The sequence below is a fragment of the Mus musculus genome, chromosome 9 (genome assembly GCF_000001635.26).
Source record: "Mus musculus strain C57BL/6J chromosome 9, GRCm38.p6 C57BL/6J".
In the NCBI taxonomy this organism is placed as follows: domain Eukaryota; kingdom Metazoa; phylum Chordata; class Mammalia; order Rodentia; family Muridae; genus Mus; species Mus musculus.
In genome coordinates, this window is record NC_000075.6 from 69,710,449 (window position 1) to 69,854,627 (window position 144,179).

The window sequence follows — 144,179 nt, forward strand, 5'->3', positions numbered from 1 at the left end:
GTTTCCCTCCTTGGGTTGGTGTTTTCCATCTATTATCCTTTGTAGGGCTGGATTTATGGAAAGATATTGTGTAAATTTGGTTTTGTCATGGAATATCTTCTTCGCTTATGGTAATTGAGAGTTTTCCTGGGTATAATAGCCTGGGCTGACATTTTTGTTTTCTTAGGGTCTGTATGACATCTGCCCAGGATCTTCTAGCTTTCATAGTCTCTGCTGAGAAGTCTAGTGTAATTCTGATAGGTCTGCCTTTATATGTTACTGGACATTTTTTCCTTACTTCGTTTAATATCCTTTCTTTGCTTAGTGCATTTGATGTTTTGATTATTATGTGACAGAAGGAATTTCTTTTATGGTCCTGTCTATTTGGAGGTCTGTAGGCTTCTTGTATATTCATGGGCATCTCTTTCTTTAAGTTAGGGAAGTTTTCTTCTATAATTTTGTTGAAGATATTTACTGGTCCTTTAAGTTGGGAATCTTAGCTCTCTTCTATACCTATTATCCTTAGGTTTGGTCTTCTCATTGTGTCCTGGATTCCCAGGATGTTTTGGGTTAGGAGCTTTTTGCCTTTTGCATTTTCTTTGAGTTTTGTGTCAATGTTTTCTATGGTATCTTCTGCACCTGAGATTCTCTCTTCTATCTCTTGTGTTCTGGTGGTGATGCTTGCATCTATGACTCCTGATCTCTTTCCTACGTTTTCTAACTCCAGGGTTGTCTCCCTTTGTGATTTCTTTATTGTTTCTATTTCCATTTCTGGATCTTGGATGGCTTTGTTCATTTCCTTTGCCTGTTTGATTGTGTTTTCCTGTAATTCTTTAAGGGATTTTTTTGTGTTTCCTCTTTAAGGGCTTCTACCTATTTACCTGTGTTCTCCTGTATTTCTTTAAGGGAGTTATTTATGTCCTTCTTAAAGTCCTCTATCACCATCATGAGAAGTGATTTTAGATCTGAGTCTTGCTTTTTCGGTGTGATGGTATATCTAGGTCTTGCTATGTTGGGAGAATTGGGTTCTGATGATGCCAAGTAACCTTGGTTTCTGTTGTTTATGTTCATATGCTTGTCTCTTGCCATCTGGTTATTGCTAGTGCTACCTGTCATAGCTATACCTGACTGGAGCTTGTCCTTCCTGTGATCCTGGTTGTGTCAGAACTCAGAGTCAAGCTGTCTCTATGACCCTGTGATTCTGGCTTCCTGGGATCCTGAGATCCTGGATGTGTCAGAGCTTCTGGGAGTAAAGTTGCTTCTGGGTTCTTAAGATCCTGGTGTTACCAAGCCCCTGGGATCCTGGGATCCTGGGCGTGGTAGAGCACCTGTGAGCGGAGTTTCCTCTGTGTGTTGTGAGACTGGCTGCAGAGTTCCGGCCCAGACTGGAAGCCGAGCTAAGCTCTTATTTACTTAGATTCTGGGAATGAAACTCAGATCCTCAAGTTCTCCGCACAGACCCCTTACCCACTGAGCCATCTCCCGGGCCCTGTCTGTTCACATTTTTCTTATTACAGATACTGTGTGAATATTTTTAGTCAAGAGTTCAAATATTATCAGAGCTTTGGTTTTGTTTGTTTGTTTTTCCAAAGTAGGGTTTCTCTATGTAGCCCTGGCTGTGCTAGAACTCATTCTGTAGACTAGACTGGCCTAGAACTCAGAGATCTGTCTGCCTCTGCCTCCCAGGAAGGCTTCTGTGTGGTTTTAGCCTCCTTCCAGGGTTAAAGGCATGCACCACCACCTCCCTGAGTAGATTTGTTTTAAACTAGAGTCTTCTGTAGCTCAGACTGGCTTCAAACTTACTCTGTAGCTAAGTGTGACTTGGAACTCCTGACACTCCCACCCCCACCCCTCCTCCATCTCCCAAGGGCTGGGATTATAGGTTTGCTTTCCCAGTTTGTATTCAGTCCAGGGAATGGAATATTGGCTGTATTCTAGGTTCTTCCAACGGAGCCACATCCCCATCCCACCTTGCATTTTTTTTCTTGAATATACATTTTTCGGGCACCAAGGTCTGGTCTTAGAAATGAAATTCTTTTAATCTCATTCAGCCTTTCAGATCTGGGCTCCATCATTGATCCAAATATTAATTTACGAATACCAAAAATCTCCACACAGCCCAGTTGCAAGGATGCAGGCTCAGAAACCTGTTTTTCCATTTGGTTGGTTGTTTTTGAGACAAGTTCTCACATGTACACCAGGCTGGCCTGGAACTCACTATGTAGATCAGGTTGGCCCTTAACTCCTGAGAAGTCTACCTGCCTGTACCTGCTGACTGTTGCTGTTCAGACTCTGCATCTTTTTAAAACCACAGAAAAGTTTGCACTCTCTCCCTTCCGATTCTCTACAGAAGGGGCATGCAGTGAGTTATCAGTGTTGTGCTGGCTTGCTTCTGGCTGTAGCTGCTTGCTTGAATGCCTCTGCAAAGGAACCGCCCTCAGAGGCAAGGAAGCAAGGCCCAGGAAGGTTTCTGTGTGGTTTTATCTGCCTTCCATCTCCCACTCCCTACCTGGAGTTTAAGCATGCCGTGAACAACCCTATAAAATTAGCTTCTTGGAATGAGACAGGAAGAAAAATGTCAAGAAGCCAGCCCCCTACCCACCCTCCTTCCCCGGATTAACCCCCCCAATCCCCCCAACACACACACTCCTTTTTAGGAGTCGTTAGAGTGCTAGACAAAGTGCTCTTGGCCGCTTATTGGTTTAATAAATAGAACAAACCCTTGAGGACAAAAGAGAACAGACTTTCTCTTAAAAGGCTTGTGCAAGACTAGGGAACGGTGCTTCCTGCATTGAGTAAATTGATTGTACCCTTCCTCGACTCCCATTCGCAGAAGTTGGAGCTGAGCAACCAAGTGTCCCCAGCAGCCGGGATGATGCAAGGTCCACCACTGTCTGCTTGAGAAAATTCACCACTGTTTTGTAAGGCCTCTGGGAGGAGACTTCAGAGGAGCCACGAATCTGAGGTTAATGCTTACCAGACTTTAAGGAATGTGGGTTGGTTTGGTTTGTTTGTTTTTCCAAAAGGGTTTCAGTCTTCAAATATGGAAAAGAGGTTCTTTGTGATAACTGCCTTTCTCGATACAAAGAAGGCAGCCTCTGTTTAACATCTGTTTATGAGAGAAATATCATGGTGCGACCTAAACCAATACATAAGTGGATCTCTAGCGCACTTGAAAACCGTTTGCATTTGAATATAAAAATCCATTGAGGGAGGGAGAAGAGAAAGGAAGAAATGGATAAATAAATACAAAAAGTCTGCGGAGCATCTGGGCTGGGTTCAAGAATGCCCCCACAAAACAGATTTTCATGGCTGTATGGGGTGAGGTGACCCTATTCAAGTTCCTTCCCTTTCTTTAGAATTTTCTGAAGAAGCTGTTGCGAATGGCTTTGGGAGGGCTGTTCCTAAAATAGATTTTAGAGATTGGGGTGGGGGGGAAAAATGAGAGCGAATGTGCGCACAGTCTGAGACAAATGACCAGCACAGACACTGAAGCCGAGATTAGACTGCGGGGCCTTGCAAGAAATGAATATTCACGACGCCCCTGCTGTGTTGCCTTTTCCTATTTGAACCAAGTACTGTTTAGGCCCCCAATTCACTTGTGACCAGATTAAACACTCTCAGGCAGGCGCACACAGCACAGCAACTTTGCAAAGTCGGATTCTAGAAGTGTAAACATCTTTTCTGCCCCGTCCACGGAGCCTGTCACAATCTTCATTGGGAACTGAATTAAGTTTAAAATATCATCAGAGGTTGTTGATCTCTTCTTGGGCCTGAAGCTGTCCTCTGTACATCCGGCATTTTTCTGTTGACACTACGCGTCACTTAGCAACCGCCCTGAAAGGCCCTATATACATTCATTACACACCATTGTCTTTAAGAGGTGGAAGTGTTAACTGAATAAACCTCCTCCCCCGGGTGAGCAGTCGGTCATTTCTCTCGGTGTTGATCATCCTTTTGCATCAAAATATTGTCTGTTCCATTCTCTGATCCTGATTTTTTACTTCTGTTGCGGGAGGAGCACACCACCCACCCACCCCCGCCCTGGTGGGGCACCTCAATTTACTTTCCTTGATACCGTGCAGAGAATGGTTTTGTCCTTCAGTCTCCTGCAAAAGCATTAAATTCATTTGACAGTTAACTGCAGATACTGAAAGCCAACTTTCCTCTACCATTAGCAGAGGAGGGAGGAGTCACACATGCGCAGAAACAGTTTCCTTCCATTCCTGCAGTCTTGAAATAAATAACGGGTTCCATGGTACAGTCTTGAAGGCCTTTCAAATGGCTGAAGAACTCTGACATCATCCAAAAAAAGAAAAAAGAAAAGAAAAGAAAAAGAGAAGAAATATGGCTGGCCAAAGGATGTTTGCAGAATGAATGAATGAAATTGCAAGTGGAAACCCTTTCCTGAAAGGCCGGGTGAACTCTTTGCTGCTTCAATGGGCACCGTTGAGGCCATTGGCAGGGCTGGTGGGTCAAATGGGTCTTTACCTCAGAGCTCCTGGTTACAATAACTTGTCCCGGTGACCTTCTATGGAGGCAGCTATTCCACAAACCTCTCAGACAATGAGGCCATTTTAGCTGAGGGATTTTCCATGTAGGCGAAGATCACTTTACATGGGTTGGTTTGGTGTCTGTTTTCCCAAGACATTCATGGGAGACAAGACGGACGCTTGGTAGCTGCCCTCTAGACTTATGCTTTGAGAAAATCATTTATTTAGCTCCTTACACGTGTGTCTGGAAAAATGCATGCCCCCTCAAGCCATATCAAAATCCCTAATGGCCACCACTGTAGCACTTTGCTTTGCCTGGTTTAAAGGGGTTGGAATAGAGAGTATGGGGCTGAACGATTCATTGGTTTTAAGCATTGTTTCTCCCTGCCATTAACTAGGAAATGGATTTAAACAAACCAGATTCCATTCATGTTTCTGCTTTGATAAAAGCCTTTGAGCCTTCCTTGGATGCATAGTAACCAGAAAAATGCTAGTCAGGTTTTTGGATGCTGTGAGTTCGAAGACGAGGACCGATGTAGGAAAGGCGAGTGGGGTGGGAGGGGCAACGGGAGCTGGGGGAGGGGGGAGCAGCTAGCTTCTCACTGCGGTGTTCACATTTAACCGCAGAGAATGCAAGACTGCCTTCATTACTAGGCACTGTTTTAAGCTAATGGCTGGGCTTCTGGATGACACTCCTCTCTTTCCGGTCTCTCCCTCCCCCAACGCCTAACACCTCTGACTGTGCTGTCTACAAAGGCCAGTTGTCTAGCTGGTTCAACTTCTGAGCACCACCTCTGCTCACAGCATTAACCATTAACTATGCGGACGCTTGGGATGGGATAAAACTTCAAACGGATGTTTTGCTGCGTTGCTAGAAAAAAAAAAAACTTGAGTCTCAGATAGACAGATATACATTCATGCTTCATTTCATGGAAAAAATTATTATCTTTGGGGTCAAGTTTAAGGTGATTCACCAAGAGAATTTTAAAAACAGAATACACAGAAACAAATCCTACTCCAACCACACAAACTGGAAATCGACTTGAAATCTGCATAGGCTTAAATCAATTGAGTAGAAACACCAGCTCTCAACTCCAACATCCATAAGGTACAAACTCAATTCTGACGAAATTGTTCTTTGAGTATCCCAGAAAATAAGTTGGAAAAAAAATGATTGGTTTAGTCTTCTTTGGGGTGTTTGTTTCTTTCCTTTCAGGACAAAGTCGGCAGGCTCTGCCCGGAAACCAAAGGCTTTCTCTGTAGGAAGTGGACTGTTTCATTGTGGTTCAGCTTATATCCTGAATGACACGACTTAAGTGTCCACTTTGAGTGGGTAATATTTGGTCAAAACTAGCATACTTTATTATTTGACAGTTAAATTTGAGACGAAGATTTAGAATGGAATCCCCCTTTGTTTGCCAGGAGTCCTAGCCAAAAAGACCAGGCACTGACTTAAAAGCACCCTTGTGATCAAAATTTTACCTCACTTGGTCTCACAATGCTGATATTAAAATAATAAAAGAAGGGAGGCCTGGGAGGCCAGGCCCCTCTTTCTAGTTAAGTGTTATCTGCTTAGACTAATATTGCAGTTGCCACCCACTGACAGAATTTGTTTCACAGCCACAGCTTGGCAGCATGAATCAAATGTTGACATTCTAATTTCATGCGCACACGGTCGTTTGGCTGGGCAGGCCAACGGCAGCCTCCAGACCACTCTCTCTACCTGTGTAAATCAGGCAGACAGGGTTTGCTCTCAACAGCCTGCCTGACAAGTCTCTCACTTCTGTGGAGAGGAGCTCTTGAAGCCTGGTTTCTTCCTTCAGGAGTGTTCTTGTTCATCCCTTTCACCTTGCAGAGCATAACACATATTCAGTGCAGATTATAACTGTTACCAGTACAGAATATAGCGCATGCTCAGCTACGCACAGATTATAGCGCATGCTCAGTTTCTTCTACCAGTACAGGTTATAGTGCACGCTCAGCAAGGTGATTTTCTTTTTATTTCCTCTTTTCTTTCCAGTTCTTTGTCCAAGAACTCAACTCGCAGATGTCCCTCCCACCGTGACTTCTGAAAATCAATTGCAAATGTTTCCTTGAAGAAAAAAACCAACAACAAATGAAAGCAAAGTCATATTTTAAGACTAGGCAAAATAGAGGCTTGTTTGCCTTTATTATAGACTGTGGATGATGTGCCCCCCCCCCCCCAACACTAAGTAGTTAGGATATGGAATGCAGCTTGATGGTAGAGTACTTGCCTAACAAGGTCCTGGGTTTAATCCCTGGGACTGTCAGAAACAAAACCAAACAATTGTATAGGTTTTCAACTTTTCTAATGCTGCAACCCTTTAATACAGTTTCTCATGGTGTGGTGTCCCCACCCCCAAACATAAAATTATTTTCATTGCTACTGCATAACTGTCATTTTGCTACTACTTTGAATTGTAATGTAAATATTTTTTTGAGATAGAGGTTTGTCAAAGGGGTTATGACCACAGGTTGAGAACCTCTAGTGTAGGGTAAAGTTTTAAGCCCCAGTATGACTGTGTTTAGAGAAAAGTAAGGGTAGATGAGATTTGGCTGGAGAGATGGTTCAGTGGTTAAGAACACTGGTTGCTCTTGCAGAGGATCCAGGTTCAATTCCCATCCCCCATGTAGCAGCTCACAACTGTCTGTAACTCCAGTTCAAGGTGGCCTGACACCCTCTTCCAGATTCTGCAGGTTTTGCCCTTCATACACCATATACAGACATCCATTCAGGCAAACACATACAATAAAAATATTTTACATAAAATAAAAATAAATAAAATCCCCAGAAAGAAAGAGAGAGAGAGAGAGAAGGAAGGAAGGAAGGAAGGAAGGAAGGAAGAGAAAGGAAAGGAAAGGAAAGGAAAGGAAAGGAAAGGAAAGGAAAGGAAAGGAAAGGAAAGGAAAGGAAAAGAAAGGACAAATAAGACTACAGGATAAAGCCTAAAGTCAACAGGTCAGCTGTCCATATAAGGCAATGAAGAAACTCCAGAGATATGCACAGAGAAAAGGTCAGAGAGGTCATGGAGAAAAGCTGGCAACCTGTTAGCCGAGAACAGACCTCAAGTGTAGCTATATCTGGGAACTTGGGGTGGGTCCAGGGGAAGAGTTTAAATGTGCAAGTGTGTGCGTGTAGGTATAGCAGCCGGAAAGCAATTTCAAACAGCATTCTTCAGGTACCATAAACCTTTGTGTTTAACACAGTCTCTCACTTGCCTGGAGCTCACAAATAAGCTAGGCTGGCTGGCCAGGAATCTTTAGCTCCTCAGGTCTGAGATAATAAGTGTGGCTCACACCCAGTATTCTGCTTTAAAAAAAAAACATGGGTTCTGGGGAATCCAATACATCCCCCTGCCCCCCATGCTTTCAAAGCAGCCCTTTATTAGCTGAGGTATCTCTCTAGGCTGAACACTTGATCTTGAAAGCCTAACTTCTAGAAGCATACAGGATTGAAACACACTTCTGTAATTGATGTCCCCCATTCTGTCAGACCCAGACTTGGCAACCCCCAAATCAGAATTTCTACGAGTACTCACCACTGTGGTTTCTAGGACCACCTCGGCCCATGGCTCATACACTAGACTTTATTAGTGCGATAGAGCTTTAGGGTCACAGCCATCGAAAACTTGAATGAAGCCAGTGGAGCGTCACTGGCCAGCCTCCATTTGACCTTCTCCTGAGAAGGATTAATGGCCGGCCCTTTGTATTATTAGGAGGAGTCACTCTGGCCACATTCAGCCAGACGTGGGGAGATGGGTGTTGTGGGGGTTGTTTCTCACTGGAGTGATAGGCCGTTCTATGTCTAGTGTTGATACTCAAAACAACTAGGTCTGGGCTGGCCGGGAGGAGGTGAAAGGTTGAATATGGATTTATTGTTGATTGAGGACAGAGAAGAGTCCTGGACGCATAGATAACTGGGTGGCCCAAATGATCTTGCCTTCCCAGCTTTAAATTCATGATTTCCTACTAAGGGGATTCTTTCAAAATACAGTCAAGCCCATGCTCATCCGCCAATCACATGTCATTTACTCATGTGACCATCCAGCACTTTAGTCATTCTTCATTGGCCTTAAGTTTCATGCAGGCACAAAAAAAAATGCTCTGTAGATATCTGTCCCAACTAAAGAGCTGATACTCTAGAATTTGTCCCATGGTTTTGTTTTTGTTGTTATTGTTGTTGTTGTTGTTTGAGAAAGAGAGAGTTTTGTGTAGCCCATGCTGCCTTCCAATTATGTACCTAAGGACTACCTTGAGTTTGTAATCCCTCTGTTCCAATCCTCCTTCCCCCAGAACTGGGAATTACAGGTATGTACCATCATGGACAGTTTGTATGATGCCAGACATCAAATCTAGGGCTAGATTATATCTTTCTATCTACCATCTAGGTGTATCATCTAGGTGTGTATTCATCTAGCTATGATCTATGCAGCTATCAACATATCCATCAACCCATCACATATCTTATCTCTAAAACTATAACCTATCTATACATCTATCATCTATTATCTATCACCTATCCACTCATCCACCATCTGTCTGTCTATTCTTCCATCCATCCATCCATCCATCCATCCATCCATCCATCTATACATCCATGAGCTATGTACATTTACTGTTTCTCTGAAAAAAACCAAAAGCAAAAACAAAACAAAAACAAAACAAAACAAAACAAAACAAAACAAAACACCTGACAGATGAGAAGCAGCATCAGGTCAAGAAGAGTTACCTTGATGGATTACCTTGCTTGGATTGATCAGTGTTAATGTGTGACTTTAACTAAACTTCTCCACACAACAAAAATCTTAGAGTGACCACTGACTGACTCATCTTTATTCTTTGGGATGGGTATTTGCTAGGTGCCAAACTCCAGCCAGAGTTTTTGGGAAAATGGCTCACACCTTCTTCTATAAAGGTTCTTCCAAGCAATATCAGCACCCTATAGTATTCAATGTTTTGAGTTTTCCTTATAGACAATCAGTTTAAACCAGTTTTAAGTAAAACTGGCCATCAAGGAGGGAGGAACTAGTTTTGCTTGGGTTTCCTGGGCTCTCCGGGCCTTCAGAGTTGCCTCAATTCTACAAGGAGAAATTTCCCCATCAGGGACTTTCATGGCAGGGCAAAGGCTCTGTTGTTGACATCCACATATTTTCTGAGACAAGCTTCTACACTCAGTATTTTATTGAGCAAAAGCAAGTGTGTGTTTCCTCTGTGGGTTCTTTAGCCACCATCTGTCTAAAGCAGAAGATACAGTCTGGAAGGACATTTTCTCTCCCTCATTTTGCTAATGAGAATCTGGCAGCAGAGTGAAAAGCCTAGGGGCTGCTCTGTACTCTCCAGAGCAGGGGGAAGGAAATATACCCTTCCCTGGTGTAACACAGAAACAATCCAAAGGCAACCCACATAGTTAATAGGGATCAAGGAAGGTACCATCTTGTGGGGTACTGCAGACTTGTGGCTTTGGGCCTAGCTTGCGAAGGTGAAACTTGTAGTTGGTGCTGACTTGTCATGGTGGGACAAACTTATGGAGGTAGAACCAGTTTATGCAGGTGTTAGCAACTTGGTAAAGCATGTGGTAATGGCACTGACTGGTGGAGGTGATACCAACTTGTGGATGGTACCAACTTGAAGTGCTACAGACTCGTGAATGCGGTACTAACTTGGAGTGGTAACAGCTGTGGGTGGAACAGACTTGTGGAGCTGGGACTGACTTATGAAAGTGGTGTCGACTTGCAAGAAACCAACTTTTGAAGGTGGCCCTCAGCACCCTGCTAGAAGAGCACAAGATGCTGATGCTGAACTGTCAGTCGGATTCCATGAGTGGGAGCATTGAGGTTAGAGCAAGCAGAGGCTATGGTATCAAGGTGGGGCGATGAGGTGAGAATTTCAAGTTAGCTTCACTTCCCTCTTTTTCTCATCGTTACCTCAGTACCGTCACATACCCTGTAAATCACATTCGGAGATAGCATTTCTGGCAAACAGAAATAAGAAAAGTACAACGCTATATTCCAAAAGCTTAGCGTTTCTCTTCCTCTGGTTTCCTGCATAGTCTGGTTTTGTCTGCTTGCAGGTAGGAGGAACCAGCTAAGCAAATGGAGAAGATCTCTGCATGCCCAAGAGAGAAGTGCATGGTCGGCCTCTATGCCTTTCACTTTTCTGCTATTTAGGAGGGAAATTGATCTTTGATCCTGATAATATTCTTTAAATTTCTCTTGTCAAGGTCAGGAAATCTTGGGAAATTCTAACCATGCAAGGGCCGTTCTTGCACTCCTGAAAGGCAGAAGTCTTTTTTAGTTAACACTATTAATGTATCTTTTAAAACCAAGCATCAGAAACTAAAAACAATGAGCTCTTTGGATGATTGTGACTCTGTCCTGAACAGGGTCCTGTATCTTGGTTACATGAAGTTGAACACTCTCTATGGAACTTCTAGTAGCAAAAAGCAAAGGCTCATCTTTGGGAAATCCCAGGCTCCCTGAGTAGAACCTTGGTATGTTTTTCAACTTGCAAGGTTGTCCCTCCCGTGATTCATGCTACTTGAAGATGAAACACAAAGTGAACTCATCGAGAGAGAGAGAGAGAGAGAGAGAGAGAGAGAGAGAGACAGACAGACAGACAGACAGAGAGAGGAGGAGGAGGAGGAGGAGTAAGAGGAAGAGGAGGAGGAGAGGACCTGTGTGCCCATGTGGAGGCCACTGGAAGACATCTGGTATCCTGTTCTGTAACCCTCTTACTCTTGAGCCAGGATCTTTCACTGAACCTGGAACTATACTGGCAGCCAGAAATCCCCACGCAGGCACAGAACCATGTCACAATAAAGAGTTTTCCAACCAAAACACTTCCATTCCAGTGTGAGAACACAAGACCCTTCTGTGCTTACAAAGAGTCAGTCCTCTAAACTAAAGAGTCTTTTTGCTGGTGTCTAACACTCGTTCTTACTCTCCTCGGAAGGCTCTAGAACTCCATGGTGGTCTCCAGAAGGCTCACATTATTTCCAAATAGCTAATTAAAAGAGGAACCCCCAGATCATCTGCTCAACCTTGTTCTTGATCTGCCCAGTAGGCTACTCATAATATAAAGATGGTACGAAAGACTGTCTCAGCGCCTTTCTTTATTAATACTATTGGAAATTGATGAGTAGCTTTTGGGAACTATCGAGGGTTTTTGGCAAGAATAATAGCCCTTATTTATTTTTTAGAGAACCCATGTGGTTTTCTAAGTAAATATGTGTAGAAAATCAACCCCCCCACCCAAAGTAAACACTCCAAGTAATTGCCTGATAGATGAAGATGACATTCTGGCTTTGTGATTTGCTATGATATGTAAAAATCTAATTTTCTTCACAGAATGACACCACTGCAAAATTGTGAGTCAATTAGAATCAGTGGCTTGCTCAGAACATGAGGAATAGCTTCCGTGATGATGTATCAATATTGATTTACAGTTTCTTAAATCAACCCAAATCCACTTGGGAAAATGTTAAATAGATGAGTGAATGTGGCAGAGTGATAAACATTTCAGTTCTTCTGCTCTGAGCTGACGGACCCCCAGATCTTGTAGAGAACATGGCTGCTGACGGGGAATTAGAGAACCCTGGTGCACTTCTGAATACACAGAACACAAGTTCATCAGGTCGATGACAAGTTTGAAGTTGACCTAAGTCTCTCCTGTTTGATTGGTATGACAGGGAGCTGACAAGACCCCTGAGAAATGTCTGCTTAACTCGGTCTCTGTAACTTAGAATGTCACAGGAAACAGCCAGAGCATCTGGAGACGCTCCCTCTTAGGTAAACATTTGGGGAAAAAAAAGTCCAATAAAAGCTGACAATATCTTTAAATATAGAGCTCATGAGAAGTGCTCATTAATTTGCCACCCAAACAAAACCCAAGAACCTTTGCCTGTGTGGGTTACTCTGCCTTGAGCTTTTATTAACACTCCAAAATTAATTTGAAAACTTTAACAGAAGTTGATGGGGTTTTTTGTATATTTTTTTTTGTCTTGTTTTGTTTTTTAACCATACTTTGAGCTTTTCAAAGTGATAGTCACAAAGGCCAATTGTCTGGAAATGTTAGAAAACCCTTTTTACAGGTTGATTTACAAATGGAATGAATTACCACACGTAGAAGTACTCCATTTAAGCTTACTTCGAGGGCAGTCTGCATGGGCACATGAATGCTGAAGTCAGTGCTGGGTATATGACATGTAGAGAGCAACAATTAAATGTTCGTGGCTATGGATTGAAAGTAATATTAGTACATTAGTATAATCTGAGCTGAAAGGCAGTACAAACACAGAGCAAGGATGATGGTTTACTAAGAGCTTGTTCCCTGCAATATGCACACCGTCATGTAACTTCTGGTAGTGGTGCCTTTGCCAGCCAGCATTCAGGATGACCCTCAGTGGTTCCCATTCTGTATTACTTGTGGTCTCCATCTGCCCCATGGGACAGGGTTGGTTAGTATGCAATAGCATGTGTAGAAACCATGGAATGACTTCTGAAACCACGCACACATACTGCAGCTTCTCAGTTGTCTCTGGAATCACTCACTCTGGGGGGAATGAGGTTTCAGGGAGAACTTGCTTTGCCCATATGACCCAAACAACTTATTGGAGAGACCCATAGACCAAAGTACTGGGGGCCCCTGCTAACAGCCAGCACCAGGCCGGGTTCTTGAGTGCTCTGTCTTGGAGGTAGACTCCTTGCCTCAGGAAAGCCTCCTGTGAAGGCACTGTGACTAACTTCCTGAGACATCCTTCCTTAGAGGAAGCCTCTGCTTAAGTCCCTCCCCAGTGTGGGTGAAAACCTAGCAAGGGCTCTCTCCCCACAGTGAGACGTAGATGGGCTTTGCTATCCTCTTGGTTCTTCCCTGAATTGACACCTATCCTGTTATCAGGAGAAAATACTTCATTTTGAGGAAAATAAATGGGGGATATGGTAGAATTGGATTTCTAAAATGTAAGATCCTGGTTATGTTTCCAAGTTCCACAGTGGGACTGGGGAGCTGATTGTGAGTGTGTCGGAGGTCAGAAAAATAAAGACACAGTTTGGAATCACAAAGCTAGAAAGGGGTTTCTAGGAAATTCTTCCCTCTCTCCTACCAGCAGGCAGGGACTCCATGGCTCTGTTCAAAGAGGGGCACAGAACCAGCAAATCTTAGCTATGAAAGTGCTTGCCTTGCAAACACAAGGACCCAAGTTCAATCCCCAGCACCCATGTAAAAAGGCAGATTTAGCGGCACATGTTTGCAACCCCAGCACCAGGAAAGCAAAGGCAGGAGGATCTGTGGGACTCTCTGGCTACCTAGTGTTGCTTAACTGGTGAGCTTCAAGGTCACTGAGAGACTCTGTGTCTTACGGTTTCTGTGGACAAAGCACTGAGAAAAAGGAGCTTGGGAGGAAAGGGTTTATTTTGCTTACACTCCCACATCACCCTCCATCATCAAAGGAATTCAAGATGGGAACTTGAAGCAGGCCATGAGGGAGTGTTGCTTGCTGGGTGGCTTCTCATGGCTTGTGAACCATGCCAGCCCAGGGTTGGTACCATTCACAGTGGCCTGGGACCTCCCACATTAATCATCAGACAAGAAAAATCACCACAGCTTGTCCACAGGCCAATCTAGAGGATCGTTTGTCTCAACTGAGATTTCCTCTTCAAAATGACTAGCTCGTGTCAAACTGACACAAAACTGTCCATACCAACCTGTCCCCCGATGAAGTGGATGACACAGGGGAATGACACCTGAGGTTGAACTAAGTGAAATACTATCAAGTATGATATTTCAGGTGTCTCTCTGTTTGCTAGAGGCTCTAATCTGGGCTTAACCAGTGTTAAGGTTTTTAGTGTGATATGTCTTTGTAAGCTCAAGTATTTGAACACATGGACCCGGTCTTAGTAAGGGTTTCTATTGTTGTAATCAAATACCATGACCAAAGCAACCCGGGGAGGAAAGGGTTTATTTGGCTTATCCTTCATCATCACTGTTCATTATTGAAGGAAGTCAAGACAGGAATTCAAATAGAGCAGGATACTGGAGGCAGGAGCTGATGCAGAGGTCATGGAGGGATGCTGCTTACTGGATTACTCCTTGTGGCTTACTCAGCCTACTTTCCTATAGAACTCATGACCACCATCCCAGGGGTGATCCCACCCACAATGGGCTCCCACATTAACCACTAATTAAAAAAAAATGTTCTACAGGCTTGCCTACAGCCCAGTTTTATGGAGGTACCTTCTCAGTTGAGGATCCCTCCTCTCCAGTGACTCTAGCTGTGTCAAGTTGACATAAAACTAGCCAGCACAGTCCTTTACTGGAGGTGCTGTTGTGAGAGGTTGTAGAATCTTTCAGAGGGAGAGACTAGCTGAAGGAAGCAGATCACTAGAAGGCAGAACTTACGAGATATATCCTGGCCCTGGTTCCTATCCAAGGTCTCTATTTGTTTCTTGGTACCTGGAGATCTGAGGAAGGAAGCTCATAGTCGACACTGTGGACCCAGCAGCTTCTGCTGCCATGATGGATTGAACCCTCAAAACTGTGAGCCAGAATAAATCCCTCTTCACTGACATTGCCTCTAGCCAAGTGTTTTTGCACACCAACAGGAGAACCAACCAAAGCAACTAGGCCACTGTCCTAGTCTCATTTCTGATGATATTATAAAAATGTCTGATAAAAAGAAACTCAGGAAGGAAAGATTTCATTTGGCTTTCATTTCCACCTTGAATTAATCCAATGTCTCACAGACATGCCCGCTGGCCAACCTGAATTGAGAGTCTCTCTTCCCAATTAATCTTATGTCATGTCAAGTTGGCAATTAGAACTGCCCATTCCAGCCACCTAGATCATGAGTTTCTCATCCCTCTGCTAGGATGGGAGATAGCCTGTTATGGTTTGTATATGCTCAGTCGAAGGAGTGGTACCATTAGAAGGTGTAGCCTTCTTGGAGTAGGTGTGGCCTTATTAGAATAAATGTGTCACTATGAGTGTGGGCTTTAAGACTCTCATTCTTGCTGCCTGGAAGCCAGTATTCTGCTAGCAGCCTTCAGATGAAGATGTAGAACTCTCAGCTCCTCCTGCACCCCTGCCTGGATGCTGCCATGCTCCCACCTTGATGATAATGGACCCAACCTCTGAACCTGTAAGCCAGCTCCAATTAAATGTTGTCATTATAAGAGTTGCCTTGGTCATGGTGTCTGTTCACAGCAATGAGACCCTAACTAAGACATAGCCCATTTGTGTCCGACCTCTGGCAGCGGAGGAAGCACAGATGAGAAAGTGGGAATATATAAATCCTACTGAGAACCATCTTTGAACTTGTCTCACAGTTGATTTTGCCTTTTTCTGTTGGTCAAAACAAGTCCTGCAGAGTCAGGAGTCAGAGATAGAGCATCATCAAATTATAAAGCAAAGAGTACAGATCTCAAGAGAAATCAAAAGTTGAAGCCAGATATCAGAGAGACATAGCTTGCTCGGTGGTTAAGAGTGCTTGCTGCTCTTCCAGAGGACCTTCAGTTCCCAGCACCCATATTGGATGGCTCACAACTACCTGTACTTCAGCTCCAGGGATCCCATACCTTCTTCAGGCCTCCATGGACACCCACACAGCTGTGTACATGTATGCACACAGGCACATAAATAAATAGTAATATAAATGTCAAAATAAAGGTAGTGACCAATTAAGAAAGGCATGTACATGTTAAATACACACACACACACACACACACACACACACACACACACACACACACACATCAGGAAGGTTTCTTTGAAGCAACAGAGTGGGAAACAGATGTCATTGGGTAGTTTGTTGCAACCAGACTTCCCACAAAAGAATGTGGAGCCAGAGTCAAAGGGTAACTGAAGATATTATTGATGGAATGCTCATTGGGCAGCCTGAACTTCCTTTCTGGAGTAGTCTGAGTTAAATCTACTTCTTGATAGGTGTAAGTTATGGGCTCTTCTTAAATAAACCTTGACCAAGTTCCTTTTCAGGTCTCTCACAGCCCAATTCTAGCTTTGGAGAGGCTCGCTACACTGTATACAATGATAAAACCAAATCTGTTTCAGTGATATATTGTGATGACTTTAAGTTTGAAAGTGGAACCAAATTTCCTTGCGAGGATGAGCTAAGTATCAAGTCTCTGTTAAGAATTCAAGGCATGATGCTCTTGGTCTGTCCCTCCCACTCCTCACGTAACTGTGTTTTATTATCTGTCGTGAGAGGAAGTCTCTGTGTCTAAACATAACTTGGTGGCAGGGTGAGGGAATTATAGGGAATATGTGGATGGTGTCAAAAGGAAAAAGAAATGAAGGTAAATAAGAAGAAGAAAAGGAAAAAACTAAAGATGATCATGTTCTGGCTTCCTTTCTGTTGCTGTGAATTAACACTCTGACCAAAATCAGCTTAAGAGAGGCAAGGTTTTTACTTGGCTTACACTTCGAGATCACAGTCCATCCCTGTGGGAAGACAAGGCGAGAACGCAAGGCAGGAGGCTGAGTCAAAACCATGGAGGAAGGCTGCTTAATGTCTCACTCAAAGAATTATGCTTAGTTAGCTTTCTTCTATTCTTTCACATCTCACAATCACCTGTCTAGGGATGGTGCTGCCCACTGTGGGCTGGGACCCCCTACACCATTTAATACTCAAGGAAATCTCTCACAGACATGCTCACAGCCAATCTGATCTAGGCAATCCCTTAATAGAGTTTCCTTCTCAGGTGACTCTGGACCAGAGTTTCTCAACCTGTGGGTAATGACCCCACAAGAGACCAAATGGCCTTTTCACAGGGGTCACATATCAGATACTTTGCATATCAGATATTTACATTATGATTCATAACAGTAGCAAAATTACACTTACGAAGTAGCAGCACAATAATTTTATGGTTGGGGTCACCACAACATGAGGTGCATTGGGGTTACAGCCTTGAGAAAATCTGCACTAGCCAATGACAAGCTGACAGTTAAGGCTAACCACAATAATCCCACAGATCATAGTGTACAAATGAGTGACAAATTCTGATATCTAAATGTAGGCTGTCAGTGGGAGGACAGTGGCTGTGTGGTAATTATTTGGAATGGAGGCCATCCCGGAATGCTGGCTGCTTTTTACTAACATGTCCATGAAAGGAATCTATCTCCAGAGGACTTGCTGTTTGAGGCTGAGAAGACTAAATAAATGTCCCAGTGGCAAGGCCCCTAACCTGTGTATGGTCTGTGCCAGCTTCTGGCTCTCAAACAAGTCCCGTGTTGGACTCTGGCAAAGCACTCTTAGATCTTGTCATTGCCAAAGGGAAAGAGCATGTCTGCCTTCCGCAAGAGCAATCAACAAGGCGTGCTTGTCTCTTCAATTATAAATATCTCCTGTGTGCTTTCGCTTTAGAGTTAGGATAAAGAGAAGATGGGACCTAAAAATTTATGACATAAGGAAATGAGGTGTGCATTCCTCCAATCAATAGAATTTTTGAAAAAAAAAATGAGTACTTTATTTACTGGGCTCAATTAAGTTAACAATGAGAGACTGGAGAGATGTTCAGTAGTTAAGACTGCTTTTGAGAAGACACGAGTTCAGTTCCCAACATCCACATGTGGTAGCTCACAATCACATCTAACTCTAGCTCCTGATATCTGATGTATCTGATGAGTCGAGCCTCCATGAGTACCCACACAAAGATACATACATACATGCATGTGCACATGCACAAGCACAAGCACACACATGCACACAGGCAGGAACACACGCATGCACAGACGTGAATGTACACACTCAGGCACACATGCATGCAGGCACACACGCAAGAATGCATAGGCACACACAAGCACACAATCACACACTCGACACAGCACTAAAAATAAATTATGAAAGCTACACATTGACTGAATGGCTTTGAAGACTCGGTAGCTGGTTGACTGTTTCTGTTGTTACTGTCTTTGTTTCCTCTATAGAAGCAAATTGCCGAGTGATCAGTGTGGTTTACAAACCACATCAGCATTTCACAGCCATGAGAAGAGCAACGGAGCTCAAAGACATCCAGCCAAGGTGCTGCTGCCTTTGATGTGTTCCTGAAGCTTTGCCTGGGAGCACAACAGAAGGAAATCTCTGGGAGAGAGAAAAGCTTAGAGTCAAGACAGCAAGGTGAATGGCCAGAAACCCCCAAACTGTAGCTCTTCCATAATACAAGGAGCCGCACTGCATATATGACAGACGACTTCACAGAAATGGGAGCAAGAGGCAGTAAACATTCAGCTCAGACCTCATAATTCTGTTAAGAGATGTGGGGACAGAAGTTGCGATGTGTGAGGACAGAATCACTTTATGCCTAAACAATGGTACAAGATTGTAACTGTTTGAACTTTTTAAACTCACCAGCTTCCCAGTAACAGCATGGAGACTTTGTATTAATTATGAATGCTTAAGGCTGTAGCTTACTCTTGTGTCCAACTTGCTCTTATACTTAAATTGGACCATTTCTTCTAATCTACGTTCTGTCACGTGGCTTGTTGCCTCCTAAGTACTAGCACTTGTTTATTCCTCCACATGTGGCTGGCAAATCTCTCCTGATTCTTTCCCACTGTCCAGCTGCGAGTCTGTCTCAGTGCTGTGGTGTCAGAACACTGCCTGCAAGTCACTCAAGGGAGTCTGTGATGGGATCCCAGCCTGTGTTCTTCCCGTATTCTTCCCAGTGAGAAACAGCAAGATATGGGAGGGATGCTGTGGTTCTCAGTCTCCTGTGCACCCAGACACCACTGGGGAAACAGGGGGATTGAGAATGGGGACCACGGGACTGCTCTTCCTTATGCACTAGGCAAGAAGGGAATGGTTGAACCCAGGATGGGGCAGAATCTGGTTTGGTTCCAAATGAGTGCTGAGAGTACAGAGAGTCTGGGAAAGAGACAGCCTTTCCCAGGAGATGTAGACGTGGCTCTTTATGACGAAGGCTTCCCCTACACACACATACCCTACCACCCCTGGAGATCCTTGATGAAGGAGGCAGTCCCTGCTTGTCCAAACTGTTTTATTTTATGGTTGTTGTGGATGCATATGTCTTACTCAGGGTAAAGCAGGGATTAAACGCCTTTTGGGGGGAAGGAATGCCCAGGAAGGGATGCTCATTGGCTATCCCTTGGGCCTATATAGATACTTCATTAGCATGGAGAACTCCAGGTCCTCTCCGAGGGGTATCATGGTTTTGTGTTCCAGGACAGGTAGAGCCTGGCAGGAAGCTGGTTCCACATCTATCGTTCTCAATTCTGCAATTCTCCCCGGGGTTTTGAACCTGCTTCAGCCTTACTAGTTCTTCTGTCTCGTGGCACGGTCCACTTGCCCCACCTCCTACATATCCTTTCCTGCCTTGCTACAGGTCATCAGCTCTTTATCACACCAATCAGAAGGTGATGGAGATGTTTACAAAACACGGAAACAGGTGATGCCTCATAATATGAAAACACTCTTTACACGGTGCACTAGAGATTACACCAACACAAGTTCAGACTCCGTCAAAAATTCCTTAGGAAATGCTTATTGGATTATTTCATTCTGACGTCAACTATATAGTTTCTTCCTTTGTAGATGTTGGAACCTCCTATTAAATAAGATGTTATTGCTGCTGTTTCTGTTGTAGCCACTAAGTGCAAAGGTCATAGGTCAAAAAGTTGCAACCAACTCATCCCTTTTCTTTCTTTCCCTACTATTCTGGTTGTAGCACTGGCTTCCATATATCTACTTAATTCCACACTAGTAGCATCTCTTCTTTTTAAAATTTAAGTTACCCACACTTACTTTCTTAACTGTGGTGGCTGATCTCAGTTATCAACTTGATAAAACTAGAGTCACCTGAGAGTCCAGCCCGTGGGCATGCCTGAGGTAGGGGGCATTACCTTGATTAGATTTATTGCTATGGGAAGTACTCTTAATTTGCCAGAGGAAAACCAGTCTCACTATTTGGGGCCAAACTTAAAGCAAGCTTTATTAAATATTAAATACTAACCAAGAGATGAACTTTGGTCAGGACCACTCACTGGGCTTTCCCAGCTGAGTGGCTCTGAGATAGGTGCCATAGGGGTTTAAAAGGACAAACCTATAGGCCACTGTACTTTCCCATGAGGCTTTGTTGTTTCCCAGGAACTACAGCTCCCAGCATTCCAAGAAGTTACCTGTCCCTGGGCAGTTGGGACATTACAGTTCCATACTGGATGGAATTATTCCCAGAGCTGGGATCTTGGACTGTATAAAAGGGGGAAAGTAAGTGAGCACAGACATTCACCCCTCTTTGCTTTTTGCTCCCCCATCCCAGCCCTGCCCCTTTGAGACAGTCTCTGCCTTCATTAAGTTTGTAATCTTGTGGGAGGAAAAAAAACTATAACAAAAACTCAAACAGAAAGCTGTAATAAAACATTGTCATATAAGACAGGTATCTCAAAATTAAAATCTGAATGTTCTTTAAAACCAAGCTGAGCATTGCAGTGGTCTCTGAAGGAAGTCAACCTGCCCGCCATGATTCCACCAAAGTCATGCAAACACACGCTTATTGGGAGCTCCTGTTATCAAAGGTGAAGTCATCACCTCCAACTCCGGGAAGTGACTTTCATTTCTGTTTCTCTGTTATTATCTTTGGGTTGACATGTTTTAGTGTCTAAGGAGCAACACAGTGGAGGGACAGCCTGGAACTGGAAGTCCTCCCACAGAGAACCCTAGCCAGCTCTTGTGGAATAGAGCACACCTCTGATCCCAGCACTCTGGAGATGGAGGCAGGAGGATTAGAAGTTCCAGTCCATCCTTGGCTACATATTGAGAGGAAGGATATAAGAAGAGACAGGCCATGCACCTCAGGTTCATCTTGGAATAAACACAAGAAGTCAAGTGCTCTCACAGAAAGGCGAGAGAGAGTGAACGCCTTTTAAAGGATGTTATGGTTAGGGCTTTCATGTGTGTGTATGTTGGGGGGTGTTATTCATGGGAGCAGGGATAGCTTTATTGGTTCATTCAGATGGTACCAAAGAGGACCAGAAGGCAGAAGTGATATTTGCAGTGTTGACCTCAAGGAATTGAAACTTATTATCACATCCTGTGAGTACTGCTCAGGTCAGAGGGAGGACTGCCACCAAGATAAGATGGTCATACTTGAAACCCTGTCTATAAACAGGTTTCTCTCTGACAGAGAGAGAGAGAGAGAGAGAGAGAGAGAGAGAGAGAGAGAGGGAGAGAGAGGGAGAGAGAGAGAAAGAGATGGAGGGAGGGAGGGAGAGAGAGAGAGAGAGAGAGAGAGAGAGAGAGAGAGAGAGGGAGAGAGAGGGAGAGAGAGAGAAAGAGATGGAGGGAGGGAGGGAGGGAGAGAGAGAGAGAGAGAGAGAGAGAGAGAGAGGGAGAGAGAGAGAAAGAGATGGAGGGAGGGAGGGAGGGAGAGAGAGAGAGAGAGAGAGAGGGAGAGGGAGAGAGAGAGAGAGAGAGAGAGAGAGAGAGAGAGAGAGACTCAAGCACCCCAAATCAAAGAAAAGATAAACCTCCACTAGGCTGAGGAGGGAACTCTGATTTATGATGTAGTCATACTGGGATAATCACTTGGGAGAGCCTTGGAGGTAAACCAGGACATTGGACAAATCAGGAGCCCTAAAGGTTAGAGACAAAGTGCTTAGTCCAAAGTCACACTACCCATTCTATTCCTCTAGATCACAGCCTCTACATTTTCTTTCTGGATAACAAGCTGTGGGGAGGAGAGGAAGAAGGAGGGGTGAGAGGGACCGTCAAAAACTTCTTATGGGTAACACTCACCAGACCAGGGTGAGCATGCTCCACCTTCTCTGCCCTCCCTCATGCTGGTTTCTTACCTTCACTGAGCTTCAGAATCTTGGTTGTGAGGTGAGGATAACACAGACCTCCAGGGATGTCAGTGAATTTGGATGAGTAACAGATCATATGAGCTTATTCCTAGACCTCTTGGAAATAAGACTTCCCCTTTGTCCAGCCCCTTCACTGCAAAGCAGGGTTTTCTTATATTGGTCTTTGAAGAACGCCCACCCCCTTGCAAATCTGAGGTTTCCAAAGTAACCTATCAGCAGATCACACACAGCCTGCTGTTCCACTAACCTCTGCTGTGATTATTTGCTCTAAGTGTCTCTACCTTTCCTCAATGGCTTGGTCACACCAGCCTGTGGCCAGCCTCTTCCTTGTTACCTTCTCAAGATCCTGCCTGTCCTAGCTGGAGCATCCCCAACAAACATCTTTGCAAGTATGGTAGTTTGAATAGGAATGGCTCCATAGATTCCTGGTTTGGAATGCTTGTCCCATAGGCATTGTGGCCTTGTTGGAACAAGTGTGTCATTGTGGGGGCAGGCTTAGAGGTCTCCCATGTTCAAGCTATGCCCAGTGTGGCACACAATCCCCTTCGGCTGCCTTTGGATCAAAATGTAGAATTCTCAGCTCCTTCTCCAGCACCATGTCTGCCTGCATGCCATCATGTTTCCTGCCATGATGATAATGAACTAAACCTCTGAACTGTAAGCCATCCAAATTAAATGTTTTTCTTTGTAACAGTTGTCATGGTCATGGTGTCTCTTCACAGCAATAATACCCTAACTAAGAGAGCAAGTGTTCAGACATTGTGACAGGCTTCAGATAGACCTTACTGATGTTTTTCACAGCAGTCTGTGGGAGAGGCAGTATGGCGTGACCTCCCACATACACTGAGGAATCCAAAGTCACAGAAGTTTAGTGACTTTCCCAAGGTCATAGGCAAGAGAGCCACCAGCTCTGAAGTGACAAAAATCCTGGGTTCAAGTCTTAGCTTTTCAACACTTGCCCACTTGTGACCTCCAGTAAGTTCCGGAGCTTTCCTGACTCTCAGGTTCCCCATCTGCAAACATAAAACAGCTGTAGAATGCTCTACAAGGTCACACAGGTTGTTGATAAAAGACTGAATGACAGGTATTCAGAAAGACACCCCAGGATCCAATGCACAACTGGGGTCTTTGCCAGTTAGTCTCATCCACATTTATCCCTTGAAGTACAATCTTCTCCCTCTCTTTACTCAAATACAAACATATCAAAGAGAAGACCTAACTGACCTGGCCCAAGCTGTGGGCCATCATCATATGGGCAACTGTGCAGCAGTGGTTAATGGTCCACTAAGCTAGACAGGATGGAGACGAGACAGCAACTGTACCAAGGTAGGAATGGCCTCAAGTTCATTATCAGCCCTCAAGTGCTTTTAAAGCCGATTGTCAGATGGGGGGAGGGGTCCTTTTGCTTCTTTCTCCGCATCTACCTGGACACTGTGCAGCAGGCCAGAGAAGGACAGAGGGAAGGCTCTCTGTTTTATGTTCAGAGACAATATGGAAGCTCACAGACCAGCACGTGGTTGATGCTCCATACATAGTGAACGATGGATACGTTTTGTTGTCTTGATTAAAATCTCAGTCTTTCTGGTTCAAAAGGTCATCAGATGAATTTACATCTTCACTGACTTTTCGCAGCTCCTACGTTCAGTTCTCCTGCCAGTCTACAGCCACTAACAAACTCAATCATAACAGTTCACCTCCGGAGCTTGCTCGTGTGACCCATCAACTTTGTAGGGCTTAACCGCTTCCCTTCAGAATGACTGCATGATGTATCAGCCGCCCTGCCAACGACTTGATTAATAAGTCGAATACTTATTACTTGCCAAGAACAGACTCTGACTATTACTATCAAACATCATAAAGATCAAATATCTGATAAAGAATTCCTAAACACCTGTCCCCGTGTTGCAAACAATGATCCCCCCTCCAACTTCTAACCCCTCCCAGCATTGTGACATTAGTGACACACACACAAATCTGTCCAGGATTTATTACTCGAGTCTCTCATATCAGATCTGGGCTTGCTTTCAGTTTCTTTGTCTTCTCCTTGTCTCTCTTTGCTGTCCCTTTAAATTCGTTCTTTCAAACAGTTACCAACTTGCTAGAGGACATGTCACAGAGCACACTCCCCTGCCTTTCACAGCATTGTCATCTGATTGAGCGGACAGGATTTTCATGAAGAAAACCCGAGGAATTAATTAATTAACTATAACTGGATTTCACCTCTTTAACCTTACCTCGTGAGCAAACCTGAGCTAAATAAACATCTGACCATCCAATCTCTCTCGCCTAAGGTTAACCTGAGTTTATTATTCAGGCCACTGCCCTTGTGTATTAGGCAATGCATAAATTACGCATACTAATTACCCCGGATGGGGCACCACTTTAATGAATTCTTTTAATTAAACTGCAACACAGTGGTTTTGCACAGGATGGTCTATATTTCATCCTTAAACTACGTTAACCTTCATCTTTGTCGGGGCAACTCACACAACCAACCAGAGTGCTGCTGAGCTTAATTCATCTGAGTATGTACTTCCCAGGGTCCCTGTTATAGGAAATTTTGAAAAATGTTTCTCTTCTGCTTTAGGGTTAAGAAATTAGACGCATCTGTGAGAAGTTACAATTCTGCTGGGGTTATTGAAGTGGGGTGGGAGAAGAAAAGGTAAACCGAGGCAAGACTACAATGCTGGTATCAACCAGCAAAGCGCTGTCATCTTCAAAAGCCATACAAACAGTGTTCTTATTAGTGTGTACCACAAAGCAGAAGACATCCTTTGTGTTCTATGTTTCTTTTCTGAAATTTGTAGTAGTTGATCTCTACTTTGAGTCCAGTCTTCACAGAAACAATTAGCCTTCCTGGGGCAGGAGATGTGGCTAAATGGTTAATCACATGCACTGCTCTCGTAGAACATCTTAGTTAAGTTAATTCCAAGCACTCAAATGGAACAGCTTACACCCACCTGTAACCCCAGCTTCAGGGGGATTTGATGCCATCTTCTGGCCTCTTTGAGCATTACACTAATGTGCACATACACATACACTTGACACACAACTAAACATAAATTTTTTTTTAATTTAAAATAAAATTAATTCTCAGGACTGAAGAAATGACTCAGCGGTTAAGAATACTGGCTGCTCTTTCAGAGGTCCTGAGTTCAATTCCCAGCAAACACATGGTGGCTCACAACCATCTGTAATGGCAATCGATGCTCTCTTCTGGTGTGTCTGAAGAGAATGACAGTCTACTCACATATGTAAAATAAATTTTAAAAAATCTTTATAAGAAATGTATTCTCTATTATCCTGATCAAGTAGGGTTGCAGGACCAGGGAAATAGATCCAGTGTGTTTTAACCTTGCGTACTAATTTTTTCTGTTTTATTGGGCTCTTCTCCAGGGGAGTACCAAATGGACTACTATTCAGATAATACTGCTTCACCACCTAATACAGTAGCAGCCCTGTGTCCGGAGCCCAAAGGTGCAAGGGAAGGCTGTACCATTTGTGTTTGCTTGTTGTAAGGAACAGAAACATGTTCATTTAGATTTATTTGCATCCATGTAGATAGATTTTTCTGTAGCTATGATAAATCACCATGACTAAGGCAGTTTATAGAGGAAAGTTTATTGGGGCTTATTGTTCGAGAGCGTAAGACTCCATGACCATCATAGTGCAGAGTTTGGAGTTCACTGGGAGAGAGAACCATTGCAATGTATTGTTTTAAAGTGCTGTGATAGATGAACATATAAGCTATTCTGCAACTATAAGGCTGGGGCTATAGTTCAGTTGGTAGAATGCTTACTTAGAATGCACAATCTTGGGTTCAGTCCCCATCACTGCATATACCAGTGTGGCAGTGCACTCCTATGATCCCAACACTTAAGAAGTACAGACATAGGATCAGAAATTCAAGATCATTCCACACTACTCTATTAGCCAGAGATCTCTAGAGAAATACAATCAATAAGATGAACATATACTACAAGGGGGAGTTATTAGGCTGGCTTACGTGAGACGGGCTGGATAGTCCAACAGCTGATGTCTTCACACTGGAAAGGTTGAGAATGTAGTGACTGCCCAGCAGAACAGGCTGGAAACTCCAGCAGTTCCAATCTGATGCTGAGAAATTCTTGCCTTCAAGACACTTTGGAAAGCTAGAGAAGCTGGGTTTCAATGCCAGCGAACGACAGCAGCTTCAGTAGACGCAATGGAGCAGATGTATTTACCCATAAACAGGAAGGTAGGCAGACAACAACAACAACAACAACAGCAACACTGTTTCCCCCTTATATCCCATTTTCTATATATTAGGATGCTGCTAGAAGGTGTGCCCCACTCTGAGGAAGGTCCTTTCCCTTTAGCTAATTCTTCCAGGAAATATGCTCACAGACTCACTGAGAGCTCATCCTCCCAGACCCAATCAAGTTGACAACTGAAATTAATCATCATAGTGAGAATTCTGGACCAGCCTGATATACATGAGACTGCATAAATTAGAATGGGATGGAATAGAATAGAATAGAATAGAATAGAATAGAATAGGAGTGATAGATAGCAAGAAAAACAGGAGATAGATAGATAGATAGATAGATAGATAGATAGATAGATAGATAGATAGATAGATATTCTTCAAAGACAGAAAACAGTCTACTAGAGTTATGTAAGTGATCTTAGTAGAGGCTCTATTTGAGTCGGATCTATTGGCTGGGGACCAAGTGTTCAAACACATGAGCCCATGGGAGCGGTTTGATCCTTGAGTCATATGGAAACATGAGTGGAAGAGCTTGTTAAGTGAAGCCTGAGACCTGGGGAACTGGGAAAAACATGGTGTAAGACGAGTCCCCTGGGATGGCTCAGTGGGTCAAGGTGCTTGCATCCAAGACTGGGGAACTGGAGTTCAATCCCCAGAGCCTACAAGATAGAAGGAGAGAACTGAATTCTGCAAGTTGTCATCTGGCCTCCACGTGCATGCTATAAAATGCACACACCCACCACTTCCTACACACGGAAACCAAACAAATAAATGTAAACTTAAAATAAAAAGATGATCTGTCCATAAAGAAATTGTTCTCTTTTAGAGATCCTGTGTTGAGGTTTGGTCTGTTGCTATGTACTGTAATGCTAAATACTGCCCCCCAAGGTATGGTTGCACCAGGGACAAGGAAATCCTCAAGTACACCAAATGGTACTATGCAATCTTGCTTCTTAATGTAAAACTATTGGTTAAATAAAGATGCCTACAGACCACGGCTGGACAAAAGAGAGGTAGGTGGGGCTTGGGGTCTGAGAAGAGACCATTAAGGGAGAGGAGAAAGGAGAGGAGAGAGAGAAAGATGCCGTGGGGTAGGTGAATGAAGAAAACATACCCATGAGGCCTAAGCAGTTGGCGTAAGAGTGACCCAGACAGAGCATGGCAAGTGATATCTCAGAGTTATTGACAGGAAAGTAGACAAAATAGCATAGAGGGTTGATGTCTGCCCAGCTCTAGTGCTTTAAGGATTATTATAAATATAAAGGTTTTGTGTCATTTATTTGGGAACTAAAAGATCAAGGGTTGGGTAAAGATCCCTGATTAATTTGTACTACAACAGTCCTGTAATTAGATATACTATTGTGGGGCTTTTCTGGTAACTTACTAACTAGTTTTTCAATCATTTTGATTTTGACCATAGGATGATCGCAGGAATCAATTAGAAATGATTTCATGAAAGAGTTACTGAGTCTGGGACGAACTAGAGAGATCTGAAATCCTTACTTCACTGTAACCTCAGTGTGTGGGAATTTCAGAAAGCTCTAATATAACCCCAAATTACATAAAAGCAGGTGACCTGTAGGATGCAATGCGTCTTCAGTGTGACAGGGAAAATAAAGGATTTGAGGTACTGGGCTGAGGAGGTGGTTCTGCCAGTCAAGTTCTCACCGTGTGAGCAAGAGAACCTGAGTCAAAACAACAACATCACACATGTGCGTGCATGTGTGCATGAACACAGACACATAAGCACACATATACACACACACAAACACACATCAAACAAACGAACTCGGTATGGTGGTATGCATTTATAAGCTCAGTACTGGAGACTGGAGCCACATGGACAAGTCTTCTCTCTCTCTCTCTCTCTCTCTCTCTCTCTCTCTCTCTCTCTCTCTCTCTCTCTCTCTCTCTCTCTGCCTCTCTCTCTCTCTCTCTCTCTCTCTCTCTCTCTCTCTCTCTCTCTGTGTGTGTCTCTTTCTCCTCTCTGTTTTTTCGAGACAGGGTTTCTCCATGTAGCCCTGGCTGTCCTGGAATGCAGTCAGTAGACCAGGCTGGCCTTGAACTCTTAGAGATCCATCTGCTTCTGCCTCTCCCTCCTGAGTGCTGGGATCAAAGGCATGTGCCTTGTTAAAGAGTCTCTTTTTCAAATAATAAGGTGGAGCACTCTTGATAAATGGCCCAGAAGTTGTCCTTTGACCTACACACACACACACACACACACACACACACACACACACACACACATATTAAGCACCACATGGGCCACTGCACAAAATCACATGTACATACGGAATATTTTTTAATAACCAGCAAGACCTAGTACTTAATACTATATCATTGTAGTTAGAAATGGAGTCCCCACTCTTTCCTGATCTCCACCTTGTAGCTGCATTAAAGGTGGGACACACAGAGTGGAACAAAAGAGACCTCCAATTCTGTATTTTGTCACCAATGCAGTTCTTTGGAACACTAAATTCCCTTACTCTAGAGTTATTACAGAGCCCTGGCATTGGCTGGTGAGCTGAATCAGCAGGTAAAGGCACTTCTCACTCAAGCCTAATGACCTAAGTTCAATCCCCAAACTCACAAGAAGGCAAAAGGAGAGAACTAACTGCTGTGGCCTGACTACCCACTCATCTATGCCATGCGCACACACAAAGAATCCTACTTTCCTGCCACTGAGCACAGATTCTAGGGAGAGGGATTGGGGAAACATGACATACTCTCAAGGCCTCTTAGAAATCTCATTTGCATAATGCCATGACAGAGGGGTGGAGCCAACTGATTTATCTCCAGGATACTCTGATGCTGGTATTACCAATACATTTCAGTTGTTTACTGAGCTATAGCTACTTGTGAGACATGAAGGTGGCTGACATCACAGGGGCCTTGCTCTCCAGTAGTTCCTGGTGAAGAAAGTTACACTCTGTAGTCTAAAGGTGGGAATGTGTTCCCAAGCCAGAGGGAAACACTTCAGGGGACTAGTCTGTTCCCCGTGGAGCTGGGCTGGGAGGATTTCCCAGAGTGCTTAGTCCACCAGAAGCAGGTACAAGGAGATCCTAAATACTCAACTCGGGGCTTCGATTTTTTGATCAAAGAAGAGAGGCTGAAATACAAGGATAGAAAAGAATTTTTAAAAAGCAGAGAATTCTAAGCTAATAGATCAAGAAACCCAAAAGCAGATTTTTTCATACCCCAATATTTTCTGCAAATTTAGCAACTCTCAGGCTTGTGAACCAGTCATGAGGAAAGCCTCGGCACTAGAAGGGTTAATTTATGGGAGTGGAGATAGAAGACCCAACTTCCCCACAGTAAGGAAAGCCTTACTGTGACATAGTAAATCAGAGCCTCCCTGGCTCTCATCTGGAAGCTTGGTTAAGACTAGGACTTCTGGGGCTGGAAAGATGGGTCAGCACTTAAGAGGACTGGCTGCTCTTCTAGCAGACCAGAGTTCAATTCCCAGCACCCACAAGGCAGCTCACCACTGTCTCTAACTCCAGCTCCAGGAGTTCTGACACTGCCTTACAGATTCACATGCAGGCAAAAAAGCCAATGTATGTAGTAGTAGTTGTAGTAGTCGTAGTAGTCATAGTAGTAGTAGTAAATAATAATGTAATAACAACAACAACAATGTTTTTTTTTAAAGACTAGGACTTCTCTCGGGCATTGGTGGTGATTTTTTTAAAGGAGATAATGGATGTTAAGTGCACTTGACGAAGCAATAGGCCCCCAGCAAGGAGCTTGTGCCCACTAGCTGTGGTGATTAGCATGAAGAAAGTAGGTGTATTTTTCCAAAGATTTCAAAGCCGATGAGTAGAGGGATCCCACGTACTCTAATACTAGGCTCATATGGATGAGTGACACCATCTATTGTCAGCTTAGAGAACAAGTTACTATCAGCCACCCTTCCCCCAAGCCCACCTGAACAAAGACCTGGGATAAATGTCCAGGCACATAAATGCCTACTTTATTCTACTCTTAAAAGTATTTGGCCAGTGAGACGGCTCAGTGGGTAAAACCACTTGCCATTAAGCCTAGCGACCTCAGTTTCATCGACAAGACCCAGGAAGGAGAGAGCCAAGTCTTGTATGATGCCCTCTGACCACCATGTGCTTCCCATGGCGCACGCATACATTCATATGTACACATAAAAAATGTAAAAGAAAATTGAGTTTGTCAGTCATTTTTGGTCCTGTTGGATTATTAACAAACGTTGTGTCATACAGAGGGTGCACGAATGCTGTGTTCTGGTGGAGCCCTGGTCCTTCTCCTGAGATAGCACTGAGAAGCACTTGAGAGTAGCCACTCAGGGTTTCCCATTCCTCAGAGTCACCCCCAGGCTTCTCAGGGTGACACTGGCTTTAGGCTTTCCATAAGCAATGTGGTCCATCCTCCTTGGGAACACATGTTGTACCATACCATCTGGCCTGTGAACATCTCTCCAGTGGCCCTGATATAAAAACCTGACAGTTTGGCAACTCTAAGATCCCAAAGTCCCTTTGGTTTCTTTCTTGGACTAAATGTTTTTCAACATCAATGGATGTAATTAAGAACTAGACTAAGCATGTGAATTCAGGGTTGTATCGTGAGCACGCAGGGACCTTTACCAATCCCAGGCTCCCAGCCAGTGGAACATCGAGCAAGGGAGCTGGCGCAGCCACTTACAGCCAGGCACAGAATCTCACAAGCTCACAGATCAAGCTCCATCAGTACAGGATATTGCTCACATTCTGTGTAAACTCAAAGCCCAGCTAAGGGTATGTGGGCAGCCTCCAGGTGGAAATGTGTCCGCCCAATGGCTCCACCAATGAGGAGAATTCCAGGACTGCCCCGATCCAGGCTCTCCGTCTCTGTGTTGCATCTTTGAACAGAATGTTTCAATATTTCCAGAAGCTGTGTTGAGAGAAGCCAGATTCAAGCTCCAGAGGGCTGAAAATAGAAGATAAATTTGAAAGTATAAATGGTTACGCACAGACAATCGAATACTAAGCAGCAAAAGGGAAGGATGGGTGTCCCATTTTCATTTCTGTTGCTGTGATAAGGTAACATGACAAAAAGCAGCTTAGAGGAGAAATGTTTTATTTTATCTCCCAACTCAGGATTACCTTCTCTTCTTAGGGAGAAACCACAGTGCAGGAGTTAAGACAGCGGGACAGACCACATCCACATCAAGAGCGGAGAGAATGGATGCGCTCAGCCAGCCACGTCCACTCTCCATTTGGCAGTGGTTCTAAAGTTTTTCGTTGTCAAAAACTGCTAAGAAATGTTAGTCTCATATCTAGCTTACTGTGAGTTGTGTAACGTGAGAGTCCTTGCGGATTAGAAAACAGAACTAAAGGAGAAACCCTCTGCAGATGTAGGAAATAAGGCTTGCCTTACCTTAATAGCCAATTAGCTTTAACAATTAAACAGGGACCTTGACAAATGACCTTGCTAATTGCTCCTCCTTGGTGTGCACATTAATATAAGCAGAATGCTCGAAATCTGCAGGGACTTTAGTTCTCTGCTGTCACCATGCTTTACCGTTGTAGATCTGAAGCTAAGTTGTAAACTCTGCCCTCAGGAGACTAGAATCTGAACAGAGCAGAGGTCTGGGCAGTTGTTCTGGGATCTGGACAACTCCACTTTGACAGTTAAGCTTGGATGTCAACTTGACAGTTGAGGAAGAGAAACCCTCAACTGAAGAATTACCTCCATCAGATTGCCCTATGGCCATATCTTAATTAATGATTGATGTGGGAGGGTGCAGTCAGCTGTAGGTGGCACCATCCCTAGGCAGGTGGATTTGCCCAGTATAAGAAAGGCAAATGAACAAGCCATGAGAAGCGAACCAATGTACTGTATTCTGGGCTTCAGTTCCTGCCTTCTGGTTCCTGCCCCAACTTCCCTCACTGATGAACTGTCAACTGGAAGTCTAAGATAAACCCTTTCCTCCCTAAATTGGTTTTGGTAATGGCAAATCGCAACCAAAAGGTAATATACTTCACATTGGCAAATTGATTATCTATCATTAAGAGGTCTGGGGATGCAGCTCAGTTGGTAGAGGGCCTAGCATCCATGAGGCTCTGGCTTCGATCTCCAGCACTGCACAAATTGAGGGCAGTGGAGCACATCCGTAATGCCAGCACTAGGAAGATGAGGAATTCAAAATCATTCTTAGCTACACAATGAGTTTAAGGCCAGCCTAGAAAACATGGGGAAATTTTTACCAATAAAAAACATCACCAAGAGCATAGAGGACTGGGAATGCCCCCCCCCCCGGGTGTTTCCAAGGCATAGGAAAAATGTTCAGAATACACAGAAGTAGGGCCAGAAAGAGGGAGATCTCAGTGGTTAAAGGGGCTTGCTGTCAGGCCTGATGGCCTGAGTTCAAACCCCAGAGCTCACATACTGGAAGGAAAGGATTGACCCCCGTGATGGTTTGTATATGCTTGGCCCAGGGACTGGCATTATTAGGAGGTGTGGTCTTGTTGGATTAGGCGTGTCACTGTGGGTGTGAGCTTTAATATCCTTGTCCTAGCTGCCTGGAACCCAGTCTTCTCCTGGCTGCCTTCAGAACAAGAGGTGGAACTCTCAGCTTTCCAGCCTCATGTCTGCCTGGACACTGCCAAGTTCCTGCCTTGTAAATGTCTTTATAGGCATTGCCTTGGTCGTGGTATCTGTTCACAGCAGTATGACCCTAACTAAGACAACTCACTCAAGTTGTTCTCTCTGCTGTACATGAACACCACGAGTCATGTGCATCTACACTCATGCATGCACATCATACATCACACATAAATAACATTTAAAAAAATCAGAAGTTAGAATTAACCTCTGACGAGAAGCTAGCACAGTCTTCCAGGGGCCCAGCCAATTATGTCATAAATTCCACTCAGTTCCTGAGGACCGGATCTTCCACTAAGCCTCTTCTGCTCCCCGGAGGCTGATATAATGGTGGACCCTCTGTATGGATCAGAACTCTGTCACCCTCACCAGCTGTTTCTCACTCAATGCTCTGCTGCATGCTTTCCTTATTATCTATGAAAAGGGACACATCCTAAGGCCACATCCAAGCCACAGATGTAGGACTACAGGGCTCTCAGAGCAATCCCTCCATTTTGCGTCTCCCATTTACAAATGAGACTAAGGTCTGTTCAAGAGTTGTTAACCGAGTTAGCACAGTCCACCACAGCGGCAGTAGTTAATACAGACTTAAAGAAGGTAGAAGATGTAAGAGACGCCCAAAGAGGCCACATACCTCAGTCACAATAGGTTCCAAGAGAGGAAGTGGCAGGGATGACAGGCAGAGAACGTTTGGGGCCATCTCTAGGAGTAACTGTTGGCTTTGAGTTATTTGCCAGGGGAAATGAGAGCCACTGAAAGGATTACAGTTCGAACTCAGCTTTAGTGGAGAACAGCTTACACAGAGCAGAACTCACTAATTGTGTATGGTTTGAGAAGACATTGTGAATGCACACAGCTAAGTAACCACCACAGACAGTCAATATCTCAAAGCTGCTGCCATCTTGTTACATCCCCAACCCATCTTCACTCCCAGCTTGTAGGGCCCCCTCCCTGTCTCCAACCGCAGCTTTGAGAACCACTGATCTGAAGTTCTCTGTTCCTATGCCTTGCCTGTCCTAGAGTGTCATATAAATGGAAACATTACACACCCGACCTTCTGTATCTGCCTCCTGTTTTACATTGACCAACGCTGAGAGACCTGTCTAAGTGCCCACGCTTTGACTGTTCATTCCTTTTTATGGCTAAGGGACATTCTACTGTGTGGATGACCTTAGCTTGTGAAATGGTTAAGTTTTCACCATTGCACTGTCAACTTGACACAACACAGAATCACATAGGAAAACAGTCCTCAAGAGGGATCCTGGAGCTTATTCCACGGGGCCAGAAATGTCAAGGAAGGCCCTAGTACAACAACGTGGAAGGAGAGACCTGACTTCTGAAAAGCTGGCCTCTGACCTCCACACATGCATCATGACATGAACACACCCACATTCACACAGATTCACACAAGCACACACAATAAATCAATTCATAATAACTTTAAAAAAAAAACCTTTCACCTCCCTTGTGCTAACTGAGCAACGTGTGTGGCCACTCTGTGCCTTTGCTTTCCAACCCACAGAATGGGACCCTACTGGCGCTAATTAAGGACTTCTGATGAAGATTCAATAAGGAATTAGAAAGTAACTAAGACAGCACAAGGCACACAATCTTGTGTCCAGAAGAGAAGATCAGCTCAGGAACACAGCCATAAGAAAGACAAGGATTAATTTTATTTTACGTGCATTAGTGTTTTGCCTGCATGCATGTCTGTGTGAGGGTGTTGGAGCCCATGGAGTTACAGACAGTTGTGAGCTGCCATGAGGGTTCTTGGAATTGAACTTGGATCCTTTGGAAGAGTAGCCAGTACTCTTAAGTGCTGAGCCATCTCTCCGGCTCCTCAATTTGCCATTTTTAATGAACTAGTTCCCTGTCCCCTCGTTAGCCTTTCTGGACCTGCAGACGTTGTGAGTATCAACATTCTGGGGAGCCAACAGCAGCTGGCTCTCTCTGCTTGCAAAGACCCAGAGGTTCCAAGGGGCTCTCTAGCTTTAAGTCTACTTTCTTGCTTTATCCCATTTAAATCCACACTCCCTGTTGAAGGAAATAAACCAACACAGTAAAGCTTGCTGATAGCCACTCCATCTGTATTATGGCACACAATGATGGCTCCGTGTTAAAGGTTTGATATATAGGTCTATTTTTTTATTGCCAGCCCCTGCCCCTGAAGAAAGTATTAAAATTTCCAGATGAGTAACCAAACAATAAATAGATGAGACGGTCGCTGTGAATATCTGATTTTTTTGCATAGTAATGAGATCTTGGTGGATAATGCTCTCTGCCATCCCCAGTTTGTCTAAATTATCATTTTGATTGGTCAAATGCATAAGAAAGATACACCAATAAAGTCATGTCAAGTGCACCATTGTAAATTGATATAGAACGGAGGTTTCCTTAGGTCTGAGGTTGAGGTGGGGGGCAGGGAGACCCAGTGTATTTCCCAACGGCCACTCTGTGTGTGTGTGTGTGTGTGTGTGTGTGTGTGTGTGGTGTATGTATGAGGAAGCCAGCAGAGGATGTGAGGTCCTCTGATTTTACTCTCAACATCATTCTCTGAGACAGGATCTCTCGCTGAACTTGGAGTTAGGCTAGTGGCCAACAAGCCCCAGCCATCCTCCTCTCTGCCCACCAAGCTTAGAGAAGCTTTTTCCGTGGGTGTTGGCCTTTTGAACTAACGACCTCATACCATCACGGCAAGCGTGCTTATCCACTGAGCCATCTTCCCAGCCTGGCCCTTTAGTAACTTTAGGTGAATCTTTAAAAAAATGTTTAATTAATTAATTAATTTGTGTGTGTGTATGGACAAGCAACAGGACTCCTGTGGAAGTCAGAGAATCATTCCAGGAGCCAACTCTCTCCTTCCACAATGCAAGGTCCGGGGATGGAACTCAGGTCATCTGGCTTCGTAGCAAGCACCTTACCTATCTTTACTTGACAGCCCAAGAGGAACACTTTCTTCAGCCAAATCTTAGCAAAGGCACCTGACATTTTAGCTTCCCTGGAGTGTGTGCATAAACATGAGGCGGTTCAGACCTTCTGAGGCCTCGAGTGTTGTTTTGGGGATTGAAAATGAGAACCTGATCGGAACCGGAGGGCTGCTCCAAGACACGGGGCCTTGTTTTGTGAGGACTCTTTCCCCTTGTCTTTGCATCCCCGAGTTGCTGCAGCTGACTGTTGATCTAGTGTTTGAACGAGAAAGACCAGTTATTAGAAACTAGAATGTCAGCAAATCAAAACAGCCTTATTTCCACTTTAAAAAAAAAAGAGAGAGGAAGAATTCTACACAAGTTCCAAATTAGGATAAAATCTAAAAATTGCCTGAAGATGTTGGACCTGCGACTCCTTTTCTTCTTGGTTGGTTATGTAACACTTGGTTTAAAGTGTTTGAGATTCATCCTGGATTTTGTTTGAATGCTTTTTTTTTCTTTTGCTCTGCTGTGATTGAAGTATCCCATGGCTCTGCCTGTGAACTCCTTGTGGTGAGTGCTGAATGTTGGAAAGACTGGGCTTTGCAGAACTTACACACAGTAGGTACTTAGAGAGCAAGCCTACCCCTTGGAGAGTATAGGATGTTAAAAGGTTAATAGTGTACTTTGTAAAGTTTCAATGTAATAACCAAGTTTAGAACAGTGTCATATTTATTATAAACAATTGAAGGGTCCTACAGTGGTGGCACACGTCTTTATTCCCAGCACTGGGGAGACAGAGACAGGCAGATCTCTGAATTTGAGGCCAGCCTGGTCTACAGAGTGAGTCCCAGGACAGTCAGGGTTACACAGAGAAACCCTGTCTCTAAAAAACAAACAAAACAAAATCTACAAATGTAGGGCAGGCTGAGGCTGTGACTCAGTGGGTAGAACACTTTTCAGGCATGCAGGAAGTCCAGGGCTCTGTCTCCAACATGACATAAATCAGGCATGGAGGCACACATCTGTAATCCTAGGGCTTGTGCGGCAGAGATAGGAGCATCAGAATTTCAATGTCAACCTAGCTGCAGGTGGGTTTGAGGACAGCCTCAAATATGTGAGATGCTGTCTCAAAAAAAACTAAATAAATGGGTATAGAAAGATGGATCTATGGTTAAGAGCATGTTGCTCTTGCCAAGGCCAGAGTTTGCCTCCCGGAATCAGGGTTGGACAGTCTATAACTGCCTGTAACTCCAGCTCCGGGAAACAAAACAGAACGATGCCTCTGTTCTCCATGAGCATCTGTGCGCATGTTCACATGCTCACGCTTAGACACACGTGCATACACATGATAAGAAAAAAGGTTTAAAAACTAGTAAACAAACAACTAGGGCCCTCATTTGTCACACACCACTCATAGGCCAAAAGCCTACATCTGTCATCCCATCATATATACATCTCAGTAAGGGAGAAATCCTGAGGTCCATTTTGCAGGAGCCTAAAGCTAGGCCAAAGTGTGCTTGCATGTGTCTCTGGTCCCAAGACGCCTCCTGTCTTTGTCATTGTCATGTGGATGTTACAGTACTCCACCCTCTGCTGGATAGCCTGCCTAATAACTTGGCACAGCTCCAACCCTCCCTTTAGGGTTTGGGTCCCAGCACCTACATCAGCCAGCTTACAAGCACCTGCTACTCCAGCTCCAGGGGATCTTATGCCCTCTTCTGGCCTCTGCAGGCAACTGCATTCACATGCACATACCCACACTCAACCATACATAAATGCTTTTTTAAAAAAATAAAAGAAACATGCAAGTAGTGTTTGTTGCTGCTGTGGTTGTCTTTACCTTTTGTTGTTGTTTCTCTGTGTAGCCTTGACTCTCCTGGAACTCATGCTGTAGACTACGTTGGCCTTGAACTCACAGAAATCTGCCTGCCTCTGCCTCCTGAGTGCTGAGATCAAAGGTGTGTGCACCCCCCACCCCCACCCCCACCCCCGGCTGCATCTGATTTTCAAGTTGCAAATAGACAGGGTTGAGATCAGCCTCCTCTTTCAGCGGCTGGGCGGTGCTCGCTAGCGGCTGGGCGGTGTGCTCGCTGTCCCGGCAGGTTCAGACTCAGTCAGCGGTTTCCTCTCTCAGCCACTTGCTTTCCCTCAACTCTGTTCCCATTAACAAGGCCTCACATCTCCTCAAGCGGGCTTGAAGCTTGGAAAATTCCAGAAGAATCCTGCTTAGCAAAGGGGCCCTGCCTTTGAGGCACCTAGATGGGACATGAACATTATGTGGATTGTCTCCTCAGCCACAGTGGGGATTCAAAAAGAAAGAATCAGACTTCTCAGGGGCTCATTAGAATTACCAAGTGAGCTTGCTTTTCTGATACCTGCAACCTAAAAAGTCCTAAATGGATTGCCATCCCGCCCCAGCCTCTCTCTGTCTCTGTCTCTCTGTCCCTCTGTCTCTCTGTCTCTCTGTCTCTCTCTGTCTCTGTCTCTCTCTCTCTCTCTCAGTGTGTGTGTGTGTGTGTGTGTGTGTGTGTGTGTGTGTGTGTGTGTGTGTTTGTATAAGGGGAAGGTAGTTAACTATTTTCCTTTTGGGGTTTATGATCTGTTTGAGATTAAAGTATGAACATTGAAACCAGGTTTAGAATGCCAACATTTGGGAAACAAAGGCTAGGAATATCAAGGGTTCCAGGCCAGCCTCAGCTACAAAGCGATTTGTAGGCCAACCTGAGATATATGAAGCTCTGCCTCAAGGAGGACAATGATGATGAAGACAACAACAGAAAGGAAGGGAGGGAGGGAGGAGAGGAGAGGAGGGGGAAGAAAAACCAGGACAAAGAAGAAACCTGACAGTTGCCATGGGCGCGCACAGAGGGTGTTTGGTACTGTTGATGCCCCCTCCATAGGTGACCAGGAGGAAGATTGGAAGACGAAGGACTTTGAGGAGACACAGCTGGGGGAAGGGAAGGGAGGCAGCAGGATTGGCAGCTGCAGACAACAGTGAGTTTCTACACTCTCAAGGCAATATCCTCCCATCTCCACAGATCAGATGGTAGTGAGCTTGCTTCGGCTCTTGAGCCTGGGTGAAAATGTGAGCAATTGCTTCTAGTCACCGTCTCCCATTGTATTAGACCAGCTCTCTTGGAAAACCCAATGGTCACTGATGTCATTTACTAATTTGGTGACCCCAGGGGTTTCACTTAGGGCTTCCATTGCTGTGAAGAGACATCACGACCAAGGCAACTTATATAAAGGATAACATTTAATTTGGGCAGGCTTGCAGGTTCTGAGGTTCAGTCCATTATCGGCATGGCAGGAAGCAGGCATGGTGCAGGAGGAGGTGAGAGTTCTACATCGTCATACAAAGGAAACCAGGAGCAGACTGTCTTCAGGCAACCAGGAGGAGGGTCTCAAAGCCCATCCCCACAGAGACACACTTCCTCCAACAAGACCGCATATTCCAACAAGGCCATACCTCCTAATAATGCCACTCCCTGGTCCAAGCATCTTCAAGCCACCACATCAGGCAAGACTTGAGACAGAGATGCCCTGTCCCTCAAAAATCCTACCTAAAAAATGGACATAAATAGTATCTATCACATAGTTATGGTTGAGATTAAAAATTAATATTTTAATGAGTTTAGGGTATTATTTATCATATATTAGTTGCTACATGAATACTTATTAAATTTTTGGAGTTGTCATTGTTGTTTTGAGGCAGGGTCACATGTAGTCCAGGCTAGCCCTGAGCTCACTGTGTAGCTGAGGAGGATCTTGAACCTCTGAGCCTCCTGCTTCCGCCTCTCAAATTCTGGGATTCTAGATGTGCACCACCATCCCAGGTGCACATAATCAGTGAAGTGCAGATAGGAAATGGAACTTAGTGTCGCCCTGCAGAGGGGCAGAGGGGCAGAGGGGCAGAGGCAGAGAGGCAGAGGCAGAGAGGCAGAGGCAGAGGCAGAGGCAGAGGCAGAGGCAGAGGCAGAGGCAGAGGCAGAGGCAGAGGCAGAGGCAGAGGCAGAGGCAGAGGCAGAGGCAGAGGCAGAGGCAGAGGCAGAGGCAGAGGCAGAGGCAGAGGCAGAGGCAGAGGCAGAGGCCCACGTCAGCAGCTCAAGGGCACAAAGAAAACTGGAAGTGCTTCCTTTGTATGCTGATATTTCATAGATGTGAAATCCTGGACTACATGTGACTCTGCCTCAAAACAACAATGACGACTCCAAAATTTTAATAGGTATTTATGTAGCAGCTAATATATGATAAATAATACCCTAAATTCATTAAAATGTTAATTTTAATCTCAACCATAACTATGTGATAGGGAATATTATGCCCATTTTTTAGGATTTGCAATAATTTTTTGAAAAAGATTTATGTTGGGGAGGGGACTGAGGTGGGTGTACAAGTGTCCTTGGAAGGACCAAAAAAAGTCAAATTCCCTGGAGCTGGGCTTACAGGCATTTGTGGGCCTTCTGATGAGGGTGCTGGGAACCTAAATAAAAATATATTATACTAATTATGACCATGGAGGATGCTGGAAGGAGAAATGAATTATTTTTAAATATGCATAGAAAAACATTAAAAAGCCCACATTTCTATAATGTGGTACATTTCCCATTAAAAACTAAATTTCCACATGAAATAGAACAAAGCCCCATTAGATATTTAAAAATCAATATAAGTCTCTTCCTAAAAGACATCATCTCTCATTGCAATGAAATATCAGGTAATTGCTGTGATTTTACACGATTTATTTCACAGCTGTACTCCCACTGAGAAGCTGACATGCTGGGGATTGGACCTAGGACCAATGCTAGGGAAAGACTCTACCACTGAGCTACTAACTCCCCACCCCACGGTTTGCCTATTATGTTAAGAATTGCCCAATATTTGGATATACAGCAAGGAATAATTAACACATTATTAATTAAATTGCTATCTATATGTATATGTCAAAGTCAATGAATTTCTTGCTTGTTTGTTTTTAAATTTTTATTTTGCTCGTTATTATTGTATGTGTTTGTGTGGTCATGTGCCACAGCACCTGTGCAGAGGTCAGAGAACACGTCTGTGGAATCTGGCCTCTCTTACCTGCGTGTGGAAGATGACCTTGAACTTCTAATCTCAGGTTTCTGTGGCAAGTACTTTAACGTTGATCCGTCTTGGTGGCTTGGTTTTTATTCTTAAAAGAAATATTCTCCTTTTCTTTAAGCTAACAGCGTTGACATGACTTAAACACACTTTTTATTCTAACAAAGCCACTCTCACAGAAAGACTCTAACCCTAGTCTCAGACAGTATTTTAATTCATCAGCTCCGGGAACAGGAAAAAAAAAAAAAACACACACACACACACACACACACACACATGCCCTGTATAGAGCTAGCTGAACTTCCAATCATCCATCAGCAATAGTTTTTTTAGTGGCCTTGGCCATAGCCATTCATATACACTACCTGAACATTCCAGAGGTCCGAAAATATTATCCTTACTCAATCTCCTCTCCTCTCTCTCTACCAGTTCATGGCGCGCACACACACAAAATAAGGTGCTAAGAAGTGTGATCATCTTCAGGCAGTCACTGAAATAGTCAACTCACTCTAACTAAGCCAGTGAACATGGGAATGCTGCGTACCACTGTCCCCTTTTCTTCAACTTGAAACCATGTCTAGAAACCTTGAGAACAAACCTTATTTCCTCTCCTTCCTTTTTGGTGGCTGGCATAACATGGGGCATCTCTTGTAACACGAGAGTCAAAGCTTGCAACTGACTGTGTTATTGGTACCCACAGCCTTCCAGTCTAACACATATGTGTAGACAAAATGTGTTGCTATTTGCAAGCTAGCTAGACATCAGCATCTCTGGCCTCCTTGCTCAGACAGGTCTAGTGGAAACCTCAGATGCTTGTTTCCCTATGGTGAGAAATTCTTGATTGTAATGTGTTTTGTGAGGTGTGTGTGTGTGTGTGTGTGTGTACACACATGATTTAATTAATGCAAAACAATCTAGACACTACTTCATACATACGAACCATCTTTTCCTAAGTGGCACAAAGTTATAATCCTTCCTTGAGCCTTTTAATTTCTCTGTAAGAGACCACAGGCAGCAGATGGATGTGTTGAGTTTCATAAAGGAAAAGAGAGAAATGTGAAGTAGCAGAACATGGGTAGAATCATTGCTGAGAACCGTCTCTTTCTGTACTGTATTACGTCAGCCAGCCCAGCCACCATGGCACACTCTGGGGAAGAAATTAACTGAGTAAATAAAAATATACAAGCTACAAAGCATGCATTAAAATCACAGTGTCTCCAAAGGACAGATAAAGAATGCTTTTTATCTCCAGCTTAATCTGCCCCGATGAATGCTGGGAGAGCCTGCTCCCCCAAAAGCTTGCAACTGGTTTGACATCAGTTATTTGCAGATCCAAACGAAGGGGGCTGTCCTGAAGAAAAATCCTTTGTCCAAATATTCCTGATGACGTCCTGGTAGGAAAAAAAAATCTCCCAAGGAAGATTTTGTTCAGACAACTCCGATTTCTCATGGCAATTTCTGGGGTTTGTATTGTTAGTATTGGTGGATTAGATAGGTTCTAGTTATAAAACAACTAATAATTTCTTCAGCACTACTTTTGGTCCAATTGGTCAAAGCTGTTTTCCCTCCTCACCCTATGACCTTATCTCCAAGCTTGAACCCCGCCCCCCCATTAAATCAGCATAGTGTAAATATAGTCTAATAAGCTAAACTAGGAAGGGTTGAGAAGAATGTGGGAAAAATCCTTGTGGAAAACCATCTCTTCCTGTACTGTATTACTTTAGCTACCATCATACACTCTGGGGAAGAAATTAACAGAGTCAATTAAAACAAACTGTGCATTATCTAGAAGCAGGATCTAGAGAGATTTCTCAGTGTTGAGTGCTTGATGCCCTTGCAGAGGACCTAGGTTCGATTCTCAGCACCCACATGTGGCGGCTCACGACCATCCCTCACTCCCAGGTACTCATATACAAATTCATACATATAAAGTAAGTCACGTGATATGAATTCATACACATAAAGTAAGTCACATGATAGGAATTCATATACATAAAGCAAGTCTTTTTTTTTTAAATCAACATACAACAAAAAATTCTCAAGATGAGATTTCAAAATTCAAGTTTGACCAAATTTGGCTCATCCTTTTGTTGATACACTGAGGAAGTCAGGTTTGCTATCTCTTTTCTCAGTTCCCTCTGTAGGAAGGAAGATCTTATACTCATTGGAAGCCCCCCGTATGATATTAAGATACGTGAAGTTCTTCAAAACAAAAATATCAGCTTTGGGAATCAGCCATACAGCAAAATTTTCCCTAAAAGATTATTTCAGGAATCCTTCAATATAGTCCATTCCATGTTAGGGTCAAAATGAATCCTGACTTGGAAATTCTAACCAAGGAGTAACATCTCTCCCACTTTTAACATGGTATATCTAATCACTATGCAAATTGGGTAGCTAGCTGGGAGGGAGAAGATGGGTGAGAAAGGGGATGGAGGTAGAAGCTCAGCCCTAGCCTCACAGTGAGCAGATACTCACTGAATGAAGAAAACTTGGTGGCCCACATTTGTGGCTCTGGTCTCTGGAAAAAAAAAATGTTTGTGTAACCCAGCCTGGAGATGCTTGCGATGTGGTGTCTATATTGATATAGACAAAGATTTGCTAAGTTCAAACTTACCATCTCAGACTTGAGTGTTAGTTAATTGATAGCCAAGAATTAGTTCCCTGGGAATCCACATTGCCCTCCCCCTCACACATTTTCTTCCCCTCCCCACCCCACCCCCCGTTTTTTCAGCATACCCAAGATGCCTGCTGCATCTCTGCACTGTAGTGCAAACAGATCCCTGCAAAGGGAGAGGAAGATAAAATGAATTTAAATTCCAAAGGGGTTCCAGGCCCCGTTTCCTAGTCCCCAAGTCAGCAATGTATTTGTGAAAATTCAGCCTTTTTGTCTCGGAGTAAAAGGACCGAAGTCTACAGCGGTGGCCCAGTCTCGGTTGCTATTCTTTGCATTTTCTATTCGAGTGAATGAGAGTGAGTGAAGTGGCCAGGACCCTTCATTTGATCTACTCAATTGCATAAAGTGACAGAATTCTAATATATTTGTTTAATGCTCTTCAATGGGCTTTTGCTTTTTTTTTTTTTTTGGCTTGCAAATGAAGCATCCGTGGGCAAAGTTTCATCCCCCTTTAACACTGGGACATATTTCATAATTCAAGCCTTGGTTTGAAGTGATCTGGAGAGGAGTTTTGGACTCAGAAAGTGGAAAATAAAGAGACAGATGTGCAGTTATTGTAAATTCCTGGAGTGGGCTCTGGGGCTATTGTGCCCCCACGGCGGGAGGTCCTGGGGCTGTCCCTTTCACACTGTAATTGAAACATATTAATTAGATAATTTGTTGTTAGTTTAAACGAAACAAATGCATTCCCTTTGAGGCTTCACAGCCGGTGGGTTGGGCTGTTTTGGTTTTGTTTTTGTTTGGGTGTCTCTGCCCTTACTTGGCTTTTAGAAGAAAAAGATATTAATTGGCATTTATATTAAGAATTTAAGAAGGGCTCCTGCTCTATTCTGACTCTCAGCTGAATACCCCTGACAAAGGGAGTTCCCATTTGTAAAACTCTCACCCGGGCTCAGCCTTGCAGTTTTGCATTGTGGTTCTATTTGAGAAAGACTATTTGAGAAATGCTAAACCTACCTTAGGTCAGAGCTCCTGCGTGGACCCTTCCTTGCTCCCATCCTGTAACTTTACCCTCCAGAGCTCTGGACCAGAGTTGGTATTCTTAATCACTGGGCGAAATGAAAGTTACTGGTTTAGTATTTAAGTCACTGGGAACTATGTCTTAGGGTTCCTTCCAATCTTCAACTTCCCAAAGTCCCCCCTGCCAGTGAAGAACAAGACACGTATACAGCTTCCATTCCCTCTTGAGAAAGTGGACTGAATCCATTTCTTGTGTAAACACACTAAAAACACGAAGAAAGCAGTTTAAAATATAGTCAACTACAAGACCCGGAAGGACCTCAAAGAAACAAAATAGCTAAAGTTTCTACTTAGAAAACCAATGGGAAGAAACTGCCTGGATTTGCAAAATAGAAAAGAATACAACTTATCTTAGGACTTTGCATCCAGCATCCCACCACAGGGTGGGTGCTACACTACCCCCTCCAGTTCTATTTTCAAACTAAGGGTCTTGACTTTGGATGTAAGCCAAGTGACTATCTCCCAGGACAGAGAGGAGCACCCTCAAAGCCATCAATTATGAAGTTCCTTGTTTGTGAGGCACTTTAGCTAAATCCACACAAGGTGCCGAGCAGGGGTAAAGGCGAGTGTGGACTTAGATAAGGCGTGTGTCTGTCTGAGTAGTCTGTCCATTTCTGGCCAAGGTCAAAATATCAGCAAAGTTGTTGTGTTCTCCACTTTCCTCATTCAGCTTTGTCTGAGAAAAAAAAAGAAAAAAAAAAAAAGGAAAGAAACACATGCAACCAGAAAGAACCCCCGATGGCCAAGTTACTTCATTCTTCTCAACACACACATGACAAACTCACGACCTAAAAACTGCGTTTTCAGATACTGAGTTCAAAATCTCTTCCTTTGCACATGGGAATCACAAGGGCTGTACCTCGCTGCCTCCATGTAGGGAATATAGTGTGCCCATGCCTCTTAGCTACAAGAACTGCCGCTGGAGGCCAGCAGTCTACCTGACTAAGTCTGTAAGATGCCTGCGGCCCACGTGAGACCTTTATGTGCTTCATGCTCAGGCTCCAGTGTTAACAAATCAGGTGAGATCAGATTATTACAGACACTGTCTTAATTTTCAGTTTCCAAGCTACTGAAAATATATTTAGCTCCTTCCCTCCTTCCTTTTAAATGATTTCTAGTTGAGAACTAAGTCTCTTAACCAAGGGTGGCCAAGTTTTCCAGGCTTCCTCCGGCTGATCTTGTTGATATAATTGTGAATTAGGTTTGATGAATGAGTTTAGTTGTCCGCTGTCTGACTGGCTTTCGAAGCTTCATGCATTTTAATCAGCCCAGTGATTCATTTATTTTCCACTTGTGTGTGTGTGTGTGTGTGTGTGTGTGTGTGTATGCTGTGTGGAGGATCCTTTTCTTTCAAAAATAGAGTAGTCACAACAGAATTAATTATGCTTTGCATTAATCCTAAATATTTTTCCAGGTAGCTCACTAATTACATGACAGTGACAGGTGCTAAGGGTCTCCTTATGGAGGCTTCACTGAGGTTTCCATGTGTCTTTGGGGGCTTTCTCTGTGTTGCACAAGGCCCCCTTGTTTAATCATTTACACAGTAAAGTGTTAATCACCATTTAAGTTTCTCTTTGTGTTGTAACTTCTTCAGCTGAATACACATATCACTCTGGAAATATTGTGACCTCCTTCAACCAAGTGTCAATTAGACTTGAACCATAAATTCTTGGCAGGTTTTTAATTCTTTGAAAAAAAAAACCTCCCAAAAAACCAAAAAACAAAAACAAAAAAAACCAGAAAATCAAAAGAAAGCAACTACTTAGAGACAGCCATTTAAAGACTTGGAAAAAAATGCATTTGCAGGCTTGAAAAATAAATGCATCCTGTAACTCCCCGCCACCCAGAGAAACGGCTGGAAAAAAAAAAATCTACTCAATGCAAAGTGAACAGGTTACTTGACCTGTACAGTGAACCTGTAGGTGATTTCTGAAAGAAAGAAAATGCCAACAACTACAGTAATCTAAAGAATGAAGGATTCCTCCAAGTCAGAAGCGTCAAAATAAGGACTGAGTAAGCCACCCTGAGAGTACTTGGGAAATTCCGAACCTCCTGTGTGTAAGTGCAAAGTCATAGAAGGCATGCTTAGAACAGACAAAACCGCACAGGAAGTAGTGCAGTTGTGTAGTGTCTTTCCTTCAGCGCTGCACCTGTGCCTGGGGTTTGCATCTGAAATACTTGGCCTCAAGTCTCCCCCCTGTGCACAAATGTCTTTCATGCTCCCCTGAGAACAATCCCTCCCACACCTGCAAGTGCATAGGAAGTTTCCCTGCTTTCACAACAGGATTTGAAAAAGGCAAAATACCCAAACCATGTGTTTGCAGAGACTGTTGCTACCACCTTTTGTCCCTTGTAGCAACTCTTCAAAAACACACAAAAACTTAACGAAATTCGAATTTACATATTTTAATGAGAAAATATTATTTAGACTAGGTCATAATTTAATGTAGACACCTTTTAAAACTCTGTCTTAAAATGGGCATGCTGAGAACAAGGACATCAATATTTAAAATGCCATGCGAATTCTGTGCAGAGAGGAAGAAAAATAAAAGGGATTTTTTTTTCACAGCTTGAACAACACTACAATTTCTTTTTTAAATTAAGCAGGTCACAATGGAACAACTATTGGGTTGTTCTTTGTTTGTTTGTTTGTTTGTTTGTTTTCTGTCAATTACCTAGAATGCTAAAAGGAACATACCAAACCAAAGTGCATTTTACACAGTGTAAATCATTCCTATTTACAACTCTTTGCAGCCCTTTAGCTTCACGGAAAAGTTCTTTTAACAGAAAGATCTGTCCAGAGGACATCTCTGCTGACACCCCCTTCCCCTTCCCAGTCGGCTCATCTACACACTTCCCCACTCGCCCTAGGATTTCTCCCTCGGGCTTAGTTTACGTTCCTTTCTTTCTTTTTTCTTTTCTTTTTCCTTTTCCTTTCTTTTCTCTTTCATCAAAATAAATAGCTAAAAAGGTCTCTAAATAGTAAGAAAGTTAACATCCCAATTAACTTCCCCCATTCTCCCCCTACCTCCTTCCCACCCCCAAAGCTGGCCAGAAGAGCAAACATTCACATGACAACAGGTAATTGTAAAGAGGACTCTACCCCCTCGCCCCTAGCCTGGCAGATTTTCAAGTTCACTGTTTACATTTTTTTTTAAACCGCGCGCTTTGTAAACAATAACGGTGACTTTTAGCTGTGTTTTGCTTGTGTGTAGGACAAGCATCCTCCGGAGTTTTAGCAGCCTCCCTCCTCACTCCCAGCTAAGGGAGCTTCTGGCCGGAAACAAAACCCAGAAGGGGAAAAAAATCTTTAGAAGCCCGGGAGGCAGAGCCGCAGCCGGGGAAAGTAGCGGTCCGCCCATCCCGGCCTGATGGGCGGAGGCGATCCCTTTGGAGGATCAGTGAGTTGGTCTTGTGGCCACAGATTTTCAGGACCTAAGAAGATCCGGCCCTCTTAGTGCGGCTGCAGCCTCGGCGGGCTTCTGCTCCCGGGCAGTGTCTCTGGTCTTGAAATTGCGCAGAGTCCAGAGCTATGCCTCTCCAAGCTCAGAAGACGAGTAGTTTTGTTGTTTTGTTTTGTTTTGTTTTGTTTTGTTTTGTTTTGTTTTGTTTTGTTTTGTTTCTGTTTTCTCCGAGCAGGAGGGAGTCAGGGTGTTCTGCCTGTTGGATGGGAGTGCATTTCAGGGTCCCAGGAGGGACCGCTTGGCTTGGATTAGCCCCTGTTTTCTCTGGTGCCCTAGAGGGACCGAAGACAACTTTCACACGCCTTCCGGCAAGTTTGTGGTTTGTCTTCTGGTTCCAAAACCAAAAGTTCTTCTAAGAGCGAGGACTGAAGAAGGTAGAATGGGCAAGTCGGGGTGGCGGTTTTAGGTCGCGGAGGGCTGGACCCGGAGCAGGGAAGTGTTGAGAGGGGTGGTGTGGACCAAGACGGAGCCCCAGCTTCCTTGGGTCAGTGCACGGCCACCGAGTGCAAGGCGGAGGCCGGGCTGGTGAGTGTCTCGCTAGGGGTGGCGGGGCTGCTTTGGCTGGTGGCTGTCTGCGAGGAGGTGGGGCTGAGCGAAGGCGGCGAGTTCGAGAGCAGGGTGGGGATGGGTGCGGGCAGAGCTGGCAGCGCGGGCACTGCGGCCGGCGTGGGCTTGATGGGCACTGGGATGGCGGGCAACGTCTGGCCCGCGGCGTGGCACAGCGGCTTCAGCGGCACTCCATAGGCGCTGTAGTCGCCACTAGTCATGGAGATGGGGGTGGCTGAGTCGATCATACCCGCGGAACCGTACACATGTGGCCATCCAGTGCCCAGAGAGCTGCCCATGGTAGTTAACTGGTTAGGGAGAGGATAGGCAGCCGGAACCGGCTGCATGGCAGAGAAGGCCAGCCCCCCAGGCATCTTGTACTCCCTAGCGATGATGTTCTCGATAGCAAAGGGATGCTTGAAGCCGGAAGGCTGCGCCACACCGCCCAGGTTGTACGCAGCGGCCGGCATCTGCGGCAGATGCGTGCCCGAGGCGGCCAGCGCGCTGAGCCGCAGCTTAGCCTGCTGCTGGAGGTACTGCGCGGCGTCCGCCGGCTTGCTGGGCGCCAGGTGGTCTGACTTGAGCACCTTGAAGCGCTTGCGACGCCGCAGGAAGCTCCCGTTCTCGAACATGTCCCCGCAGCTGGGATGCAGCGCCCAGAAGCTGCCCTTGCCCGGCTGGTCTGGCCGCCTCGGGATCTTGATGAAGCAATCGTTGAAGGAGAGATTGTGGCGCAGGCTGTTCTGCCAGCGCTGCGTGTTCTCCCGGTAGTAGGGGAAGCGGTCCATGATGAACTTGTAGATCTCGCTGAGCGGCAGCATCTTCTCCGGAGAGCTCTGGATGGCCATGGCGGTCAGCGAGATGTATGAGTAGGGCGGCTTCTGGTCGCTGTACGTGTTGCGGCCCGGCCGAGGCATCTTCTTGCTTGGCCACTTGCTCAGGGTCCGCGCGGCCCGGAGGACTGGTCGAATCTGAGAAGGGGGGAGGTGATGGAGAAGGGCAGCATAGGTGCAGAGACACTGGCGAGGTCACTCAGGCCGAGTCACAGATATAGGGGGTGGGGAAGAGGGGATTCGGGTGCCAGCAACTTTGCGCACCAAACTGGGTAAGACTCAGCTAGGGGAAGTGGAGAGGGGAAGACCGAGAGCAGCAGAGAGGTTTGCAGGAAAGTAGGTAGGACCTGGATTCAGGGGAGGGGACAGAGAGATAGATGCTCACCTTAAAGTTGTTCCAAGTTGCCGGTCCGCATCCGGGATGGCGTGGCTGGTGGCCGAGTCCCTCCCTGCGCGCGACCGGAGCGCAGCGTCGGGGAGCAGTGAGACTCGCTGCCAGCTAGGCTTGGACTCAGCCCGGTAGAGCTCCTCTCCGCGGGCTGCGCAGCGCGCTCGTGGGTCGTGCGCCCTGCTGGGAGACCGAACTCGGCTGCGGAGTGCCCGTGAGGACAGTGGCAGACGCCGCCTCAGGGATCCAGAGGACGCTGCTGTGGTGTTCGTGGTTCCGCTGAGCTAGGTGGCTGCCTCCATGTCCACCCTCGAACCATCTGATAGTTTTAAGCGGTGACAGGAGCAGAAAAGACCCCTGTAGCGGCGCTTCATTAATGTGCCACTTCTTAGCTATCGTATGACAATCGCCTTGGGAGGAGGAGGAAAAGGAGGGGGAGCGGGGGCTGCAGAGGGAGGGGACTGAGGGAGAGGAGAGAGAGCCTGGCCAGCGCTGGTTTCTTTCACACCTATTTACATGGACACCTTGGCCAATAGGAATCACTTCCAGCCGAAGACTGGGAGACCGGGAAGAGCCTCTGCCGCCCGCGGGGAGCGGGCAGCGCCTACCGGTGTGCGCAATGGGAAGGTATGAGCGGAGCAGCGCGCGGAGCCGGCTGGCAGGTGACCACTCACTCTGAGCTATCTGCCGCGCCGGTGGTGTTTGACATGGAAATTGCTCGGCTGGGGTATTCTGTTTCCTTTGCTTTGTGTCGGGTTTGTATTGTTAGCTAACTTATAGCACAGGCTTTCTCCTGAAGGGCGACCTTTCTACTTTGGTTGCCACTGCGCGGGGTTGATTGGATGGGTTGTTCAAATGGAAACCTACCTCGCAATCCCACCCCCAGTCCTGCAAGAGGCAGGTAGAAATTTGTCTGTCGCTTTAAAAAGGTGGTAAAGTTAATAGACGCATATAGATAGATATATTTGGACAGCTGGGTGGATAAGTCCGTTTTGAATATATATATATTCAATATATATATATTGGTTGTGAGCCTAGCCTTTAACGGCTGAGCCATCTCTCCAGGCCAAGGTAAGTTTGGGGTTTTTGTTTTTTGTTTTTTGTTCTTTGAAAAGAATGGATGAATGTATTAGGTTCTGCTTTAATACGTTTTTCAGAGATTTAATGGGCACAAGGACGTTCAGGGTAAATTGAGGCAAGGCAGCGTGTGGGCCTGGGGAGGGCGGGAGTTTGTCCAATGTACGCTATGGCTTCCGGGTCTCCTTTTTCCAGGTGCTTGCGAAGTCTGAGGTTTCTTGGAAGTTAGCGGGTCAGCATTTTGCAGACCCCTCCCCCTTTTTACATGGGAATAGTTTCTTTAGAGTTTAGAACTCCATGAAAAGACAAACAGTGCCTGCTGAGACCAGCGAGGTTTTTTTTTTGGGGGGGGGGGGGGCACGTGGCACCAGGCCTGGAGAGAATAGCGGGCTCCTTCGAGTTCATATTTGCCTTGTGAGGATTAAATGAATCATTAGTATCATTATCATCATCATCTTCTTCTTCGTCGTCGCCGTCTTCATCAAACTGTTAGGGAATAAACCGCGACTCAACCCTTCGGCTTGCACGCAATGAGTACAAGCCAGGAGTTCCACGCTTTTCAGCGCTTTCCGGGGGCCTTTGTGGTTTTAAAAAGAACCCCATGCCACTAGGTTAAATACTTAATACCTACAGCCTAACAGAACTGTCTTTAAACTCCGAAAACCTCTTTTTCCTTTTTTCTTTCTTCCTCCCCCTCCCCCATAGGAGCAGACTGATAGTTGTAGTGTGACGTTTGTTACACTTTGAGTGACAGTAGAGCATTAGTCTGTGAATAGCAAGAAAACCTTTCAGCTTCCGAGCGCGCGCACACACACACATACACACACACACACACACACACACACACACACACACACACACACACACATCCCTACTCACATAACTTCATTAACCACAGTTTCGAAGCCGGTCAATAACTCACCAAAACGTAACTTAAACACGACGAATTTAGGAGATTAAACAATTTCATTAATATTGAAATGGCTCTGGCGCCTGGGCTGCTGCGCTTTAGATGCAAGCGCACGTTTTTCAATATTAACAGAGTGCTTGAAGGGAAGACTCAAGTCACCTTCTTAATTCGGGGGAAAAAATAACCAGGAGGAGGGAGGAGGTGCGAGCAGGGGGGTGGGGGTAGAAGCATTGACCCGTCTCTGGGGGCAAGGCTAGAACAGGGCAGATATGTGGATCTCCCTTCTCCAAAGATTAAATCAGTTGGACCCTAGGCCCAGTTTGGGCCAGAGGCAGCCCTACTGGACTGAGCTGCGCGCGCTACAACAACAAACTAAGGTTTGGTGGTGTTTCTGCGCGTGCCCGGGTTAGGCTCCAGGGCCTGCAGTGGGAGGAGCTGGGAGCGCAAAGGGGTGGGGAACCCGAGGGGTGTTTGAAGTGGGATGGAGTTCTGGTTCCTTGCCTTGCTTGCTCTAGATAGAGCTTCGGAGGCACTAAAGCAATCGCGGCTTTAAGCCAAGGTAGGATTGCTCCTGGGTGGAAAGGTGCCGGCTTGGAAGCCCTTGAGTATTTTACAGATTCCCTTTAGCAAACATGTGCAGGGGTTCATACCGAAATGCAAAGATGGATAAAATATTTATGGTGATTGCATCCCAGATGGTAAAAGACCATCGTCCCTACCTCCCCCCCCCCCAGCCCTACCCCCAATGGCAACCAGTAAGATACTTTTCTACCCGGTCTGGGTGAGGAATAGCGTAAGGTTTAACAATTGACATTTTGTTGTCCTGCAAAAGGGGTCTTTGTGTGGTTGTCGAAATCACTGCTCAGAGCAAACAGAAGATTAACTAAATTCTAAAAGTGAAAACGTTCACGGGGGGGGGGGGGACACGGACAAACCCAAAACAATCACTTTAACTTGGAATAAATCTTTGTTCATTTCCCTGGGGAAAGTTGTCACCACTGTGTCCATGCAGTATTACATGTAGGAATTGATGTTTGCCGAATTTTCAGTCTCATTACTTTTGAGAAGGAAGCTGAGGCTCACTGCCCATGTTTAGGGTTAATCAAGTAAACAGAACTTAATCACTTAAGTTTGCTTGTGAGGGGAATGGAGCTGTAGAGGCACATTTAACTCCCGGGCATTGCTGCAAAGTTCTACCTCAGTTCCTGTCAGAGGTCTTCAAAGCCCTAGAGAGGGAGGGTGGAGTTGCAAGCTGTTTACAGCATTTTAAGGATGGTATTATAAAGAGACTGAATGCTTTCCAGAAATCTTGAAAAAGTGCGTCAGTCTTTTGTACAAAACCCAAAGCCAATAGAAGCTTGGTGGAGGTGGGAGGGGGCAACATCCGACCGGGGGGCTTAAGGGGTTGTTGGGAAAACTATATAAAACACACACAAGTCAATTATACCCCATGTGCCAACCAAATGGTGATCCCCTCCAGCACGGACCGTTCATCGACTCGTCAAGCCCACCGCCTACCACCTTTCTCTACTGAAAGTTTGCTAGAGCCTCTTTTCCCATAAGCTGGACCACACACGGCTGCAGATTTTGCAATAATTTATGCTAATTTCCCTCCATAAATCCACAATTCGCTTCAGTGGCACCCGAGCTGCCGAGGGAGTGAAAAGGAGACAGAGGGGTGACAAAAACAATATTGATTTTGATTCCTTGTGTTGTTAAGCAGGTGTGTGTGTGTGTGTGTGTGTGTGTGTGGAGAGGAGAACCCTCCCCTTAGCCATTCCCTCCCTCCAACCCAACAAACACAATCCAGAAAACAACCACGTCCAGTTTGTTAATATTTACCAAACCGGATGGGAGGTGGCAGGAACATACCCAGCAGCTTCTGAAAGTTTCCCAAACGCCAAAAACAATACCCGTCGCCCCTACTCGGAATGTGAACCACATGCAACCTGCAGCGACAAGGCTGAGCCGGGCTTTGCCCCCGCGGTCCTGCAGTCAGATTCTCCCGCTTATCCCCCCACTTTCCTATATTACCACTGTCCCTCGCTTCTCTCTTGCACTACCTACTGTTCGCCTATCGGCGACTTGGGCTCATAGTGGGGCAGCAGGGAGGACTGAGTACTGGCGTGCAGCGGGAGCTAGGTTTTAAGGGTCTTGAGGGTCTTCTATGACGCGCCCCACCATTCCTGGTCGCCTCGGATAGTTATTTGCTGCTACTGCTCGCCGTGCTCGCTCTGAGAAACCCGCGCTAATGCACCGCGTCTCTTTGTCCCATCAGTCATTCTTGCCCAAATCCGCACTTTGGTGGCGTGAAACGACTTAGCTCTCCTTTCAAAAGGATTTTGTTCCCGGGGTATTCAGTACTAAACAAACTTCTTCAGCCTGTCAGTGGACAATTAAAAAAAAAAAAAATACCGTGCTGAATGTAGCAGGCTGTTTGTCCTGGGCAACTGTAAACCCCACCCCCACCCCCCAACACACACCTCATTCACCACCACCCTCTCCCCGCACGACTTTGCCTCGCTTTCCAGTTCTGGACCTCAGGCTTATTGGCTTGTCGGGTCTCTTGGACCGGACAGCAAGCACTCCTTGCAGGTTTTAGGGCCCCAGAGACTCGCGCGAGACACAAGAAGCATCCACCTTCGCTTTTCGCTAGCGACTTCCGTGGGATTTTGAACCTGCCCGACGACCCTGCCTCAGGAAGGAAGACTGAGTTGACAACACACGGTTCGCTCTTGTGCCAACCGCCAACTGTGGCTGGTATCAATCTTCAACCTAACGTCTCTGACAGCGGCCTCAGGGCTCTGTCATCATAGGGGCACACTTTTACACAGTAGCAGGGAAGATGCCTGGTAGGGAATTTGCGAACCATTTCATCCATTGGTGACTGCCACATGGGCTTAGAACCTTAACTCAGAACAGGAAGGCGGAAGTCAAACCTTTGACAATCCCGCTCCTTCCATTTACTACTTTAGTCTCCCTGGTTCCAAAGATTAGACTCCAATAGTCGCCCAACTCCCACAGTAAACTCAGATCCCAACAGATAAGGGGTGTCCCTCCAATCCCTTAGTGCCCACAAAGAAAATTTTCCCACCAGGAAACTGAGACCTCTGGCTGTGTCACTCTTCCCTGTTTGGGCCAGGAGGGGAAATGAGTTGAGCGACCACGCCCTGGACATCTTACCCAGTTATCCCCAGTAACTGCTCCAAGGTGTAGAGTGCCAGAGGTCTGGTTTTCCCTTTAACCCAAGCATAAAACAAATAGTAGCTAAAGTTGGGCGCTCCTCCTACTGCACCACCCCCAGTCCTAAGAATGGTTCTTTACAGGGAGCAAGCAATTTTAGTGGGGGGAGAAAACCGCTCCCCCCCCCCACCCCGCTCAACACAATGTCCTCTATTTGGAATCAATTTGCTAAATACCATTTGGTGTTCGCTTTGCTTGTGGCTTGCTCAGAGACCCCACAGCTTAAAATCTTAGTTTCCAAATCAAATGTCTATACAAACAGTTGCATAGATTTCATCTGAGCTTCACCGAACCTGACAGTGTGTGTGTGTGTCCAAAAAGCATTTGCCAAATATCCCTGGAAGAATTTCTGCTGCGTTTGGGGACAACCCCCTCCCCTTAAGTTTTGCTTTGCACTGTGTGAAATCGAAGACGGAACTCCAAGCTATTATTTTTATTGGACGGAATATTGCTAAAGCTACCTTGGTATTGAAGGGATTAGCTTGCTTTTTCTCCCAGCCCCTAACTCTGGGGTTAAGACAGCAGTGGATCAACTGTATAATGTGTGCACTGTTCGCTCATTTGTACAAGCAGAACAAAGGTTGGACTAAGCCAAATTGCATTGCACTTGTGAACCGAGTCCCGATGTGAAGTATCTTTTACAGCGGGGGAAAGAGAACAATTTCGTGTATGTCTAAAAGGGAGAAACAAAGCCACTTTCTCCAGCAGCTCAAAGTGAAGTATCCAGGCGTGACATTCCCAGGGTGAGGAGGGACAAAAGCAGGGTCAGGGGGATGAAAAAGAGAATCAAACAGCCACTTTCACATGCGTGCCCTCAACTGCTGCACCTCTCCATAATAGGAAACAAATGTTGTAAAAGCGGGGATTGCTTCCATTCATTCAAAATAGCAAATGATAGCTAAACAACATTGTCAAAACTGAATCAACTTCTGTGCAGTACCACCCAGAAAAAGGTATTGTGTTTTGTTTAATAGCAGGGTGGAGCGAAGGTTTTTTTCCCCCCTTCTAGAGGGAAGGGTAGAAAAATCACCCTCTTTTCAAATCAACCTCTTTGTCGGGAAGTATTTGTTTGCTTAGATTTTTTTTTTTAAACCAGGCTGTCTGGCTAGGCACTGTATTCTTAAAATATTATGGGGAGAGTTGCAAAAGTAGTTTTTGTTTTTATTGGTTTTACTTTCAGAAATTTGCAGGCAGTTAAACAGGAAAACTTTTTTTTTCAATTATTTGAATGTATTGGGGGTGGGGGGGGGAGGATTGACTGCAATACTTTTAAAGCTTGAATACAATTAATCAGGGGGACCGCAGACTTTTGAAATGAGGAATCTTTTGCACCCATACTATTTTATTGTGATTGGAACCCACCATACCAAATCTTCTTTAATTTGTTTTGAAAACAGGCAACCTGTGGGTCGCCAGCCTTAAAACCCTGCTTTGTTTTGTTTATTCAGGCTGGGGTGAAGGCTTAAACGGGGTGGCCCTGTGCAGTGTGTTTTCCTAATAGCAGAAACGGATCTCTCTTAAAAAAAAAAAAAAAAAAAAAAAAACCTACAGCTTTCAGATGGAGTAACTCTCGACGTTCCTGGTTAGGTTAAAACTATTCATTTATTCATTCATTATCTTACTCTCCTCCCCCCCCCCCCCGTGTGTGTGTGTGTGTGTGTGTGTGTGTGTGTGTGTGCACGTATCCCCCGCTGAGCTGCCACCCACAAAGAAGGCTGAAAAGGAAAAAGGCAGAAAAGAAAGCCGCTGATCCTCTGGGCCTCCCCCCAGCAAAGAATGGCTGGGGGCGGGGCTTGGAGGGGCCAGCTTGGCCTCTGGAGGTTGGCATCCCTGGGGGAGGCCTGAGTCCTTCCGCTCCGTTGAAACTCACCTGGGGCTCATCTTGGCACAGAAGCTGCAAGTCCGGGCACGGCACCCTCTGGGATCTCACTACCCTCACCTCCTCTGGACATTCCAGACGCTCAGCGGTGGGTCACAGTTGGGATCTAGATGTCCTGAGTGTGCCTATCTTTTGCGTACCCCCTTTTCCTTTTTCCTTTTTCCTTTTCCTTTCTCCTTTCCCTGTTCTCCCCTCTTGAAGCCATTTTCTATTCCCCTACCAAACTATTGTCCACTTCCTGGACAGCAGCCCTGGGGTGCTTTCTCTAACACACCCAGCAGGCCTAATTGCAAAAGAAAGAAAGAAGGAAGGCAGGGGCAGGGGGAGTATGGGGGTGGGCAGAAAACAAAAAATCCGAACCTCCTACCCGGACCCTTGAGCGCACCACAAACTAGCACACCTCAGCAGCTAAGCAGTAGGCTGAAGCAGGTAAGTGGGCAGTGTCAGCCCACCAGTTTGTTTCAGGAGACCTTCGCCCTTCGCCCTTCGACTTTGGCAGGCGTCGATCCCTGCAAATCAAGTAAGCAAAGTGCCTCTACACACGTCTTTGCGCTTAGTTTTATTTTTCACTTAAAAGTTTTTATTTGGGAAAGATTTTTTGAAAGTAAGCATTAATGCCGCGGCTATCATTTTTTTCCAACAGTTCCTTCTCCATCCTCTAGATAAATCTAGAACCATGGAGCGTTCTATGATTCTAAAGAAGTGATTTTCTGTGGAGTGGCAGCCATTTTTCTTTTAAATGGCGGTCGCCGCCTATTTGATTGGGGGAGCTGGTGGCGTTCCTTTGGTTAGGTAAGCTGTCCATTCCTTGTGAGCTTCTTTCACCTTCAAAAGAGTTTGGGTCCATCGTTTTTTTAAGACACACTCCCGAATAGCCAGGGCTTGGGGATTTATCCTTCTCCTTTCCGTCCCTTATCTTCTATACACCGATTTTTTTTTTCTTTGCAAAGAAGGGGGAGGGGTTAGGCACCACACTAGGGGGTAAAATAGACTAGCCAGGCGTTATCCTCCATGTCCTACACCGCTTACTAAAAGGACCTCACATCTCTGGCCATGTTAGCAAACTTATGCTTTCCTTTGATCAAGTCTTCTCACGCGCGACCTGTTGATGACTCGGAGTGGCAGTGCGCGGAGCTCCGTGGAGAAGCCGGTTATGTAAACTGCTTGTGTATTTCACATTATCATCGAGCTATCTGGAGGCAATGTAGATTTTCTAAAGATCTAATGAATAAACAACCAGCAACTGCTGGCGGTGTAATTTACATTGTTAATGCCTACATATGTATAATAAATACGCATTTGTATGCTTTCAAATAAACTCTTTAGTTTTAAACCTGTGGTGGTTTTTTTTTTTTTTCCGAAAAAGTAGGGGTGGGGGGAGTCTTCTTAAGAACGCATGTCATTTCACTTCGCTAGTACAAATGACTGCGAGTTGGAGCCTAAAAGCGGGTCCGCGGTCTAGTTATTTCTCCTACTCGGCGAGGAAGCAAGATCCGCGCAAATGTGACGCGCGCTGGACTCAAGCGGGGGAAAAAAGAGCGTGCGCCCAGTAGCTTGTAGCTTTGCGGGTAGTGTGGCCAGAGCGCTTCCTTGCGGAGTGGAACCCGGGAGAGAGACCAAGGACAGTGTCACCATACCATCCAGACATCTTTCCTTAGCTGTCGCCTTTTCCCAAAGAGAAGCGTCAGCGACCCCGGACTCAGACCGCAACTTGGTTGAGGGATTGGGGATTGTTGATGAGTCGACAACCCCTGGAGAGAAAGTTTCTCCAGGAATTTCCAGATAGATGTTTTCCCGCGTGCCGGTTCCCAGAGAGCATCTGGGACCAGTCTGGGAAAGGCAGGGAGAAAGCAATGGGGTCTTGGGCTACACCACCCGACTCTTTCTCCTGTGGAGGGCAAAGGGCAGCCAGAGCAGGAAGACACCTAGGAGCCACGCCTCCTTGACCACAGGGTTGGGACTCAGCCCCCAGAGCTTGCTTTCTGATACTGTGTACCCTCCCTTGGCCACCTAGGTCAGACCAGGCTTGGGCGTTTGATATCTTTCCCCTCCACCAACCAGGTGCCACTTCCTTAGCGCGCCTGAAGGCAAATGTCTTATCTTGTCCTGGATCTGGAATACATTATTTTAATTAAGTCTTTGGCGGTTTACTTTCCTCTGAGATCTGTTCCACGGTGCAATTAGGAACGTATTGGTGCTAGCTCGTATGAATATTCAGGAGCGTGTCAATTAATTAGCAGACAGAGGAATCTCATTATGGTGCTCAAAACCCTTTTAGTGTTAAGCAGAATTAAGGGGGTATTCGGCAATGCACTGGATTAGTGAATATTTTACTGTGCACTCATTTAACTTCATTATCGCTGCACTTACACTACTCTCTGATTTTATTAATTAAATTGCTCATTAATTTGGCCAAAAAGGATAAAAGTTTTAATGCGCCACCCAATAACTTGGAAAGTAAACTTTCGCCCCGCTTAGACTCCGCTTCCAGAGAGGACCCACGACAACTTGCATGGGCGAGCAGCTCCCTTCTCCTTCCAGTCAGCAGCTTTGAGGAGCTCAGATGCGCCGGCCCTGGACACCGGAGGTGTGTTAAGACGTCTGGGATAAAGAGCCGGGACCACGCGACCACGGGGTAGTTCATTCTCTCACAGCCTTCCTGGATTGGCCAGAACTTCTGTCCTTAAGTATTAAGATAAATAAATTAGTAAATGAATAAGCCTCTTCCTCTGGGGTTGAATAGAGAAGGCGCGATTTGTCCAAATACCACACCTCAACCCCACCCCTCTCCCTGAAAATGCCAGGGAATCAGTGGTCAGCACGCCCAGGAACTTCTGTGCCCCAGGCTAATAACATTTTACCACGCCCAGGAACTTCTGTGCCCCAGGCTAATAACATTTTACCAAGGAGAGCACAAAATGAATCGCTGCTTGAGATCCGGACAGCAATGTCCCCTAAGGTCTGGCGCTCTCAGCTTCTGTGGCTGCTTGGGTCCTCCACCAGAGATTCCCTGGCCCATGTCCGATGGCCACCTTCAGGGACTACCCGAATCCTTCACGTGATCCTTGCACCACCTACACCTCCCTCACCCTACCCCCAAAGGTTAGAAACACAAATATTAAAATTACTTGCACAAAGGGAACCGCTAAAGAGATCTCAAATTAATATGCATGTAAAATTAATTAGCTTCATTTCATGACATCAAAATAAGTACCTGGGAAACAGAACACCTTCTGGGCATTGGGAACATATGCTGGAATTAGAGTTAATTGACTAATTACATAAATTAGGCATTAATTTTGCAACACATCAAGTATAAAAGATATCTCAATTAATTGTGCATAAATTACCAGGTAAAACCGGGCAATTGTTCGATCCATGGTCCGGTTCTCAAACCTCTTTGCTCCTTAAGGTGCCAAAGCCTGGCGGTGTGGCATGCACATTGCTGCGACAGGGCAGGGGCGGAGGTGGGGGGTGCTGTGGGAGCAAGAAGAGCACCTGAAGCAGACTCTGCTCAGGCTGGTGTCCTCGAGGCTAAGATTCCCCCTCCCGCCCCCCCCCCCCACTTCATTAAAACCAATTACATGCAGTTAGATTGATCAGATTTTGTCAGAGATGAAGATGGCCCTACCAGTCCACCTTCCTTCTGTGTATGCACAGTCCCCTCCTGAAGGACTTTGGTGTTTTCTGGTTTGACATTGGCCTGGGATCTCTTTGATTCCATCTGGTCTCCTGCTAAGCGATGCCTGACCCTGGATTTCCCCTGATGGACTGTACACAAGGCTCCCTGATCACTTTAATTCGTCACCCAGGAATCTACGTTCCAGGGTGGGATGCCAAGTGTTCTGAGTCTCTTCAGTTTGGGAATGAGTGTAAGTTAAACCCAAGGAACCCATCCTTCCTCACTTGGGACTGGTTTGTAAGCTCCCTCCTCCTCCCCTCCCACATCCTTTCTTGGGAGCTCAAGGTACACATTTGATATAGTGTGAAATCTCAATCTGATTTTCTATGGACTCCAAGAAGGCTTTAGGGAACACACTAACAAAACCTCCCACAACAAACCACTAGATGTAACATTTGTTTTGCCTTTAAGACAATTACCTTGTTGAGAGGATTATTAATGAACTTGGCATCCTCCATTTTAAATAAAGTAGAGTTATTCCAGGGGAAAGAGGCATTTGTGGGTGTGAAAAGTCTTGGCATGTTGAAACCCAGTGAGAGTCAAGAGTAAAACATCTCAGTGATCACCAATTGTCACAGGGTTGGGTTCTGGTGGGATGAGGACATTATTAAAGGAAGGATATTTCTCAACAACTTTTGTAGCTGTCACCATGTCCTTGGTAATCTGGACAAAACTAGTTTTATTAGAGGCTCTTCCCCTATCCCAGCTCACTGCCTCAACTCACTTCTCCAAAGATCTCCAGCTGGAATTTGTTTTTATTCCAATGCCAACATAGATAGGGAGAGATACCCTGAGAAAGTCTTTTCTTCTCCAATGATATATCCTCACCAAGGTGCTTGGGTGAGAGAGAGCACACAAGGTAGTCCTGACTGCTGATGGGCCAGAGAGAGCCAGGAAAACCCCGAGTTGACTGAAACACACATTCATCTTGATGGAGAGGTTTCCCTTGTAGCCAGATGCAGAAGGTACTTGAGGGAGATACTGACAAGCGGTTAATTGTCAGCAGAACTAAAACGGACACTTTGTTTACAGTGGAGCGTGATTAATGGAGAGTAAATAAAACAGCAGCTCTTTATAAAGTCACCATCCATGTTAAGGGGGTGGGGGGGTGTGGGGGAAGAGCTGGATGTCTGTAGGAATGAAAGAAGTGGCCATCCTGCTGAAAGGGTGGATTTGCCAGACTCTTGAAGCAACAGCTGGCAGTGTTGTGCATCCCAGGGAGGCAAGCTTTCCAGATGGCCTGCTTCTTAAAGAAAAAAAAAATCCCCCAAATTTATAGAGCTGGATTAGAAATATTTTTCTCCCAGTTATCCGAGTTTCCCATTTTTCTTATTAAGACATTACTCTTCCCCCCCCCCCCCACTCCCGCCCCTGTTATTTGTTTCTTAAGAGGTAACTCATTTAATGTGGAATGATTTTCAAAACAAGCCAGACAACGCCGCTGGGGTGCTTTCATTTGCAGGAAGACAATTCTGTCCCCTGGGACTCTAACAAATTGCAGAGCCTACACTCATAGTAAATAGCTTGTAAATAGCTTATGATGGTCCCCATCTTACAAAACAGGGAATGTGTCCTAAGGTTTAAAATCTTTAATAATTATTATCATGGGGGTGTGTGTGGAACAGGTTGAGGTTGGGGCACACTCTGCTATACGAGTGTGAAGGTCAGAAGACAATTTTCAGAAGTCAATTATTTTCTGTCCCGTACAATCCAGGAACAGAACTCAGGTGGCTGGGCTTGGCAGCAAGTGCTTTTATTCACTGAGCCATCGTGTGTATGTGTGTGTGTGTGCATGTGCGTGTGCGTGTGCGTGTGCGTGCGTGTGTGTGTGTGTGTGCGTGTGTGTATTCATTTTGCTTTTATTCCGAATGCTCCATTGTGCCCACCCTCCTCCTTGGCTGAACTGTCACTAGATAAATGAGGGCTGCACGAAAAATGGACATTATTCATATTTAATACAAAGCCCAGTGAAGTTCAAACAGTGGTTCTAAGGCACTTGGAAATACCTCTGGGTGGGGAGTTTCATCTCAGCATTCAAAAGCCAGCCAGCCAACCAAACAAACAAACAAATGAAAAGACAGAAAACAAACAAACAAACAAAAAACAAAACAAAATCCCACAAACAACAACAATGACGATAGAAAGACTGTTGGGTTACCATCATTTCAATTAGATTCTCATAGACTGTGCTATATAAAAAGCCCACAGCAGGAATGACATGCAAGACTTGTTTAGAATGTTAGAAAAATGCCTTCCTTCCTCCACCTCTCTCTTGAGAAAAGAATTTGTTGAGGAAAGATTTCAGTATTTCCCTGGTCCCCAGACAGAACCCTGACTGTCCTGGAACTTGCTCTGTAGACCAGGAGATTTTTTTTTTAACTACACGAGCTTTAACAGATGGAGAGAGAAACAAAGGAGGGGCATCAGCCCCCCACCTCCAGGGGGCACAGGCTTCTGGAGAGAGAGAAAGCTTACTTTGGGGACTTGTTGCTAAAACTGTTTCCAGGATTGTTTGAAACAAACAAACAAAAAGCCAGAATCATTTTGGTGAGAGGAAGGGGGAGAGAAAGGGGGACAGAGGAAAAGAGAAGAGGAAGAGGAAGAAGGGAAGGGAAAAGAGAAGAAACTATTTTAACCTGTTTAGACCTCGACTTTTCTACAAACTGACAGTTTTCTTCTGCCTTGGGCTTTTGTGTGCTCAATTCTGAAGGTGTCAAGCTAATTCCCCCTTTCTCCTTTGTAACCTCCAGTGTAACTTTCACAGGGAAGTTAGCAGATCAAAATGTCCCTCACTGATGCAGAGCCAGCTGCAGCTGGGGCTCTGGGTCCCAAGAGGAGTTGCCTCCATGGTTGATGCTAACATGGCTTTGATGGTCATCTGCTCTGAGGGTGTCTGTCAGGGAACCTAAAGCCTGGAATTCATAGGCTAAAGGCTTTCAGGAGACCTCAGGAGGTGGGCATCTTGCTAGGCCTCTTTCTGCTCTTCCCCCTCTTATTTTTCTCTTCTCTTTCTTCTATAAACATTTCTGAGGGCCGACTCATCTCTGCCATTAAGTAGCAAACTTGTCATTTCAGAATATTAAATCTCAATTGGTAAAAGAAAATACCCAAGACATCAGCATCAGCTCCTTAGACTGCAGGGTTTCATGTGGTTAAGCTTTGAGATAAAAAAGAAAAGATATATTTGCCTTCGCTCCCTCGCCCTCTCCCCCTTTGTGTGTGTGTGTGTGTGTGTGCGTGCATGTGTGTATAAGTGTTTTCCCTGTGTACATGTATGGCCATCACATGTGTGCCATACATTCGGAGGTCAGAAGATGGTGTCAGATCCCGAGAAGTAGAGTTACAGATGGTGGAAAGACACTGCAGGTGCTGGGGATGTAACCAGGTTCTTTGCCAAAAGAAACAAGTGCTTTTAGCAGTTAAACCATCTCTCCAATACAAGTTTTGAGAACTTAAAGACACCCTGGGTTCCACATCCACAAATTCAATCAGATGGGAAGCATGAAGAAACAGCTGCTGCCTAAACAATACAGTGTCCAGACTATTCACATTGAATTTATGATGTACTGGCTGTCACAAGAAATGTGGGAAGGCAGATCATCCAGGAAGGTGTGCATAGGCTACACACAAGCACACTTCCATTTTTCTTTAAAAAAGAGATGCATTACTTTTAAAATTATGTGCATGCATCTCTCTCTCTCTCTCTCTCTCTCTCTCTCTCTCTCTCTCTATATATATATATATATATATATATATATATATATATAATAGATATAGATATATATGTAATAAATATAGATATAGATATCTCCTGATTTCCTGGTGTGTATGGGTGCCTGCAGAGGCCAGGAAATGGCATCAGCTCCCCTTGAGCTGGAGTTGCAGAGTTGAGAGCCGCCTACCATGGGTACTGGAAACCTAACCCAAGTCCACTTCAAGAGCAATATGCACTGAACAACTTGAACCAGCTAACCAATTCTCCAACCCAACTTCATTTTATTCATTTATTTATTCATGTATATATTTATTTGAGACAGGGTCTCCTATGTAACCCTGGTTGTCTTGGAGCTTCCTATGTAGACCAGGCTGACCTCGAACTCACAGAGATCCTCCTGCCTCTGCCTCACTACTGCTGCAGTTAAAGGTGTGCACCGCCATGCTAAGATTTTGTTTTATTTAAACTTGAGCATCTGCAGATTTCTGATGTCTGTGGGGGATCTGGGATCCAGTCTCTAGCAAGTATACAGTAGCTCACAGAGAGTGAACTGTGAATAAAAATGACTTCTAGCTGTGGAGTCTTCTAGAAGTGCAGTTCTGGGACCTCAGTTTTCTCTGAAAATTGGCATAGGTTTGGAAAGATCACAGCTGCCTCCATAGCACATCTCTTTTAAAGATTGCTTACACTTTACTTGTGTTCAGTTGAGTGTTCCAGAAGTTTCATAAAATAATTTAATGCAAAAACAGGTAGGAGAGTGCATCTCCTTCTATTGGGCCATTTGCAAGGGTATAAAATGAGGCATTTGTCTCCATGTTTTGTTCTGGAAAACATGTTTGTCTTTCATTAAGACATATTATTACTTACACTAAAATCCAGTGAGATTGTTATTATTGTAAGGTAAATTAAGTTCAACTTAATTTTTAAAAAATAATTATTTTTTTTTAGATGGGCTCTCCCTATATAACCCTGGGTAGCCTAGAACTCACTAGGTAGACCAGGCTGGCCTTGAACTAATAGAAAGCTTCCTGCATCTGCTTCCCAAGTGATAGAGCTGAAGACGTGCTACTGCAGTGGCACTGTATTTAAGGGTTTTTGTTTTTGTTTTTGTTTATGTTGGAGATGATCTCAGGTGGCAGAGCTTGGGTAGCATGCACAAAGCCATGGGTATTTGATTCCATTTTATCTCTGCTACCCCCCCATCAGCTATCCTGATTTCCTTTCCCCTTACTGCCGCCTGTTTTCAAATGACACCGAGTTACTTATGTATGCTCCCGCTGCCCCTTGCCCTTCTTGAACTGTTGTTATAATACATTTTACCTCTCTCTATACTCTGAACTCCTCCAGACTTAGCCACGACCTTTGCTTAAAGTAGCCAATTATTTCAAAAGATTTAAAGATGAAAACAAATGTCCTGCTCTCTATTCCTTTGTATGGATACAAATCTCTGCCAGGTGCCACGTTCCTCGTCTTTGAAAGAATGCCTTTGGAACACCTTTAGCACATCTCATCTCTTAGTTCACATCTTCACACCATGGAATCTCTCAACTTCTGTTTGCCCGACAGAAGGTTTTTGTTTACTTGAAGTTTGAACTATCTTTTCCTTCAGTATAGAATTCTAGATGATCTCTCTCTCTCTCTCTCTCTCTCTCTCAGTACTTTGAAATGTGTGCTCCATTCTTTTGGGTTGCATGGAGGCACTGACTGTTCTTCCAAAGGACTAGGGTTCAAATGCCAGCACCCACATGGCAGCTCACAACTGCCTGTAACTTCAAGATCTAACACTTTCACATAGACATGATATAATAATAGTAGTAATAATAATAATAATATAATTACTATCATGCAGGCAAAACACCAATGTACATAAAATATAGGTAAGCAAATAAAAAAGTAAAAAAGTCCCCATAATTCTTATTTTTGTTCCTCACTATACAGTGCATACAATGCATACCTTTGGCAGCTTCTAAGATTTGATAGGTTTTGCTTCTATAATTCTCTCTTTCTCTCTCTGCATGTCTCTGTGTCTCTCTATCTCTGTCTGTCTCTCTCTTGTGTGTACGCGTGCATGTGTGCATGTGCACACACAACTCACGGTTCATGTGTGAGGCTGGAAGACAGTTTGTGAGAATGAACTCTCTCTTTTCACCAGGTAGGATCTGGGGATTGAACTGAGGTCGCCCGGCTTGGAGGCAAGCTCCCTTTCCTGTGGAGCCATCTCGCCAGCACCTAGAACTTCTCGCTACCTCTGCTTTGAGGAGGGTGGGTGTTGTGTGCTGAGCATTGCTTGAGGTTGTCCTAGCTGAGGGTCACTGAGCTCCTTCACTCAAATTTTGACCATATTTTTCATAAAATTAGAAAAAAAATGAGCTACTATTAATTTTCCTTTCCTTCTGTAAGTCTCCTTCTTATATTGGCCTGACTCATATTGTCCACAGGTGGCTCACATCAGCAGCCATACTGGGTTCCTACATCTTCACATTCCTGATTCTTTCCCTGCAGAACTTTTTATACTCTTAACCCTATCTAGTATATTTTCCTAATATCCTATTTTCCATTTCTAGAAGTTTCATTTAGGTCTTTTGGTCTCATCTATGCTAACTAATCATATTTCATTTCTAGATCTGTTTTATTGAATGATTTATCCTCCCAGTTACAGCCTAACCATATCTACCTATCCCCTCTCTATAATATCTATATGGTTTTTTCTTTTGCATGTCTTATTAATTACTCTTCTTGTTGTTATGACAACAAAATATCCATCAGAAGCAACCTAAGGAAGGAAGGGTTTATTTTGGTTCACAGTTGGCTTTTTTCTGACATGAGATTAGGTTATTTGAATTTTTATGGCTTGTTCATAGCACTGTTAGCCCCACTCTGAAGATGTGGCTCCCCGTGCATCACAAGCCTCGCTTCTGGTGGTAAAAGGAACCTGTTCCTAAGTTCACATGCACACAGGGCCTTCTCTGTTTACCCCTTCCCAGTGGTGCATTCCTGGACTCACTAGCATCTCTGTCTTACCTCAGGCCTCTGGGATAACCTCTGCAGACCTCCCTTAACTCAGCTTAAACTCCTGTGTGATCTCAGCAAAAGGGCACCTCTAGAGTTGGTTGTGATTCTTTCTTCTTGCCTCTAACTGCTCTCTAGACAGTTAGCTAGAGCAATTAATTGTCAGGCAGGGGCTCATCTGATTGCATTGCTTAGGGACCACAATCCTCCTCTGCTTGAAAGAGTTTTTAAATGTTTTGTTTTGTTTTGTTTTGTTTTGTTTTGTTTTGTTTTGCATGGGTTTCTGGTGGCTTATAGAGGGAAGGCAATTTCTGCAGCAGGTAATTTTTCATGGGTGTATCAGTCAGAGTTTCCAAGAAGAACTGAACAGATAGAGTACACATTCATGCACACACACACACACACACACACACTCACACTCACACTTTATTAATTCAGCTGACATTGAAATAGTAACAACAGTTGAATCACACATCAGAGGCTTAAAAAAAATCCAGTAATTGCTCAGTCCATGGGGCTGAATGCCTTGGCAGTGCCAGCCGTGCACTGCAAACCTGGAGAGTTCTGGCAAGCGCCAGTGCTCAGTCAAAGATGAAGCTTGGAAACTCTGGTTTTGATACCAGTGAAGGAACCGTCAGCCACGGCATAAATGAATTTGGTGGCAAGAGGAAGGCCATGTCCCCTTTTATCTGGGCTGCTACCTGAAAGTCATCCACATTTGGGGTGGGTCTTCCCATTTCAATTAAAGCAATCTTCATAACTCTTCAGTTGAGACTCTTTACGGAGGCAGTTCTAACTTAGAGCAGGTTAACATTACAATTAGCTATTGCAATGGACTAAAGCTGAATTCAATCTATCTGTGAATATAATTTATTGTGCAAGAGCATTTCTGGGTAAAATAATTCCTTTCTAGGCAGTTAATAAAAAAAAACTTCATTTTTCTCTATTTTGATGTGGTACAGGCCTCCTTAAAGATGAAGTACTCAGTTCTCACTTGGAATGATGAGTTATCAGTGTTTTCTTTATCCCACAGCTGTCACTTTTTGCAGAGTAAACTGTGTGAAAAACAAACAAACAAGCAAACAAACAAACAGTGGGAACTGGAGAGATGGCTCAGAGGTTAAGAGCATTGGCTGCTCTTCCAGAGGTCCTGAGTTCAATTCCCAGCAACCACATGCCATGTATAATGGCAACCACAGCCATGTATGTGGGTCCCATGCCTTCTTCTGGCATGCAGGCATACACGCGGTAGAGCCCTCACATAATACAATAAATAAATAAATCTTTTTTTAAAAAAAGCAATTTCTGGAGAGATGACTCAGCCATTAAGAGCACTGGCTGCTCTTTCAAAAGATCTAGGCTTGACTCTCAGCACCCACAAAACAGTTCACAGCTGTCTTTAATTTTCAACCATGAGCTTTTCTACCCATGTTCCAGTTCTCAAAATAAAAACCTGGTAATTATTATTTATGAATAAATGCCTAGGGCATAAACTAAGACTTGCTCCTCAACTGGCTGGTAACTTAATCCATTTATTCTATTCTACGAGTGCCTCGTGACTGGTTACCTCTCCTCAGTTCCATGCATCTGTCTCTTTAGAGCTTGGGGCGAATCTCTTCCCATGTCTGACTCTATCCCAAAGTTCCTCTCTCCCTACCGGAATTCCCACCTCCTATTTCCTGCCTCGGCTAATAGGCCACCAGCTTTTGACAGGTGATGCTTCCATACAGTAATCCCAGTACCGGGGACCTAGTACCCTCTTCTGCCCAGCAATATATGTTACTAGAATCCCGGAAATGATCTTTTTGGCACTCTTCTCCACCAAGGCAGGATATCTTTCAGAAACCAGAGCTCACCATTAGGATATTGTAGTGAGGCAGCTTGCCCCAGAGAGATCTCCTGTCTGCCTCTTTGAACGCTTCAGTTACAGGCAGGCTACCATATCTGTCCATCTTTTCAATGTGGGTGATGGAGCTCTGAACTCTCATGCTTGCAGAACAAGTGTTTTATCCACTGCGACATCTTGTAAAGTATGGGCAGCTCCTTTATAAGAATCAAAGCAGCAATCCTGAGAACCAGAAATGCTTACGTGTGGCTGGTATTAGAATGAGCACCTCCCACTTCAGTGGAGAACATTCTGTACCTCCTAGCAATCACATTCCAGTCTCTTACTTCTCCCCAAACAGGTGGTAAATATTTGTGATTTTCTTTCTCTGAATTAGTCCAATCTGTTGTAATAAATTGAGTTTCAATGTTTTGTAGAGCTTTTGAAGATTAATTGGAGAGGTGAGGGTTTGTGGAATTAGAAACATATTAAGTTAAATGTGCTCAAATATTTCTTTCCACTTATAAGTACTTATTCAAAATAATTACTTTCATTTTCTGTTGCCAGGGAGAAAAACTTTTCCTTTGTGCACTTCCTTGTCCTTGAATAGAAAAAGGTTTTCCTAGAATAGCTATCATGTCCTGTTGTCGTGTCTGTCTTTAGAGAGAAACATATTTGGATATGTCATTACTGGAGAAAGCCTCCATTATGTTGTGTTTTTAAAGTATCTTAATAATGAAGATCGGTATAATCAGTCCAGTTTGGCCATGATTGTAAACTTGTAAGGCAGCTACAGGAAAGGTAGCTAGAATCCGTTCATCTACGTAATTCCTTGGGACTTTATTCTTTTCTCTGGGAAAAAACAACCCCCCAAATAATAATAATAATAATAATAATAATAATAATAATAATCTTTTCAGTTGCCATCATGCTTGAGATCATTAAAATGCTCATTGCAGAGACTGGTGAGATAGGCTCCATGACAAAAGGTGCTTGCTGCCAAGCCTGAGAATCTGAGTTCAATCCCCAGGTTCTTCATAGTAAAAGGAGATTACCAAATCTTTAAGTTGTTCCCTAGCCTCGTGTATGCACTCTAACACATGCTTGCATGAGCACATAATATGCTAGGTGTTCTCTCTGTCTCTGTCTCTCTGTCTTTCTGTCTCTGTCTCTCTGTGTCTCTGTCTCTCTGTCTCTCACTCTCTCTCACACACACAGTAAATCATGAAATGCCTGAATAAATTGCCTATTTTTGTGTTCCTATTTTTCTTTTTCTTCTTCTTCTTCTTCTTCTTCTTCTTCTTCTTCTTCTTCTTCTTCTTCTTCTTCTTCTTCTTCTTCTTTTTCAAAGATTTATTTATTATATCTTAAGTACTCTGTAGCTGACTTCAGACACACCAGAAGAGGGCGTCAGATTTCATTACAGGCTGTTGTGAGCCACCATGTGGGTGCTGGGATTTGAACTCAGGATCTCTGGAAGAGCAGTCAGTGCTCTTAACCGCTGAGCCATCTCTACAGCTCCCCTATGTTTCTTAATTGTCAAAATGAGACTGACTATCCACATATGATATTGAACTTGAAAAAAATCATGGCTTTTAATTTTCTTTTCATTTATATCATATTTAGGCTATATAAAGCTTCACTTTAGGGTTTTTATATCAGGGGATACATACAGAGTTTTCCCCTTTTTGTTGTATAATAAACAACAAAAGACAAATCATAGTGTTATGATGACAGCAGCCTCATTGTGTTCTTTGTTATACGTTTAAAAATGGGTTTCCAGTTTCTTAGTTCCTTAGGGATTTATTATGAAAGGCAACATAAAATTTTATATATTATCTTTGCCTGGATGTACATCCGTGTGCTCATATGTGTTCTTGTTGCCCAAGGAGGCCAAACGAGGGGGTCAGATATGCTAGAACTGGAATTACAGATGGCTGTGTGCTGCCCTTGGGGTGCTCAGGAATCAGATCCTGGTCTTCTGCATGAGCAGCCAATGCTCTAGCTCCAAACATTCCATTCTGAACTTCACGTCAAAGTTCTCAATGTGTATAAGGTGGATATTATGATGATACGATTAAAATGAAAGTGATTTCCTTCGAGGTTCTCCAGAGAAAGACTGAGACCTACACCTTGGGATGTAGGGAGGAGTCTGATATCAACAGGAGGCTTTGCTATTGACACATCCTGCTAATTGAGTTCGTTCTCTCTATTGGCTTTGGATGGCATTAATCTTTTCATTTGCAAAGATTACAGCTCTAAAGATATTACCTTCCTGAGCTGATCACAGGCGCTGTGTGACACTGTAGCACCACAGGCTGGATGCTGAACATTTATTGACTCTTGCTTTAGGAGATGAGATGATCCCCAGAATTTCTTTCTTGCAAAATTACTCGAAATATAGTCCTTAAATGTGATCAGCTGGCAGCACAGCAGGACATTTGTAAAAAGATTACTCAATATTGCTTTGCTCACAGTCTTTGCTAGGATGAATATAGTTGATGCAATTATTCATCTATTAGCCAGGTATGGATGTTAATCATTCCTATAAAAATTTTATTTTTAACAAAAATCTGCCATACCAAAGGCTTTGTTTTCTTTTCTTAGGAATTGTGCTTTGTGTACATGTCTACAGAAGAAATCTTGGAGGTCTTAATGATGAGTAAGCCCATACGTTTATTACACAGAAGAAATTTGACCATTCCAGCATCTCCAGAAAGGATGGAATTGAATCACTAAAATTTGGAATTCTGGTGTGGTGTGGTGTGGTGCCACATGCCTTTAATGCCAGTGGTCGAGAAGAAGAGGCAAGTAGATCTCTGAATTCCAAGCAACTGGATCTACAGAATGAGTTCCAGGCTAGTTCCAAGAGTTATTTCATAGACCCTGTCTCAAGAACAAAACCAAACAAAGCAAAACAATATTTAAATCCCTTCATCAAGAATAACACAATTTGAAGACACTTCATTAGTCCTCAAATGTGCGCGCATACGTGTGTCTGTGTGTGTGTCTCTGTGTGTGTGTGTGTGTAATGTGCATGTGTGGTGTGTGAGTGCTCGAGTGTGTCTGTGTGTGCATGAAGGCCAGAAAAGGGGTTTGACCTGCTCCATTACTCTTTACCCCGTTCTTTTGAAACAGGGTCTCTCACTGAACCTGTAGCTAGCCTGACAGCCAGGAGGTCCCAGTCATCTGTCCACCTCTGCTCTTCACCATGCTGGGTTACAAGCATACAGCCAATACCTAGCTTTTTCTGTGGGTGCTGAAAACTCCGGTCTTCATGTATGCACAGCAAGGGCTCCTGCTACTCAGCCACATCATCAGCTCCTCAGTTTCCCTGTTAAACACCAACAGGACCGCCAAAGTCTCTGCTACTGTTGCAGAGAGTTACTCCAAGTCAAAAACGGACCCAACTCATAAGTACAGCACCCTTCGATTAAATACACAGCCCATTGATTTCTAGGAGAGTCATAAACATCTATAGGAGTAGAATTTGACATTAAATCTCTTCAGTTGATTCAACAATTAAGGTTTTAGCTATATTTATGTGCCACCATATCCACCAAATAGCTCCTAGGATGAGTGTATTTTATGTCTTGAATCATCAGGGCTATTAAAACTGCTCTCTCATTTTCTACACAAATATTCCTATGTAGCTGGCTGAATACAAAGACCACTGGCTATCTAGAAAACTAAGTTTATTAATTTTTCTTGGCTCTGATAGATGACTTTAAACTGGGGAAGGCTCCTTTTTAAAAGTCCATTGTTCCCCAAACATCAGTTAAAGGAGCACCCAGTATCAACCTCTAACTTGCACACACACACACACACACACACACACACACACACACACACGTCTATTAACTTGTGTCCCCTTCAATAGCACAGAGACTAAAATTAAGATAATACAGAAAATATGAGCATGGCCCTGAGCAAGAATAAGACAAATTCATGATGCAATAAAAATCCTCTCATCTAAATAGGAGCTAAGCTGAGCTTCGGACTTAGAAGATAGTTGAAAAAACAGTCATAATGCTTCAGGTTAATAATTCTCTCTCTCTCTCTCTCTCTCTCTCTCTCTCTCTCTCTCTCTCTCTCTCCCTCCCTCCCTCCCTCCCTCCCTCCCTCCCTCCCTCCCTCTGTGTGTGTGTGCATGCAAGCATTTGAGACAGAGAATCATATAGAACTTTGATATTGTCCATATTACTAAACCTACAGCTCACTGACTAGGTTAGGCTGGCTGGCTACTGAGCTTCAGGGATCTTCCAGTCTCTGCTCCCCTAGTGTCAGGGTTCCTGGTGCCCTTAACGTGGGTGCTGGGTATCTGAACTCAGCTCCACATGCTGGTACACCAGACACCTGTTCATCCTAACCATCTTTCTAGCCCTTGACATACATACATACATACATACATACATACATACATACATACATATGTATGTATATATAGTCAGATATGGTGACACATGCTTGTAATCTCAGCACTTGAGAGGTTAAGGCAGGAGAATCCCAATATAGAGCAAGTTTGTTTCCACAAACAAATCATAAGTGAAGAAACCCACTGTTGTCATTTATCAGCTGTTAGAAGTCGGAGGCTACTCATTTTTATTCACACTAAATTCCCGATCCAGCAGGAGGTGCTTAGTGGTTGTCCGGCACAATTAAATAAAGAGCATGGGCTGTCTCTGCTATCTTCAGTGGCCAGGCTTTTACCAGATCCTGGTATCCCATGGTTGTACCCACCTTCTGCTCTGATAGAAATGCCACTAAGGACCTCACCGTGGAAAGGAAACACTGCTGAATCTGAAGGAATTTGGTGCAGACAGTTGGTCATGCAGGAGTCACAGTGTGAGAAAAGCACAAGGCAAAGGAGATTGGGAACAGAGGGAAGACACCCCGAGGCAGAAGGGAGCAAAAGAAGTGGCTGGCAGTCCCGATGGAAGCTGACACCACATAAGACCTGGATGGTAGACACTACTGCAAAGGTGATGGTGCAAAGGCTGGCCAGAAGGCAGAGAAGAAAAGGAGGGGTGTTCAGGCTTCCCCCCTTCCTCCTGCCTCTTGGTCTTCTGCCAGCAAAGCCCTGCAAAATGCCTGCTGACAGGATGGCACAGGGAGGGTAGCCTGTATCCCTCTTCTGCTGCTGTAGCTCCCCGCCATCCAGGACCCATAGTGGTGACAACCAGAGAGCAATGAGTATCAGACAGGCTGACTCAGTGCTCAAGGCAGACACCTTTGGATGTGCCAGGTTCTTTCTCATCTGTCCCTGACTTTTACCCCTAGTCACCCCTTCCCCACTGTGGATATTTGACCAGCATTCTTCCATACCGTGAGACCCTTTCATGGGCCACCTGATAACTTAAGACTGAGCTGCCCCGAGTTTTACATGCTGCTTGTATGGCTCAGGGAATAGACAGGGACCTTCCTCCAGAGCTCAACCACCAGCCTCAAAGATGAGTATACCCCAAGAGCCCACGAAGGAGCTGCTTGATTCTAGATGGAGAGAGCCATGGGATCTTGTGGCCCAGGGTATTTCCAAGCATTTGGTTTTAGTCTTTGTGTGTGTGTGTGTGTGTGTGTGTGTGTGTGTGTGAGAGAGAGAGAGAGAGAGAGAGAGAGAGAGAGAGAGAGAGAGAGAGAGAGATGTGTACATACATTTGTGTGTGCATGCATAGGTACACACATTCCACACTGTGTGTGTGTGAAGGTAAGACGATAGCTTGGGTGTCAGTCTTTGCTCTCCATCTTAAGACAGGGTCTCTCGTTGCTCGCAGATGCCAACACAAGGCTAGCTTTCCAGCAAGCTCTTGGAGATTTTTCTGTCTCTGCTTATCACTTCCCGATATAAATGGTGGGACCACAGACTCAGCTACCACATGGCTTTACATGGCGTCTGAGGATCTGAATTCAGGCCCTCGAGCTGGCTTGGCAAATGCCTTCCTCATTGAGCCATCCTCCCTGCCCAGCTTCCAAGCTTTTGATAGTGAGGTTTGAAAAGCATCTCCATCCATGAAATCCCAGGCTTACTCTTTCCACTGAGCGTTCTTCCCCCGCCCTCCTGGTGACTTATGAGTCACTGGTAATAGTTTAATTCCTGTTGAAAAATAAACACAAACTACAACTTAACACATATCATTATTACTGTCCCTTGATTCCTTTGCCAGGGTATGTGCTGTGATCTTGACAGTAACTCAGTGCTGTTGAGGCAAGGGTGTAGCACTAGCCTCATTGGTCCATCCATATCAGACATTAAAGTGAGAATGTTGACTTTCACAACTGGAAGCTTACAGAATGTTATCCGAGGACTAGATGCTCAGAGACACTGAGTTCAGGAGTATCCGGATCGACTGTGAACTTGGTTTCTCAAGGAAAACTCCTGGTTCTCCATCTGGCTTTGATGAATGGCAGAATGCTTCTCATTTCCCCCCTACATTTTAAACCTTTGATTTCCTCCCAATAACAGCACCTGAGTTTCCCTCATTACATCTGTCTACTTGCTAATGTTTTTAGCATTTTCCCTTTCATCAGCACTTGGCTACAAGCTGAAGTTTAGATGAATAGATGCCAGCTTACTTCCAGTTGCTTCCTGATGGGCTCTGGGTGGCACGGTGCAGCAGACACCCCCAATAAGGAGAGGCCTGAACTCTCTGCAGTTCATTGGTCCCATATGGATTCGAGCAGCTGGAAGGATGGATGTGCTACCTGAGGCCAGCTATTGTGTCGCCAACCGTGACTCCCACTTGCTGACCCTAGTCTAATGCATTGCACTGGAAGGGATGCGGATCGCGCCTTCCTCTTTGTGATGGATGGTGTTGTTTAAAACTGATGGTCTTGTAAACCATCATTGAGCTTCCATGTCTCACAGATGTGAGCGAGGCAGATAGTCAATAAATAATGCCATGTTCTTCAGGGATGTGTGCTGCTCTCCACCCTGTGGACCAGATTGTCCTGCCGACAGGTTTGTGGTTTGCTTGGACCAGGAAAGAAATAGCTTCCAGAAAAAGAAAAATGTTTCTGGCTGGTAATATTCTAGGCAAAAATGTTTCTCTCTCTCTCTCTCTCTCTCTCTCTCTCTCTCTCTCTCTCTCTCTCTCTCACACACACACACACACACACACACACACACACACACATTTTGTTACTTATTTTTTGTTAATAAATGTGTCTTGGTATATGTGTGGAGGCCAGAGGACAGCTTGTAGGAATGAGTTCTTGTCTTCTACTTCGTGTTTGAGGCAACATCACTCTCACTGCTTCTGCCCAACTGAGTTGTTTACTCCAGAATATCTGGCCCATGAGACTTCCCGGCTATTCTCCCGTCTCTACTTCCACCTCACTGAAGGAGTGGAAGGCGTGCTACCATTACTGATGTGCATCATTGCATTCGAGTTTATGTGGGCTCCAGGTGCCACGCTCAGGCCTTCAGTGCTTTTCCTTGCTGAGCCATTTCACTGACCCCACAGATGTGTTTCTTAGTGGCGATGACTTTTAAGGTGGCTCTTCCATTTTAAAGATGTGATTCCCGGGTGGGCTCTTGGGATCATCCGTACCACCCCCATCCCTTGCTAACCTGTAGGTACAGGTTGATGGTGAAGCCTGAGAGACAACGGACACCTTACTGAATTAGATTCGCTGTTCAGACTCTGCTGGAGGACTCTACTTTTCAAAAGGTGAGGTTTCTTCTTGTGTAAGAGTAGGTGAAGCATCAGAGAGTTGTAAAGAATGAGGGTCATGATACAGTTTCCAATGTTTACACCAACCACGCAGCCCCGAAGCCCTGAATCTGTGCTCCCTGAACAACCTCTGACTTCAACTTACCTTCACTCTGAAGTATCCCATCTCACAGGGCAGGAGATTGTGTGGGCATAAGTTGGATAACACACCAAGATAGTTTAAGGGCGTTCTCTAGAACCACTTTCCAACAGTTTTCTTTGGTCTCCCCTCCAATGTCAACTTTCCTGTAGGTAGAGCCACATTTTTCCTGATATTTTTAAATAGTCTGCAGTACAATGCTAGAGATATACTTAACACCATCTCTTTCCAGATGACTCTAGTACACTGAGTCGCTCAATTACAAAGGCACCCGGAAAGCCATGGAGTAGTGTGTTGTGAATGCAGTAGGGTCATATGTTTGAATGTCTGGTCCCTGTTTGTTGGTTCTGTTTAGGAAAATTGTGGAGATTATATGAGATGGAGCCTCCTTGGAGGAAGTGGGTCATTAGGGGTGAGTCTTGGGGTTCTATAGCTCCACGCCACTTCCTGTTCCTAGTCTACCTGCTTCCTAACTGGGGGTGCAATTATAATTGGCAATCTTTGGCTGCTGCCTCCAGACCATTTCTCCCATGATGGACTGTACCTCAAACTGTGAGCCAGACTTCGTCTAGAAGTTGTGTGTTGTCATTTCTCCATCTCCACTGTACCTGAGGACATTTGCTATGTCATTTATATTAGGGAAATATGCACATGTTTATATCCATCTTGTTTTCTCTCTTCCCACACTCTAGTTAGATAAATCTTGCATTCCTGATGTGATATTTGGCTCAGAACCTGGTACCTGGTTTATCCTTCAAATTTTCATCCTGTTGACATTTTTGTGCTGGTTTCAGAGGAAATCCCTCAATTTAGTCATCGGGCTTTGGCATGAGACATTGGCATGCCGCGCTGGCATGCCCTTTCTGATATAACCCTTTTCTACGTGTTTTATTTTGGCTTTCATATTCTTAATTTCCAGGAAATCCAAATACTTCTATTTTTTCTTTGTTGTTTGTTTGTTTGCTTGAGATAGGGGCCAACCTGTCTTTGTATTCACAATCCTCCTGCCTCAGTCTTCTGAGTACCAGTATTGCAAGAGTGCACCACAATGCTCATAGCTTTATGTTTCTGATGTCTTGGATCTCACTGAAGATGCAAACTATCCTTTAAAAAATTTCCCTTCCTTTTCATGCATTAATCTGTTCCTTCTGACTTGAGCATAATAAGAAATAAATTGGGTTCATGTCGCATGATTACCAAGCCATACGATAAGAACCTCTCTGTGAGTCCCACTCTTAATTACACCAAGCGCCACCCCTGGGGAGACATGTTCACCTCAGGTGAATGTGGCTGTCCGATTGCTCTGAAATATAATGACTCTGAGATTACTCACTGTTTTTTAATAGAAAAAAAGAACATCGAAATGGGCAATTTTGAACCTACTGAGAGCTGGTCTATCCCTGTAGGATGTAAGTCTTTTGAAGGTTGACAGTCATGTTTTCTCCAATGCTTTATCTGCGGCACTTCCCCCATAATTGCTACCTAACTAATAATATTCGTTAAAAAAAAGAACGAACTGAGGCATGCAATTCCAGATCTGGCACAGGTTGCCATTTGATTTGCATTGAAGGCAGAATTAAAAAAACAAAAACAAAAAACTGTAATATTCTAGTCAAGAGAGGACATTTTTATTCTGTTTTCCATTATTTGCGGCCACACATAGAGTTGAATTTGAGGGAAAGAGCCAGGGGACATATCTGACGTAGCAGGATCCTGGGCACTTTAGATGGTCAGAGGCAGTAGAGCCCTTTCTTTCTCTATTCATGTCTCCCTGACAGCCAGGAGTATGAGGCTAAGACTCTTCCCTCAAGCAGAAAGAGAGAGAGGGAGGGGGAGGGGGAGGGGGAGGGAAAGTCCGTGCTCAGCCTTCACTGGTTACCCTTTCTATTTGTTGAGTCTAGAACCCTTGCCACGGGTGGTGCTCCCCATACTCAGGGGAATCCTCCTCTTCTCAGTTAATTCCCCTGTAAAATCCTCCAGGAATTCTTGTTTGTTTGTGTTTGTTTTTAAGACGGGGTTTCTCTGTGTAGCCCTGGCTGTCCTGGAATGCACTCTGTAGACCAGGTTGACTTCAAACTCAAGTGATTGGCCTGCCTCTGCCTTCCAAGTGCTGGGACTAAAGGCCTGGTTCCTCCTGGATTTTTACCCAAAGATGTGCCTCATTAACATCCTTGGAATTTCTTAGAGGTTTTTATTTTTTATGATTTGTTATTTATCTGTGCATCTATGCAAGTGTATGCCATGTGTGTGCAGCGCCTACAGAGAACGGAAGAGTGTGTGGATCTGCTTGAACTGGAGTTAGGAGTGGTTGTGAGCTGCTGTGGGCATGAGTGCGGGCAACTAAACTCTGGTCCTCTGGAAGAGCAGCAAGTGCTCTTAACTGCTGAGCCCTCTCTCCAGCTCACGCCCTACATGCTGTGTAAGCACCCTACCAGTGAATTACACGGCCATTTCTATGGCTTTAAGATTTTATCACACACTTTAAAGTTGGAAGACAATGAATAGCCTGACTACCTTTATAAATAATACAAGAACCCACGACAAGATTATTACCTTTTCGTTTGTTTGTTTGTTTGTTTGTTTTGTTTTTTTCAAGACAGGGTTTCTCTGTATAGCCCTGGCTGTCCTGGAACTCACTCTGTAAACCAGGCTGGCCTCAAACTCAGAAATCTGCCTGCCTCTGCCTCCCAAGTGCTGGGATTAAAGGTGTGCGCCACCACTGCCCGGCTAAACTTTTAACTTGTCATTGTATTGCTCAGAGGTTTGTATGCGATTTAAACCCAACTAAGTTGACATTATTATTTTAAGGGAGTAAATAACTGTATAGTTTACTAGTTTGTCTGATCGGTTTTTTTCTTCTTGCATCTCACATCTTTTCTCTGAGACATTTCTCTTCATACAGAACATCTTTTAGGAATTCCAGTTGTGAGGGGCGGGGGAAGCCCCGATGGGCACTGAGGTGATGCCTCAGCAAACACTAAGTGAGATTACTGCTTTTACAGAGGACTTTTCAGCCCCAGTACCCGCAAGGCAGCGCACAACTGCTGGTAACCCCAGTTTCAGGCGCTCTAATGCCCTCTTCTGGCCGCTCTGGGCATTGCGTTCACATGGCACATAAACTGACAAGTAGGCACATGCTCATACACATAACATTAAAAATATATATAATTAGAACTAAAATTAATTAAATTAAAAACACCATTGGAACCAAAGAAGAAACAAAGGAAGGAAGGAGGAAGGGAGGGAGGGAGGGAGGGAGGGAGGGAGGGAGGGAGGGAGGGAGGAAGGAAGAAAGGAACTTAATTCTAATAGTGAAATTTGTTGATTATAAAGTCTCTTTGTTTTTACATTATTTTATTTATTTTATGTGTGTATTTGTGGTGGGCTTTTTTCCTCCAAATGACCACTTATGAGACTGTATGGTTATGAACTTTGGGTTGGTTTTGTTGTTGTTGTGTGTGTGTGAAAATTGTAAATAAAAAGTTTAATTTCAGAATCCAAGTTCATCATTTATAAATACACTAAAGCATGTCCACTCAAATTCAGACCGAGCCTACACACAGTATTTCAACAAAACATTTTTTCTAAAAGGTCAGAGGCAAATGAGTGATTTTTGTTTCACCCATAATATTTAATTGATTTGAAATGGGAAAATTAAAAACTTTTTTTTTTAGACATCATAAGCAAAAACTTTGGTGTCTGGTAAAGAGTCTGATAGCTGATACTTCATTTTGATGTCCTTGGGATTCTGTAATGCCCCAATGATGGTGGAGGCTTCCCTACCATAGGAAAAAAAACCTTAATGCCTGAGGCTTTTCTCATGACCGCAATAAACAAGCACTTTCCCTGTCATCAGGCTACCTCCTCAAAGTTGAATCTGAGCGACATCTGGTCAAACTGTGAGGGGTCAGTGCGTACTTCTTATGAAATAGATCTACTGTAGAGAGACACAAAAATAAATCAGAGACATGGAGGTTTGATCAACAGGGCACGTGCTGTAAATGTGTCATATCATCTCCTAAGCATGACTTTAAAACTTGGATCCAACTGCAAGGAGCTCATGCTAAGAGGGGTGTCTCTGAGTGAACTGACCATGTCAAACCTGAACACAACTCCTGACCTGGGGACGTTCTCATGACCAACTAGCCACCTGACGGATACTCCATGATACGCCCAAGTTCAGTTTTGTTTTCAAATGCCTGGCTCAGCAATGTAAACAGCTTCCAAAATATTCTCTCTTTGATATACTTTTGGAGCCTGTGGTTAATAGATGTTCAGTCAGGATGACTTAACTTCCACCTCCTATTTACAGATTTCGTTTAACAGCCACACACAAAAGCATTTTGTTGCAATTAAAATATTTAATGGGGGCTGGAGAGATGGCTCAGCAGTTAAGAACACTGACTGCTCTTCCAAAGGTCCCAAGTTCAAATCCCAGCAACCACGTGGTGGCTCACAACCATCCATGATGAGATCTGTTGCCCTCTTCTGGGGTGTCTGAAGACAACTACAGTGTACTTACATATAATAATAAATAAATCTTTAAAAAAAGTATTCAATTAAGACACAGAACCTGATTTGTGGTTTTTACACAACTGAATAAAAACCCTACATAATAAAATTGTTTACATCTTCCTTACATTCTAGTAAAACATATTACTATCCCCTCTTTAAAAAAAAACACTATAGTTTTAAACCTGATCATCCTATTTCATAATTGCCAAGAGTTTGTTTCTAGTGGGCTTCTGGAAACGCACCTTGACACCTGGCCTGAAGGAGGAGTAAGGCACTTGTGGAGATTACGGTGAGAACAGGGAGGTAGCCCCAGATGCCTGGCCTGATGTCCTACAATAGCTAGCACTCAGAAGCCCATTTCCAGTCTGGTGGCTCCATCTTTGAGTTCAATACTGCAAGCACATTAAGGGGAGATTCGCTTTTAAAAAGACAAGCATTTCAAAATGCTCCATCATAAGCCTAGGCTGGCCAAAGCTGCCAGCCTCCCTGGGTGTGCTGAACAGCTTTTCTGAGCGGACTGTACTTGGGGGGCAGCCCAGAAATCGGACTGCTAAGGTAGACAGCCCAGCCCACGATGACCACTTCAGGTTCCAGTAGGTGAGTGGGTCACAGTTGTGTTTCAGCAACTCTTTCTCCAAATAATGCAAGCACCAGGTCTTCAGGTAGCTTCTCTCTCTGACCTCTCTTTATTGGTGCGAGTGACCACAGGCTCGCCTCTGTGTCAGCATCTTTAAGAGGGGACCCTGAGTCACAGCCATTGGAGGTGGCCGTATCCTCTGAAGTAGATTTCAATATTTCTAGCTCCCTGATTAAGTCTTGCCTGTACTGCTCTGCCTCCTCCTCTGTGAACAGGGAAGCTTTGTAGCGAGGGTCCAGCCATGTGGCAAAGATGTGGGGTCATGGAGGGTGGCAGACAGGTGGCTCGCCATGGCTTCTTCCTTCAGGGACTAAACCTTAAGCACTAAACCTTGATTTCTAATTGTATTTTTAGTTGGGGATGGGGTATGTGTGTGTGAGTGTATTTTGCCCATAGAAGCAAGCGATCCTTCTGAAACTGATTACAGGTGGTTGTGAGCCACCAGATGTGGGTGTTGGAGATCCACCTTGGATCTTCGGAAGAGCAATATGGCTGCTCGCTGCTGAGCTATCTCTTTAGCTCCTAGGTTTGTATTTGTTAATTTAAAGTCCTGGGGATATAATTTGTTTATCACAATAGTTCTAAACTATTTATGTGGAGGTTCTAGAGTTTCCTGTATATAAAACTGGATCATCTGCAAATATTATCCCTATTTGCAGAACCTATTGCCCTCATGCTATATCTTTAGACCTCTTTGGGAAAACCTGATATTTTAATACTATTGAGGCTTACATCTGTAGACACAGCTTTTTGTTTGTTTTTGTTTGTTTGTTTGTGTTGTTTTCTTTAGGTATTTAATTTCTCTGATGTCTTGTAGTTTTCAACAAACATATTCTAAACATATCCTGCTAAAATATATCTAGTAAGTAGAATATTTTTATGCCAGAGAAATAGTCTGTGTATATTCAAATTCTGATTGCTTAGAGTGACTTTTAAAGAATACAACAGAGTTTTTCTATCTCAGGGGAACCTGATCAGCTCAGTGGTTCATTCTAAGAATATTTTGTAGATTCTAATGGCATTATCCACTAATGCTGTAAAGAGTCAGCCTACGGCTTAAATGGATTGACCAACCTTCTTCTCTCCGTTTCTCTGCCTCAGACTCTGGGTCTGGCTCAGCTGCTTGCTTAGGCTTAGGACTTTCCTGGGCTGACATAGGGGTTGGTGAGAGTTGCCCCATCTTAAGGCTGCACTGAAGAACCTTCGAGTTCTTTCGAGCAAGGCTGAGCAGGAGCTGTGAGCAATGGACCTGCTCTCTGCCTTCCCCTGGTAGAGAGTTCATTCTGTGAGTACAACAGTAGCAGTAGGAGTTAATTTTCTGACAATTTTACACATGTATACAATGGATCATGGTCATTTCATCCCCAGCATCATCTCTTACTGCACCCCCCACCCCACTCCTGATGACCTCTTTATTCTCAACTATTCTCCCTTCTACTTTCAGGTGTGTGTGTGTGTGTGTGTGTGTGTGTGTGTGTGTGTGTGTTTGTGCAGTCTTTTTGTGTGTTTATGCCTGTATTTGTATGTGTGTTTATGTGTATCTATTTGTGGTTTTTGTATGTGTGGTTTTGTGTGTGTGTTTGTATGTGTTTTTTTATATGTATATTTGTTTGTGGTTTGTGTGTGTGTATTTGTCTGTGGGTTTTTTGTCTGTGTATTTGTCTGTGTGTTTGTGTATGTTTATGAGTGTGTTTATATGTGTTTTCGTGTGTGTATTTGTGGTTTTTATGTGTGTTTATGTGTGTGTATTTATCTGTGGTTTTTGTGTATATGTATTTGTGTGTGTGTTTATGTATGTGTTTTTCTGTGTGTGTTTGTGTTTATGTGTGTTTGTGTGTGTTTGTGTGTTGTTTGTGCACATGTGCAGATGACTGTCCCAATCATCCCCTCTTACCCTCCATCTGGTCCTGATGGCCCATTTCTATTAGAGCTGTGGTGTATTCATGCCTGCAGCAGCCACGCCCTATCCAGAAGACAGCAGTTCCCAGCACTCTTCCAGCTCTTACAACCTTCCCATCCCCCTTCTGTGATGGTCCACAGGCCTTAAGGGCCCCTATTAGTGCTGACCACTTCAAGCAGTTATAGATCTCTGCTCTAACTGTCACCCACTGCTAAAACAGACTTTCTGACCAAGGCCTCGTTGCTTTTATAGGACTCCTTGATCAGCTTAAAGTCTGGTTAAACATGTGCAAAGGTAAGCATTAAGAATGAAGTTTTAAACAGGCGTCTTTTGTCTAAAATAAAGATTTTTTTAATTAATAAACCTAAAATAAAGATTCATGATCTATTTAAAGACCTTTGGATCCTGTTATAGTTACGAGCTGACAATCATGCAGCGTTTTGCTTCCAGATCACTTTCCAAAAAGGCCTCTCACCTCTGATGCACAAAAGGTTCTTGGGTATCTGCGTCACCACTGACAACGGGCAGTACCCAACTCGTATGCTTGCCTACTTGAAGGAAATAAGTAGCCAATCACTGGGGTTTGTCCTACTAGTGACTTTGAGTCTTTCAATACAATCGCCCTTTAAGCCTAAATCTTAATAATTTAGACCTTGCAGATCAGCAGATTTGCTTTTTTATTGGTAACAATGTCTTAGTTGTTTCCACTGTTGCCATGATAAACACCATGGCCAAAGGGAGAAAAGGGTTTATCTGGCTTACAGGTTACAATTCTCATCTTGGGAAACCTGGGCAGGAATTCAAGGCAGGAACCTGAAGCAGGAGCAATGGTGGAGCATTGCTTGCTGGCTGGCTCTCTGGCTCATGTTCAGCTGCCTTCCTGCCTGGGGAATAGTACTGCCCATAGTAGGCTGAGCCATCCTACATCAATCAGTAGTCAAGAGGTTCTCTCTCTCTGGGTTTGCCAAGGTTGCCCCACAACTGCCTAACACTGCTAAGCCAGGCAGGCTTTCTACTGCATGCTTAGTGTTCTAAGTACCAAATGGTCTGTCTCTGGGAGGACGGTGGAGGAAGGAGCTGACATCAAGCAAGTTTCCTCACTTCCTCTCTACTCCTGTCTTCACACAAAGGTTGTTTTTGTACCTCACTGAGTCAACATCTATTCTGATACTTCATTGTTTCCCAACTGAAGCCCACGTTTAAAACAGATACCTCAATCACCATTGTTTGTGAGAACTATAGAACGTGGATCACCGACTGTAATGATTTTGATTTTATTAGAATCGGGTTGCACTAATCTCTGTCTCAGAACACAATTTTGTTCTTAAGTTGCCTGGTATGGTGGAGAGAGGATCTTCTGGGTCTCCAAGGGAAGAGCTTGGCCGTTTCTTATTTCTAGAGAGCATATTATAGCAGACAGTAGATAATCTTTTGTTCCCTCTCATTGTTAATACATCCTGTCTCTTGGTATTTATTACTTAGAAATTCCTTCAGGTCTTGGAAACATTCCACAGTCAGAGACACAATTACTTCTGTAGTAAAATATGAAGAGGGAGAGATGTGATGCCTCACATCAGCTCGGGTCAAGTTTTCCCATATAACAAGCTCCAAGCAAATCAAATTTTTCTGCTAAAGGAATGTAAAAAAGAACAAAAAGATCTGTACACATCTCATTATAGATTCTGGAACTGTAGATGAAGGGTTGGGAATCCAAAGCAGACACTGATGGTAGAGAGATGGGAAAGTTTGGATGGAAGTTAAAGAAAGCTAAAAGGTTTGCCTTAGGAAAAAAAAAATCTTTGCTAGCAAGGACTTGGAAACATCCAGAGGATTGGGATGGAGATGTTTCAACTGAGATAGACACTTGCCTTACATGATTGAAATTTCATTTTCTTGCTTTAGTGAGTTTGCAAAACACATCCGACTCTCAGAGGATGTCGCTGAGGCCCCTGCCAAGGCCTTGGGAGAAAGATGTTCTTGTGAGAGCCCCTGGAGCTTACAATCATTAGCTTGTTGCTAAGTTGGATTCTGGGTGGAAAAAAAGAAAGGTCCTGAAGCAATGGCTCAGAGGCTGCTCTGTCTACCCTCTCCTACAGCGGCGACGGTGTCCTTCGTTAAGGCTTTCTGACATGCCGTACATAGCCGTGTAAAAGCAGGACCATAACATGTGTAAGGCTGGGCACTTTGTCTCTACTCAAATTACATTGAGTAACTGTGTTCCTTTGTCATTCTCTTGACAGCTGCAGAGAGTTTTGCTATGTGAAGGTAGCTATATATAAGCATGATTTAACCTCTTATTCGGCAGATGCTGAAGTTTCTAACACAACAACACTGCAATAAAAGCTAATGATTTTTTTTTTAAGATTTACGTTTACTTTACGTATATGAGTGTTTGCCTGGATATCACAGATGTGCAGAGCCCACGAAGGCCAGAAGAGCATCAGATGGTTCCCTGGAACTGGGGTTACAGATGCCTGGGAGCCACCATGTGGGTCCTGGGAACCAAACCAGGTCCTCTCCAGGAGCAACCAATGTCCTTCACCCCTGAACCATGGCTCCAGCCCCTCATCATTTTTCAAGTTGATTTGTAAAACAAAACAAAATGAAACAATACGAAACACCTTACTGTTACTGTTAACTTTTTAAAATTTTTCTCTGTGATTTGAAAAAAATCCACCCCAGTCTGTCAGAGATGGTTTGTTTCAGATATTGCTGGTGTGAGGTTAGATTCTAATATTCTAACTGCCTTATTCTGGCAAACCAATTTAATCCTTTGTGTCATCACAAGTTTAAAAAATATCAGTGTGGTGGTTAATTTTACTGCTGCACGATGTGCCCAGATGACCCATGACCAAGACATCTAGTCAGATCTTCATGTGTGTGAGGTCATCTCTATGTGAGATTAACACTTAAAATCATTAAATTGAGTAATATGTACTGCACATCATACTGTGGGTGGGCCTCACCTAGTCAGGTGAAGATCTTGTGCTATATAGTTGATACCTGCAATGTCCCCCCCCCCCCCGAAGCTCATTTATTTTTGATTGCTTACTTGGTCCTTGTCCTAGTTAGCTTGAAATACATCAACTTGATACAGCCTTGAATCATCAGAGAAAGGAGCTGTAACTGAAGGTTTTCCCAGATGGCATTTATCTGTGGACATGTATGTGGGAGGTTGTCTTGATTATTAATTGATATCGGAGTGCTCGGACTAGTTATGAGTGGTACTGTTGTCTGGACGGGTGGTCCTTGGCCAGCCCGTAAGCCATCAGGCAGCACTCCTCGATGGTTCCTGTCTATTTCCTTGACTGTAAAGTGAATTCCTTGGTTAGATGTTATATTGTGTGAAGTAGCAAGCAGGACTTCCTTCAAGTTCCTACTTGACTTTCCTCAATGATGGACTGTAACCTAGAAACATAAGCCAAATAAACTCTCTCTTCCCTTAAGTGGTTTATGACCCATAGATTTTATTACAGCAACAGGAAGAAAATCAGGCCAGTCTCCTCCTCGGGCTGCTTCCTGTTCTAAGCAGTTATGAAGCCACAGGGATTCTGGCCCGGCTAGGAAGAACGGGCTGCTGAGGACAGGATGTTAAGGTAATGTCTGCTTTCAGTGCTTGTCTGAGTTCTCTGCTTCCTGACCCACTGCATGGAATTGTCCCTTCTGCTGTGTTCCCCCCCCCCCCCCGCATACACACCTTCCTGAGCCTATACCACAAACCAAATATCCCCCTGAAACCTTGCACCCTAATAAATCTTTCTTCCATTAAGTTGCTTCTGTTGGGTACATTGTCATAATGACAAGAAAAGTAACAAATAGTCTAGACAGACTACATAGAAAGGGATGCCTGCCTGCCTCCTGCCTGAGCTGGGGGGTTGGCCTTTTTCCATCACTAAGACCCAGACTGAAGCATCAGCTCTTCTTGGATCTTGAACCACTGGCTTTGCTTCTAAATTTATACCATGGGCTTTCTTGGCTCTCAGGTCTTCAGGCTCAAAACTCAAAATTCAGAGATTCTCCTTCATCTCGGGCTTGCTGACCACTTGGGATCTCTTAACCTCTGTGACCATGTGTGGTAATCTCTCAATCTCTCTCTCTCTCTCTCTCTCTCTCTCTCTCTCTCTCTCTCTCTCTCTCTCTCTCCTTCCCTCCCTTTCTTTCCTTTCCATCCTCCCTCCAAAAATGTGTGTGAGCACACAATTTGATCAGTGCTTATCGTATAATTTTTAGTATTTATTTTAATTTGTGAGTACCCACACATGTTTGCACTTGCCTGTGGAGGCCAGAAGAGGCCATCAGATCACTTAGAACGGGAGTCACAAACAGTTGTGTGCTGCCTGATGTGGGTGCTGGGAATGGAACTCAGGCACTCTTAACCATGGGGCCTTCTCTCCAGCCCCAACACTTACTGTATGAAACAACTTACACTAATGTGAGACTTTATCATTTATTTGTTTAACCCCCTCAAATGTCTGTCTGTCTCTATTTCTTGTATAGATATGTGCACACATATATATTGTTGGTTCTGAGTCTCTGATAAACATTAATACAATCAGCTACCTTATTTAACTGTTGAAGAAAGGAGTTCATATATGTGACAACTTAGCTGAGTCCTTACACATGAGGTGCATGAGTGAAAGGCTTGGCCCCTAATGAAGTGTTCAGAGGTGGGTGATATTTACATAAACATCCATGTGTTGGGATTTAATATTTTCCTCAAACTATTGCCAATCATCTCCATTTTGTTGATTGAATAACACATGATCTAATCATTCCCTAAAGGCACCATTTTTAAAAAATTTATTCACTTTACATCCTAACTGCTGTCCCCCCTCCCAGTTTCCCCCTCCCACAGTCCTTCCCCCATTCCCTCTCCCTTTCTCTTCTGAGAGAGTGGAGATCCCCCATGAGTATCCCCCTACCCTGGCACGTCAAGTCTCTGAAGGGCTAGACCCTTTTTCTCCCATTGAGGCCAGACAAGACAGCTGAATGGATTCCACAGACAGGCAACAGCATTAGAGATGGCCCCTGCTCCAGTTCAGGACTCACATGAAGACTGAGCTGCACATCTGCTACGTGTGTGTGTGTGTGTGTGTGTGTGTGTGTGTGTGTGTTTAGGTTCAGTCCCTGTATGCTCTTTGGTTAGTGGTTCAGTCTCTGAGAGCCCCCAAGGGTCCAGGTTAGTTAACTCTTCCTGTGGAGTTCCTATCCTCTTCAGGACCCTCAATCCTTACCTCCAACTCTTCCATAAGATTCTCCAAGCGCCATCCAATATTTGCCTGTGGGTCTCTGTATCTGTCTGAGTTAACTGCTGGGTGGAGTCTCTCGGAGGACAGCCATGCTAGGCTCCTGTCTGCAAGCATAACAGAATATCATTAATAGTGTTAGGGATTGGTTCTTGGAACCATGGGATGGGTCTCAAGTTGGACCAATTATTGTTTGCCCATTCCCTCAGTCTCTGTTCCATCCCCCATCCCTGCGTTTCTTATAGGCAGGATAAATTTTGAGTCAAAGTTTTGTGGGTACGTTGGTGTCCCTATTGCTCCACTGGTTACAGGAGGTGACCTCTTCAAGTTCCAAATCCTCACTTCTGTGAGTCTCAGCTAAGCTCATCCCCAATGAGTCTTGGGATTCTCCCCTATTCCAAGTCTCTGGCATGTCCTCAAATTGCTCCCCCTACCAACTGCAGATTTCCATTCATTCTCATGGCCATTTGGCCATCTCCCCTGTCTCTCCCCACATCTAATCCTGAAACCTCCCCTGTTGCCCTCCTCATCCCCTCTCCCACCCAGTTACCTCCCTCCATCTGCCTTCTAGGACTATTTCATTCTCCCCTTCTGAGTGAGATTCAAGCATCCTTGCTTGGGCCTTCCTTCCTGTTTAGCTTATTTGGGTCTGTGGAATGTATTGTGGGTATCCTGTATTTTATGGCTAATATCCACTTATCAGTGAGTACATACCATGCATGTACTTTTGGGACTGGGTTACCTCACTCACGATGCTATTCTCAAGTTACATCCATTTGCCTGCAAAATTCATGATGTCTTTGTTTTTAATAGCTGAATAGTATTCCATTGAGTAGATGTACCACATTTTCTTTATCCATTCTTCAGTTGAGGGACATCTAGGTTGTTTTCATTTTTGGGCTATTATGAATAGAACTGTTATAAACATAGTTGAACAAGTGTATGTTAGAGCATCCTTTGGGTATATATGCCCAGGAGTGGTATAGCTGGTTTTGAGGTAGAACTAGTCTCAGTTTTCTGAGAAACCACCAATTTGATTTCCAAAGTTGTTGTATAAGTTTGCACTCCTAGCAGCAATGGAAGAGTATTCCCCTTGCTCCATATCATTGCCAGAATCTGCTGTCGCCAGAGTTTTTAATCTTAATCATTATGTTGGGAGTAAGGAATCTCAGCATTTTTTTGAGCTCTATACCCTAATTTTTTAATTGGATTATTTGGGTTGTTGGTGGCTTGCCTCTTGAGTTCTTTATAAATTTTGGATATTAGCCCTTTGCCAGATGTAGTGTTGGTAAAGATCCTTTCTCACAGGTGAAGAGCCTTTCTGTAGGCTTCTATTTAGTCCTAATGACAGAGCCCTTTGCTTACAGAAACTTTTCAGTTTCTCGAGATTCCATTTATCAATTGTTGATCTTAGAGCCTGAGCCATTGGTGTTTTGTTCAGGAAGTTGTCTTCTGTATCAGTGAGTTCAAGGTTATTCCCTACTCTGTTCTATTAGATTCAGTATATCTGGTTTTACATTGAGGTCTTTGATCCACTTGGACTTGAGTTTTTTGCAAGGTGATAAATATGGATCCATTTGCATTCTTATACTTGCAGGTTGCCAGTTAAATCAGCACCATTTGTTGAGGATGCTTTCTTTCTTTTTTTTCCTATCATATGGTTTTAGCTTCCTTGTCAAAAGTCAAGTGTCCATATCTGTGTCGGTTTATTTCAGGGTCTTCAATTTGATTCTATGGACAGACCTGTCTATTTCCATATCAACATCATGCATTTTTTATTACATTTGCTCAGTAGTACAGCTTGAGGTTCAGAGATGGTGATGCCTGCAGAAGTTCTTTTATTGTTCAGGATTGTTTTAGCTATTCTGGGTTTTTTTGTTTCTCCATACAAAGTTGAGAATTGCTCTGTATAGGTCTGTAAAGAATCATGTTGGAAATTTGACAGCAATTGCATTGAATCTGTAAATTGCTTTTAGTGAGATGACAAATGAAATGGAGAGAAACTTAAAGCAATTTCATTAAAATCAGGAATAAGACAAGGCTGTCCCCTCTCCCTATTTGTTCAATCTAGCACTGGCAGTACTAGCTAGTGCAATAAGACAACTAAAGGGGGTCAAGGGGATACAAATTTGAAAGGAAAAAGTCAAGGTATCATTATTCTCAGATGATAGGATAGTTTACATAAGCAACACCAAAAATTCTACCAGAGAACTCCTACAGCTGATAAACACCTTTAGCAAAGTGGCTGATACAAAATTAACTAAACAAACAAAAAAACCCAAAAAACAAAAAAACCAGTAGCCTTCCTGTATGCAAATGATAAATGGACCTAGAAGGAAATTAGGGAAACAACCCCCTTTATAATACCCACAAATAATATAAAATATCTTGGTGTAACTCTAACCAAGCAAGTGAAAGACCTATATAACAAGAACTTCAAGTCGCCAAAGAAAGAAACTGAGGAAGATATCCGAAGATGGAAAGATCTCCCCAGCTCATGGATTAACATAGTGACAAGGACCATTGTTAAGAAAATTAAATTTAGCCTAAAGGAGGGAAAGAATTTCTTCTCTAAAAATTAAACTTTGCATCTGCATCCGGACATAAGCATGATCAAAACTAAGCTCTCTTCAGTGAAGCAACCTGCCCACGTGAAATGCAAGACAGTAAATCTGAGCGATGCCCCGAGAGCCCTTTAGTAGTTAAACATAATCCAGGCAAACAAAGACAGGAGAAAGGTATTGATTTCATGTCACAGAAATGTGTGTGGCACAAGCCTTGAATAATGATCCCAGGGCCCTTTTTGGTGTGATCGGGCAAGCCCGTGTTTAACGACGTGAGAGCTCCTTTCTCTAAGGTCGATCGTATGTGCTTAACCTCTAGGCTCCCGAGTGGCCGACTGCCCCACTGGTTTATGGAGTGGAAGCCAAGGAGATTGGGGATTTAGAGCACCGATGACTTGATCTTTCAGGCTCTCGCTGTGTTACCCACGGATGGCAACAAATCCATTGCAGGCTGCAGCAGAGCCCTTCCAGGAGGCATAGCAGGCGGGCTCTCCTTTTAGACTTACTCCCCTGAGGTTCAGAGCCCATGGTCACCTTTGGAAAATGGACTTGATCTCCTATCTGTGAGAGAAAGTGGTCTGCTCTAATTGAGATTCCCGTCTCCTCCCCTGCAAACAGCTCTGAAGGCAAACTCCTGAGGTCTTCATATCTCCTCAGTTTTTGTTTCCTTTCTGGGAAATTTCCTCTTTGTGTATTTTCCAAAGTCGTTTTTATAAAATACTAGGCCGGAGGCAGAGAAGTTTGCTCATCAGCTGCTGAAGTCTGCTGACCCATGTTTGATCCCCTGAACCCACACACATGTGGACAGAGAAAACTGACTCTACATGATGTCCTCTGACCGCTACACACACATTCTGTGCATGTGTGTGCCCTCTTCAACACACACACACACACACACACACACACACACACACACACACACACATAATAAATGAATAAAAATGTTAGGCCTTTGAGCCATGCTACTAGAAAAGGAAGAAGGAATGGCTACCAGCAGAGAGGTTAATGCATCAGAGGTACAGAATGCTCCACTTTGAGACTCCCGGCATGCATCAAAAATAAAAACTCAGGTCTGTCACCAGAAAAGGGTACTTGAAGCCAGTACCATGACACAAATGTATGTGGCCTCTACCTTTGCCTACATTGAAATGTTCACCCCAAGGTAATGATGTTAGGAGGTGGGTCTCTGAGAAGTGGTTAGGTCATGAGGTCTTGTCTTCATAAACGACATTAGCGACCTTATAAAGGTGATTGGCTCCCTCTCTCAAAGGAGGTAAGTTCGGGTTGTATAGCTGCAGATGGGTTTGGAAGGAAGGCTGGTCTGAGGCAGCAGGCTCTGCCCAGACACCGAGCCTATCAACACCTGGATCCTGAACCTTCAGCCTCCACAACCAGGAGAAGTAAAGTTTCATGTTTGTATGTCACCCAGCCGGTGGTATCTTGTTATAGGAGCCCAAACAAACTAAAAAATCTAGGATTTTCATCTTATACTTCACCTCCTTTCTGATTTGTTTTTCATTTGTTAGCTTAATTGATTTTTGAGTTAGAATTTTGCTGGGTAGCCCAGGCTAGCCTCAAACTTGCAGTCATACTGCCTCAGTCTCTCAAGTACTGAGATATAGGTCTATGCCACCACACCTAGCTCCTAGCTTATTTTTTAAAAGCAGCTGACATTTATTCCTCCAGATGCCAAACTCTGGCTTAAGTACGTGCTGTAAAATTACATATGAAGAAAAAGTATTTAACCATAAGACATAACCAAAATATCAGGGGACAAAATACAACCTTAATGCCAAGAGCTTGGTATTTCCACGTTGTCAGCATGAAATTAATTCTGCCCTGTACTGACTTCTTGCAGAGAAGTTAGTCAAGCAGAGAAATTTGACAGTTCTAGGGCAGCAGGATGGTAATCAAAGCATCAGAATGGTTCCACGTCTCATAGGTAAGCAAACAGAGAAACCGAGGCTTAGAAAATCTGGAGAGGTGGACAGGGCACCAGCATGGACCCTTCTAAGCATAGGGACCCAGGCTTGGACCTTTTGTACTGCACACTGGTCCTCTTCTTTGCCAAAGGTCGGTGTGCTAGCTGGAGTTTTCTAGAAGTGAATCTCATATCTGTGCACCACACTGTATCTACCGCACTTAAGAGACACTATTCCTGAAGAGACAGGAGAGAGGAGCCCTGCTGCTTCTAGAAGCCTCCCTTGTACTACGACAGAGTGCTGTCACATCTTCAGACCTGCTCTGGTCAGCTAGCATCACTAGCAGAGCAGCCCATACTCAGGTGTAGTAGTCAGTGCTCTCCAGAGGAATAGAATAGAGGATGAATAGATGAACATATATATGCAGAAAACTCTGAGATAGTAACAATGGCCGGAGTACACCTGAGAGTCTGCCAGTTGCTGGCTCTCAAGGCTGGGTGCTCAGAAGTCCAAACCTGTCACAGAAAGCCCAAAGAGTTCCTGGGGTGATGCTAGTCCTCAGTCAATGATGGATGTTTTGGAAACACAAGGTTCTGATATGAGTACGGAACCATCACCATCATCATTACCAGCAGCAGCAACAACAACAACAACATCAAGATGAATTAACTCAGAGATAAGAGCCAAGGCCAATCAAGCAAAAAGTAAGCAACCTTCCTTCTGCCTTGTCCCCTTTAATCAAGGCTGCCACCAGAAGGTGCCACCCACATTTGGGGTGGATCCTCCCATCTCAATTAAGACCAGTAAGACAATTCCTCAAGCGAGGTCCCTTACTCAGGTGACTCTAATTTGTAGCAAGTTGGCATTAAAACCAACCAACACACTGAGAGATGAATGGGACTCACGTCTGGGGACAACAGCCATTTCTAAGGAGATGAAAAGATTTCTGCAATGAAGTGACACAGTCATATTATTGCCTTTCTTTTTATTTGTAGATGTTACCAGTTACATCAGGACCATTTCTAGAATAAACCCCGTTCAGTCCTGGAACATATTTTTGATACTCTAGAGGACTGGCTTCGCTGAAAACATACTTTTCATTTCTACATTTAACTTGCTGACTGAGAGAGGGCTGTAGCTTTCTATTTTTAGTTTTTATTTGATTGAAGTGTTTAAACCTAAATGAATTTATGCCACACATTGAATTATGGACAATTAGCTGTTGTTCCTCAAGGAGAACACAGAGTTCCCCTGTGCCACACTTTAGTTCCAGTTAAAGTAATAGATTTTTAGTCCTTGTTGCTTTGTTTTCTGGGATAACTGGTTGATCTGAGTTGTCTTGTAAAGCAGTTTCTTCTGCTTACTTAAAAAAATTAAGCCGAGCTAGGCGTGGTGGCGCATACCTTTAATTCCAGCATTCAGGAGGCAGAGGCAGGTGGGTTTCTGAGTTCGAGGCCAGCCTGGTCTACAAAGTGAGTTCCAGGACAGTCAGGGCTATACAGAGAAACCCTGTCTCAAACAAAACAAAACAAAACAAAACAAAACAAAACAAAACAAAACAAAGCAAAGCAAAGCAAAGCAAAGCAAAGCAAAGCAACGCAAAACAAACCAAAAACCAAAAACCAAAAAAAAAAAAAAAAAAAAAGCTTCATCAAGCATAATTTACATATCACAAATCCAGTCACTTTTGTGCAATTTTTCAGTAAATAATTCTATGGCTTTTAGTAATTATAGGTCAATTTTGATCAGTTTTAAAAATAAATATATTTATTCTTTAAAAATTTCACATATACATATATATATATGATCTCTATTCCCTACTCCCCTACTACCTACCCCAGCTACACCCTGGGAGCCCCATATATGTATCTCCCAACAATGTTTGTTTGTTTATTTGTTTGTACACAGTGTCTCTCTACATAGCCCTGGCTGTCCTAGAACTTGCTACCTAGATCATGTTGGGCTAGAACTCACAGAGATCCACCTGCCTTTGCCTGGGATTAGAGGCATGCACCACCATACCTGGTTCCATTTTTTTTTTTAATTAATTAAACCACTGAGTCCAGTCAGTGCTGTCAACATGTACATAGTATGGGTCCATCATCTGCAACACACCCTAAAGAAAATGAATCTTCTACCCTCAGTGGCCATCAGCTGCCATCAGCTTTTCAGCTAGGGCTGCGCCCCCGGGAGCCCTTCTCCTCCAGGCTGAAATGTTGTCAGCTTTTGAAACAATATATTCACTTCCTTCAGAACGTGAGTCAAGTCCATAGACTTACTCAAAATATTTTCTTGTCTTTCAGGGCAACCAGAAGGGCTGGGGACCTTGGTAAAGGCATGAGGAGAAGTGTTAAGGACATGTTTGTTTAACAAAACAGCTGATCAAGGACACTGCTTACCCTGGAAGTCCGGAGTTCCCAGGTGTGTTCCTTCTTTATATCTGTGTCATCAGGGTTTCCTGCCAAGTTTCTAATCCTCCTGCCTCCAGCTCCTGAGGGATGAGGTTACAGGCTTCTGTCACCATATCCTGTAATGCAGAGCTGCGAATAGTATCATAGTATATAACTTTTTGTTTTTAGCATCTATCTAAATAGTATCGTTTCTCAGATTCAACCATGTTGTGTATTCCTCTTTATCACGGAACACTTTTCTTGTGTATAGATGTGACACAATTTACTGGTCCACTTATCCTTTAAAGGGGATTTACAGCTAATGATAATTATTTATGTCATTGATAAAGGCTACAGGTTCATGTGTATACACGTACTTCTCTTGAGTTCAGTACCTTGGAGTAGAATTTCTTAGTTGAGGAGTAAGTGTTTACCTAAATAAGGAATTGCAGGTTTGGAGAGGTGGCTCAGTGGCTAAGAGCACTTGTTGCTCTTGCAGGAGACCCAGCTTTAATTCATGGCACCCACAAAGTGGCTCATAACAGTCTGTTAACTCCATTCCCAGGGAATCTGATGCCCTCTTTTGGCCTCCTTAGGTACCACATGAATGTGGTGTATTTACATAGATTCAGGCAGACACTCACACTCATAAAATAAAACCAGGCACTACAGATTCCTCTATTTAAAAACAGACAAGAACAACTAGAGTAGGTCTCCATTTGCTGTTTGTTGTGGGACTGGTCTGATGTAGATGGACTTTCTCAGTTCCAGTTTGTCTGGGAAATATTCACCTTTATTTTTGAGGAATATTTTTTCTGAGAATAATATTCTTGGTTGATTTTTTTTCCCAATGCTTTGACTATAGTTTTTCACTCTCTTCTTGCCTGTAAGTTTTCCACTGAATTGCCTACTGTAAGCCTAGTGGGCAGACAATATATGACTCGATGCTCTTTGCTGTCTTGAGAGTTCTTCCTTCTATCCTGTACTTTTTGATCTCTTTCAGTTGAATCTAGTTTGGAGCCCCTACGGTTTTTGTTTTGTTTCATTTTGTTTTATTTTTTTTTTTAATCTTCGCATCTGTATCCTTTTGAAGACTAGGGAAGCTTCCAGCCACTATTTTCTAAAATAGGCTTTCAATATCTTTTCCCATTTCTTTATTTCTTAGAATTTGAATTATGCAATCCACCAGATAGTGTCAGAGGGCTAGAGTTGTCCCACTTCCTCCCTACCTCTGCTCCATGGTTTTTTTTTGTTTTCAGATTCTTTAACAACTGTTTTGGTGAGAGTGGTGGTATTTCATGTTTTCCATTGGATGGATGGACGGATGGATGGATGAACTGTTAGATGTATTGTTGGATGGATGGATAGAGTGTGTGTATGCATGTGTGTGTGCATGTGTATGCATATATATGTATGAGTGTGTGCAGTGGTACTCCCAAATGTGGAAGACAGAAGTTGATGTTGGCATGTCTCTCCTTAGTCATTCCCTACCTTGTAACTTGTTTGTTTGTTTGGTCAGTTGGTTTGGTTTCTCATGTTTTAAGACATTGTTTATCACTGAACCCAGATTCTACCATTTGGCCTAGACTGCCAGCAATCTCCAGACTTTACCCGTCTCCCTTCCCAATGCTGAGTCACAGGCACTCATGCTCATCATTGAGCCTGCTTTGCAAGTGGGTTCTGGGAATCCAGCCTTATGCTCATGCAGTAAGCATCTTCCTCAATGAGCCCCGTCCTCTCTTCTCATTTGTATTTCCTAATAACTCATTTGTTATGATACCTCCTTTTTTCATGTGATCTGTTCAAATTTTTACCCATTAAAAACAAAACAAAACAAACAAATAAACAAAAAACACCGTGTTGGAAAGATGGCTCAGCAGTTAAGAGCACTGACTGCTCTTCCAGAGGTCCTGAGTTCAATTCCCAGAAACCACATGGTGGCTCACAACCACTTATACAGGGATCTGATGCCGTCTTCTGGTGTGTCTGAAGACAGCAACAGTGTACTCAAATACATACAATAAATAATTCTTTTTTTAAAAAAAGACACCACTTTTATAATTGAGTTATAAAAACACGGCCAGAATATTTGTTTTGTGAATATTTTTTCCAGTTTGGTTTTATTACTGAGACTTTGTAGAAACACACATTTTCAACATTGTTAAGGTGTTTCAGTTTTTTTCTACTTTGTTTAGTACATTTGATATTAAAACTAAGACATCTTTGACTAACCAAGGTCATATGTTTCTTCTAGAAATTTTATAGTTGTGGTTTTTGCATTTATGCCTATGACTCATTGAAAGTTGAGTTTTATATCTAGATCAAGGTTAATTTTTTAGCATCCAATCAAATCTAATTGTTTGAACAGACAGTTCTTTCTCTTTGAATTGCCTTGGCACTTCTGATGGTTACCAATTACCTGTATCTTCGTGGGCCTTTTTCTAGAGTTTCCGTTCTGTTCCATTCGTCAGCATGTCTACTCTCTTAGTGGGGTTTTCTCCTGATGCTGTGATGCAAGGTCCTGACCAAAGCAACTGAAGGGAGACAGGGCTTATTTCAGGTCACAGGTCAAGGGTAAAGTTCATCATGGTGGTGAAGTCAGAGCAGGTGGGAAAGTGTGTGTGTGTGTGTGTGTGTGTGTGTGTGTGTGTGTGTGTATCTATGTCTGTGTCTGTGTGTGTATATACGTGTGTACACATGTGTGTGTGTCTGTGTGTGTGTGTATGTGTATGCATTTTGAAATTTCAAAGCTGACTGAAATGATCTAAAGCAAAGGGGGGGGGGTCAAGAAGCTTCTGGTAATAACGATAGTTACAGCCAGAGACCAGGTAGTGCTCAGAGACTCTCCAGAAAGACTCGAGTCCCCTTGTCTAGGCTGGCTGTCAGTGTGGGACATTGTGCCTGACCCTGGTGTGCTCTAGAGTCAGCCGCCTTTTTCTTCTCAGTACAGGTTTCACAAGGGAGGCTGGGAGACAGCTCAGTGACTAAGCATCTGCCCTGCAAGTGTGAAGACCAAAGTTCTTACTCCAGAACCCATGTATATGCTAAGTGGATGAGGCAGTCTGCCGGTAATGTCAGCCTGGAAAGAAGGAGGGAGACAAGGGATCTGCAGAGCAGGCTGGCTGCTGAGACTGCGCATGTCTGCATGCACTGGGTTTGAGTAAGAGACCTTGTTTCATTAAATATGGTAGGACAATCTAGGATGACTCTTTACATTAACCTCAGACCTTCACATGCACATAGATACACACACACACACACACACACACACACACACCACATACACCACAATGCACCACACACACACTCCACACACTCATACCCCACATACACCACACACACATACTCCATACACTCCACACATACACACACCACATAAACCACATATAAACCACACACATGCACACACACATACACTACAGACACAAATACACACAGACCTCATAACACACATAAAGACACACACACACCGCATACACCACACATACACCTCCCACACTCCCACCCACACTCCACACACTCACACCCCACATACACCACACATATACTCCATACATTACACACACACACACACACACACACACACACACACACACCACATATACCACAAATAAACCACACACATGCGCACACACACATACTACAAACACAAATACACACAGTCTTCATAACACACACATACACCACACACACACACATACACACACACACCCCACATATACCACAAATAAACCACACACATGCACACACACATACACTACAAACACAAATACACACAGACTTCATAACACACACACATACAGCACACACACATACACCCTCCACATACACACAACACCCACACCTCACAGCCATACACATCACACACGCACGCACACACACACACACACACACACACACACACACAAATAGAAAGAAACTACAATAAGATCAACACAGGAAATACTTCACATACGGTACTCTCCATGGTGGTTCTTGTTCTTCATGAGCAGTACAGAGCTCTGAATAAAGATTCAAGTTACACAGCCTGCCCCAAACTTATTTGACTGTGGATCCCTCTTTAGTCCAAACTCCCCTGATATCCAAGCATTATCCTTTGCTGTGAAAGGAGGCTGGGGAAGCACCCTTGAAAATATTGCCACCGATAATTCTACAGTCTTTCTCTTCTTTCAATATCAGAACATTATTAAAATGAAATAATTACATCAGAGCCGGCCTGTTGCTTCATGATGGTGTGAGCCATGCCTCGTGCTTTGTCTTTGACATAGAGAGAAGCTTCGGGTTTAAATGCCTTAATGCCTTGTGTTCTGTCTCAGAACTGATGAACAAAACATTCTTCACAGCACAGAGTATTGAACAAAGCAGGCTGGGTGATTACTCCCATATGCTTTCTCTCATCTTTGCTGGCTCTTCAAACTCCGGCTTTGCCCTGGTATACTGCATAACATCCTGAGATCAGCTACAGCTACAGCTACAGCTACAGCTACAGCTACAGCTACAGCTATAGCTATACATCGGAAGACATAGCTCCATGCTTATGTGTTCCAGCAGCGATCATTGTGATGGGATAAATATAATATAGGCATTTATTTTTCAAAGAGAAGAAACTTCGTAGTAATTAACAGCACACAGTTAGATGAGCAACACTCCAATCAAGGCAGCTTGCAGCCAGAGACAGCTGAAGTAGTTGATTGTTTGGTTTGGTTTGGTTTGGTTTGGTTTGGTTTTTGAGGTAACAGCATCGCTGATCGGCCTGGAGGCAGAGGTGTAGCATTTAGGGGACGTGTGGCCAGGAAGCAGCTCCACAGCCTGCCTCTGTAATTAAAAGTATAAATGTTTCAAGTCGAATACATCCTATTAGTAAGATTTTAGGAAACAAAAATTTAATTTATTCACATTCGATATGGTCTGTAAATGCCACCATTATGGTCCTTCCGCTGGCCTTTGATTAGCTATGGATTAATAAAACTTTTATACCTCCTTTGTCAGCCTCATTGCGAATGCTGTTTTTGCATACTGTTACTATTAAATAAATGAATTAGTGTCCAGAAATGTGTCATGCATATTACCTACCAGCAGGAAGCATGATACAGTGGTCAGCTCCCCAGGAGCCTCATAAATCCAGTGTGCTCCGGAACTTGCTCACGTGGACCTATTAAAAGCCTGGTGATTTACTGGAGCCATATTTGTGCTTAACAATGGAATTTTAGTTAATTCAAAACAATGTAAATCACCTCCAATTACAGTATTTGAATATTCACCGTTGCTTCAGAGAACATGGACTTTACTAGGCAGGTTTGGGTAACTTGTGTGCAATGCAGCCCAGTCCTGGAAAGCCGTGTTTATCTGAAGTAGCTTGTTAACTTTCTGCCTAAGCAATTTAGGGAAAAATCTGGAAAGGGGGAAAGCAGGAACACGGCCTTGGATGCTTTTTCTGGCTGGAGTGCCCAGGTGTGTGCCATAACTGCCCCAGTGTGGCTGTTCACTGAGCTGGAGATGGGGTGATATTACCAGAGTCTTGAGGCTCTGTTGTGCTGTGGTTAGGTGTTCTCAAATCTATGCAGGTCGCTTCTTGATGACACCACAGTAGCCAATCCATCCCTGAGGGTACAGTGCTGACTGGAGACAGTCTCAGGTTTGAAACTGGTCTTGTTCTTGAGGTCTCAGAGGGTCTTTCCGGGGAAAACAGATGACGAACCGTCAGCTGGCTGCAGAGGTTGTGTTCTTCAGTGTTGGGCCTTGAGAGTGGGTAGTTGCGGTGGCTCCCTAACCTCCCCGGGGTTGCAGGAGTGGAATTATTCCCGGTTAGGGTGAACTTCCTGCAAGTCTCTTCTGTCTGCTCTGGATGTCTAGCTTTCTTGACCTTTAACCTAGTCTGAAATGGGTAGATTTGTATTTAGGGAAATTTGAAACCTGGAGGAAATGCCTACTTTGGGCTGTGTGTGTGTGTGTGTGTGTGTGTGTCTGTGAGTGACTGTGTATGTGTGTGTGTTTGTGTGTGAGTATGTGTGTGACTGTTTATGTATGTATTTGCATGTGTATATATGTTTGTTTGTGTATACGTGCATGTGTGTGCGTGTGTGTGTGTGTGTGTGTGTGTGTGTGTGTGTGTGTCTATACATGCACCAGATTCTATTTAGGTCAGACAACAAACGGAGTGTGTCCTCACTTCCTAGCTTGTTTGAACAGAGTCCCTTGCCACTTCTGTGTAAGTCAAGCTCTCCTTTCAGTTCCCACCTTCCCATCGCAGTGCTGGGGTCACTAACTCTTGAACTGCTATCACTGGCTCCCACCAGGCTCCAGGGCTCTGAGCTCAGGACACCAGGCTTGTAGGGAAGTTTTCCTACCCACTGAGCTGAGTCTCCAACCCGGAAAGCCAGCTTGCGTAATTTTCGTTCAGTACCACCACTGGCTTTAGTCAGTGAACATGGTCAGTGGCTCTGTATTTGTCTGCCGTGAATGCTGCATCTTCCAAGTCATGTGTTCCATGGTGAGTGATGTCCCCTGACTGAACCCAACTGTACACACCTTCTGAGGGAGCAACAGGCTAATATGCAGTTTGTTGTCCTATGGCCAAATGAAGTCAGACATAAAATAAATACAAGGTGGTCACAGCCCTGCTCCTTTTCTCTCCTGGCACACACGGATGATATGAGGAAATGGCTCTTCCACTGGTCCGCACTCGGCCACAGACTGCCGCTGGCTTCCTGCTCTAGTTTCGTGTAACAGCGTGATTCTCCACTGGTTTCCTTTGATCTCTGTCAGTCACCCATCTTCCTTTCATCCGAGGAGGGATACATGAGTATAGTTTAGAAAATATTAAATTACTAACCAGTCTCCCTCCATTCTGTCCCAGCTTCCTTCTCCAGATGGACTGCATCCATATGCAAGTATGCACCACGTACCCCACACGCAACAGAATAACAGCCACATTTCAGCCTCTCCGAAGTCAAAGAGGGCCTTGAGAGACGGCTGAGCACTTAAGAGTGCTTCCTGCTTCTACACCCACATGGCAGTTCACAACTGCCATGACTCCAGTTCCAAGGGAGCTGTTAACTCTCTCTGACCACTGTGGGCTCCTGCACATATACACACGTTCAGGCATTCTCCCTCTCCCTCCCTCTCCTCCTCCTTCTCTCCCCCCCACCCCCACGTTCTTTCTTTCCCTCTACCTCCCTCTCTTCCTCTCTCTCTATCTCTCTCATCTAAAACCCAAACATTTCCCAAATATTTGCACAGCACACACAACTACCTGGCATACTTACATAGTCTCTCATAGTCTCTCTTTTTCTCCCAGATGTGCTCTCTCTCTCTCTCTCTCTCTCTCTCTCTCTCTCTCTCACACACACACACACACACACACACACACACACACACACACTTACATACTCACACTAAATATTTAGAAGAAAACAAGGAATTAATGAGCTGGGCACAGTAGCACACACCTATAATCCCAGTACTTAGGAGACTGGAGCAGGAGGGTTGAGAGATTGAAGCAATGCCAGTCTACACAGCAAGGCCCTGCTTTTATTTAAGCTAATAATATAGCCACATTGTTCCATAGCAGTATACATGCATATTACCTGCCTGTTTCTTCTCTCTTCCTTCCCTCCTCCCCCACTTCCTTCTTCCTGTGGTGCAGTGCACTGAACCCAAGGACGTTTTACACATGGCTAAGGAAGTATCCTACCACAGCATACAGCATGTCCAGGTCTTCAGTTTTTCTTAATACCTGAACAGAGCATTGTGAAGTGCAAGTCTGCCCCCTATCATTTCACCAGTCTCCTGTTGCTTTGAGCCCCGTGCAGTTCTAGCCAGTGTTACACAGAGCATCCTTCCTTAGTCTTCTTGGTGCACACACACTAGTGTAGCTGCAGGATGTGACAGGTGGAGGCTAAATTCCTAGACATTGACTTCCTGGGTCGACTTGTTATAGAAATTGCAAAACTGTTTTTTGAAAAAGGTTTGAACTAATTTACCCGCCTTTCAATAATATGAAAATGCTGCTTACCCCACGCTCTCGGTGTTCTATGTGGAGGTTTTAAAAATGAATGTGTGTTAATTATACAAAGTAAGGGGCTTTGTTACAAGAGTTACATACACACAGTCAGTGCTCTTTGGTCATTAGTGTAGTTTCATCCCCCTCTTTTCTATGCTTCCTCCTGTGTTGACTTTTAATTTGGAGTCATAAAGATGTTTTAAAGCTTCATGTAATATCCTAAACAAAGGAACTCACTTCTCTTCAAGTTACTGACCTCTTGTGGAGGCTGCTTCAGAACCACAGATCTGCACAACAATAGGGATAGAATGCTGGAAGGCATTGTCTTGATTATTATGAAAAGATTCAGCCCCACTGTGGGTGGCATCATTCCCTAGGCAGGATGTCCTAAACTGTATACAAGTGGAAAACCTGAGCTGAATACAAGCATGTGTATGTCCATTTCTCTCTGCTCTTGACTATGGATGTGCTGTGACCAGCTCTTTGAAGTCCCTGCCTTGAATTTCTGACCATGATGAACTGTAACCTCAAATTGTAAGCTAAAATAAACCCTTTCTCCCCTAAGTCGCTTTTTGTCCGGGTATTTTTATCACAGTAACCCAAATGAAGGACAGAATCCAATCCTGTTTTCCTCACTCCCCATGTGTGAATATCTTCCCATGACCGGGACCATGCATGCAACCCTAACCCCATCATTCTCAAATGGAAGCTTCCATGAAATGGAATGAGCATCAATTTCAAGTTCATCCAGCTTGGGTTCAATTCCTTGTTCTAAAATGCATTGTCTTTTGGCAATTGAGTTGACCTCTTTGAGTCTCAGAATTCTCATCTATAAAACAGTGTTGGCATATACATTCACAGCATTTACATGAGTACCTTGCAGAGTGTCTGTCATATGGAGCTGGAGAGGTGGCTCAGTGGTTAAGAGCACTCGTTGCTCTTGCAAAGACTCGACTTTGGGTCCCAGCAAATGTATCTTGTGGCTTCAAGATCACCTGAAACTCCAGTTCCAGAGATCCAAAATCCTCTTTTGACTTCTGTGGGCACCCAACCACACATCTCCATAAATAAATAATAAAACACACATGCACATACACACACACACACACACACACATACACACACACATATGTAGTAAGGAATTATGGTGGTATTTACCTTTATAAGATGAAATATTTGAAAAGTGAATTTGTCTGTTATTTATGGAAACACTTCATTTACTGAACAAAGGTATTCCTAAATTTAATAAACCTGAATTCTAGTTGGGTGATTATAGCCCTGTCTTTAATAGTCAGAGTATAAATTAGAAAGATGCTCAATACTTTAAGGTGACCTTATAAAATTTTTCTCAGACACTTGGAAATTTAGGACATGAATATTAAAATCAGTTAGCTCACTAACCCTCTACTGAGAGCTACTGCTAAAGCTATGTGTTTATTTATGTAGCTCAAGCTGGCATAGAACTCACTATGTAACCCAGCTGGTTTCAAACATGTGGCAATCCTCCTGCCTCAGCCTCTCTGATACCAGAATCTCCTATACTCAGTAATATTATTTTTTCCCACTTTTTTACCTCTCTGTGGATTCCTGAGCATATAGCTCAACACTAGAAGCTCAGTTTGATCCAAGGAGAGTGTGCTGTCTATCAAACACCCCCTCTGGGGTAAATAAAAGTGTTTCATTCTGTTTAAAGACTTAGATTGTAATTGGAAGTATCATGCATGTGACACTGTGAAGCCAACCTCGCTTATAACAGCTGAACAGCATCATTTTCTGTAAGAATTCTTTGTTTCTAGGAACCTAAAGCATCTCACCATTCCTGCAATACCAATAAATAATGAATGGAAACATAAAACAGCTGCAACTCTCCTAGTGGGTGAATCTGAACACTTTCCCGACTTTTCCACTGAGCCCCAGGTCATTTACGGCTCCATAATGAGACCTGCCAGCTTGTCATTTCACATGCCTCAAACTTAACAAGTCCAAACAGAACCCTTCCTCCCCACCCACAGCTCCCCCTCCCATCTTAGTGATTGACACCTCTACCCTGTAGGTGCTTCAGCAAGAAACTCAGGGTCCCCACCTCCTTTCTCTTTCTTATTTAGAAACCTAACAAATTGGATTATTTCTGCACCACAAATATCCCAGTTTCTATGTAACTCCATCCCCTTGACATCAAGTCTAGGTTTAGCCATGGGACAGGATTATGACAAGTCACTCTCTCAGGGACCTCTCTGTTTCCTGTGGAGATCACTTTCCAGCCATGTACCTGGTAAATAGCAAAGTATTTCCTCTTCAGTGGTATCTCATTGCATTTAGGACAAATTTCAAAATCTTCAGTTTGGCCTCCTAGACTATTTCCCACCCTATTAAAATTTCATTTTCGACATGCTTATTCCCCTAGCCAGCATCCCTGGCCTCCTTCAGTTTGTTGAGCTCTACTGAGCTCTTCACGGTGTGGACTCTTAGCACACACTGTCCCATACACCTTTAACCCCCTTTCTCTTGTCCTTTGTCACATCTGTTCATGGTTTAGACCTCAGTGTCCATGTCACCCCAGCATCCTCCCCTGAGCTCTAGGTCAAAAATACCCACCTTAGCCTTTCTCAGAAAGCTTTAATTTTGCTACCCAGTCACTATAACAATCATCTATTTGTTTACATAATCCTTTGTTCCATGCCTGTCTCCCCACTAGAATATAAGCTCCCTGAGGATGTCATTGGGGCTGTTTGGCTTATCATTGCAATCTCAGGAGCACATGCCTGGTCACTAACATTTTCTGATATTTGATGATGGGTGAGTGGATGGATGGATGGATGGATGGATGGATGGATGGATGGATGGATGGAAGGATGGATAGATGAGTGGGTGGATGGATGGATGGATGGATGGATGAGTGGATGGATGAGTGGATGGATGAGTGGATGGATGAATGGATAGATGAATGAATTAATATTTCTTTACTGATTCTAGGATCAGAGCATGTTTGCACAAACACATGAAGCAGAGGAAAGAAACTCCTAGTGATTTTTTTCTAGCATTTTCTTTCTCAATAGGCCTTGCTCATCTTCAGAAGGCACTGTCACTGCATGTGACCGGTTGATAGGCTTCCTGGGACACACCCACTTTCCCATCCACTTGTCCAGAGTCCATTTTAGTTTAGAGCCTGTTTGCACACCATCATCCTGAGGTCACAGGGGCTTATTATTCTCTGTTCTGAACTCTTGTGCTCCTTACAACCTGATTTACTCAGGTCTGGAATACTCCAAAAGCTCAGGCCTTGAAACCCCATAGACCAGCCAACCCTGAAACATTCAGGAATGGTGCACACACTTCACTCCAGAGCAATAGCATAGCAGGATGAACAGGATCAGCTAACCCAAAGTCATGAAGAAATAATGTCACCGGTCGGGCCTGATGGTCCACACCTTAAATCCCAGCACTTAACATGCAGAGACAGGCAGAATCTGTGTGTTCAAGGCCAGCCTTGTCTATGGAATAAGTTCTAGGTCAGCCTAGGATACACAAAGACACCCTATCTCCAAAAAAAAAAAAAAACCCTAATGATGATGATGATGATGATAAAGTGTGCTTGAAGTAATGTTTACTTCCTTTAATAATCAATCCTATTACTTACTAAATCCCCTAATGAATATTTGCCTGTTAAGATCCTGTGTGTGAAGAACTGTGTTCCTGAGCTAAACCTGACAGTTCCTGTTCTCACAAAGACTTATGGTCCCAACAATAAAAGCACAGTCACACCAGATGGTGGGGACATCCCCAAGATAGACCATAGAACCTGAACCAGACCAAAAGTGCACTACTGGTGGCCCATACCACCAACAATGCCATTTTGCTTGCTAGATTACTGAGTTTGAAGTAATATTAGGCATATCGGCGATTGGTAGCTGATGTTATCCGCTACACATGTCTCCTGGGTTGTCTGATTTCACACAGCTGTGTTGCACTCTTCCATTCCAGTGAATCTCTGCTCTGTTTTGTCTAATGTGCCTCATCCAGGCAGAGGCATGATACAAAATATTAGGTATCTCACACAGCTTTTGTTGAATACATATTTGTTGATGCATCCGATGGTAAAAAATTTAAGGAAGTATTTCTTAAAAGACACACATCGTTTCTTGAATGACTTTGGGTTGGTGAGCTGTGTCCTTCCTTGTGTCATTGTTCTGGTCTGAGTTTCAAGGGCTACACTTTAGGAATATTCCATGCCACATGAGTGGCTCGTCCCATACAAGTGTGCAAGCTTGCTCAGCTCCAGAATAAGCAGTCAATGGCTACTCTCCAAGCCTTGCCATGGTCTTTCCCCCAGAGCCCAAGTATTTTGGGGGGGGCAGTCTGGTGATAGGTACAACCTCAAGTCCATGTCCATGAGCCTTGTTTCAGAGCCTTTTCATGATGGCTGGGTGCCCAGCAGGAAGGGCTCTGTACCCCGCTACCCACATCTTTCTGACTTCCCGTCTCTGCACAGCGCTCCTGCAGCTGATGTGAGCACACTGCCTCCTGACTAGTCCAGGTTTTAAAGACTCTGCAGGTACACCCCTCATATTCAGCTTTATTTTCTCTCCCACCTTTCGTTACTCTTTAGCTTGTAATTAGCCATTTCCCCCGCCCCTCACAGATTTAAAGGCTGCTTATTTGAAATTCATCAGCGAGTGGCTCCCATGAGAGTTATTCTCGATTACAAGTTGAAGACTAATTGTATGGTGATGGCCGTGGCTGGAAGACTCCTCGACAGCAATCACGTCGAAATTAACTCTTGCTTCTGACTAAACACTAAGTCAAGGCTTTAAAATGGGCCATGATTCACAGTAGCAAATATACCACTTGGTGTTCTGGGGAGTGATACTTACATAGTAGTTTTAAAAATTCCTTTGTCTTTTCTTTTGAACTCTGGACTACTTTTAAAATTCACATAATGGAAAAAGCACAGGTTGTTACCTTTACCATGAAAGTTTGTCAAGTAAAATTATTTTTTTGTGTGTAACTATTGCTACATTTTTGTTCTTAAGATGAAATTGCTGGAAAGCTTAATGTACAAGTCTCACATGGACATGCAGTATTTTTAAATGATATTTTTGCGGATTTTTTTTGAGAATTTCATATGTACATACAATATGTTTTGATCATATTCACCGCCCCCTTCCCTGTCTTGTAATCCCTGCCTGGATCTACCCTGTACCCCCCTCCCAATGGGATGTCCACATATGTACATATATGTATCTGTATACATGTATATGTGCATGTGTATGTATATATGCAGCTGAGTCCAGTTTTTGATGCTCATATACCCAGGTCCTCATGTCAGCAAGGCAAGACTTTACCAAATGAGTCTTCTCCCCAGCCTGATCTCCTTTATTTTGCATTTCTACACTGCCATTGCCACAGGAAGCACTAGAAGAAAGGCAGCAAGCTTTGGAGAGCTGTTTAGAAGTTTACCTGGGGTGATGGAAATACACACCATTGTGCTCACACAGAAAGGAAGGCCCAGCATAAATAGAGGCAGGGGTAGAATATATGGGAGCCACTGGACACATGGCATCCCCAGACAGGAACTGAGGGTCCATCTCTATGCAGCCACTATTTTCAGGGCACCCTACAAAAGATTTGAAGCAGAGACTTCTATGTTTGACAAATATTAAGCACAGTTAAGAAGTGACATTAGAAAATACATTTTGTCTTCTAGCTAGATAAAAAGACAAGACAAGCTCATCTTGAGCCAGGCATGGTGGTATACACCTTTAGTCTCAGCACTTGGGAGGCAGAAGTAGAGGCAGGTGAGTTTGAGGCTAACTTCGTCTACATAGCAATTCCAGGATAGCCAAAACTATACAAAGAGACTCTGTCTCAAAAAAACAGAGAGAGAAAGAGAGAGAGAGAGAGAGAGAGAGAGAGAGAGAGAGAGAGAGAAAGAAGAAGAAGAAGAAGAAGAAGAAGAAGAAGAAGAAGAAGAAGAAGAAGAAGAAGAAGAAGAAGAAGAAGAAGGAGGAGGAGGAAGAGGAGGAGGAGGAGGAGGAGGAAGGAGAGGGAGAGGGAGAGGGAGAGGGAGAGGGAGAGGAGGGAAGGACAGAGAGAGGGAGAAAGAGAGAGGGAGAGGGAGAGATATCAACCTAGCTATGATTTTAAGTATAAATTAAAAGGTAATGTTAAAGTTGTCTTAACATCTTCTTTTGATCTTTTCCAAGTGCTGAAGATAAAGGAAGTCAAGAATTGGTCTTCCCAGTAAGACAGGTGGAGGACTGAGCTCATTTGGCTTGCTGTTTTTATCTCTGTGCTGAAAGACAAGGACATACCTGCCTTGCCTGGAGCTTCTGGTTACAGCTGTGTGCTGGCCTTACAACAGGCTGGCCTTAAAGACAGACCAGGTCCTAAGGGCAAACCAAAAGGAGGTAGGCAAGAGACAGTAAGAAGCAAACACTTTACCTTGTGAAGTTAAGATTTAGGTCTGGAAATAGATCCCCTACCCCCAGGGCTCTCTCTGGTCCCCTGCTGGTCCTCTCTTCCTGCTTCTCCCTCAGATCACCTTCCTAGATCCTGCCACTCCAGAGTGACTCCTAAAGACTGGAAAGGGAAAGAGGAGTTAGCAGAGATGGAAGTGGAGGTCCAACCCCAGCCTTGAACTGACTGTGACCCATACAGAGCTGCCAGACAGTGAGGCAGAACCTCTCCTGCCTGGGCTCCTCTGCCCCAGCGCCAAATGGCTTCGTATGCTTATGCCTCAAATGGAGCTGCATCTGAATGCTATGTCTGCCGCTCACTATGTACAGATGACTGGAAAACTGCAGAAGAGCAGGCAAGTCACCCAGAACTCTGCACAGAGATGAAGACAGTTCGAAATATTGATACTTCAATTTCCCATCTGTCGTTTTTCATTCTGTTGATTTTGCATTTAGCTCAGGCTTGACTCAAACTCTGCAGCCATGGGTGAGTTGACTTCCTGATCCTTCTTGTCTACAGTTCTAAGGCGCAGGAATTACAGGCATGGTCCAACACACCTAGCTTCTGCTTTTCCTCTGCATAAACTGCATTTTTCTCATAGCATATCAGAGGCTAGAGATGAAGTTTAAGCTTAACCTTATAATATCTATTTTTTATGTTCATGTAAATTTATAGATATATTTAACATAACTATGTCATTTCACATGATGATACTAATAATTATGTGTGTACATATTTGTATTTTTATAGATATATTAAGTGGCTGTATGAGGAAAAGCTCCAGATACATGATGTTTCATTTAGTGTAACTCAGGCTAGTACTAATGTTACAACTAATACTTCATCAACAAATACGTTTTAGGTGTTTAAGATAATGTCTTCACAGTGAACTCCCAGAAGTAGTGACAACTGGGTCAAAGAGCTAAATCTTTTGTGAATGCGTGAGCACACATGCGTGTGTGTGTGTGTGTGTGTGTGTGTGTGTGTGTGTGTGTGTGTGTGTGTATAAGAGAGAGAGAGAGAGAGAGAGAGAGAGAGAGAGAGAGAGAGAGAGCATGTGTGTGAGTCTCTTCCTCCCTGGCAGTGGAATTACACATACTGCCACATCAATAGGTGTTTGCTTGTTTGTTTGTGTGTGTGTGTGTGTGTGTGTGTGTGTGTGTGTGTGTGTGTGTAAGAGAGAGAGAGCAAGAGAGCGAGCATGTGTGTGAGTCTCTCCCTCCCTGGCAGTGGAATTACACATACTGCCACATCAATAGGTGTTTGTTTGTTTGTTTGTTTGTTTTTAATGTGGGGTCTGGGGATTCAAACTCAAGTTGGTACATTTGGGTGCAAGCATTTTACCAATTAATTGCATTTCCTTCTGAGCCCCTAGTCTAAACTTAAGGCTTCTTGTGCCCATTTCTAAAGTTCCCCAGACAGTTCAAGGGAGACACAAGCTGGGTGTGGCTCGAGCATCTTCCTCCCAGAAGTGCTTTCCTGGGAGACAGAAACCTTTTGTGGGACTCACAAGGTTCTCACCAGTTCCAAGGGGAGGTTTTTCTCTCTCAGCTGGGCTGAGATCAAATACCTGTAAACACTTCCACATGCTGAAAATGACCCACTCTGAGCATCCCTCCTGCAGAAATGCAGCCTGCTTCACGCATCCTCAAGACAAAGTAGCCACCTAGCACCTGCTAAGAATTTGCTTGTGCAACAAGATTTCTCTAGAACTGTCTTCCTAATGTCAGAAATGGTGGTTTTTAAATTTTAGGCAATATACATTAAAGAAAAAAATTTTAACTGTCCTAGATAACTGGAAATAGGCCTTCTATGAAAGAACTATCTATATTCACCTATATACTTACCATGTATGTATATAATAGAATCATATACACACAACCAGACTTAAATCAACATAATGACCATGCTTGTCCGTCTTTGATAAAGGATGTTTAATAGCTCTCTTCTCAACACACACCCACACCCCCTCCCCCCCCCCCACACACACACCATTTTCAGTTACACTCCCTTTAAACAGGAGTATTTCCTGCTGTTACCATGGAAACAAAGGCTCCCTCCCCACCCACTTGCAACATTACATGCTGATGAACAGAAGTACTGAAAGTGGTGATGAACGGAAGTATTCAATTCTTCCACAAATGAGTCTATCTGTCTTGCTGCTGTCTTCCTCCGTTTGCCTTCCAGATTACTCAAAGCCATTTGAATTCCCAGTTTAGAGAATCCCTGGTGGATGGTCCACTGTTTCCAGAAGCACAGGGAACATCTGTGAAGAGAGTCACGAGCATCTTTGGCTATGGTGCTGTGCCAGTCTGATCCTGCAAGGCTTGCTTTCAGAATGCAGGCCAGCGCACGAGCTTGGACCAGCAGGCAGCAGAGGCAAGTAGTAGCTTGTTGTGACGCATATTCTTAGGACATCCTGGCCTCACTAAGTGCCCACTGGGTGGTTTGTAGCCCTGTTAAGAATAGACTAGTGGCGGGCTGGTGAGATGGCTCAGTGGGTAAGAGCACCCGACTGCTCTTCTGAAGGTCAGGAGTTCAAATCCTAACAACCACATGGTGGCTCACAACCATCCATAACAAGATCTGACTCCCTCTTCTGGAGTGTCTGAGGACAGCTACAGTGTACTTACATATAATAAATAAATAAATAAATGAATAAATAAATCTTAAAAAAAAAAGAATAGACCAGTGGCAACTGAAAGGGCAGTGAACATGCTAAAATACTGTAATCAGAGTTCTAGGGCATTGTTTTTCTCCTAACTCAGCATTTAGAGAAGTCACCCCTAACCCTGAAATGCTATTCACACAGAAATCTTCAAATAAAACATACTGTACCAAACGACAAAGGGGTACAGACAGGTGGATAGTTGTTCTAGAAGTGTTCAAATGTTTCTGCCTTCTTACTTACATGTTCCCAAGTACAACTAACACATTACACGTAGAGCCTCCAACATGCATGTTAGTGAAAAGTATAGAGAGCCATCCTTCTTCCCTAATCCATGTGGGCAAGCAGAACTGGTCAGATACCTCCGATGTCTCTTAGCTAGGGTCCTGATCATATGCATAAACAGGCCTTTCACAGAGTGGGTGGCTGATTCGCTCATTTTTGATTGATAATTAGGACTGGAAAAGAACAGATCAACACAAGCCACAAGGGCACAAACATCTGGGACACCTTTTAATGAGATACCCCAAACTCTCTTCAGTGGTAATTGCACAACAAGCACCAAGTAGCTTTCACAGTTGTTCTTGCAAATGATACAAATTAGCACCCAAGATGGGAAGTGTACAGACTGTAGGATGCTGGGGGAGTTCAGCAGGGCTCTCGGTAACTTGGACAAATATATGTATTAACCTAGATACGTCCCTGGCATATTGTTTGGGGACTGCCATTCAGGGGAAAAGATAGTCAGGACTCTGAGTCTCACTGCTGTTTGCACTTGGGGCTCCCCCGTGCGTCAGTTCCACTGTGAGGCCGTTTCCCTTCTCCACAGAAGGAATCCCTTAACAATTTCACACAAATGCCCTGAGAATTTTTAAATACGCAAGATACTTAAAATTTGCAGCCTAAACCCCTCTCCTCATTAGGAAATGTAGAGAGCGTACAGACAACTGGAAGGTTTTGTGAGTCTTTGGTTTGACCTACGATGTCCAGAGAAGCCATGTAGCTGATTGCAGCCCTCACTTCCCAGATCCAAGCTTCTCTATGGAGACACTGAGAAGGAACTTCAGAGCAGAAAGTCGGAGTTTGTTTTGTTTCTTTCCCGCCCCCCCCCCCCAATTCTGTCTTAGTCCAGTGCAATGCCGGAAGAGGCCTCTCGTTCAGGCAAACGAAATATATTAGGCAGCAGTAAGAGGACTTCATTAAAAAAAAAAGTCATCAACGGATGAGAAGGGAGCAATGGCAGGGGACCTGAAGCCCATGTCTCCCCTCCGGACTGGCTCTTTTCCTCTTCAGGGTATTTCTGGCACACTATGGAAGTGTTTAGGGGAGAGTGATTCTCTGTGGGACAGTGAGGGTTCTGACTCTTGAATGTGTGTGCTGCATACGTTGTGCATGCACATAGTTAAGTCAGAAGCAGCAGTCAGGCGTCTTTGCATGTTGCTTGCCGCTTTTTTTTTAAAGGTTCTATTTTAGTTTCTGTGTGTGTGTGTGTGTGTGTGTGTGTGTGTGTGTGTGTGTGTATGTGTGTGTATGTGTGTGTGTGTGTACATACATGTATGTGGGTAACCATGGAGGCCAAAGGAGGGACTCAGATTCCCCAGGAGCTATTCTTACGGGTGGCTGTGAGTCACACGATGCGGGTTGGGAAGGAAACCCTGATCCTCTTGCAGAGCAGCTTGCTCACCACTGTGCTCTCTCTCCACCTTAGTTTTTGAGAAATGGACAACCAGTGAACCTGGGACTCTGTTTGGGCTAAACTGACTGGCCTATGAGTTCCAAGGATTCTGCTGGCTTCATTCCCCACCCCCACCCCACCCCCGCAGCACCCCTCCCACTCCTACCCCCTGCAAGTGCTGCCACTGTGGGTGTATGCTTTCAAGCCCTGCTTTTACTTGAGTGCTGGGGAACAAACTCAATTTCTCACATTTTCATGGCTGGGCCATCTCCCCTTCCCACATCCCCATGAGAATGACCTAGAGTTAGAGTTAGCATAGTACCTGTTGTGAGCCACTTTACAGAAGAGATGCTCAGGAACCTTGCAGGACACACCCCACCAGCAGGCTGCCCCACATACCACAAAGAAACAGGCTAGATCAGACTCATTTAGAAACTAACAATAATTACTTGGGGGGGTGGGGGTGGGGATTTAATTCCTTCTTTTTGGAATTCTCCAGAATACAGAACGATTTGAGACGAATACGTTTTAGGCACCTCATCTTTTACCTGTGGGGAATTCATAGCAAATTAAGAGCTTATTGAAGCTAATTGCCAAGGTGTACCTCTTTCCTAGCCAAGGAAACAAGCGCACACAGCTTGTCACACATAGCGGGAAATGAGCAGTAGCGTGCTGTGGGCCTGCGAAACCCTTCAGAAGAGATCTGAGGACTTGGAACCATCTGACTGAAGAGGAAGCATGGCCATTGCCTAGTGAGCGCTGGGCTCTGGCTTCAGCAAAATAAGTAAACAAACCTCCCCACCACAAACAAAAACCATCGGGAATAGGCAAATCTTGTGACTTTTCCCCCAACCAATCCCCCTCCCCTAAAACCAGAAATTAAATAATGGAAAAATAATGTAGAACAATATCCAACCAGGAAATATATAGCCAAAAGTGTTTAAATGAGCACAGAAGGCAGCCAGAGAGACGGAGGAGTTCTTGTTGTTCTGGATAATCTTTGGTTTTTTCAAAAATATATATATATTGTGTGTGCATGTGTCCATGTGTGCATGCAAAAATCATGGTGCACAGGATGTCAGGGGATAACTTTGGAAGTTAGTTCTCGTCTTCCATCTTGTTTTGAGTCAGGGTCTCTCTGGATTCCACCACACTATATACTCCAGGCTAGCTGCCTGAAGGCTTCCTAGTGATGCCTCTGTCTCTGCCTCCCACCTTGATGGAATAGAACTACAGATACAAACCACAACAGTCAACATTTTACGTGAGTCCTAGGGATGAAACTCATGTGGTCAGGCTTCCACCACAAACACTGTTAGCCACTGAGTCATCTTCTCAGACCTAGAGACTCTTAGGGAGGCAAGTGTGTTCTTCCATTTGCATCTGCCTTCCGGTCTTTTCTTATCTTTAGACAGGGTCCCAATACAAGACCTAGAGTAGCCTCAAACTCTTGAGTTGCGACAGAGAATAAATGAACTGGAAGAAAATATGCCAGGACACCATGGAGGCCATAAATCTCCATGGGTGAGTGTGTGCTAAGGGGAATTCAGCATTATATGTGCAACAAGAAAGCAGGTTCCCCTTTTCTAAGCTGATAAATTGGTTATCATGGTTTGTGAAGATCAGCAAATCGAAGTGTGGGTTCTCAGGTTTTGCTTGTACACCCCTCTTCCCAACCTCTGTCTCAAGGTCACTTAGATAAAAATCAGAGGCCGTTCGTTCAGTTTGACTGTTTAGTCATTAGTTACCCACTACTTTTGCTTAAATTAAATGTGGGGGTCAGAGGACAATTTGCAGGAGTCTGTTCTCTCTTTCTACCCTGCGAGTCCTGGGGATGGAGCTCTGGCCACCAGGCCTGGTGCCAGTGCCTTTAACCCCTAAGCTTATTTTCTGCTTTGTTTATAATCGTCTCAGAAGGCATTTGGAGCACCATTCTCCCAATGTTCTCAATCCAGGAAATATTTCAGTTAGCAGCACAATTCAGGGATCCCAAGACATCCAAATAATGACATTTAAAAAGATATTGAGCTAGGGTGTGGAAAATTCTAAGACGATAACAGGGAGTGGCTTAGTAAGCAGAAATCTGAGCGAAGGAAAAGACCACACATGATCCTCCTCCTTATCTATACCATACCAGGGAGAGATTCTAAATCGACAGTTTTAGTCCACACAGAATCTATGGAACTTACCATGTACGGTGAATCCACATGGGGCAAGCTTTAAAAGAATTTTTACCTTGTCAAATTCACTGGGTCAAAAACCCAGTTAACAGAAATTAAAAAAAGAAAGAAAGAAAGAAAGAAAGAAAGAAAGAAAGAAAGAAAAAGTCCTTCAAACCGTAGGGCATCATAGGAGCTCTGTCTTCTTAATTTACACAGACACATTATCTTCAAAATTTTTATGATAGTAGTAAAAGTTTATTCCAGGAAAAGTGTTTTTGTTTGTTTTGTTTTTAATCCTTTGGTGATTAAGATTTGAAATATCAAAAACAGCATTAAATTAAAATCTGAACAATGCTACAGTAGAGATCTTAGAGGCAGGTCGTTTAGGAAGAGAAATGACAAATACTTTCAAAACATGAACAGCGCAAAGTGCTAGAGATGACGGAGACAATATTATAGTCGGGCTGGCTGCCTCCCCCGGAACCCAGCTGGGCACCCACAGACCTCTGTCTGTCTGGAAAACTCACCACCGTTGTCTTCCAGGGCGAACTCCTGCTTGTGTGGATTTTTTATTAACTCTAGGTTTGAATTAGAATTCCCTATCTTACAGCTTGGAGCCAAACTCTGTTTACAAAACAGTATTTACACTTGACTAATTTTGCAGATCAAACTAATTAAATCAATTAAACTGGTGATTAACCAAATGAAGGCTGATTGCAAAAATTAGTGGGTTTATTTTGGAGGACTGGAAGTCGGCTAATTACTGCGGTGATTGCTTGAACCTGGAGTCCTCTAAACGTGGTATAAATGGAAGCCTCACAGTGAATTAGACTGGGAATTCATTACAGTTTAAAGCACTGTTAATACGATCAGTCTGTTCCTCCTTGGGGAAAATTGCCTCTCCCTGTGTGTTGTATATTGTTAAACAGTCACTTGGGCTATACGCCTTTTGTGACACAGCCCAACACAACGGACAATGAAATGAAGTAGTTTTTACAGCAATAAATACCAGTACCTTCCCACTGTTAGTGCACATAAACGCTGACGAGCTTGTTAGAAGGTGAATTATGATTCAGTGTGTCGAGTCATACTGGAAGGACCATTGGGACAGGGATAGGGATGTGGGCAGATGGGATGGGCATGCAGGTTCACGTAGGAAACTGTGTGTACATAGAATTATGTGTTAAGGCTCTGCCTGCCTTCCAGGAGCCCAGGTCATGTCATTGCTGCTGATCCTTGGCATATTTCATGCAACAGCACACACAGGAGCATGGCTAACCTCTCAGAATTGGAGTTTAACACACCCCAGGACAGGATATGACAATCAAGCTGCTACCACAGTCCCTGGTGTTTTTCCAGAGACACCTGAGTCTGTTTCCTGTAATGGCGACTGCTGGTGGGCCCTCACTGGATGCTTCTTCTCCATTTTCTCAGGCAGGTGTGTTAGTAACAGAGCATTTATGTCCATATGTAATACACTCTACTAATTGGTTCTTAAAGCATATCATGTTAACAAAACGTGAGCTCAGCTGAGTATGCGGTCCACATTTTTTTGCCGATCTAAAGATCGTTGACCTTTCGTTACTCTGTCTCACCTTCATGTTAGATTTATGAGATGGTATTTACAGTAAGGAAAAGAAGATCTCACATCCCAGCCAAAGATATGGGTAAGTGTAGGAACCAGATGATGGCTTTAAGCAAAGCCTTAAAGGGAAGCAACAACCTACATCTGTAGACACATCTTAATCCTCAGCAGTGTATCCCCTTCAGAGATGGGAGGGGGAGCTAATTTTCCCAGTTAATCAATGAACGAGTCCTGACATTTGCTTTCTTGCATGTTGCAGGTTCATAACAAGAAACACCTTATCCCTACAGGAAATCCCACAACCTTTAGCAATGACTATTCATTGCCATTTGATAAGTAGTACCCCCCTGTGCGCCAGGGGCTAGAGAGTGCAAATTTGAACAAATTAAGACCACAGACTGCGTTTTAATAAGGACAAGGAAGGCACATCTGAAGAGTTCCCGTCTGGAGGAAGAATGCACTTTCCTGGTTAGGAGAAGCAGCGGGACACAGGGGCCAGACCGCTCAGGGCTTTGAGGAGATGCTGAAGTTAACCAGAAATGCTTTGTGTTGCCGTTCCTGTTGAAACGTTTCTGAGATTGCTTCTACATGCTGCAGGAGGTTTTGAAATGCTGCACTAGATCTCTTAAGAACAGATGTATTCAAGCAACTGTCCAGACCAACTGACAGAGGAGAGTCAGGCATCCTGAAAGGGGCTGGGAAGTTTATGAAGATGGGTTAGACTTAGTCTGCACAGCCTGGGGATCCTGGATGAGAACTGACTTATGACAATATCAGCAAAAGAAAAAAAAAATAAATCCACAGTGTTATAGCTACAGAACAGTGATGGGAGTGACGGCCCAGGGGCATGGACCAAATCAAGCATCGTGCTTGAGCTCTTAGACAAGCTTGGACTGCAAGCTCTTGCACTTCCTACGGTCAGGTCCGTACAGCTGTTCTACGTAAGCATAAATGTATTTATGCAAGTGTAATGTATCATCATCAGTCAGGCTGGAACATCTGCAGTGCTCCAGTGTGTGACCCTTTTTCTCCGAGTTGTAACCACACCATCCTTAGCAAGTTAGCCTTTTGGCTTAGAAATTTAGACAGCTTTCCGGTGATAGGTTATTAGAGAGGGGTGCAATTTTAAAGACAAAACTAGAAATGCCATGATCACTTCACTTGGCTTTCTTTGTGTCTGTCTTAATCTCAACCTTGGAAAACACTAAAGTCCGTGGAGGAAGTGGAACAGACTGGCTCAGAACACCAGAGAAGCAGGCTCACTTCTGATCAGGAGTATCCCATCACCGTGGATAAGTCATTCAGGTTTCCTGCATTTCTGTGAAGTGTGGAAATAGCTGGAAAGGTAGAGGGCTACTCATCATCAAAGATGCTTCCATGTCCTTTTAATATTTCTGTTACATATTAAACCATGTTTCACATGCAGACTCTTGAACACTGGATACTCCTTTGCCAAAGATGTTTAATATAAATCTACACAGCATTTTAGCATCCCTGGCATAATTATCACTCTGTTCCATGTGAAGGCCTGGCATGCTTGTGGCAGTGACATTGCCAATCAGGTGAAGATATTGGGGTATGACTATAGCAAAGAACTAGTCTCACACTCCTGGATGGGTTCAGGCTCAAACTAGGACTCAATCCAATATATGTTCTTCTCCCTCCACTCCTTAGACACACACACACACACACACACACACACACACACACCTTCACTTCACCGTGACTCTGGTTACTTTATTTTTGAAAAAAATTTTTAAAAGAGAACTTTTATGAAGACACTACTACCCACTGGGATCGAAGAACAAAGACTTTCCCCTTTAATCATTTTATTCTGAAACAATCTTATATTTAAAGAAGAATTGCTAAGAGCTGCAGTGGCTACCTCTCTCTCAGTTTCTCAGGGTTTAACAACATCTCATAGTTTTCTTTCTCTTGATGTAACAAAACACCATGATCAAATGCAACATAGGAAGGAAAGGGTCCATTTCACCTTGCAGGTCACATGACCAAAAGCAACACAGGGAGGTTAGGGCTCATCTTGCAGGTTACAGTCCAACATGAAGAGAAGTTGAGGCCTGTATCTCAAGGCAAGACCTAGAGGCAGAACCCATGGAGGAATCCCACTTACTGGCATGCTCGGCATGGCTTACTTAGCCTGACCTAATCCATGACCACCTGCTTGTGGGTGGCATTGCCCACAGTCGGTTGGACACTCTCTCATCCATCATTAATCAAGAAAATACCCCCACAGCCTTGGTGAGAGCCCAGTCTGATGGAGTCATGGTCTCAATTAAGGTTCCCTCTTCTTGGTTCCCTCTTTCAACTAGCTTGTGTCAAGTTGAAAACAAGTCAGCCAGAACACTACGATAATTTGTGAAAATGAAGAAATCTATTTGTTTTAATATTATTAATTAACTGACATAATCAGCTTGGATTTCATAAATTAAATGTTTAATAAACAAACTAGAGTTAGTTAATAAGTGGGAATATTATGAGACCCAAGACCGAATGACAAATGGAGTCAATGTATATGACAGGGGCTGCCTACTTCTCATGCCAGCCCCTGCTACTCTAGAGAAGAGAGTCAAGGTCACAGAAGCCTAATGATGAAATGCCTGGGAGTCCCAGGCACACAGTAAGTCAAATGCTTAGGCTCAGGAACCTGACACCAGGTGGCCAACCGACAACACATCTCAGATCTTGTCATTTTGGGAAAAGAGGTCCACAATGGTCATTCATCATTTTCAAAGTACATCCTTTTCGGGAAGATATTGCAATATTATTCAAAATGTGCCAATGTGGGCAGGATATCCCAAGAGTAATTGTGAGTTATGAGGTCATGAGGACCTCATTGCAAACTATTTGCAAAACTTAATTGGGGTAATAAATAAACTAAGCATGTAAATTAGATTGAAGACTACAGTGTGAGTTAGACGGAAGCCGTTAGCCTGCTAACTCAAAATGTCTTCCTCCAGTTCTGGAATGCTCGCGGAGTTCCCTGTTAATTGAGAGAGTATGAACTCCAGATATCCCATAGCTTCACCAAAAACAAGACAGAACAAAAGTAAACAAATAAACAAACAAACAAGCACCTTGGAAATAAAGCCACTTAGTGAGATCCATCTGACAGAGATGCGTGATTATTTTCTATTACCGGATATTTAGTAATTTGTCAGAATACAGACTACCTTTCACAGCCAAACCCACCTGCCCCTTGGAGTGTGAACTCATCTTAGCCAATGCACTGAGAAGCAAATGCAGATGAAAAAAGGAAGGAAGGAAGGAAGGAAGGAAGGAAGGAAGGAAGGGAGGGAGGGAGGGAGGGAGGGAGGGAGGGAGGGAAGGGGACCCACACATATATACAGAGGGGGGGAGGGATGGAAGGAGGAAGAGGAAGAAGCCATTTCCAGTCAATGAAAACAAATGTATCAGCAGGCTGAAATAAAACTATCTCTTCTTCCTTGCTTGCTATGCTGTGTATGTGTGTGTGTGTGTGTGTGTGTGTGTGTTGTCACATTCACACCTGTGCTCACACATGTTCTTGTGTGTGTGCATGTGTACAGGTACCCATGCTCAAGTGTCTGTGTGGGTGTGGAGGCCAGGGGTCAACCTTGGGTGTCATTCCTCAGGACACTATTCCTCTTGGTTTGGAAGACACAGTTTTTCACTGGCCTGGAGCTCATCAAACAAGCTTGACTGGTCAGCCAGCAAGGACAAGGATCCACCTATATTGGCCTTCCCAGTGCTGGGATGGAAAACCCACGCCACCATGCCTGGCTTTGGTATATTGTTGGGCCATACTTGGCCCTGGTTTGGGCCTTGAGGACAAACCTGAGCCTGGCAGTTTTGAAAACTGTCTCAGTCACTTCCATACTGGAGTGACACAGCACGACCTGCCTAAGCCTGCCTTTGCCTAGCTACTGCTGACTACTGTAGAATAACTTTGTTGGCTCTGTCAGTCACCCCATACCCTCCTATCTTCACTTCCATTTTCTCTTCCCCTACTTCCTTACCCTCCTCTACTTCCTATTTTTCTCTTTCTTTTTAAATCAGGTGGGTCAAAACAACTGCAGCCCTCACTATTGCTCAGATGGTTGAAGAATGAGTTAAAGAGGTCTCCTGCGGGTAAATATAAATATACAGAAAATGAGAACAGCACACACACACAGCACCACATCTAAACATGTCACCTAAATCAGGTCTTTACAGCAGCTTCAAAAAAAAAAAAAAAAAACCCAGTTGATTGAAGGAATACAAATGCCTCTCTGTGGTGGCTTGAGATGCCACTTGATATAGCCCATTTTCTAGACTCTAATTATTCCATTTGTAGACATGAATGCCATTTAGATATGAGCTAATTCAGCATGCTAACTCAATTAAATTCATACTGACTTGGATTTATGAAACATCAATGGGTTCTTGGTGAGACCAATGGGACCAGGGGTGATTCATCCCCAAGTCTCCCCGACATGGCCTCTCAGGAGCTCAATTAAACATGCCAGCCATGAGGATGTTTTTAAGCTAGAATGGTTCACAATTAAAATGAGGGAAAAAAAAAGAAGAGAGTTCCGTGTTCCTTCGTGCACACAGAAAAGAAAACCCTGGGACAGACTGTGCAGACGGAAGAAAGACTTTAGGTTACATGTTGTCTGTGTGCACAGAAAGGCAACTTTCCCCCCTGGGCTCCAGAGCATCTGTGTGGCCTGAGTCAGTCACCAAGCCATGTGGCAAAGGCCACATTGTAATGTGTCACTTACAAGGCACTCAGAAAGCGTTGATTAAACTAAATTGCTCGATTCAGCTTGGAGCCTGAGTCTGTTCCTCGATTCTGAATGCTGCAAGGTAAATACCCAATACCAATCAGATCTGTAAAAATCAGAAATCCCTAATCATTGGAAAGCATGCTAGTTGTAACTTTGGTCTAAAACTGCAAGCCATGTCTTGGAAATGGGAGACTTGTAGCAGGACAGGCCCCCTCATCACAGAACTTGCAAACAGTAGCCTTTTAAAAGAAATGGTATTTCTTTAAAATACCTAGAGACAGCTTGGGAAGGCAGACAGACTCCTAGCAGTTGGAATATCTGTGCCTGGAAGAATCTGGCCTCACGCTTATCTTCTTCAGTAGGGCAGTGTTTAATAACTGGAGGACTCGCTGGCCCGTAGCCTCCAGCCTGGCATGGGGGACATAATTAGAAATGTTGCTTTGTTTGCCTTTGAACACCTGCACCCAAGAGGGAGAAAAATAAGCCAAGCCCCATGGTGTGTATATCTGTAATCCCAGCCATGGGGAAGAGAAGGGTGCCAAAGACTGCTCACAGGCCGGCCAGGCAAACTAGTGAGCTCCAGGTTGAGGGAGAGACCCTGTCTCAAAAAATAACAATAGTATGGAAAGCAATAGAAGAAGATACATGAAAACATTGTCTGCTCTTTGCATGCATACACGTGTGTGTTGACACACATACAAACGCAGGTGACCACATATGCAAACACACACATAATACTATTTTAATTTATGCAACAATGTAATAAGCTTGAACTTATTTTGTCATTGACATAAACATTCTGGTTATATGTGTTTTCTATTTTCATTCTCCTGAATCAAGTCTTAGGGAGGAGAGAGACTACATTTGTTCTTCTAAGACTTACAGGAGCAACCATACAAGGCAGAAAGAGTCAATGTTGATGTACCTCTCTTCATCCATATTAGCTTAGTGGCCTCATATACAACATCCCAGGGGACATTAGTGGTGAAACATTGTAGCAAATGGTAATGTTACTCTTTGAATCCGAAACAGACCAGACCTCCAGGCTTAGGTTTTGACTGTTCCATCCCCCACCCACCTGATAGTTGTGTTTTGAAAACTGTGGAGCCTTGAAAAAGTGGAGCCCAGCCCACAAAAATAGATCACTGAGGTAAGCCTTTGATGGTGATAGACCAATCCTAGGTCTGGTTTAGCTCCCTGTCATCCCCAGCAAATGCTTTGACTGCCAGAGTCTTTCCATCCTGCCCTCTCCACTATGAATGGCTGAAATCTTCTGAAACCAAAAGCCAAAATAAACCTTTCCTCCTGAACTTTGCTTCTTTTGGGTGTTCTCTTACAGTAACACGAGAGTAGTCAATACAGGAAGCACCTGGTAATTACACGATGTAATAAGGGGATTGAGAAATTGCTCAGTGGCTAAGAACACCTGTTGCCCTTGTAAAGTACTGAGTTTTGGTTCCCAGCACTCACGTGGTGGTTCATAGCCACCTGTAACTCCAGTACCAAGGGACCTAACACCCTCTTCTGACTCCGGAGGGTACTAGGTACACACATGATACACATGTGAACATGCAGGCAAACATACATGCACATACAAATAAGATAGATCCTCCTTTATAGTTTTATCATTTGACCCTTAGAGATGATGAAACTGAAAAACTTAGAGATGATGATTCTTAGATATAGGTGATGTAGATGATGAACCTAGATATAGGATCCCAAGTTTGAAGCTCAAAAATCTCTCCCCAAGGCTAGTTACACTTGGGAGAGCTTCAGAAGGCCTGAAGCACAGCAGAATTGATGCTACCCAGTGAGAGAAGCATCTTCCAGCCTGGGTACCTGAATTTCTTCAGTGTCCTGGGAACCTCGGATCTTACCCACTGAGCAATCTTCCCAGCCCTTGAAAATAGAGTTTATTTTTAAAACCACCAGAAATAAATTAGCCTTGAACATAGACTTTAGAGATAATGGACTCTGGAAAGAGAGAGAGAGGGAGAGGGAGGGGGGAGGGGGGAGGGGGGAGGGGGGAAAGGGAGAGGGGAAGGGGAGGGAGAGGGAGCGAGAGAGAGGTGTTTTGATCTATCACATTTATTTCCTTGAATCTCTAACAGTTTCAAAGGAAACTTGGGAAACTCAGTCTCTCACTGAGATTGGAGCTAGGATGGCAGCCAGCAAGTCTTTGTTCCCCACCCATGACACTGGAGCTGAAGACACACATGCAGCCATGTTCCCTGTTTCGTGGGATTTGAACTCATGTCCTCATGCTTACACAGCCAAGGCTCTTACCCCCTGAGCCATCTTCCCAGCCCTGAAAATAGAGTTTATTTGTAAAACCAGAAGAAAGAAATGTGCCCTGAGTTTACTTGTGCTGTATCAATTCATGCTCTATCCTTCCCTGCGGTCTTGCTAGGCCCTCACTGAGGGAACAACTCAGCTTGTCTCATTTCTGTTCCAGGAAACACCATGTGGGCTGGCAAAGGAGACTATCAAAGAGAACTCAGCGGAGGCTCTGTTTTTGCCCTCCTGACCCATTAAATCCAGGTCTGCTGTGGCAGGACACCTTGGGGCCACTCACCCTATTGCTCCATCTGAGCCACACATAGTACCACCCTCAAAAACTGTTGGAGGCATTATATAAAACGATACATATGGAAACCCATATGCCATCTAGCTGTGTTTCCTAAGGTCTGCCCACCATCCCAAACATGTTTCATCATAACAACTGCATCTGTGGATTGCTGCATCTTATGGTGTTTTGCAGAATACACTGGCCAATTAAGAAATTTGAGAAGAGGTCTGTGGAAATTTATGTAATACAATGTTTTACAAACTAGTTGGCCATTACCCATCTTTCATTTAGGACGTCAAAGCTAGGCCAGCAATATTCATTTCACATCGTTTGTCACTGTGCAGGGTCTGTCCCACTCCACCCTCACTCTACTCCATGCCACCATGCTGGCAACAGCCCTCTCTTCCTTTTCTGCAAGCTTTTTCAAATGTTAGCAAAGGAGATCACCAGCAGCCCGGGACTTGTATTTTATAACTTGAGAAGCCAAAACAACAACAACAACAACAACTTTCTTTCCATTAATACTAGAAATAATATTATACCTCAGGTCTTGTTTCCAGTTTCCAAATGGGAAAATAAAACCTGTCTTTGATCAGACCTGGTCTGATCAAATGATATATTTCATTCTAGCTGGGGAAGGGCCAGCTGTGGCTAAGCCCTGTGGACCAAAAGTAGAACAGATAGAGTTGGAGATATCACTTAATGGGTATGATCCTTGCCTAGTGTGGACAAAGCCCTGAATTCTATTCCCAACACTGCTTTAACTGTGAGTGACCATGGGCACCTGCTATCCCAGCATTTGGGACATAGAGGGAGGAAGATCAGAAGTTCAAGGTCATTCTCAGCTACACCATAGTTCAAGACTAGCCTGGGCTACATGAAAAAATAAGGGTGTGTCCCAAACTGGAGTTGTCATAGTGGAGGGATTCTTTCTCCTAGGGTAGAGGCTCATAAACTATAGGATATTTGATACCCACCCCCAAATACACACATACAATGTATTGGAAATACCCATTTCAGGGCCACACACATCCCTCCAAGATTATATCCCACAGATTCCTGGATTGTTTGTTTGTTTGTTTGTTTGTTTACAAACATGCAGGAGCTCTGAATATCACATTTTAAAAAACAAGATAAAATCAAGAAAAACAAACTTCTAGTGGCTGTCAGTCTTTGTTACATTTCAGAATCACCTAAAGTGTGTTTCCCAGGTAAGCTACCAAACTGGCATTTGCCAAGAGAAAAGCTGCAAAGGGTAGTTTGGCTCTCACAGCCTCTGCTCTGGCTCAAATGGGCCAGGGGATCTGCTTAACAGGAAGGGTCTGACTCAGCTGCTTTAGAGTGGGAGAACCAAGATTCTGCCTTGCTAATAAGTTAAATACTGTGGATGCTGCTGCTGCTGCTGCTGCTACTGCAAGCCCAGGGATTGTACAATGAACAGCAAGACACTAGGGTCTGGGGACCATCTGTATATTCACACACTTAAAGGTGATGTCCTTAAGGTTCCATACACCTGCCAGGCTAGCAGAAAAGAACTTCTGTTTGCAGCAAAATTGGTTCTTACTGACAGCTTTCACTTTTTTCTGAGGTATGTGGGGCTCTTCTTGCAAGAAGCCCTTGCAAGCTAGAGCACAGATTCTCATACTTTCCATTTAACTAGCCTTTCAGTGTTCCCAAACCTCGTCTAGACTGGAAAGATAGAGAAATGTGATCGAGGTGTAGAGGGTGGTTTTTAGTGAGATGGGTCATCGCCATCCTGATTTGCCTGGATCATCCTAGTGATGTCTTTGTCTCAGTGACCATGGCAGACATGTAGACCAACCACAGGAACATATATACAGATAAAGGGTCAGCCAGCTTAATCTCGAGAGTCAGGAAAAGCAAGGGCAGAGTTAAGCCTAGAGCTAAGCCTAGAGACTGAATCGCTTGCAAGGTTGGACCTGAGATGAAGCTGAAGGCTGAGAGAAAGCACGTGGACAGAAACAGAGGTGCACACCAATGGCACCATGGCCTCTCTGAAGCTTTCCTGTTCTGAGTGCCACCCTCAATGTGCCCGACATCAGTCACCTCATGTGGTGCCCCACTGGGAAGATCCCTTTGAATGAAGCTGGGTGGTGGGTTCTCAGTAGCTCTGCTAACATGTCTATTTAGCTTAGGGAAATGGAAAAATCAATTTTGACAATTTTTCTAGCTATATCTCTGTCCACGTGTCTTTTTTACTTGTTTTAATTTTTTCTGACAGATATATACTGTATTTAAAGCATATTTCACATCTATTTCCATTTAATATACACAGACATGATTTGTGTATGTCATTGTCCATATTTCCATGATCTATTTTAGTTCGTTTACCTGTTTAACATTCCCCCAACACCTGTCTGCCAGAAGAATGTTAAGCTCTTGCCATGTATCGGAGAACACCACTGAGCCCTGTTCCCTGTTCACATCAGCATCTACTCTAGAAGTAGGGGGCAGGAGCCATTTCAAAAGTAAATGATCCATATTTCCTGGTTACACAAGCACCAGCAGGGGAGGGGGGCATTCCAGAAGGTAAAGATAATAAAAACCATGTCATTACGTAATCACAGGGAAAGACCTCAGCTGACTGGTACTGCAGCAGAGGTCTGATGGAGGCAGGGGAATGACCTGCAGCTACTACACACAGGATGGTGTTTTCCTAAGGGAATAGTGCAAAGGTCTTCAGGGCACCCAGCTGGGACATGAGGACCAGGACAACTGAGAAGTATGGCATTTTTACAGTGGGCTGAAGGAGCTACTGTGGTGGCCATGGATGTGGTCCTGACACCGGAGTAAGGTGGAGAGTGAGTGGTAGTGGGGAGTCTGTGACAGGGTTTGAACAGAAGAGAATTCGTCACTTTAAAGGCTGTGTTGAGAAGTGAGAGGACTGGAGAAGTGAGTCAGAGTTTGAGAGTCATCCCAAAGGACTCATGTTTGGTTCCCAGGACCCAGGGTTGGTGGCTTATGAGCATTGTAGCTCTTGCTGTAGGGAATCTGATCACCTCTTCTGGACTCCCCTGGCCCCTTTTGCTCACACACAGACACTTCTATACACATACTCAAAATTAAACTCTTTTCTTTCAAAAGTAACTATGTTGGGACAAGAACGGTAGCAGTCACCATTACCCAGGCAAGAGTGGGCAGGACTCTGACAAGGGTGGGCCCAGAGCAGCTGTAATCAAAGCGTCTCTGTGGATCCCCCATTGCTGTGTGTAGCTGTTCCCTCCTGGTACCCAGAGAGCTGACATCCCCAGCTACCTGGGTAGACTGTGCAGGAAGCACCACACATACTCCCTCACCCAGGGTTTCCTCTTCATCACTTAAAAAGTGCAGATAGTTATATCTGCCCTGCAGGACCCCAGGGCTCTTGTGGGAACTAAGTGAGGCCACAGTTCTGCAAAGCACACAGCGAAGATAGGCAAGGAAACAATCCAAGGAGAAGCCCCTCTCCCTCCCAGGCAGCTGGGCAGCAATGGCCCGAGCACATAGCGGGTGGGCAGCTTTGGCAGGGAGCAGCCCTTCTGGTGTTTGAGATGTCAACAGCAAAGTCTGCATGCTCTCTTGTGTTCCAGTGACCCTCGGCATCATGACAGACAGTCTAACTATGCTGGGCAATCCATATGCATACATCCATGGAATTGTGAGCTAAGTGGCTCTCTTAATTAGAATTCAGGGGGAACTTTTAGATTTGTAATGGACTAGCCAGCACTAACAGCACTGAATAGTTCATCAAACTTAATCCCATGAGATTACCTGTTTGCTTCTTTGTTTTTAGATTTATTTGTCAAGTGTGTGTATGTGTGCACATGTGTGTCCATGCGTGCATGTGTACACATGCACCAATGGAGGATACCAGAAGAGGGTGTTGGTCCCCTGGAGCTGGAGTTATAGATGGTTGCGAGCTACTGGATATGGATTCTAGGATCAAAATAAAGGTTTCCTGTAAGAGCACCCATTATTCTTTACTGCTGAGTCATCTCTTCAGCCTCCTACTTGTTTCTTGGTTCGAAGAAAAAGAAGAAATGCTTTGCTTGTGACTGGAGCAGCTGAGGTGCACACAGTGATCCTGATGCTCAGGTTTACAGATATAATCATGTGATCATTCTGTGTCATATTGCTTTATCTAATAAGAAACGTCAATTCCCGAGACAGAGTAGTAGGGTGTGGAATGAGACCAAATCACAGTCTCCCACAGCAGAATTGTGAAGAGGGGGAAAAATTATAGGAAAGAAAATGACGAGATAAGAAAGATGGTGGGAAGTTTTCTGGAAGAAATTTGGTTGGGTTTTAAAGGGTGAGTAAGAGCCTGACAGACATAAAGAGAAAACGAAGGGGAGGGGTCTACCTCTTAGTGGCTACCATAAATCTACAATATGGAGGAGCTGATGGGGGTGTGAGACTCTACGCATAAAAGTGTGTCTTAAAATTTAAATCTTTAATATGTCAGACCTTTCCCTAACAATTTATGCAGACCATTCTTCTCTAGGGAAATAAGACCTGACCTGCATATTCTCAGGTGAGGGTCAGAGATGTAGCTCAATTGGTGAAATGCGTGCCTACCATGGGTCATAAGGAGGTGCATGCCTATAACTCCATCACTTGGAAGTGGAGGCAAGAGGATTATGAGTTCAAGGACAGCCGCAGCTACATAGTTTGAAGTCAGCCTGGGCTACACCATCTCAATATACAAAACAAAAATAAATTAAAAAACCAAACAACAAACAAACCCCTCAGATGATTGTTTTACACACACACACACACACACACACACACACACACACACACACACACACGGAAGAGAGTTGCTCAAGAGCTCTAGCAAATGCTTAGTGCCAAACTCGAGAACATTGAAGTAATAAGGCAACCTGCTTTGCAAGCATTCAATCCCCTTTCCCAAAGGCGATCAGGACCAAAGGGACTGCGCTCTCCAACCTCTGTGCACCTGTTCCCACAGGTTCCTGTTCTACCTCACCCTGGGCCTGGCATCCGGCATCTTGTTCCACAAGAGGTTCTGAAAGGTCAGAGTAGCCTCCCAATCACACTCCAGATCCAGGAGCTAAAGGGCCTGGAGTTTGTCCAATTCTGAATCTGGGATTCTCCATCTCATCTTTTCCTACAGAATGGTCAGAGAACAGCACACCACAGCAGTTGTATGCTCAGTGTGGGTATTTTTCTGGATCAGTTATCACAACACTGAAAAGGAGACTACAAGAAGGGCTGTGTGTTTAATACCTAAGGCAGGTGTGTAACTATCCAATGGTGTTTGCTAAATGCTCACTGAGGACATCACACTTACTTCATGGTGTTACATCAAATAGATGGGTGACAACTATGACCTCACTACCTCTGTCCTCTTCCGCCAACTGCCCAATGCCTGATAGATAGACACAGGGCAGAGATGCTGAAATTAGGATCTTCTAGAAAAATCAAGGACCATGTTTACCTTAACAGTTTTCATCTGATAAGACTGAAGCTTAAGAATTTAGAAACTGATGTGGATTTTTAGAAGCCCCCTTACTGTATGTATCCTGGTGATATGTGTATCCAGCTGTACATGCCATTTCCCTGCCAACTTCAGTCACCCTTCCCTTGAAAACCCTCTCTCTATCTCTATCTCTGTCTGTCTCTGTCTCTCTGTGTCTCTGTCTCTCTTTCACTGTCTCTGTCTTTCTCCCTCCCTCCCTCCCTCTCTCCTTCCCTCCCTCTCCCTCTCTCTTTTCTCATCATATCCTCCTATCACAGGACAAAATTGGAACATAATCTTAAACTCGCAGTAGGCTTAGGTCTCATTACACGTCATACATCTTTCTCTTACCTAGTTTTGACTCTCCCAAGCCCTGGAATAACAGGTGAAAACCAACACACCCAGTTTATGTGGTGCTGTGAGTGGAACCCAGGCCTCCATGAAACCTGGGCGAGCACGCTACCAAATGAGCTATAATCTCAGATCTAACTTGTAATTTTAAAGAGAACCCTTGAAAATCAGCATAGTAATACATGCCTACAATCCCAACACCCAGGAGGCTGAGGCAGGAGGATTACTCAGAGTAATGTGAGACCCCTGCCACCCAAAGCCTGCTTTCTTTCAAAGGACTGGCTTTCCATAGGTAGGGGATCTGAATTACAGTGAGTGGTGCCAACCTCAGGTGTAAGGGGCACAATTTAAGCACTGCAATCTTCAAAGGGGCCAGGATCAGCCCCAATCAGAAAGAGAGTCACAGTTTGGAGATAAAGTTGGGCCACCTTTCTAGCCCCAAGGACAGTAGGGAATCTAAACTCAATCTAAATATCTCAGGCTGCTTCCCCGAGAAGATGTGTGTTGTCAAAGGGATTCTGGCCAAAATCAGGGTCCTGTGGTCTCAGGATATGCTGCTGGAGAGACGTTGTCCTTCACGTCCTCTTCCTGGGAAGACTAGGAAGTCTTGTCAGCCTGTTCAGGCTTCTGCCGTTTGCTTTGCCCTACTTGGGGGGATTTCTGCTTCTGGGTGCACTTAAGCAAAGAAAGCAAGAGGCGCAGACCTGCATCAGTAAATTAGCTGTATGGTGAGGAGTCCTTACCAATTGCCTTCAGATGTTAGTTTAAGGGTGTAGATTTTTAAAAAGAAGAGTTTAAAAGAATTTGAAGATTGAGTAAAAGGGGGAACCATAATCAGAATATATTGTATGAAAAAACTTTATCGTCAATAAGAGAAAAAAAATTAAATAAAGGGATGAGGGATATTCACCAGGCCTATTAATAAAACTCTAAAAGCCTGTTGCTTTCTAGCAAAGTGATAAGATACAGGCCAGGGGGTCCTACGGGATAGCTGAGGGGAGTTCTGGCCCTGTGCTTTACAGCCACGTTCACTCTGATGAGCCAAGCAGTTGGAATTTTGAGAAGTTTTGAGTGTTTGTCCTGGTTGAGCTTTCCAAAGCCTCGTGCAGGCTGTAAGTTGCAGGAGTACAAAGTCCCTTTTCTGGGTTGCTTTAACTTCATAATGGGCAATGTGGTCTTCATAAAATGTCTTGTCCTGAGTGTGTCAGGGCTAGACACAAACGCTATGATGTCTGGTTTAAATCCTGGAGATATCTTTTCACTTGTGCTGAGCTGGCCTCCAGATGGGACTGCCTGGCTAGAATGCAGGTTCTAAACACCACTCAGAACATGGAAGGAGAGAAAACAGAGTGTCTACAATAAATATTGCAACCAATTAGGCCTCATCATGGTAATTTCTCTGGTGTTGTAATGTTTGTTTACTGGGGTTTGTGGGGAGAGGGCCGCCCTGAGATGGTAAGGGTTTGGCTCCATTCTGCTGTCACGTGGGAGCGTTACCAATGGAGAAGCTTGCTTCCTTGCCCAGGAGACCTCCATCTTCATCACAAAAGACGCTGAGAGACTTGACCTCGACGCACTGCTTGTCCACATTCTGAGGAGATGCCCATAACATTTCTGAAAAAAACAAACCCACACATTAATATTGCTTATTTTCCAGTGGGGATAAATAAATGAGGGCCTCCAAGCCCTCCTTAGAACAAGCTGGAGTTAAATAACATTGCATGGTTTTTTTTTCATTTTACTGTGATGAATGCATAGCTATTAAATAACCTTTTAAAGGGTTGGTGTAATTATCTGTAAACAGTAATGTTATATAAAAAAAAAGGTCAAGTTGTCCCGCCATTAGGTGTTTATGGATATAAACCAGATTTATGTTTTCATAAAACAGGAGCTGACTAACTAGATTAACTCGCCACAAACTAAACCAACTGTAGTAATATTTAGACACAATAAAATGCTACCAATTAAAACAATTTTATTTTTTTGTGTCATATTGATTCATAGCACACTCAAATGAACCAGAGACCTTAAACTCGGAATGGTTGGCAAAAAAGACATCCACGGCTCCACATTATTACCAACAAGAAGAGCCGTTAAGTGAGAAAGCTGTGCAATAGTATGAATATTTAATTAATAATTAGTCATGTAATTTCTCCTCAGGAATTATTATCCCTCAAACTGGTTTGTGAATTTAATTATTAGCAGGCTTTTTGTTTCCATGTCCCCCTCATTACTGTCAGGATTGATGTAACACAAACTTCATTAAAAATTAAAGCGAGAGTCTTAATTACAAGGCTACCCCGACTGAAGTTAGAATTAGCCAAGCCAGTGATGTGCAAATGAGCGCATTATTTAAGAAGCATGCTGCAAGTACTTATGCTAATGTAGAAGGTTCCAGTAGCAGACCTTTTCGCTGGCAGTTGCATATTCATTAAATGCAGTATGCAAATTTAATGTAGCAGTCTTAGTAATGCGTTGTTAATTTATTCAGATTTATTGAGTACGACTTGTAAAAAAAAAAAGTACAAATTTAATTACTCTATCTAGTAGGGATGATATTAGGAGCTAGCCGGGGTTTAAAATGTTGTGAACTGGATTACTGCAGTTTGACGGAAGACGTGGTATCAAAGGACACAATTTTGATAACTGGGCTTGAAAGAATATTTGATTTACTTATGGAATGATCTAAGAAATCACTGAAATTGCACATGTTCCTTCCCAATAGGGGAGTAAAAAAAAAGTCTCGGCTGTATTAACTTTAGAGTGAGAGCGGAGCTGAGTCCACAGCCTAATGGTCCTAATGACTCTACGGAGACCAGTAAAGGTTATGGATTGAGAGCGGCGGGGAGGAAACTGTCTTTGTGGAAAGTTCATTGGTGGTCGCCCCTGCAATGAGCGACAGGAAGCCTGGCTTCGCTGTCCTGCTAAAGGGAGGGAAGGACTGGGGTGTCCCGGCAGGGCCTTGTCTTCATCTAGGGTGGGTGGAGGGTGGAAGATGGAGGGTCCACCTTCAGGACACAGTGTTCTTTCAAAAGGATGTGTAAACCACCCTCACACTGGGCACCCTGTCCACACTGCCACAGTGGACACTTGGGAACCCACCCTTCGTACACCTTTCATCTCAGTCTCTGGAAACCCGGCAGGGTGGGTTTTCTTATACACACTGTACAGGTGAGGAAACTGAGGCCAAGATGAGAAAAAGAAGGCATACAGAAAACAGAGCCCAAATTTAAGTACAGCTAGTATCCCCACCAAACCAGATTCCCACCTCCTCCCTTCTATCTCCCATTCCTTGGCTCTTCTTCATCCTTTTCCACCCCCCGCCCTTCCACACACCCCACCTTTACCTCTTTGGGGTCGGCACCATTTGGCATCAGCAACCTTTCCCTTTACTTTCAGAAATCTCTTTCTTCTTCCAACTCCCTGCTGTTGTTTCTGTTCTGCCTTCCATTTCTTCATCCTCCCCTCCTTCTCCCTCCCATTCGTTCTGTCTCTCCCTCATTTTTCATATCCCCATCCCCTCTCTCCTTTCTCTCTCTTTCCTCACACCCCTCTTTCCTTCCTTTCCCCCTCCCTCCTCCTCTCCTTTCTATCCCCCCTCCTCTTCCCCTCTCTCTATTCTATTGCACACTCTTCCATTCCGGCTTCACTTCCAGAGACACAGAGATGTGCACACTGAATTTGAAAACCCAAGCGGCTTAACCTCTTTTGCTCTGGAACAACTGCTACAAACAAGCACACAGGTTAAGTTGGAACAGAACTGTGTGTTTGACAAAGCTGCCCATGACCACCTCCCCTCCTGGAACTGGTAGGAAGGAAGGGGACAGGAATGGGCTTCCCAGGTCAGGCTCAGAGAGCAGCATGCCAACAGCTGCGAACTGGAGCCAGCTCTTGAAGCTCTGTGTTCAACTGTGAAGAATTTTATCCTTTTCAACACAAAAATCAGTTCTGCGTATTTTCAATAGAGTTAATATTTTAGTTTGGTTTGGTGGAGCACTGTCTCTAATTGGTTAATATTTTGGAAGGAAACCAATGCCTGCTTTGCCAGCCCAAGGAACGAATAAATTATGGTTATGAGCGACTCTGTGTGCCTAGCCCTCAGCACCCATCTTTGGAGGTACTCCAAGCTCTCTGATATATGCAGGCTGTCCAATCCACACTGATTCACCTGCAGCCCCATCTGCCAATCAGATAAACCCAGCAATAAACCTGAACTGATCACATTGAAAGGTGATGTTTATAAAAAAGAAGTCTTTCTACATAACTGATCAAAATAAAACAAAAGCAAACACGCAAAAAGTCAGTGTGGCTGCTAAGTTCCTTCATTGTCTCCTTCTATCTTATGTCAGGCACAGACCCAAGCTCTAGGAAGGCCTTAGCTTCAGCCACTTCCTTCTCGGCTGCTGCTTATTGATCAGTTTATGCATAACCTTTGGCTTCTTAGATGGCACATGGCACACACACCATCTCCACGTCTGCATGTGTGTATGTGCCATGGAGTCACATACTTGTAGAAGTCAGAGACTGATCTTATCTGTATCTGGGTAGGAGCAGAGGTGTAGTGGCAAATGTGTAACAACAGGCTCTCTTTAAAATGAGACTCTAGGGCTAGGGATGGGGCTTAGACAGTAAAGAGCTGGTCATGTCAGCTCGAAGGCCTGAATTTGATCCTCAGAACAAATATCAAAAGGCCAAGCAAGGTGGCACAGGCGTTTAATCCCAGCCCTGAAGAGGCAGAGAGGAGCAAACCTTTGTGGCTTGCTGTCCAGCCAATCTAGTCAACCTGGCAAGTTCCAGGCCAATGAAGAAACCCTGACTGACACTATCGGGAATTAACACAAGTAGTACACTGGAGGGGAAATTACCAAGGAGACTGAAGCATTGAAAAGACAATCAAACAGAATTATTTTAAATGACATAATTGGTCAATCAAATAAAAGCCACACCCGACATCAGTAACAGACAAGAAAGACAAATTTTAAGGATGGAGGGTGAAGTCAAGATGATGATCCACATAGGCATATGTAAGAGAAACAAATCAAGGAGCATGATATTTCCAAAAAGTCTGGGATACCTTCAAGAGGCCAAATGTGAGAACTTACAGTGTAGAAAAGTACAGGTAAAATCAAATGAAGTTGTAGAAAAAATCTCCCAAGTTTATGGAAAGGGGAAGGCATCCAAATCCAAGAGGCACACAGAACTCCTAACAGACATGAATAGAGAAGGCACTCTTCACGACACAGTACAGTCATGACGGACCAAAACACACAGTAAAGAAGCCCATAAACCTGGAGTGACGGTGCATGGTTGTAATCCTATTGCTTGGGAGGTATAGGGATCAGGAGAGCCTCAGCTACTTAATAAGTTTGAGGCAGCCTGGATACATGAGAATTTATCATAAAAACAATTTGTGGATTTAACCTTATACTTTACAGGAGCTGTGCTCACTTTGGCAGGACCAAATGGGACCTGCAGGTGTGGTTCAGCTACACATCCCAGAGAGAGGAGAGGATTGCAGCTTAGATCTCAGATAGACACCTCCTCATTTTCCCTGTACTTCAGTGTATAGTGTGAATTCTGGAACACTTGAAGATTCCCATGTTTTTTTGTTTTGTTTTGTTTTTTGTTTTTTTGTTTTTTGTTGTTGTTGTTGTGTTGTTGTTCATCTGTGAGTACAGAATCATCTAGAATGAAACTTTCCAGGCCAAAAGAAATGGTAGTGACAGTCAGATCTAGCTGTACAGCAGCCACCATGTCAAGAACTTTATGTAATTCCTCTCATGTCCCCTTGGAACAGTGGCATGAGGTAGTGAAAGAACCTAGTGTGGAAACCCCCACTCAAATCCCGATTCGGCGTGCACCCAAAGAATCACGAAAAGACCGTCTTGATGTAAAAACACGAGGTAGTTTAATGGCGGAGCTCTGGGTCAAAACGTATCTCACGCAGGAGACAGTGGATTCGACCACAAGGCTTGAAAGCTAGGGGTTTTTATAGAAAAGGGTCTGGGGCTGGGGGAGGAATTGGCGCGGTTTTACATGATTGGTTCATTTAAACATCAGCAGGGAGGAATTGGCTCAGTTTCACATGATTGGTTCATTTAAACATCAGCAGACTGTACATGCAGATCGAGGTAACAGCAGAGCATCTGGTTAACATTTAACTTAGGTCAGAAGGGCGAGAGATAGGGAGGCGCTGGGCCAGTCTGGACATTCTTGTATGTCTTCCCTATCTTTATGGCTAGTTGGTTCCTGGGATGACTTTACAGCCGTTGTTCTTTGCTCTAAGCCCCAAAAGCCCTTCTAACTAGCTGCATGAGTCATGGACCTTGAATTTTAATTTTCTTTCAGGAGGAACCATCATTGTCCACACTGTACAGAGAACACCGAGGTGCCAAAGGCTACAGAACTGAGCTGAGACTTTACAGCTGATAAGGAAGAAAAAAAAAAGCAAACAGGGACCTACCAGAATGTTGCTGACAGAAAGCCCAAAGGTTCAAAGCTGCCTGTATGGCATGATGTGACCATTGGTTTGGGGAGCAAGGCTGGCATCAAAATAGCTGTGCTAGTCTTTGCCAACTGGATACGTACGAGCTAGGGTCATCTGGGAAGAGGGAACCTCAATTGAGAAAATGCTTCCATCTAATTGGCCTATAGGGCATTTTATAGATCAGTGATTTATAGGGAAACACTCAGCTCACTCTGGGTGGTGCCTGGGTTGTACAAGAAAGTAGGCTGAGCAAACCACGGGGAGCAAGCCAGACAGCAGCACCCCTTCATTGTCTGCTTTAGTTCCTAACTCTGGATTTCTGTCTTGAGTTTCTTCCCCGACTTCCCTCCATGATGGAGTGTGACCTGCTTTTGAACAGCGTTTTATCCCTGAGACAGAAAAACAAACTAACAGTAGGCCCATTGCATCCCCAAATACCCATGAGGAAAGTACTTACACGAGTCCTTGTTAATTGTGGTCTTTTCCAAAACTACCAAGCTGTTGTAGAACTCTGGAGGACTGAGACAGGGCACCAGTTTGAATTTAACAAGTCTATTGTTCTCAATGGGCAACTCCCAAGAGCCAAAATGTATATGGAAGACAGTGGTCTTATTGTTTATTCTCACCACAGCGGAGGACCTGGTTTCATTCTACCCAGGAACAATCAAAGGAAGATTAACTGGAAAACCAGTAAGTCAAAGTCACATGTGCAAACATACATGTAAGGAGATGTCATGGCTCATATCCAAAATGGTCCCCATAGACAGGGAAATTTGGTCCCCAGCTGGTGGTGATATTTGGAGCGTATCTGGAGTAGGGTTTACTTAGAGGACATAGGTCACTAGTGGCCTCCCTTTGTTGATTATGCCTGGTCTCCACTCTCTGATTCCTGTCCACCATAAAATGAACAATCCCCTCTTCTATGTTCCCACCAACTTGATGTTCTTCCTCATAGCAGATTTGACGGCAGCAGAGCCAATGACTGAAATCTTACAAACCACAAGCTGAAATCAATCAATCAATCAATCAATCAATCAATCCTCTTTCTTTTATAGTGTTCCTATGGAGCATCTTGTCACAGCCATGGTAAAAGTAACCAAACACAGGAGAGGAAAAGTGTTCAGAAATTCAGAGTCTGAAAGAGTTGTGACCAGTAAGGTTCCTTGAGAGACATACATCCACAGTGTTAAATCTTGAATTTGTCCTCCTTTCTCCAGCCTCAATTATCTCATCTGCAGAATGGGGAGAAATGTGAAGAGTAAGTGGGATCTAACCTGGTAGAACCCAGTGTTGAGAGAGTACCATCTCCAGCCCTACACAGTCTGGTTCACATCTTAGCCATGCTGCTTGCTGTCCATGGGCCTTCATGTAAGTTGCCCAATCTCTCCAGGTCTCTGCTGCCTCGTGTGTGAATATAAAAGTGGAACCTGCCCTCCAGGGTGGTTGTGAGGATTTACTGTCGAGCACTTAGCACAGTGTTAGTAGATTGTCAGTATAGTGGTAACTTGGTATCTGGGAAATTCTAATGCACGTGATTCCAACACTTCCTGCCTCCATGCACAAATAATATAGTAGGTTCTAAAAGCTGAGTTCTTGCCCGAGATCATGTGCAACTGTTGCATTGTGTTTCAGTGAGAGGAACAAAGCAGTGGCCACCAGAAAAGGGTTGGTTCAACCTTTGACCCCTATGGCTGTTGATGCTGATGTGGAGGGCACACCCCTTTCCAGCTCCACAGAGGGAACTGTGCACAGTCTGTTCCTTCTCTAGGAGCCCATGTTCATTCACAAAAGGTCCCAGCTCTGAAAGCATTTAATAATAATAATAATAATAATAATAATAATCTCTTTAACCTAACCTTCAAATGTCGGAAATTCTGGAAATTCTGGGGGAAGGATAAATCCACCAGGGAGATGGGTCACTGTGACTTTTCATTCAATAACTAACATTTCTGCTTAAGACCTCTCAGTCATATAGATTTCCTGGTGTCCGTGGTTTCACCTAGCTCATACTCCTGAAATGATGGTGTTAATCATAAATTCTAATTGGAACAGGATCCCCCGCAATCTATTCCTAATGCCTCAGAAAAGCAGACATGTTTCTAGGAATAAATTGAGGTGGATTCTATTCCAATTAACAGTTTGACTCAGTTAAAATGTGGTTAACCCACTGCCGTTCTCAGATCACTGCTCAGCTGGTAGACGGATGGGTGTCACCCAAACATGGCCACCCTTGAAGTACTTCGGACCAGAGTCTGCCTTCTCCCTCCTCCCCCACTCTTGCCCCATATTGGCTTTTGAGGGGCACTGTCTGGGAACTTGTTTAGATCTTTAAATGGACTACACTAGTTAACCAGAAGTATGGGCTGTTTTCACCTTGTTCAGATGGAGTCTATATCAGGTCTTTTTTTTAATGGACTGACAGAGCTGGGAAGCCCAAAATTGATTATAAGATTGGTCAGTAAGCTAGAAACACAGGACTTCTGTATACATTATTTATTTATTTATAGATGTGCTTATTTATTTTTGTGTGTATGCATGATGGGGGCTCACACATGTGCCAGGCCATATGTGTGGCAGTCAGAAGACAACTTCATAGAAACACATCTCTTCTTCCACCTTTATGTGGGATCCAGGGATCAGACTCAGTGACCAGTTTACCACGGAGACATTTCACGGGCCCTGTGTCATAGTCTTGATGCAGAATTTCTTCTTCACTTTTTTGCTCTACAGGCCTTCACTTGATGAGATGACGCTCACCCACATCATTGTGGATAGTCAGCTTTGTATAAAGCCATGTTCATAGCTTCAATGTTAAAGACAACTACATAGCAACATCTAGTCCAGGGCTTGACTAAACAACTGGGCACCGTGTGATTACCAGTCACATAGTCACAGAATATAAATTTAGTAACCAGAAGGCACGTGCCTAGATTTGCGGCCTCTAAAGACGGGAGCAGACATGAAGCATGACTCGGGGCTATCTAGTGACATTTGTCATGTCGGAATGCCTACCACACAACACCCCACATGTAAGGCCCCCAGCTATGTCTTTCCCAAGTCAGGAAAGTATATGCTGTATTGAGCAAAGACAGGACCTTCTTTTTGATGGTGTAGTTATATCATGGAAATTTCTAAGCCTACAGATGTCAAAGCCATAGGTTGCTCTAAAGCAGAAGGTAAATATTTAGGATGGAATGGCCAGCCTCGTGGGCACACTCAAGAGATTCTGACCCAAATAAAGCTGTAGGAGTTCCATTTCCTCTGGGCAAACAGGAGAAAGCGGTGATATGAAATTGATGTGTGTGGAAAGCAGACTGATGGGACATTTACATCTATTTAATTAAGGAACGCGTTGTAACCTCTGTTTGCTTCTCTTTAATTAAGGAATTGCTCATTTTAGAGGAGGTGTCATGCTGGGCCTTCTACTACTTTTGTGATTCAAAGCTCATCTAAGGATGTGTGGGAAATAGTTTGGTGATCTTAGCTTGGTCTCTAATGGTGAGAGCTTCGCATTATAAAGCCAATAAGCAACGTTACCAGACCCGCAGAAAGAGAATCAAGGGACTTATCAAGAAAACGATCTCTTCCAAGCACAGAGGTCATCCATGTAAAGGTATGTTATTCTGCAGTCATTTTGACCAAAATTCAGAAGCACAATAGATTCCTTGTGGAATAACTAGCCATACTTGAAGAGAAATAAAAGGAGCCAAGGAAAATTAATGGAATGCTATGGGCTCTTAAGAGATATAGGATTTATTTAGCACATTAAACAAGCTAAAAATGTCCCTTAACACAAACAATTAGCCATGCCCGCACATGAGCAGGAAGTTAAAGGGAAAAGAAACAAAGAGCCCTGTTTTCACAATACACATTATATACATTTACATACGTGGCGGCGTACATGTTATTGGTATTGATTCTATATTCTTCTCCTCAGAGATATTTCAGACATAAGATGACTCAGTACTCCATTTGACATCTTAGCCACTTTGACATTATCCTGGGAAGTGCCCCTTATGTTCCATGAGTCACAGTTAAGCATAAAAGGACAGTGGATAAAGATACAGTAGATAAAGGAGGTTGTAGGATAGCTAGTAAATCTACGGAGGTGTCCCATGGTGAAAGAGGAGTTTAGAATCTCTATCCAACTTGCTGGATACAGTCATGAAGCTGGAGCCTCCATGTCTATTGAATATCGCTGTTCAGTGTGTGCCAGGGTCTTAGCTGGCTAACGGAGTAAAGTAATTATCTGGATTATACCAGCATTTTGTGGGGTGAGTCTATGTCTATTCATCCCAATAGAGAGAGAGAGCAATGCAGACTAAAGAAAGGATTCTCATCAAACCCACCTCAAACCAGTGAGATTACATATGGGAGCATGAGAGACCTGAATTATTGAAAATCCCTCACACAGCGTGTGTCAGAGCCCAGAAAAGCTGCATCACTGGGTCACTTGAAAAGTGTGCAAGCAACTAAACACTCAAGATCCCCTCTCCTGTAGCAATGTGCCACCAACAGAAGCTCCAGGACCCTCGTGCATCTTGAGTGTTTTATGCCTTCTGTGAGGTGTGTGGTTTTCCCCACCCCACCCCCCCTCCACGTAGGGTTGAAATTTAGAGGAAATATACAGCACAGCCTTCACCCCAGTGTCCTCCTACCATCTCCAGACAGCATACGCAGAGTTTAAAATACAGATTTGTCCTTTATAAGGTCAAACCAGAAGATGGGGCAACACCACTGCTCAAAATATTGTCCTGGTTGCCAGATCTTTATATGTGTGTCTAGATTTTAACTACTCTAGAGCAGGGACCACAGCTGCAACCTGTGAGAGCAACTCCTAAGGCCTTGCCAGCCATTAGCCTGTCATGAGCTAGGATAGAATTAATACAACAGGAATGGGTGAATGCTTTCCGCCTTACAGTTGGTTTCTCCCTTCTTATACTCTCCATACACCCTTTCACTTCCGGACTGCCCTGTTGTGCATGGGTCTGATGCTGTTCTTGTGAACCAATCCCCTAATGGATAAAGGAGCCAATCACTGGGTGAGTAGGCAGGATCTCAGGGTTGGATGGAAGAAGAGAGGAAGGAGGAGAGAGTTGGCACTTTAATGAAACCTTTCTTCATGTGTTTGCCCCAGCAAAACTCCATCCACCCAATGTTGCAAAGAACATTTAAGTTTTCACTTCACCCCAAAAAGGCACAGCCCCATATGCGTGACAGCTGCCCCACAGTGGACTCTCAGTGATGGGGCTTGGTGATAGATTCAATGCTGGGATGGGACAAGCATGCCTGTAAAGGGAGTTTCCTAGATTGCGTTCACAGAAGTCAGAAGACTTACCTTAATGATGACACGGTTCCATGATCTTGGTGTAAAGGAAAAAGCAAGCTAAGTAATGCAAAAAGACCCTCACTCACAAAGACCACAGAGACCGCCACCATCGCTGCAAAATGCGTGAGGATTTTTATTGATCCAACATGCTGGGGACTTCCCTCTCAGCATGCATGCCAGAGGAGAGACCCAGAACAAGGAAAGAACACACTTTTTATACCT

The 144,179-nt window shown here is 44.0% G+C and overlaps 1 protein-coding gene, 3 long non-coding RNA genes and 1 pseudogene across 4 annotated transcripts; 3 read left to right on the plus strand and 2 right to left on the minus strand.

Annotated features, from left to right (window-relative positions):
- Positions 1–47,261: 47,261 nt before the first annotated feature.
- Positions 47,262–50,492, minus strand: Foxb1 (forkhead box B1). The gene is made up of 2 exons (NM_022378.3): positions 50,100–50,492; positions 47,262–49,852 (listed from the first exon to the last, which is right to left on the minus strand). Exon 2 carries the CDS (start codon positions 49,796–49,798, stop codon positions 48,821–48,823), a length of 978 nt encoding a protein of 325 aa, NP_071773.2. The 5' UTR covers positions 49,799–49,852; positions 50,100–50,492; the 3' UTR covers positions 47,262–48,820.
- A 205-nt stretch (positions 50,493–50,697) lies between these two features.
- On the plus strand, positions 50,698–119,751 carry B230323A14Rik (RIKEN cDNA B230323A14 gene). Its single transcript, NR_040765.1, has 5 exons — positions 50,698–50,764; positions 96,339–96,456; positions 110,631–111,369; positions 113,071–113,262; positions 119,233–119,751. It is a non-coding gene; the product is annotated as an RIKEN cDNA B230323A14 gene (long non-coding RNA).
- On the plus strand, positions 56,968–59,683 carry Gm31530. Its single transcript, XR_379586.1, has 3 exons — positions 56,968–57,731; positions 57,855–58,003; positions 58,298–59,683. It is a non-coding gene; the product is annotated as a predicted gene, 31530 (long non-coding RNA).
- Positions 82,156–82,722, minus strand: Gm18745 (predicted gene, 18745; annotated as a pseudogene).
- On the plus strand, positions 99,205–104,991 carry Gm51684. Its single transcript, XR_003948184.1, has 2 exons — positions 99,205–99,585; positions 103,282–104,991. It is a non-coding gene; the product is annotated as a predicted gene, 51684 (long non-coding RNA).
- Positions 119,752–144,179: the final 24,428 nt, after the last annotated feature.

Coding starts and splice junctions, on each gene's coding strand:
- Foxb1 (NM_022378.3), bottom strand. CDS start 49,798: ATGCCTCGGCCGGGCCGCAACACGTACAGCGACCAGAAGCCGCCCTAC.